This window comes from Sminthopsis crassicaudata, chromosome 3, assembly GCF_048593235.1.
Source record: "Sminthopsis crassicaudata isolate SCR6 chromosome 3, ASM4859323v1, whole genome shotgun sequence".
NCBI classification, from domain to species: Eukaryota; Metazoa; Chordata; class Mammalia; order Dasyuromorphia; family Dasyuridae; genus Sminthopsis; species Sminthopsis crassicaudata.
Window position 1 is genome coordinate 648,744,656 of NC_133619.1, and position 144,179 is coordinate 648,888,834.

At 38.3% G+C, this 144,179-nt stretch overlaps 2 protein-coding genes across 9 annotated transcripts; both read left to right on the forward strand.

The window, feature by feature from the left end:
• Positions 1 to 32,343: 32,343 nt before the first annotated feature.
• On the forward strand, positions 32,344 to 119,835 carry LOC141565030 (zinc finger protein 713-like). 8 transcript variants are annotated; one of them, XM_074308021.1, is made up of 6 exons: positions 32,349 to 32,503; positions 33,262 to 33,394; positions 36,864 to 36,990; positions 59,221 to 59,365; positions 61,441 to 61,567; positions 76,702 to 76,720. In XM_074308021.1, exons 2-5 carry the CDS (start codon positions 33,362 to 33,364, stop codon positions 61,448 to 61,450), a joined length of 315 nt encoding a protein of 104 aa, XP_074164122.1. In that variant the 5' UTR covers positions 32,349 to 32,503; positions 33,262 to 33,361; the 3' UTR covers positions 61,451 to 61,567; positions 76,702 to 76,720. The 8 variants fall into 8 exon arrangements, with proteins under 8 accessions (XP_074164119.1, XP_074164122.1, XP_074164114.1 ...); XM_074308018.1 differs by lacking the exons at positions 59,221 to 59,365; positions 61,441 to 61,567; positions 76,702 to 76,720 and adding an exon at positions 38,875 to 42,641 and having other exon boundaries at positions 32,344 to 32,470; XM_074308013.1 differs by lacking the exons at positions 59,221 to 59,365; positions 61,441 to 61,567; positions 76,702 to 76,720 and adding an exon at positions 117,338 to 119,835.
• Positions 76,715 to 82,246, forward strand: LOC141565046 (uncharacterized). Its single transcript, XM_074308058.1, is given in 3 exon segments — positions 76,715 to 76,829; positions 80,392 to 80,493; positions 80,496 to 82,246. Coding segments are annotated over 3 exon segments (1,524 nt in total). The 5' UTR covers positions 76,715 to 76,726; the 3' UTR covers positions 81,815 to 82,246.
• Positions 119,836 to 144,179: the final 24,344 nt, after the last annotated feature.

Here is a 144,179-nt window from a genome sequence, read left to right on the forward strand (position 1 = left end):
ACCAGAAGGGCAGTGTCCACTGCTCATGGTTTCTTCCTCAGAATACATAGTATTTACCAGGTTCTTACAAGCTCTTCATAGAATTTTTTTAAAATCTAATTACTTATGACCCTTCTTGGGAGGGATATCGCATCATCTTATCTCTTTCAACTCCACATATTCTATAGACTTCATATATTTTCCCTAATTCCATTAAGAGAGTCATTTTATAGTAAGACATTTTTCAAAACTTTATTATCCACCTAGAAAAAATAACAACAAAATTCATATGGAAGAATAAAAGGTCGAGAATTGCAAGGGAACTAATGAAAAAAAAGTCAGAGGAAGGTGGTCTAAGTGTACCTGATCTAAAGCTATATTATATAGCAGCAGTCACCGAAACCATTTGGTATTGGCTAAGAAATAGACAGGTAGATCAGTGAAACAGATTAGATACAAAGGTCAAAAAAGGGTACATCTATAGCAATCTAATCTTTGACAAACCCAAAGATACCAACATTCAGGATAAAAATTCATTATTTGGAAAAAACTGTTGGGAAAACTGGAAATTAGTATGGCAGAAATTAGATATGGATCCACACTTAACACCATATACCAAGATAAGATCAAAATGGGTCCATGATTTAGGCATAAAGAATGAGATAATAAATAGATTAGAGAAACAGAAAATAGTCTACCTCTCAGACCTGTGGAGGAGGAAGGAATTTATGACCAGAGGAGAACTAGAGATCGTTATTGATCACAAAATAGAAGATTTTGATTACATCAAACTAAAAAGTTTCTGTACAAACAATACTAATGCAAACAAGATTAGAAGGGAAGTAACAAATTGGGAAAATATTTTTAAAAGTAAAGGTTCTGACAAAGGTCTCATTTCCAAAATATATAGAGAACTGACCCTGATTTATAAGAAATCAAACCATTCTCCAATTGATAAATGGTCAAAGGATATGAACAGACAATTCTCAGAGGATGAAATTGAAACTATTTCCACTCATATGAAAGAGTGTTCCAAATCACTACTGATCAGAGAAATGAAAATTAAGACAACTCTGAGATACCACTACACCCCTGTCAGATTGGCTAAGATGACAGGAACAAATAATGATGAATGTTGGAGGGGATGTGGGAAAACTGGGACACTGATACATTGTCGGTGGAGTTGTGAAAGAATCCAACCATTCTGGAGAGCAATTTGGAACTATGCCCCAAAACTTATCAAACTGTGCATACCCTTTGACCCAGCATTGCTGCTATTGGGCTTATATCCCAAAGAAATACTAAAGAGCGGAAAGGGACCTGTATGTGCCAAAATGTTTGTGGCAGCTCTTTTTGTTGTAGCTAGAAACTGGAAGATGAATGGATGTCCCTCAATTGGAGAATGGTTGGGTAAATTATGGTATATGAAGGTTATGGAATATTATTGCTCTGTAAGAAATGACCAGCAGGAGGAATACAGAGAGGCTTGGAGAGACATCAACTGATGCTGAGTGAAATGAATAGAACCAGAAGATCGCTGTACACTTCAATGCTGTATGAAGATGTATTCTGATGGAAGTGGATATCTTCAACATAAAGAAGATCCAACTCACTTCCAGTTGATCAATGATGGACAGAAATAACTACACCCAGAGAAGGAACACTGGGAAGTGAATGTAAATTGTTAGCACTACTGTCTATCTACCCAGGTTACTTATACCTTCGGAATCTAATGCTTATTGTGCAACAAGAAAATGGTACCTAGACACATATATTGTATTTGGGTTATATTGTAACACATGTAAAATGTATGGGATTGCCTGTCATCGGGGGGAGGGTGTAAAGAGAGGGGGGGGATAATTTGGAAAAATGAATACAAGGGATAATATTATAAAAAAAATTCTAAAAAAAACAAAACAAAACAAAAAAACTTTATTATCCAACATATCTCCCATTTTAACTGGAAAATGATTTTCTCAATACTCTGGTAGACTCTTACTGCCTGGTTCCAAGTGTGGGTTTTGACACTCCTAAAGATTATATGAGTTTTAGGCAATTCCTATCTCTGTTTCAGTTTATTCCTCTAAGTTGATGAGGGTTGGACTAGATGAATTCTGGAGGATCTTTCAGCACTCTATCAAGTCACTTTTGATTGTTTAGGAGATGGTGACAATTAAGGATATTATGTTGGGCTTTACTGAGGAGGAGTGGAGGCTCCTGGACCCTTCTCAGAAGGAGCTGTACAAGGAGGTCACACTGGAGAATGTCCAGAACTTGCTGTCCCTGGGTAAGGACCATTTCCTCTCTTTTCTTGATATTCATCATCAGTTCAAAATGAGGACAAACGTCACAGAAGTGATCCAAATTGTGTTGCCTCTCAGAAGATGCATTGACTCTTCAGTCATCTGAGGGTACCAAGTCTCCATCCATTTTGGTCTTGGCTGCAGCCTTTTTGAGTTACATATTTTACCCTCAGTCAGGTAGCTGACTTTACTGCCACATTTGTTAGGTAAACTCCCTGAAAACCTGCTAAAAAGAATGTGGGAGAAGGTTCTGGTAAGACAGCACAATAAGGCAAGAAATACTTAGCTCCCTAAGAATCTCCCCTAAAGCAAAAAATAAATGCCTAACAATTCATTTTGAGCAACAAAAGTGACAAAACTCCAGAAGTTGTCAGGATCCTAGCAGGATCTTAGGAAGGATCTCAACTCCTTAGGTAAAGATTTGGCCCAAATGAAGGGCTATGCACTCTATGCAGACTCTGCTGAGTTAGCTAAGAGCAAGCCCTGGGGGCATCTGCTTTGTTCTGGGGTCTCAGCCTCCAAAGTTTTCACCTCTGGTACAGTGAGGGGCAGGGGCAGGAAATTGAAGGAGAAGAACAAAGGGCCCTGTCCTACAGAAAACTTTTCAAGTGAAAATCTCATGTCTCAAATACTCAAAAGAACAGGAACAGGTTTCTGATGAAGAAATTAAAAGTATTTACAGCCTTATGAAAAAATACTTTAAACTTATTATTGATTAAGAATTGCAAATCAAAAACACCATTTTGGTATCATGTTGGGAACACTAATTTATTGTTGCTGAAATTATGAACTGATCTACTCAATTTGGAGAAAAATCTTGAATTATGACGAGTTATAAAACTGTGTATACCCTTTGACTCCAAAATACATTATAATGCCTGTTTGCCAAATAATTAAGGGAAAAAAGAAGCAAATTTATATGTTTTAAAAGATTGATAGCAGCTCACTTTTTGGTGACAAAGAGCTGGAGACTGTAGAGATGCCATCAATTCATAAATGGCTAAAGAGGAATGGCATATGACCTAAGAGCAATGGTTAATAGCTTCAGCAGTGGTTGATGATGGTGTGGTGAGAAATTTATGAAACAGTTCAGCCCATGTCTTCCATTATCACATCCTTATCACTAATCAATGTAGCTCCATCTGCATTGGTCATCTTAGATAGGTCTTTCCTCCATAAATAGTCTTCAGGACATCATAAAAGAGTTTTGGATTGTTACACTCAATATAAACATGAACTTTATATATCTACCTTCTTTACTTGGCTCAAAATCCATCATGTCTGTAACTTTTTCTTATACTTTTGGGAGAGTTAAATACTGTTTTCCTAGAGATGGATGATCTAAATTACATGTAATCTTCTAAATCATTTTTTATTTAATACCTTCTGAATTTCCTCATTTTCATCAAAACAATTTGAATGTTTACTTTTTTCCCAGATAAGTATATGTGGTAGTATCCAACAAATCTCTGAAAGCTGTCTATTCCTTCTCTGCTCTACAATTTTCTTTTATGTGTTTGCTCAGTTTTCCCTTTAAATTAGCAAAAACCATTCCAGCACAAAGAAGACTCTAATCTACTGGCATTAAGTGTTTGGTACCCATCTTGGCCTTGGGCCCTGCCTTTGCGGAATATGTATATGTCATTGGGAGAGGCTAAGTCTCTGATTCATTCAGTACTTTGAGATGGACATATCATATATTATCTATCTCTATTATTTATTTATTTTTGTTGGAGCAATTGGGGTTAAATGATTTGATCAGGGTCACAAAGCTAGCAAGTGTTGAGTATCTGAGGCCAGATTTGAACTCAGGTGTTCCTAATTTCAGGGCAGGTGCTCTATCCACTGTACCACCTAGCTGCCTCCAATCTGTCCCTTCTTAAAAAAAAAAAAAAAAAAAAAAAAAAAAAGTACATCGTTTGCACTGAGTATACCTATGAAATTTTGTGTATTTAGTTTAGTGACAAGCGGCAATGACTCTTATGTGACATTGCTATTTGTACTTATATATTTGTATGTCTTTTTGTGTATATATGTTTGTTTGTCTTCAGATGTAGAAAATGGGTTCACGGTAAATGAGATAAGTAAAAAGATGGGAATTTTTGTGGAAGAACATGACCTGCTAAGATTCTTGGATGGTGGTTCCTGTGACTTCAGTTTGAAGGAAATGAATGACTTTATTTTCAAAATAGATAGATACCAAAAGAGTGATTGTGAATTTTATGCAATTGGAAAGAAATTCAGATGGTCTTCTATCCTAAATCACTGTAAGAAAATGACCTCAGCAAGTGATTATCTTCAAGATAGTGAGTGCAAGAAATACTTCACTGAAGAGGTAGAGCCATTGGTTCCAGGTAATCAATGGGATATATCTGTGAAGTGCAGTTCAGACCTCAGTGGCCATCAGAAAAGTGATAATGAAGAAATGCTTTCCATAAGTGATAAAAATGAAAAGGCTGTCGGTCAGAACTCTAGTCTCCTTACTCATCAACAAATGCATATTAGAAAAGAACCCAATGAACATAATGTATGTGAAGCAATCTCATCCTATTACTCATCTCTTCCTTACCACCTTGGAATGAAAAGATATGGATATGATCAGTGTGGGAAAGCCTTTGCTTGGCTGGAGAGGTGTCTCATGAATGTACTGAATGTGGGAGAGCTTTCTATTACAGATCATTCCTGCTTGACCATCAGAGAGTTCACCCTAGAGAGAAGCCTTATTCATGTCTTTAGTGTGGAACGCCTTACATATGCAATCAGTATCAAAGAACTTTTACAGATCTCTCTCCAGTCTAGCAAAACATAAGAAAACCCACACTGGAGAGAAGGCTTATCAATGTAATCAATGTGGAAAGACTTTTAAATTAAGCTCCCATCTTGCTACACATCAGAGAATCCACGTTGGAGAGAAACCTTATGAATGTAATCTGTGTGGAAAGGCTTTCAGATTCTCCTCTAATCTTAGTACACATCTGAGAATTTACACAGGAGAGAAACCTTTTAAATGTAATCAATGTGGGAAGGCTTTCAGATCCTCCTCTAATCTTAGTACACCTCAGAGAATCCACACTGGAGAGAAACCTTTTAAATGTAATCAATGTGGGAAGGCTTTCAGATCCTCCTCTAATCTTAGTACACATCAGAGAATTTACACAGGAGAGAAACCTTTTAAAGGTAATCAATGTGGAAAGGCTTTCACACAGATTGCCAATCTTGCTGGACAAAATATTTTAAAATATAATCAATGTGGAAAGAATTTCAGGTCCAGCTCCCATTTTCCCAGACATCAGAGAATTCACACTGGAATGAAACTTTTTTTTTTTTTGATCATTGTTGGGTTGTTTTTGTTTTTGTTTTTGTTTTTTGGAGGGATAGCAGTGGGATGTTTACTAGCCATAGGATTGTCTTGCCCCTTGATCCTCTAATCTAAAGAAAGGCATTATTACATTAATGATACATGCAATAGAATATAAGAATTGAGAAAGCTTTGAAAAGTGTTTTATTGAATTCATTACTACTCAAAAAATAAATTCAAGCTTTGAAGATTTGTTTCTTGATATATTTTGCTGTTTTGTGTAAATTTAAAATGTTCATTTGTATGAATTTCAAAATTAAAAAAGAAATCAGATATTGGCTTCCTATTGTCATTTTCACCATTGTTGAAGACTTCATTACAAGAAATGATAAAATTATTTTCATGACATTCTCAATCTTTTAAATCTGTATCTTAAATCAAAAATTCCACTACCTGCACTTGTAGATTACATCTAACACTTTACTTTTTTTTTTTTAAATAGCTTATTATTTAACAAGATATATGCATGGGTGATTTTATAGCATTGACAATTGCCAAACCTTTTGTCCAATTTTTCCCCTCCTTCCTTCCACCCCTCCCCCAGACGGCAGTTTGACCAATACATGTCAAATATATTAAAGTATAAATTAAATACAATATTACCATACATGTCCAAACAGTTATTTTGCTGTTCAAAAAGAAGCGGACTTTAAAATAGTAACACTTTACTTTTATTTTAAAAACAAATATTTTTATAGGAAAAAAATTCTTGTACCTCTCTCATGTAACTAAAATAGAAAATGACAAAAAAAGGCAAATCTTCCCAGTATAAATCAATGCAAAATTCCAGTACTGTCTTTTTTTTTTTTTTTTTTTTTTTTTTTTTAAGGCTGGGGTTAAGTGACTTGCCCAGGGTCACACAGCTAGGAAGTATTAAAGTGTCTGAGACCAGATTTGAATTCGGGTCCTCCTGAATTCAGGGCTGGTGCTCTATCCACTGCACCACCTACCTGCCCCAATTCCAGTACTGACTAATCCCAAAATAAATTTGTGTCAAATATATTCTTTAGTAATTCTTTTTTTTTTTTTAATTTAGAATTTTTTCCCACAGTATATATGCATGAGTAATTATTTTTTATAATTTTATCCCTTGTATTCATTTTTCCAAATTATCCCCCCACTCTCTCTACGCCCTCCCCCCGATGACAGGCAATCCCATACATTTTACATGTGTTACAATATAACCCAGATACAATATATGTGTCTAGGTACCATTTTCTTGTTGCACAATAAGCATTAGATTCCGAAGGTACAAGTAACCTGGGCAGACAGATACTAGTGCTAACAATTTACATTCACTTCCCAGTGTTCCTTCTCTGGGTGTAGTTATTTCTGTCCATCATTGATCAACTGGAAGTGAGTTGGATCTTCTTTATGTTGAAGATATCCACTTCCATCAGAATACATCTTCATACAGCATTGAAGTATACAGCAATTTTCTGGTTCTATTCATTTCACTCAGCATCAGTTGATGTCTCTCCAAGCCTCTCTGTATTCCTCCTGCTGGTCATTTCTTACAGAGCAATAATATTCCATAACCCTCATATACCATAATTTACCCAACCATTCTCCAATTGAGGGACATCCATTCATCTTCCAGTTTCTAGCTACAACAAAAAGAGCTGCCATAAACATTTTGGCACATACAGGTCCCTTTCCGCTCTTTAGTATTTCTTTGGGATATAAGCCCAATAGCAGCAATGCTGAGTCAAAGGGTATGCACAGTTTAATAACTTTTGGGGCATAGTTCCAAATTGCTCTCCAGAATGGTTGGATTCTTTCACAACTCCACCAACAATGTATCAGTGTCCCAGTTTTCCCACATCCCCTCCAACATTCATCATTATTTGTTCCTGTCATCTTAGCCAATCTGACAGGGGTGTAGTGGTATCTCAGAGTTGTCTTAATTTGCATTTCTCTGATCAGTAGTGATTTGGAACACTCTTTCATATGAGTGGATATAGTTTCAATTTCATCATCTGAGAATTGTCTGTTCATATCCTTTGACCATTTATCAATTGGAGAATGGTTTGATTTCTTATAAATTAGGGTCAGTTCTCTATATATTTTGGAAATGAGACCTTTGTCAGAACCTTTACTTTTAAAAATATTTTCCCAATTTGTTACTTCCCTTCTAATCTTGTTTGCATTAGTATTGTTTGTACAGAAACTTTTTAGTTTGATGTAATCAAACTCTTCTATTTTGTGATCAATAATGATCTCTAATTCTCCTCTGGTCATAAATTCCTTCCTCCTCCACAGGTCTGAGAGGTAGACTATTTTCTGTTTCTCTAATCTATTTATTATCTCATTCTTTATGCCTAAATCATGGACCCATTTTGATCTTATATTGGTATATGGTGTTAAGTATGGATCCATATCTAATTTCTGCCATACTAATTTCCAGTTTTCCCAACAGTTTTTTCCAAATAATGAATTTTTATCCCTAATGTTGGTATCTTTGGGTTTGTCAAAGATTAGATTGCTATAGATGTACCCTTTTTTGTCCTTTGTATCTAATCTGTTCCACTGATCTACCGGTCTATTTCTTAGCCAATACCAAATGGTTTTGGTAACTGCTGCTATATAATATAGCTTTAGATCAGGTACACTCAGACCACCTTCCTCTGACTTTTTTTTCATTAGTTCCCTTGCAATTCTTGACCTTTTATTCTTCCATATGAATTTTGTTGTTATTTTTTCTAGGTCATTAAAATAGTTTCTTGGGAGTCTGATTGGTATAGCACTAAATAAATAGATTAGTTTTGGGAGTATTGTCATCTTTATTATATTCGCTCGGTCTATCCAAGAGCACTGAATGTCTTTCCAATTATTTAAATCTGACTTTATTTTTGTGGCAAGTGTTTTATAATTTTTCTCATATAATTCCTGACTATTCTTTGGTAGATGGATTCCCAAATACTTTATACTCTCAACATTTGTTTGGAATGGAATTTCTCTTTGTATCTCTTGCTGTTGCATTTTGTTGGTGATACATAAAAATGCTGAGGATTTATGTGGATTTATTTTGTATCCTGCCACTTTGCTAAAATTCTGAATTATTTCTAATAGCTTTTTAGCAGAGTCTTTGGGGTTCTCTAAGTATACCATCATGTCATCTGCAAAGAGTGATAGTTTGATTTCCTCATTTCCTACTCTAATTCCTTGAATCTCTTTCTCGGCTCTTATTGCCGAGGCTAGCGTTTCTAGTACTATATTGAATAGTAATGGTGATAGTGGGCAACCTTGTTTCACTCCTGATCTTACTGGGAAAGGTTGCAGTTTATTTCTATTGCATATTATGCTTACTGAAGGTCTTAAATATATGCTCCTGATTATTCTAAGGAATAATCCATTTATTCCTATACTCTCAAGAGTTTTTAGTAGGAATGGATGTTGGATTTTGTCAAATGCTTTTTCTGCATCTATTGAGATGATCATATGGTTTTTATTAATTTGATTATTAATATGGTCAATTATACTAATAGTTTTCCTAATATTAAACCAGCCCTGCATTCCTGGTATAAATCCTACTTGATCATAGTGTATTATCCTGGGGATGATTTTCTGAAGTCTTTTTGCTAATATCTTATTTAAGATTTTAGCATCAATATTCATTAAGGAAATTGGTCTATAATTTTCTTTCTCAGTTTTCGATTGACCTGGTTTAGGTATCAGTACCATATCTGTGTCACAAAAGGAGTTTGGTAGGACTCCTTCATCCCCTATTTTTTCAAATAGTTTATATAGCTAATTGGGGCTAATTGTTCTTTAAATGTTTGGTAGAATTCACATGTAAATCCATCTGGTCCTGAGGATTTTTTCCTGGGGAGTTGATTAATAGCTTGTTCTATTTCTTTTTCTGAAATGGGACTATTTAAGCAATTTATCTCCTCCTCTGTTAATCTAGGAAGCCTATATTTTTGGAGGAAGTCATCCATTTCACTTAAGTTATCAAATTTATTGGCATAAAGTTGGCAAAGTAATTCCTTATTATTTCTCTAATTTCCTCTTCATTGGTGGAAAGATCCCCCTTTTCATTTGTAAGACTAACAATTAGATTTTCCTCTTTCTTTTTTCTGATCAGATTTACCAAAGGTTTATCTATTTTATTGGCTTTTTCATAAAACCAACTCTTGGTTTTATTTATTAATTCAATAGTTTTTTTACTTTCAATATTATTGATTTCTCCTTTTAATTTTTGTATTTCAAGTTTAATTTTTGGTTGGGGGTTTTTAATTTGGTCTTTTTCTAGCCTTTTAAGTTGCAAGCCCAATTTGTTTATCTTCTCTTTCTCTATTTTCTTCAAATAAGCCTCTAAAGATATAACATTTCCCCTTATTACCGCTTTAGCTGCATCCCACAGATTTTGGTATGATGTCTCATCATTGTCATTATCTTGGGTGAAATTATTAATTGTTTCTATAATTTGCTGTTTCACCCAATCATTCTTTAAGATGAGATTATTCAGTTTCCAATTACTTTTTGATCTATTTACCCCTAACTTTTTACTGAATGTAGCTTTTATTGCATTGTGATCTGAGAAGAAGGCATTTATTATTTCTGCCTTCCTACATTTAATTTTGAGATCTTTATGTCCTAATATATGGTCAATTTTTGTATAGGATCCATGAACTGCTGAGAAGAAAGTCTATTCCTTTCTATTGCCATTCAGTTTTCTCCAAAGGTCTATCATACCTAGTTTTTCTAATGTTCTATTTACTTTTTAAATTTCTTTCTCATTTGTTTTTTGGTTTGATTTGTCTAAATCTGAGAGTGCAAGGTTGAGATCTTTCACTATTATAGTTTTACTGTCTATTTCTTCTTGCAATTCTATTAACTTTTCCTTTAGAAAGTTAGATGCTATACCACTTGGTGCATATATGTTTAGTATCGATATGGCTTCATTATTTATGCTACCTTTCAGCAGGATATAGTTTCCTTCCTTATCTCTTTTAATTAGATCAACTTCTGCTTTTGCTTGATCTGAGATAAGGATAGCTATCCCTGCTTTTTTGGCTTTACCTGAAGCATAATAGATTCTGCTCCAACCTTTTACCTTTACTCTGTATGTGTCTCCCTGCTTTAAGTGTGTTTCCTGTAAACAACATATTGTAGGGTTCTGATTTTTGATCCAGTCTGCTATCCGTCTCCTTTTGATGGGAGCGTTCATCCCATTCACACTTACAGTTAAAATTACTAATTCTGTATTTCCTGCCATCATATTATCCCCAGATTATGCTTTTTCCTTGACCCCCCTGAACCCCTTCCCCGATATTTAATTTATAGACCCCACTTGTGAAGCGCACCCCTCCCTTTTTTTTAGTATCCCTCCCCCCTCCCTCCAAGTCCCTTTCCTTATTCTCCTTTTCCTTTTCCCTTTTCCTCTCCCCCCTTTTAATGAGGTGAGAGAGAATTCTCTGAAAAACAAATGTCAATTATTTACTCTTTGAGCCTCTTCTGATGAGAGTAAGATTCACACAATGTATCTCCCCCTCTCTAAATTCCCTCAAATATGGCGTATTTTCTATGCCTCTTCCTGGGATGTAGTTTCCCTCTTTTTATCACTCCTTCCCCTTTTTCTGATACTACCCCCTTCCCTTTACTACACCCCCCTTTTTTATATCAGTAAAATCAAATTGCGTACTTTCTATGTATCCACAACAGAGATACAGTTCTCAAGGGTTCTGTGTACCTTTTTCTGTTTCTCTTCAGTCTTGTGGATGTAGATGAAATTTTTTGTTTAAGTCTGGTTTTTTTCTTAGAAACATATGGAATTCCTCTATTTCATTGAATGACCATCTTCTTCCTTGGAAAAAGATGCTAAACTTAGCTGGGTAGTTTATTCTTGGTTGCAATCCTTGATCTTTTGCCTTTCGGAATATCAGGTTCCAGGCCCTTCTATCTTTTAATGTGGAGGCAGCCAGATCTTGTGTAACCCTTATTGTGGCCCCTTGGTATTTAAATTGTTTTTTTTTCTAGCTGCTTGCAAGATTTTCTCCTTTGTGTGGTAATTTTGCAGCTTAGCCACAATATTCCGTGGTGTTCTTTTTTTAGGGTCTATTTCAGAAGGAGTTCAGATGAATTCAGATGAATTCTTTCGATGTCTATTTTCCCTTCTGTTTCTATTATCTCTGGACAGTTCTCTTTGATGATTTCCTGTAAAATAGAATCTACGCTCTTTTTTTGGTCATAGTTTTCGGGAAGTCCAATGATCCTCAGATTATCTCTCCTAGATCTATTTTTCAGGTCTATAGATTTTCCCAGTAAGTATTTGACGTTATTCTCCAGCTTTTCATTTTTTTTTTTGTTTTGTATGACTGATTCTTTGGTTCTCAATGAATCATTCATTTCTATTTGTTCCATTCTGAATTTTAAGGAGTTATTTTCTTCATTCATAGTTTTTAGTTCTTTTTGTATATGCCCAATTTTAGTTTTTAAATGAATTATTTTGCTCTATTGAATTTTTTTCCATTTCCCTAATTTTTTTTAGAGAATTATTTTCTTTTTCCAATTCAGAAACCTATTTTTTGAGACTTTTTATCTTTTCCAATTCAGAAATCCTACTTTCCTGTGATTTTTTAACCTTTTCTAATTCACAAATTTTGTTTCCCTGAATCTCCTGTGAATACTTTATTTTATCCAACACCAATTTCAGAACGTTGTTATTCTCTATCATAGCTTCTCTTTCCCCATTTTTCTTCAAACTCTCTTAATTTTTTAATAGTCTCTTCTAGGAGAGAGTCATGTAATAGGGGGCAGGAATTGTTCCGTTTTAGGCTGTTATCTGCTGACTCTCTGCTGTTAACTTCCTTGGGGCTGGATACCCGCTCTTTCTCTGTGTAGAAAGAATTGATCATTTTTCTTGGCTTTTTACTCATATTTAAAAATCTTTTGGGGTCTGTCCCTGGGGTAGGAAATTATTTATTTATTTCTTTACCACTTCTTCCCAGACTGGATGTATGCAGTGCCTCCTGCGCCTGAGCTAAGAGAGAGCTCTGGGAGAGAGTTCCCCACCCCTTCCCTGGAAGTGCCTCAGAGGTGATTAGCTCGGTGCTGTGTGACCTAGCGACTTCCCTGAGGTTGAGACTGATTTAACTAATTGGTAATGAGGAGAAGAAGGGAGCTCACAAAATCGTTGTGTATCTTCTCTGCCATCTTGGCTCCGCCCCCTTCTCTAGTAATTCTTATTAGAAGATGCCATAAATCTTTTACATTCTAATCTCTGGCATTTTGCTCGTGTCTTTTTTTTTTTTTCAGTGATATTCATTCAAAATTGAGATAGAATCCCCTTTCCTATTCTTTTTTTTTTTTTTTTTTCCTGAAGCAATTGGGATTAAGTGACTCACCCAGGGTCACACAACTAGGAAGTGTTAAGTGTCTGAGGACAGATTTGAACTTAGGTCTTCCTGACTTTAGGACTGGTGCTCTATCCCCTGAGCCACCTAGCTGCCCCCCTTCTTATTCTTTAAATGATTGATTTCATTTTCTTTGCCTTTCTCATTCAAACCTTTTTTGGGGGGCTTCATGTAACTTATACCGAGTTAGACCTTTTTCATTCTCTGTGTTCTTTAAGTCATTAGGACCTTTGAAGTATTTTGCCTTCCCTTTTCTTTTAAAAAAAATATATTTTTTTTTCTCCAGTTACATCCAGACCTATATTTTTACATTTGTTTTTAAGATATTTGAGTTCTAAGTTCTCTCCCTTATTCTCACCCAAAATTAAGAATTTACAAATGAAATTAGGCAAAACATTTCCCTAAAAGTCAAGTTGTGACAGACACAGCTAGTTGGTGTAGTGAATAGACCACCAGGTCAAATGTGATGGGGTTCTGTTACCACCTATTCGGGAGTTTAGGACCCCACAGATATATTGGGGTTATGGTGAGGTGTTTCAAAAGAAATTGTAAGGTTAAATGACTTCCAGCTGCAGAGGAAAAACTTTTATTATATGTAATGTTCTGGTTAGCTTTCTGAAGGTCTTGGGACCAGCCTTTGCTTCAGTAGAGTAATCACCACAGGAATTGCCAGGGATAAAGTCCAAAAGTTTTTATTGTCTCCTTCACTGTCAGTCTGTTTGCCTAGGCCTTGGCTAGCTTTCTGGAAGCCCTACAGACGGGCCTTGGTCTCAGTAGGAGAAGCAGGAGGACAGGCCAGTCACCATGAGGCTGATGAAGATGGAATGTCTTTCTGAAGCAGAGGGCTGGAGCTCCAGCCTCCAGTCCTCTTCTCTGAGTCTACCTCTGAGTCTTTCTCTGGGTCTGACTCTGACCTCTTAAATATTCTATTACACTTAAATCTATTCATCAAACTGAGTAGAAGCCAATCATTATATCATTAGGGAACCATTAATTCTTGTAAGATTAATTCAATCATACTGAACTAGAGAACATTAATCACCATGTTAAACTTGATAACTATTGTCTCATCAATTCTACTGAGTTAACACTTTGTAAAAATGCTTATTTCAACTTCACTTCTCCAGAGTTCTGCCCCATTACAATTATGCTGCTGGTGGCAGGCTAAATCCATATGAGCTTTAATAAAGAAAAAGGGATTGAGCAATCGCCAAGTGGGAAGACAACCATAAGGCACAAGAGGCCATTAAGGCATGATCATGAACCCTGCGGGTCCTGACACAGGTAAGAGGGATATCTGTGAAAAGTGGGTTGGGTCTGGGGAGAGAGGATAATAACTGGAGAATCAGGAAGGGCTTCTTTGCAGAAGTAGCCTCTGAGCAGAGCCCAGAAAGAAGATAGAGGTGGAAGGCAGGCAGCAACTGGGGCACAGGCACAGCCCTGGTTCTGGTACCAAGTAGGAAGATCGATTATTACTAAAGGGCAAGAATGAGTGTGGGAGACCAGTGTGGCTGGAGCAGAAGCCTGGAAAGAAAAGCTGATGCCGGCCCAACAAGGGGGATTACATTTTTTTCTGAGGACATCCAGGAGCTGAATTCAGATGGGGATGAGTTGGTGTGGGAGAAGAAGAGATAGATTGGAGAAGCATCAGGAGGGAAGAGCTCAACTCATCTTTGAAGCAATTCTCCCAAAGTGGCGCTAGGCTCTTTCTGAGATCTTTCTGGGTCCTTGGAGGAAAATTCTGGTGCCTCTGATTAGGAAAACAGGGAGACATGGATCAGAAAAAACAATGTCTTCCATCTTTGAGACCACTAGCCAGCCTGATCTCTTTTTCCAATCTCTTAGTTTCCTTGGTTTTCTGACTTAATTTACTCTTGATAGGCTTCCTGTCTGGTCCTATTTGCTTGGATCGTCATCCCTCTCCAACTTCTAACTGAGGAGTTTCCCACACAATTTGGGGCCTTCCACTCTTTTCTTTTTAAACACTCTCAATAGTCTCATCAAATCTCATGGATTCAATGATCTATTTTATAAAACAATATGGAACTTGTTTCCCCAAGACTTTCTCCTTCCTGAACTTCCCTATTTCTATCAAAGACACCTCCACTGTTCTAGTTTCTTAGGTTCCTGTCTTGTAACAGATTGACAATTATAGATCAGTCCCCCTTATTTTTTAGCTCTGGGTCGGGGCTGGTAAGGTGAGAGGTGGGGGGAAGATATATTTTCATGAAAACAAAGAAGGTTGTATGAGATTCTTTGCAGGCTAACAGGTTGTTTGCTCCAATCAATCTACTGGTAGCAAACCACTTTGTACACAGCCTAATTGTAAGCTAAATTCCTCATTTTTACTCAAAACAAAGCTGCATCTTATAGGTGATAGGTGGTAACAATGCTGATGGACTTGGCTCTCTTCAACAATAAGACGATTCAAATTGTTCCAATTGTTCATTGATGAAGAATACAACCATATACACCCAAAGAGAGGTTGTGGAAACTGAGTGTGGATCACAACATAGCATTTTCACTCTTTTGTGATATTTGCTTACATTTTGTTTTCTTTCACAGGTTTTTTTTTCTCCTTTTTTACCCAATTTTTCTTGTGAAGCAATATAACTGTACATAGATATGCATATATATATATATATATATATATATATATACACACATACACACACACATATATATATATATATACATATATATATATATTGAATTTAACATGTATTTTAACATATTTAACATATATTGTTCTACCTGCCATCTAGGGGAGAGGATGGGGGCAAGGAGGGAAAAATTTGGAATAGAAAGTTTTGCAAGGGTAAGTGTTGAAAAAGTACCCATGCATGTTTTATAAATAAAAAGTTTTAATAAAATTTAATAGAAAAAGAAAAAATAATATTAGCTGTGTTGATTATGATTGTTCAAAAACTTCTCTCTTCTCCAAATATTTATTAAGTAAAGTATCCCTTGTTCTCCTGATTTCCTTATACTATCCCCCTTACGCCTAAATCATGTACCCATTTTGACCTTATTTTATTCTTGTTTTGATATAGATCTAAACCAAATATGTGATCTATTGTTTTCCAGTTTTTTGCCAATTTTTTTGGGAAATACTGAGTTCTCATCCCAAAAGCTAGAGTTTGGGGCTTTATCAAACAATAAATTAAGATAGTCGTTGATTATTATGTCATTTATATCTAACATATTCCATGGATCCACTACATCAAAACCATATAGTTCCGCAAAAGGTTTTGCAATTGTCAATACTGAAAAATTGCCCATGCACATGTTTTGTAAATAAAAAGCTATAACAAAAAAACAAAACAAAACAAAACCCATATAGTTCTGATGCCTGCTGCTTTATAGTAGAATTTTAGATCTGGTACTGATAGGTTCTTGTCTTTTGTTGTTCTTCCATTAATTTCCTTCATCTTTTTGACCTTTTATTGACTAGATGTGTTTTGTTATTTTTTCTAGCTCTATAAATTAATTTTGGTGGGAGTTTGATTGGTATGGTACTGAACAAGTAAATTGACTAATTTAGATAGAATTGTCATTTTCATTACATTAGCTCAATCTACCCTTAAGTAACTGATATTTTCCCATTTGTTTAGATTTGACTTTATCTTGTGAAAAGTGTTTTGTGATTTTGTCTTGGCAGGTAGACATCCAAATATTTTATTTTGTCTACAGTTATTTTAAATGGAATTTCTCTTTCTACTTCTTACTGCTGGACTTTGTTAGTAACATGTAGAAATTCTGATGATTTGTGTGGGTTTACTTCATATCCTGCATTAAGCCATTAATTGTTTCAAGCAGGTTTTTTGATCACTGTCTAGAATTTGCTAAGGATGCCATCATATCATCTGCAAAATATGATAGTTTTATCTCCTCATGATCTACTCTAATATCTTTAATTTCTGCTTTTTTTCTTATTGCTAGAACTAAAATTTCTAATACAATATTGAATAATAGTGGTGATAATGGACATTTTTGTTTCACCCCTGCCCTTAGTGAAAATGTGTCTAGCTTATTTCTAATACAAATAATGCTTGATGATGATTTTAAACACATGCTGCCTATCATTTTAAGGAAAACTCCATTTATTCCTCTGATCTCTAGTGTCTTTAATAGGAGTGGATGATGTACTTTGTCAGAACTATGATATTTATTAGTTTTGTTATTGATATGGTCAGTTGTGGCAATACTTTATTGAGCCAGCCCTGCATTCCTGGCATAAATCCCACTTGGTCATGATATATTATCTTGCTGATAACTTGTTCTAATTTCTGTGCTAGTGTTATAGTTAAAATCTTTAATATTCACGAGGGAGATTAGTCTGTAATTTTCTTTCTCTGTTCTGGCTCTTCCTTTCTATTCATACTTCTTTATAGGCTAAGATACATTTCTACACCAGACTGTGTAGATGTTATTTGCTCTCTGAAGCAAAACTGAGGAGATTAAGATTCAGACAATGTATTCTCTTCCTTCTTTCCCTCTACTGTAGTAAGTTTCTTGTTCCTTTTCATGTGATCTACTTTATCCCATTTTACCTCCCTCTTCCTCTCTTTCCTCTAATCATTTTTCCACTCTTTAATGTCTTTTTCTTTCATTTCATCACATCAGAGTCAATTTATATCCATAGCCTCTAGTCATATATGCTCCATCCAACTGTTCTATTAAAAGACACAGTTCTCGAGCTCAACTAGCTGTATCATTTTCCAGTCTAGGGATGTAAACAGTTTAACTTTTAAATAATATTTTCTTTCCTCCTTGTTTTTCATACTTTTCTTATGCTCTGTGTTTGAAGATCAGAATTTCTATTTAGTTCTGTTCTGTTTTGTTTTGTTTTGTAGTAAATATCATTAAAACCCTTTTACTTCATTGAAGATACATAACCTCCCCCTGAAAGATGATGCTCAGTCTCACTGGGTGATTGATTCTTGGATGTAGTCTCAGGACTTTTACCTTCTAGAATATGGTATTCCAGGCCTTTCAATCCTTTATTGTGGAGGCTGCCAGATTTGGGGTAATTCTGATTGTAGCTTCTTGAAACTTAAATTGTTTTGTTGTTTTGTTTGTTTGTTTTCTGGCAGCTAAAAAGTATTTTTTCTTTGAGATTGTAGTTCTGGAATTTTAAATCAATGTTTCTTGGGGTTGTCTTTGTGGGATCTCTTTCCGAAGAAGATCAATGGATTCTTTCCATAATGATTTTGCCCTTTTGTTCTAACATATGAAGGCAGTCTTCCCTGATGATCTTGTGAAGATTGCTAGCCAGGCCAATGTTAGATTCTCACTAGGTGCCAAGTCCGTACTTAACAATTCTCTAGCTCAGGGTTCACACCTTTAGTTCACATCTTTAAAAGGAGTTTACACCTTTAGACTTCTGAAAAGGAGTTTACACCTTTAAAAGGAACAAATTAATTGGTTGTAAGTAGTTCCCACAAGCCCTTGGAGTACCCACAAGCCCATTCTCTGGGAGGATAAAAGAAGGAGGCAGTCTGGAAGAAGAGAGTCTGGAAGAGTCAGTCTGGTGAAGGTCAAGGAGAAGACTTCCCACACTCTTGGAAGCAGAGTCTGATTCTCACACTCTAGGAGATTCAGAGTCAAGATTGCATTCTCACGTCTATCTTCACTCTGGCTGGAGGCTCCAGAAACCTCCCAAGAAAACTGCTCACATAGAAAAGGATTTACAGAAAAGAAACCTCCTCCCAGAGAACGATCACAAATTGAGAGACAACAGAACATTTACATTTTGGCACCCATCATGGGGCCAGGACTTTTGCTTATCCTGACTCTGGCTGATTCTGAACCCTTCAGAGGGAGCTAGCCCATACATAACATTTTGGCACCCGAACAGGGAACAAATTAATGTATGCTGTGAGACTATCCCGGAATGGCAAATTTTATTGGTCACATCTCCAAATTTTGTACATGTTAAAGATAACCCGGCTACTACATAATACGTGATGGCTTTTTGAAGAAAAAGTTTCTAAGATTCCTCTTAAAGGACCAACAATCTTTACAGATGCCTTCAAATAAAATATTTGTGTTATATACTCTCATGATTTAACCATAAATTTAAAGTAGTCAGAACTCTTTTTTCAGTCCACTCAGCAGAATGAATTATTTGCAATCATGCTAGCTCTTACTTATTACCCAGGAGACATAAATATAATTACTGATTCAGCCTATTCGGTAGATGTGGTACAAAGAATTTCCGCAGCCCAAATAAAATTTGCAGCCTCTAATATTTATCAGCTCTTTAAGGAACTTCAAGAGTAAGTGGGAAAGCATCCAGGCAAGATTTATATCTTGCATGTCCACTCACATAGTGGACTTCCAGGTCCTATTTTTGATGGAAATTCAAAGGCAGATAGCCTTTTAACTATGTTAGCCAGTACTCCTTTATTTCAGGAAGCCCAAGAATCTCATTCTAAATATCATCAGGCTGCTCGAGCTTTACATTTACAATTTGGAATACAAGAGAGGAAGCTAGGAGCATAGTAAAAAGCTGTACAGCTTGCCTTCCTTTCCATGCTCCTACACTCCCTCCAGGGAAGAATCCTTTTTGTTTGAGACCCAATGAAATCTGGCAAATGGATGTGACCCACTACAAATCTTTTGGTCATTTGTCTTTTATCCATACGGTGGTAGATACCTTTTCAGGATTCACTTTTGCATTGCAAACAGCAAAAGAGACAGCCTAAGTGATCACTGAATTCCTTATCCAAACATTTGCAATTATGGGTGTGCCACAAGAAAGAAAAACAGATAATGGACCTGCATATAGATCTAAACATTTTGTGCACTTCTGTGTGCAGTATAAGATATTACACATTACTGGAATACCTTTTAATCTGCAAGGTCAGGCAATAGTAGAGAGAAGAAACAGAGACATTAAGACACTCCTCCAAAAACAAAAGAAAGGGGGAGCCACAGATAAGCCTAGAGAACTTCTAAATTTAGTTCTCTATACCATTAATTTTTTTATTTTTGACAAAGATGCACTGGCTCTGGCAGATAGGTTTTATAATCCACCAGAAGGGCAGTGTCCAGTGCAAGCATCTCCACTGTCTTTAGATAATTGCCAGATGATGTGGAGAGACCCAGAAAGTGGTGAATAGAAGGGACCAGATAGATTAATTGCCTGGGAGAGAGGGCTCGCTTGTATTTTACGGAAAGATAAGGATTATAATTGAGAGACAACAGGACACTACAATTTGGCGACCAATGTGGGGCCAGGACTTTTGCTTATCCTGACTCTGGCTGATTCTGAACCCTTCAGAGGGAGCTAGCCTGGACATAACAGGCCAATAATTTTTAAATTGACTCTTCTGGATCTATTTTCTTGGTTAGCACTTTTTCTAATGAGGTATTTTACATTCTATTTCATTTTTTCATGGTTTTTAAGTTTATTTATTTTTTTACTGATTCTTGATGTCTCATATTATTAGCTTCTGATCACCTCATTTTATCTTTTTTAATATATACTTTTCTTCAGTTAGCTTTTTTATCTCTTTTTAAATTTTTAAATTTGATTTAATATAATTCTTTTCAAGGTGTTATGTTGTTAAGTGGATTTTTTTTAATTTTTATTTTTTTTTTGCATTTGGCCAATTTGGCCAAGGAATTGGTGTCTTTAGTGAATTTTTTTTTTTCCTTTGGAAAATTGTTATTTTTTTGAGGAATTCTTTAATTAATTTACTTATTCAGTGTCATATGTATCAAACTTTCAAGAAATCACTTTACAATTCTAGAAAAAATAATAACAAAATCCATATGGAATAACAAATGGTCAAGAATTTCTTTTTTTTAATTTTTATTTATTTTATTAATTTTATAATTATAATTTTTTTTACAACATTATCCCTTGTATTCACTTTTCCAAATTTTCCCCTCCTTCCCTCTACTCCCTCCTCTAGATAATAGGCAATCCCATATATAATAAATATGTTACAGTATTCCTAGATACAATATATGTATGTGCATGGTAAGAATTGGATTCCAAAGGTATAAGTAACCTGAGTAGAAAGACAATAGTGCAAACATTTTACACTCCTTTCCCAGTGTTCCTTCTTTGGGTGTAGCTGTTTCTGTCCATCATTGATCAACTGGAACTGAATTGGATCTTCTCTATGTTGAAGATATAAATGGTCAAGAATTTCAAGGGAATTGAAAGAATAATTGTAAATGGTATCCTAGCTGTACTAGACTTAAAACTCTATTTAAAAAGCAGTAGTTATCAAATCCATTTAGTACTTGCTAAGAAAGAGTAGTCAATCAGTGAAATTTGTTAGGTTCACAGGACAAAGTAGTCAAGATTATACTAACCTAGTATTCGATAAAACCAAAGACCCCAAATTTTGGGATAAGGATTCATTACTTAACAAAAACTTCTGGGAAATTTGGAAAATAGTATGGCAGAAAGTAGGCAGTGACTTACACCAATGGTATACATCTGGTACTGCATACCAAAATAAGATTGAAATGATATTTTAAGCAAATTAGAAGAAAAAAGGATAGTTTACTGTTACAGGAGTAACAGGGGTTGCTAGGGATCTAATTCTCACCATGAGAATAGATCCTTTCATGTGAGAGGATGATACAAGGAGACTGAGAGGCAGTTGTGTTCTCTGACCTCTCTTCTCTTCCCTCTGGCCTCTTTTATTCTCAGTTCACAAGCAACATCTGTGTCAATAAAGGCTGATTTTCAATTCCTTCAATTGTGTTATTATTCACAGCTGGAGGGGTTTCAGAAAACCGACCTGCCCCATAATGGCACAGTAACCTTTAATCCTTTACAGGCTTTTTCTGGGCTTCATACTTTGGCATGATCCTCAATAGTTTACATCTCAGATCTGTGGAAAATCAAGGAATTTGTGGCTAAAGAAGAACTGGAGTACATTTCTGAATACAAAATGGATAATTTTGGTTATACTAAGTTAAAAAAAATTTGTACAGACAAAACCAATGTAGAGATTAGAAGGGAAGCAATAACCTGGGAAAAAGTTTTTACATTCAAGGGTTGAATAATAAAGCCCTCATTTCTAAAATATATAGACAATGGACTAAAATTTATAAGAGTTTGAATCATTTTCCAATCCAGTCTGTGAGTTCAGTGTGTAGTTTTTGTGCAGGTCTACACCAGCGCAGCTCAGGCCCCAGCCCATAGCCTTTGAATCAATAGCAATCCTGGCAGTTTTTAGAACTCTCAACCCAGAAACACCAAAGACTGTTAGGATTCTTACAAGGTGCTAAGTTACTGTAATGAATAGAGACAATAATTATCCAATTCAGTATGATTGATCTGACCCTACAAGGAGATGTTATGGTCCAGAACTTGAAACGAGGTACTGAGCGAAATTGAGGAGACAATGATTAAATCTAATTTAGCATTGATTTAATCCTATAATAAATAATGGTTTCCTAGTGATGAAATGATTGGTGTATACTCAGTGGACAACATATCAGCAGAAAGCTCTCAGAGCTCTTGGGACTTTGGGAGATTCAGAACTAGTATTGACTTCTGGGAGATTCACAAGGCAGAAACCCACAATCCCACACTCTTGGAGGCAGATTCATTCCCATGTCTACTTTCGTGTTGGCTGGAGATATTGGGAGAATGAGAGACTGAAGCTGGCTGGAGACATTCTGACAAGAGCTCTTGGGGAACCAGAGAGAGAGATAGGCCTCTAAGAAAGCTAACTGAGCCCAGGAAAAGATTCAGGACTTTGAAAGACAAAGTAAAGGATCCGGACTTTAATTCCTGACTGCATTTGGTGACTATTGGAACTGAACTGAAACTAAGGCTGCCTCCAGAAGCTTCCCATGAAACCTGCCCCCAAGGGAATGATTATAATTTAGAGAAACAAAACATCACAAAAGATCACTTGGAAGATCAGCAAGAAAGATTTATCAGTAAGGTTAGAGTGCCTTGGGAAATCAGCAAATCAGAAGTGGGAATGGGCATGGTGGTGGTGGCAGCTTCTAGACATGGCTCACAGGACATCTCTTTCCTAGCACCAAGGAAGGCCTTTTTTTGCTTTTGCATATTAGAACTTACAGCCACAATAGAGGGGGGACACTCCTTACAAGTCCAGGGTAGAAAATAGTGCTTGTGGTCAGATTCCTGGAAGGATTTCTGAAAACAGCTGCAAAAAACCCCTGAAGCTTGGGACACTGCACTCTGTACCCTGGAAAGAGAGCAATACTTAAATAAAGAGTTAAAAGGCCAGTAATAATAGGCTGGGATAATGAACGAACAACAGAAAAAGATTCTGACTATAGAAAGTTACTGTGGTGATAAGGAAGATATCAAAACACATTCTCAGAAGGTAACAAAGTCAAAACTGCTTCATCCAAAGCCTCCAAGAAATACAAGGGTTAGGATTACCAGATGAGTTCTCACCTTGTCACTGTCCAGACAACCTGAGTTCTCAGGTTCAGCTAGCCCGGCTAGCTCAGTCAGTAGAGCATGAAACTCTTAATCTCAGGGCCGTGGGTTCGTGCCCCACGTTGGGCACCAATTTGTAAAGTTCTTGAATTGTTAGGGTCTGGTCGTCTGCTCAATTATAATTCTTCTCTGGGAGGAGATTTGTAAAATCTTTTCCTCTGTGCACAGGTTTCTTGGGAGCTCTGAATCTCCTCCAACTCTTGTCCTTTCTCAAATCAGACTGGTCTCCTATGGGCCTGCCTGGCGTCAAGACTTTATCTCAGAGTCAATTCTCTCAGACCCAATGCTGCCCTTCTTTTATCCTCCCAGAGAATGGGCGTGGGATAACGCAAGGGCTTCTGGGAAACATTACTTCAACCAATGAGCTTGCTCCTCCTAGAATTCCTAAGGTGTAAACTCCCTTTAAAGGCCTGAACCAAAGGTCTGAGCCAGAGAACTGTCAAGTCAACCTGAATTCTCACCTTGTCACTGTCCAGACAACCTGAGTTCTCACCTGGTAATCCTAACATACAAGGATTGGTCAGAGGCCATTTGAGAGATCAAAAGGAATTTTGAAAATTAAGCAAGAGAGATAGAGGAAAAATAGGAAGAGAATTGAGAGTGGTGCAAAAGGAAATTCAAAAAGCTAATGAGGAGAAGAAATTCTTAAAAAGCAAAATTGGTGAAATTGGGGAAAAGATGCAAAAGTTCACTGAGGAATAGAATTTCTTGAAAATCAGAATTGAGCAATTAGAAGCTAATGACTTTATAGGAAATCAAGAAACAATAAAACAAGACCAAAAGAAGGAAAAAATAGAAAACAATGGAAAATATCTCATCAGAAAAACTACTGATTTGGAAATACATGCAGGAGAGATAATTTATTTCCTGTTTTTTCTTATAATTTATAGAGATGGGATAATTTAATTATTTACATTTTCCTTGGAATGTATACATATTTTATATTCTTGTTGTTCTTAAGGAGAGATAATTTAAAAGTTATTGGTCTACCAGAAAACCATGAATCAAAAAAAAAAAAAAAATGGACCTGGACATCTTCAAGAAATTATCAAGGAAAGCTGTTCTGGTTTCTATTTAATTTCTACTGAATTGAAAGAAATCTACTGACCATCTATTGAAAGAGAAACCAAGATGAAAACTCCTAGGAATATTATAGCCAAATTTTAGATCTCCAATGTCAAGAACATATTGCAAGCATCCAGAAAGAAATTATTCAAGTACAGTGGAGCCACAGTCAGGATGACAAAAGATATATCTGCTTCTGCATTAAAGGGCTAAAGGGGTTGTAGAGGGCCAGAACTCTGAAAAGACTCAATTGAGTCTTAAGACTCAATATGATTGATGAGATAATGATTCTCTAGCTAATGATGTAATTACTCTAGTTAAGAACATATATTTAATGTCCTTCAATGATGTAATGCTACTATAGTTAGCACTTGAGCAGTAATGGCTACAATTGCTCAGTGTGATATAGTGACATAATTGTACTGGGGTATTTAAAGGAAGTCTCAGACATAGAAGACTCTCTCAGCTCCAGCTCTCAGAGAAGACTTCAAGCTCCAAACTCCGACCCCAGATTTGACCAGCCACATGGTGACTCTCCTGCTTCCTTCACTCCTCCACTAAAACCAAGGACTTGGGCTGATCCCGAGGTCCTCCAAAGAGGGCTTGGGAATATAATGTACTGGAGAATAATGGAGCTAGATTTATAATAAAAATCACCTACCTAGCAAAACTGAGCCTAATCTTTCAGGGAAAAGATGGACATTCTTTTTTTAAAAATTAACTAATTTTTGATACACTTTGCTTTATAAATCATGTTGGGAGAGAAAAATCAGAACAAAAGGGAAAAACAATGGAAGAAAAAACAACAACAGAAAAAAGAAGTGAATATAGCATGTGTTGATTTACATTAAATTTCCATAGTTCTTTTTCTTGATGCAGATGGCATTTTTTATTCAAAGTCTGTTGGGATTGCCTTGGATCATTGCACTTATGAGAAGAACCAAGTCTTTTTTTCATCAGGTGATCATTGCACATTCTTGCTAGTACTGTAAACAGTGTTTTCCTGGTTTTGCCTGTTTCGCTCAGGAACAGTTTGTGTAAATCTTTACAGGCCTTTCTAAAATCAGTTTATTCACCATTTTTTATGCAACGATAACATTCCATTATCTTGATATACAACAACTTGTTCAGCCATTCCTCAACTGCTTAGCATGTACTCATTTTCCAATTCCTTGCTACCACACAAAGAGTTGTTACAAACATTATTGCACATTTGAGATTTTTGAGATACAGGCCCAGGAGTGACACTGCTGCTTCAAAGGGAATGCACAGTTTTATAGCTCTTTGGGTATAGTTCCAAATTGCTCCACAATGGTGGGATGAATTCACAACTCCACCAAAAAAAGCATTAGTGTTCCAGTTTTCACACTAACCCTTCAAAATTTATTATCTTTTGCTTTAATCTTAGCCAGTCTGAGATGTTTGAATTGTTACCCCAGGATTGTTTTAATTTGCATTTCCCTGATCAATAGTGATTTACAGCATTTTTTCATATGACTACAGATGTCTTTAATTTAGATAAAAATTGTTTGTTTATATCCTTTGACCATTTATCAATTGGGGAATGACTTGAATTAATTTTTTAGCTTTTATTATTATATTATTATAGCTTTTTATTTACAAAACATATGCATAGGTAATGTTTCAACACTGACCCTTACAAAGCCTTTTGTTCCAACTTTTTTACTCCTTTCTCTATATGGCAGGTAGTCCAATACATGTTAAATATATTAAAATATCGGTTAAATCCAATGTATGTATACATATTTATACAGTTATCTTGCTACACAAGAAAAATTGAATCTAGAAAGAAAGAAAAAAAATCTGAGAAGAAAAACAAAACTGCAAGCACACAATAACAGAAAGAATGGAAATACTATGTTGTAGTCCACATTCATTTCCCATAGTTCTCTCTCTGGGTGTAGCTGATTCTCTTCATTATTGAACACTTGGAACTGGTTTGAATCATCTCATTGTTGAAGAGAGCCACGTCCATCAGAATTGATCATCGTATAATCTTGTTGCTGTGTATAATGATCTTGTGGTTCTGCTTATTTCATTTAGCATCAGTTCATGTAAGTCTCTCCAAGCCTCTCTGAAATCATCCTGCTGGCCATTTCTTACAAGAACAATAGTATTCCATACAAATCATATATCATAATTTATTCAACCATTCTCCATCCATTCAATTTTCAGTTTCTAGCCACTACAAAAAAGGGCTGCCACAAACATTTTGCAATATGGGGTCTCTTTCCCTTTTTTAAGATAGATTCCTGGGCACTCATGGGAGAAGGGTTTCAACCAGAGATCATCTCTTATTTTCTCTCTGAGGATTCATTTTGAAAAGCCTTAGAAATAGGTTCATGTGACTGTGCTTTTCCCTAGAGGAGAGTGATCAGCAGACAACATTATTGCTAGTGTAAGGAAGATGGATAAAGGCTTGCTTGGAGGAAGAGCTTCTCCTAGAGCTGAGACTTGACTGTCCTCAGTAGAAATTCTGCTGAAGATGAAACAGGGATCTCATTCACAAGGGAAGGTCTCTTTCTGCAGCACAACCTTTATTAGACTTCTAACAGAATGAAATATTCATGAAATAGCTCAAATTTCCATCATGTTGTGAGGGGAGAGAAATCACACAACAGCCCACAGGAGATACTGAGGCAGAGTTCTGAGCCCAAATCCTTTATTAGAGGAGTCTGGTTACTCTCTAACTAAGTAGACCCCAGATCTGGCTCTCCCATCTGAGGTGCTCCTTCTTTCAAGGCTCTATTACAGAAATAAAAGTATCCTATCAATAGAATAGCATTTCATTGGTTACTGTAAAATATCTTGGCTAAAATATGGATACCATCAGGGCCATAGGGTTTCAGGATGGCCAGTGTAGGAAATCTATCCACTGACTAGATGGTCATGAGCTGGATGATTGTAATGTTCACTTTTGTTTGATTTTCTTGGGGTCTCTGGGAGCAGCCTTCGTTTCAGTTCAGTAATCAGCACAGGAGTTGTCAGGGGTTTAAGTCCAAATCCTTTATTATCTCTTTCAAAGTCTTGTCCCTTCCTTGAGCCCAGTTAGCTTTCTTAGAGGCCTATCTCTCTCCTGAGTTCTGAGAGCTCGAGCTCCCACCTGTCTTCTCTTCCCTCTGAGTCTCTTCAAATCTACCTGGCTGAGGCTTCTAGCTTTTATGCTCTACATTGAGTATAAACCAATCATTATGAAACCATTATTTCCTTTAAGATTAAATCTATCATACTGAACCATGCTAAACTAGATAACTATTGTCTTTATCAATTCCACTGACTTAGCACCTTGTAAGAGTCTTTTGTTTCAAGTTCAGCATTCTGGCCCATAACAGATTATGTCTCTTTTTGGCTTGGGCCAGGGAAGATGGGGTCTTTCAGTGATCAGGAATGGATGAGCCATTCCTGGAGTTGGGCAAGTGAAGATCACACATCCCCAAGAACATTTCAGGGAGAACTTATGGGCTTTCCAATGTCCCAGATTGGCTTGTGGGGAGACAGGATGGGAAGAGTTCTTGTCATCATTCTCACAATAGTGAAGTTATGGAAGTCGGTCTTATGCCTGTTATGGAAATAATTTCTATTATACAAGCATGAAGCCTGCCCAAAGACTCCAACAGAAGGACCATTCCTACATAATTCTTACAACATTGAATTGCTCATTCTTTTCCTATTAAATTTCTATTGAATATTACAAAATGAAAAATCAATAACAATGCTTGTCTACCATAAAGTAATAATTGACTGATTAATACTGATTCAGGGTTGAGTGGGGTCCCCAGTTAGTCAGCTTTCTCACTGTGCATAAAACTCAGTAGAGGAAATAGTTTTTGTCTCAAATCCTAATGTTTGTCATCTCTCCTCAATCGTTCTTGATAATCGCAGACTATGATTTCTTCAGCCATCCCCAATTGCTTGGTGTTCAAGTTGTGATTTCTGGCACAAAATAACCTTGTAGAAATGCTTTGCTAACCAGTCTTTAATTATGTAATCTTTCCTTATGCTGACTTTTAAAGGCCTCCTTTTCTGGCCCTTCCTGGCTGTATCATTTTTGTTTTTAATATTTTAATAGTTTTTATTTACCAGATATATGCACGGGTAATTTTACAACATTGATAATTGCCAAACCTTTTGTTCTAATTTTTTCCCTCCTTTCCCCCTCACCCCCCAGATGGCAGGTTGACCAATACATGTTAAATATGTTGAAGTGTACATTAAATACAATATATGTATACATGTCCAAACAGTTGTTTTGCTGTACAAAAAGAACTGGATTTTGAAATAGTGTACAATTAGCCTGTGAAGGAAATCCAAAATGCAGGCAGACAAAATTAAAGGAATTGGGAATTCTATGTAGTAATCATCTCCTAGAGTTCTTTTGCTGGATGTATTGTTGTTGAAGTACACAACGATTTCCTGGTCTTGCTCATTTTACTTGGCATCAGTTCATGTAAGTCTCTCCAGGCCTGTCTAAAATCATCGTGTTGGGGATTTCTTACAGAACAATAATATTCCATTACATTCATATACCACTATTTATTCAGCCAATCTCCAATTGATGGGCATCCATGTAGTTTCCAGTTTCTGGCCACCACATAGAGGGCTGCCACAAACATTCTTGCCTTCTTTAAGATGTCTTTGGGATACAAACCCAGTAGCAACACTTCTGGGTCAAAGGGTATGCACAGTTTGATAACTTTTGAGCATAGTTCCAAATTGCTCTCCAGAATGGCTGGGGGTATTCACAATTCCACCAACAATGTATCAGTGTCCCTGTTTTCCCACATCCCCTCCAACATTCTGCATTACCTTTCCCTGTCATTCTAGCCAATCTGACAGGTGTGTAGTGGTATCTCAGAGTTATCTTAATTTGCTCTGATTAATAATGACTTGGAGCATCTTTTCATATAACTAGAAATAGTTTCAATTTTTTCATCTAAGAATCTGTTCTTATCCTTTGACCATTTATCAATTGGAGATTGGCTTGATTTCTTATAGAGTCAGTTCTCTATATATTTTGGAAATGAGGCCTTTATCAGAACCTTTAACTGTTAAAATATTTTCCCAATTTATTACTTCCCTTCTAATCTTGTTTGCATTAGTTTATTTTGTACAAAAGCTTTTTAATTTGATGTATTAAAAATCTTCTATTTTGTGATCAATAATGATCTCTAGTTCTCCTTTGGTCACAAATTCTTTCCCTTTCCACAAGTCTGAGAGGTAAACTATCCTATGTTCCTATAATTTATTTATAATCTCATTCTTTATTCCTAGGTCATGAACCCATTTTGACCTGACTTTGGTGTACAGTGTTAAGTGTGGGTCAATGCCTGGTTTCTGCCATATTGATTTCCAATTTTCCCAGCAATTTTTGTCAGACATTGAGTTCTTATCGCAAAGGCTGGGGTCCTTGGGTTTGTCAAACACTAGATTATTAAAGTTATTGATTATTCTGTTCTTTGGACCTAACCTATTCCACTGATCAACTAGTCTATTTCTTAGCCAATACCAAATGGTTTTGGTAACTGCTGCTTTATAATATAATTTTAGATCTGGTACAGCTAGGCCACCTTCATCTGATTTTTTTTTTTTTTCATTAATTCCCTTGAAATTCTTGACCTTTTATTTTTCCATATGAACTTTGTTATTTTTTTCTAGGTCATTAAAATAGTTTTTTGGGAGTCTGATTGGTATAGTGCTAAATAAATAGATTAATTTAGGTAGTATTGTCATCTTTATTATATTTGCTCATCCTATCCAAGAACATTTAATATTTTTCCAATTGGTTAGATCAGACATAATTCGTGTGGAAAGTGTTTTGTAGTTTTGCTCATATAATTTCTGATTTTCCCTTGGCAAATAGTTATTTTATACTATCCGTAGTTACTTTAGATGGAATTTCTCTTTGTAACTCTGTTGGATTTTGTTAGTGACATATAAGAATGCTGATGATTTATGTGGGTTTATTTTGTATCCTGCAACTTTGCTAAAGGTGTGGATTATTTCTAATAGCTTTTTAGTTGAATCTTTGGGGTTCTCTAAGTATACCACCATATCATTACCAAAGAGTGATAGTTTGATTTCCTCATTATCTAATTCCTTTAATCTCTTTCTCCACTCTTATTGCCGAGGCTAGAGTTTCTAGTACAATATTGAATAGTAATGTCAATAGTGGGCAACCTTGTTTCACAACCCTGATCTTAATGGGAATGGTTGCAGTCTTTCCCCATTACATATGATGCTTATTGATGATTTTAAATAGATGCTACTGATTATTTTAAAGAAAAGTCAATTTATTCCTATACTCTCAAGTGTTTTTAATAGAAATAGATGTTGGATTTTATCAAATGCTTTTTCTGCATCTATTGAGATAATCATATGATTTTTGTTAATTTGGTTATTAATATGGCCAATTATACAGATAGTTTTCCTAATACTGAACCAGCCCTGCATTCCTGCTATAAATTCTACTTGATCATAGTGTATTATCCTGGGGATGATTTTCTGGAGTCTTTTTGCTAATATCTTATTTAAGATTTTAGCATCAATATTCATTAGGGAGATTTGGTCTATAGTTTTCTTTCTCTGCTTTCAACCTACCTGATTTAGGTATCAGTACCATGTCTGTGTCATAAAAGGAATTTGGTAGGACTCCTTAAATCCCTATTTTTTTCAAATAGTTAATATAACATTGGGGCTAATTGTTCTTTGAATGTTTGGTAGAATTCACCTGTAAATCCATCTTGTTTCATGTTCATAAGCCAGTCACGTAACCTGATCCTGCCTGAGTTTCCCCATCTGTAGAATGGGGATAACAAGGGCATCTGCTTCCCAGAGTGGAAATGAGGATTACATTGGACAATAATTATGAAACACTTTGCAAACATGAAATCACTGTGGAAATCCTGGCTGTTTTTATTGCTATCTTTCCTGGGTCTCTGGTCTCAGAGTAAAGTCAGTTGCTAAAACGTCCATTTTGAGTCAAGGCATTCCTTGATTGAACAGCGGACTGGATCAGGCCACACTTGCGGCCCGCCCTGGCTCCGGGGGTCCGTACTCTGTGACTCTGGGCCAGGAACAAGTCTGTCTCCCTCACCTCCTCTCTGGAAGGGGGAGGGGGGCTTCCCTGTGCCCTTCCCCCTCTAAGCGGGTGCTCCCCCCACAGCAGAGTCCCGTGGCCTTTACCCCCACACGCCTCCTGTATTCTGGGACAGATCCCAGGACCGGATCCCTGTCACGGCGCGGGAAGGAAGGTCTGGGGAAGCCGAAGAACTCGGTACGGGAAGGGCCGAGGGGGGGTAAGCTCGGGCCACTTCCTCCCTCCGGAGGCCGGGGCGTACTGAGAACGGCCCCTGGCGGAGACGGAAGCGGCCCCGGGGGAGGGAGCGCTCCGGGCCCAGCTTAACTCCCGGGGAACGGGGACTGAGACGGAGACGGCCCCGAAGGCGCGGGAGGGGCCCTCGTGAGAGCGGACTGAGAGTCCCTGAGGAGCAGCAGCGGAGCCTGCCCTCGGCCGGGCACAGACCCCCCGCCCTCCCCACGGGCTCGGAACCCGCGGGAAAGAAGGGGCGGGCGGAGCCAGGAATGAAAGGAGCCGAGGAAAGTCCTCTCGGGTCCTAGAAGGCCTCCAGGTGACGCCACGCCCCGCCTCGGGCCCTGGGCTGCCGAGCCCTGAGACTCCAGCGCAGCTTCCGGCTCCCAGGTTTATTTCTGTTCTTTGGTGCTGAGAGAGGGGAAGGGCAGGAGGGCGTCTGTGCGCAGGCGCGGCCTGGGACTTCCCTTTTCCTTAAGGCTCCTCCCCTTCCGCACCAGTTCGGGGGCCCGTCTTGAGTCGTGTGGAAATCTGGTGCGGAAGTACGGGCTCCGAGTGTGGGAGCGCGCGCCTGAGAGAGGCCGGTGGAGAACGAATGTGCAGGAGCTGTGCGTGGGGCGTGTAACGGAGCTGCGGGCTTGCGCGTGGGGGGAGGTGTGCCTGAGTGATTGCATCTGCTGAGATGGGGGTGGGGGAGGGGCGTGCTTGTGCATCCCTGTGGCTGGGGGGGGGGCACTGCTGAGTGTTTCCTGGTGGCCCCTCCCCCACTGAGCCTCAGCGGTCGCCAGTGGGGCTTTGCGCACTTTGGGAAAGATGAGGATTCCATAGCTTTACACCGTGCATCAGTTTCCTCCAGTGGGAAAAGGGGGTGAGAGCAGCCCTTCCCCTCCCCCCCACGAGATCCCTTCTGGGAAGCGCTGAGTACCAGGCCTGGTATACAGGAAGCGCTCACCACATGCAGCTCTGGAAGACAGTGTGGGTGGAGGAGGTTTACTGGTTGGAAGGGGTGGGGGTGGGGGGGTTCAGGCTCCCATCCAGCTGTGCTCCTCGACCTAATTCCCTCCTGGTGGTCGTGGTACGTCTGTCATTTCTGGAGCCTTGGGCAGATGAGGGTCCCTTGTTACAGAGGGAGAAACTGAGGCAGGGATCAAGGGCTTGGCCAGGGTCACACTGGCCTTCCAGGGATTCGGGTGAAGGCTCTGTGATCTTCACCCCAGGGGGCTCATGCTCCCAGGGCTGCCCCTCCCAGTGCAGGAGGCCTTAGTGTCCAGAGCGGGGGTCCTGGGAGGGTCTCTGCACCCACAGGTGGCCTCTCTCCGCCTCCTCCTGGGGAGCAGCCTCTCCCCCCCCCCCCCCCCCCCCCCCCCCCCCCCCGTCCCTGCCCTCAGAGCTCTCTCTCTCATTGTGGACAGGTCCGCATTCAGCCTGAGAAGAGAAGTGTCAGGCCCGTCCTCCCTCTCTGAGGTCCTTCTCCTTCTCCAGGCCAGCTGGACAGGACCCAAGCCCAGAGCCATGGCCCCTGGCAGCCGGAGCCCCTCGTCCCAGGTGAGTGCAGTCCCTGCCCAGGGGGAGTCCAAGGGAGCCCAGAAGCTTCCTCCTGTCAGAGGGAGGGGGGCAGGGCTGGCAGCAGGGATAGAATCGACCTCCTGGCACTATTCCCTGCCCCCTCAGACCTCACAGCGGCTCCCAGGGCTCTCCGAGTCTCTCCTTTGCCAGGTCTCAGATCAAGCCAATAAATGTTCAGAAATTAGCTCCTCTGGGCCAAGCTCCTGCTAACCACTGAGGATGCAGAGGGAGGTGAAGAAAAAAAGTCAGCTCTGCCCTCAAGGAGCTCCCAGGGGAGAAAACATCTCATGAGCTGTGTCCACACCTGCGCTGGACAGTGTAGACGGGAGCTACTCTCAGAGGGAAGGGTCAGCAGTTTGGAGACATGGAAAAGCTTGTTTCAGAAAGGGAGAATTTAGCTGAGATCAGAAGGAAGCAGGAGAGGAGGCCGGAGGCCTTTGCAAACAGGAGAAAGCCATTGAAAAAAGTCCAGGGCAGGGGACAGAGGTCCTGGTTAAGCCAGGAGGCCACTGTCCCTGGGGCAGAGAGGAAGACGAAGGTGTGAGGAGGCTGGGCTGGGTGTCGTGGTGTCTCCCATGTGCCAGGAGCCAAATAAAGATCATCCCATTGATCCTGTGGTGGGAATGGTCAGGGTCCAACAGAGAGTAAACTATGGTTTATTTATCCACTGGCGGGTGTGGCAGACTCCATCAATAAGGGGTTACATTTCCTCAGAAGTCATAGACAGTCTCTCCTCCTTACCTGACCTGTGCATTGGGTTGGATTTGTTGGGTCTCATAGATAGATAAAGAAGTTTGAGCTAAGGTCTGGTTAGGACCCAAATGCAAAAAGGTACATTTACTTGTTTGTTTTAAATTATTTTCAATTTCATGTCATGACAATTTGCAACATTAATCTTTATAAGATTTTGAGTTCTAGATTTTTCTCCATCCCTTTTTCTCTCCTCCTAAAATGGTAGGCAACTTGATTAAGTATATATGGGCTGTCATTTAAAACATACTTCCATATTAATCAGAGTTTTAAAAAATGAAAAAGATCAAAAGAGGAGAAAAAAGAAGAAAGGAACTAAAAGATATATTCTTCAGTCACTTTCAGAGTCCATCAATTCTTTAGTTAGGGTGTGGAAAGCCTTTTCCTTCTTGAGTCTTTTCTATTTCCCTTAGATCCTTGTGCTCCCCAGAAGAGCAGAATCCCTCACAGCTGATCACTCTGTTGCTGATTCTGTATTCTATCTTTTCCTGGCTCTGCTCATTTCAGTTTGCATCAGTTTGGTTTTTTAGTTCTTTCTGAAATCTGCCTATTCATCATTTCTTATTATATGATACTTTTTCATTATATTCATATACCAAAGCTTCTTCAACCATTCTCCAGTTGATGGGAATTCGTGCCTTCAATTTCCACAATGTTGCCTCCAGGAAAGGGCTGCTATGAATATTTTTGCCCATGTAATCCCTTTCCCTCTTTTTGTAATCTCTGTGGAATAATACAGACCTAGTGGTGCTATTCTATTGGTAGATCTACAGATTTGCAGTTTGGTTGCCCTTTGTTCATAGTTCCGAGTTGCTGTCCAGAAAGCTTGGATCACTTCACAATTCCTCTTCAGTGCACTAGTATCCCAGTATTCCCACATTCTTTTTAGCATTGATCATTTTTTGTCTTACTAGTTAATCTGATAGATATGAGGGGGTATTTCTGAACTGTGTTTAGTTGCATTTTGCTAATCAAAAATGATTCAGAGCACTTGATTTTCCTATATCATTTTTTATTTTGTCATCTAAAAACTATTCATTTCCTTTGATCATTTCTCAGTTGAGGAACAGTTTTTATTCTTATACATTTGATTCAGCTCTGTGTATTTGGGAAATGTGGCCTTTATCAGAGAAACTTGATAGAAAGATCATTTCCCATTATTCTGATTTCCTTGAAAAATACATCTTTACCAAAAGAAGAAAATGTTAATTGAGAATTCAAGTTTCAAAAGTCTTTATCATAGCTATTTATGGCAGAGCTAGAAAACACAGGAAGAAAAAAATAACTAGGTTACCTAGGTGGCCCAGTGGATAGAGCACCACCCCTGAAGTCAGGAGGACCTAAATTCAAATGTGGCCTCAGACACTTAAAACTTCCTAGTTGTGTGAAGCTGGGCAAGTCACTTCACTCCAATTTCCTCAACAACAAAAAAAAAAAAGAAAGAAAGAAAAGAAAAAAATAACTGCTCAGTTACTCAGGCAACATTTGCCAAGTCCTTTGTGCCTTCTTAGATAGTAACAGGACTGGAAATGAGTGCTCTGAGTTTTCTCACAGTGACTGGGGGACTAAAGATACTGAAGGTGAAGTATATTGATAAAAGGATAGCAACATCGCATTAAATGAAGTCAGTGATGTTTTCTCCAAAATTCACTTAGGAAAACTCCTAGTACTAGATGTGTAAAAGTCTGGGTCATAGGATTTGGAGGACATGATTGTACTTCCCAGAGTTAGAGAAGGAAGGAGATTGGCATTGGGTGGCAAAGAATAATGGGGGGAAGCAGTCACAGAATAAGGATTGGGCCGGTTCAAAGGGCTCCCCAGCCAGGGGAGCCTGATCCTCTGGTCTAGAGGGCTGAATCAGGGACAAGGAATGTGGTATCAAAGGCCCCTTCTTGTGCTTTGGATGCTGGGCACTTCAGTCCAGCTTGAACTTCTGATCTCTCTGACCTCCTGGCTGAATCCTACCTGGGGAGTGAAAGCACAGGTTTCTAGGAGACAGTGTCCCAATTAATCATTCACAGAACACATTCTATTAATAAACTCACCTTATCAGAAGAGATAACACTTCATCACTTGTCTGGGAAGAGTCTCATAGTAGCTAGTTGAAGCCAGATTCTCTTTAAAATTCTTTTCCTGCTTTCATCTAATTTAGATTTCATTTTAGAATCATAGGAAATTTACTAGATAATTTCTTTGCTCTCTCCTCAGTAATCACTGGTGACGGTTTCTTCCCCAGAATACATAATATTTACCAGGTTCTCACAAACTCTTCATAGAATTTTTTTTTCATATGTAATCACTTAAGACCCTTCTTCACATCAACTTTCTCTCTTTCATCTCTACAGATTCTATAGAATTCATATATTCTCCCTAATTCTTTTGAGAATTAAAAATTCTCAAATCAAAAAAAAAAAAAATTCTCAAATCAAAAAAAAAAAATTCTTTTTTTATATTAAGACATTTTCCCCAACTTTTATTATCCAACATGACTCTCATTTGAAATGGAAAATGCTTTTCTCAATATTACATTGGGTCCTTAATGCCTGATTGCAAGTGTGGGCTCTGATAGTCCTAAAGGTTATATGAATTTTAGACAATTCCCATGTCTACTTCAGCTTTCTCTGTCTTGATGAGGGTTGGACTACATGAATTCTGGAGTCCCTTTCAGCACTAAATCAAGTGAATTTTGATGGTTTAGGAGTTGGTGACCTTCAAGGATGTGATGGTGGACTTCACTGAAGAGGAGTGGGGACTCCTGTATCCTTCTCAGAAGGAGTTGTACAAGGAGGTCATGCTGGAGAATGTCCGGAATCTGGTGTCCCTGGGTAAGGACCATTTTCTCTCTTTTGTTGGTGTTCATCATCAGTTCAAAATGAGCACAGAAATGAAACAAATTGTGTTGCATCCCAGAAATTGAATTGATCATTCAGTCATCTGAGTGCACCAAGTCTCCATCCATTTTGGTCTTGTAACTTTTTGAGTTACATAATTTACCCTCAGTCAGGTAGCTGACCTTACTGTCACATTTGTTAGGTAAACTCCTTGAAAACATGCTTAGCTCCCTACGAACGGCCCCTAAAACAAAAAATAAATTCATTTTGTGCAGCAAAAGTGACCAAAATGCCAGAAGTTGTCAGGACCATAAACAGCATCATAGGAAGGACCTCCTCTCCTTAGGCAGAGATTCAACCCTAATGAAGTTCTATGCACTCTAGGCAGACTCTAGTGAGTTATCTAAGAGCAACCCCTGGGGGCATCTGCATTGGCCTGGGGTCTCAACTTCCAAAGCTTTCAGCTCTTGCATGGTGAAGGGCAGGGTGAGGTAATTGAAGGAGAAGAACAAAGGGTCTTGTTTTAGAGAAAACTTCTCAGATGAAGATCTCATGTCTCAAATACTCAAAGGGATAGGAACAGGTCATTTCTGATGAAGAAATTAAAACTGTTTACAGCCATTTGAGAAAATATTCAAACTTAATATTGATTAGGGAAATGCAAATCAAAAACCTCATCTTGATATCATGTTGGAAACTCTAATATACTGCTGAAATTATGAACTGAGCCACTCACTTTGGAGAACAATCTGGAATTAACTTATAAAACTGTGTATCCCCTTTGTCTCCAAAATACACTTTAAGGTCTGTTTGCCGAGATAATTAGGGGAAAAAGAAGCAAATTTGTGTTTTAAAAGATTGATAGCTCTCTTTTTAGGTGATAGAGAGCTAGAGACTGTGGGCAATTCATGAATGGTTAAAGAAGAATGGAGTATGACCTATAATCAATTGTTAATAGCTTCAGCAGTGGTTGATGATGGTGTGTTGAGAACTTTATGAAACAGTTCAGCCCATCTCTTCCATTATCATACCCTTATCACTAATCAGTGTAGCTCCATCAGCATTGGGCAGCTTAGGTCTTTGGTCCATAAATAAACTTCAGGGCATCATAAAAGAGTTTTGGCTTGTTAACTAAATGTAAAAATGATCTTTATCTGCTTTTATTTGCTGGGCTAAAAATCTAACATGTCTAACCTTTGCTTATATTTTTGGGAGAGTTGAATACTGCCTTCCTAGAGATGGATGATCTAAAGTACTTGTAATCTTGTAAATCTTGTAGAGTTCTCATTTTTCATTTAATACCTTCTGAGTTTCCCCTTTATTTTCATCAAACCAGTTTGGATGTTTACTTTTTTCCCAGATGAGTAAATGTGGTACTATCCAACAAATCTCTGAAAGCAGTCTACTCCTTATCTGCTTTACAAATTTCAATTGTTTGTTGGCTCAGTTTTTCCTCTAAATTAGCAAAAACTATTCCAGCACAAAGAGGACTTGTAATCTACTGGCATTAAGTATTTGGTAGCCATCTTGGCTTTACGCCCCTGCCTTTGCTGAATGTGTATATTTCATTGGGACAGGATAATTCTCTGATTGGTCCAGGCATAAACCTAGCAAGTGTTAAGTATCTGAGACCAGATTTGATCTCAGTTCTTTCTGATTTCAGAGCTGGTGCTTTATCCACTGCACCACCTAGCTACCTCCAATCTGTCTCTTCTTAAAAATGACTTGCATTGTTAAAAGCCATTATTTACACTGAGTACACATATGACGTTTTGTATTTTTAGTTTGGTGACAAGCTTCAGTGACTCTTATGTAACATTGCTATTTGTGTTTATACATGTGTGTATGTCATTTTCTGTATATGTTTGTCTTCTTCAGATGTAGAAACGGGGTTCACAGTAAATGAGATGAGTAAAAAGCTGGGAATTTTTGTGGAAGAATATGACCTGCAAAAGTTCATGGATGGTCCCTCTGATTTCAGTTTGAAGGAATTGCATGATTTGAATCTCCAAGTAGATAGATATCGAGAGAGTGATTGTGAATTGGATGAAATTGGAAAGAGATTCATTTGGTCTTCTATCCTATATCACTGTAAGAAAATGACTTCAGGAAGTGATTATCCTCAAGGTAGTGAATACAAGACATGCTTCACTGAAGAGGTAGAGCCTTTGGTTCCAGGTAATCAAGGGGATATATCTGTGAAGTGCAGTTCAGACCTCAGTGGCCAACAGAAAAGTGATAATGAAGAAATGCTTTCTTTAAGCAATAAAAGTAAGAAGGCTGTCAGTCAGAGCTCTATTCTCCTTACTCATCAGCAGATGAATATTAGAAAAGAACCTGATGAACATAATGTAAATGAAGCAGCCTCATCCTATCGCTCATGTCTTCCTTACCATCCTGGAATGAAAAGATTTGGATATGATCAGTGTGGGAAAGCCTTTGGTTGGAATCCAGCTTTTACTAGCCTGGAGAAGGATCATACTGTACAGATTTCCCACGAATGTACTAAATGTGGGAGAGCTTTTTATAACAGATCATTCCTGCTTGACTATCAGAGAATTCACTCTAGAGAGAAGCCTTATTTATGTCTTCAGTGTGGAAAGCCTTACGTATGCAATCAATGTGGAAAAACTTTTACAGATATCTCCAGGTTAGCAAAACATGAGAAAATGCACACTGGAGAGAAGGTTTATGAATGTAATCAGTGTGGAAAAACTTTTAAATGGAGCTCCCATCTTTCTAGACATCAGGGAATCCATAGTGGACAGAAACCTTTTAAATGTAATTACTGTGGAAAGGCTTTCACAGTGAAAGGCAATCTTGCTAGACATCAAGGAATCCATACTCGAGAGAAACCTTTTAAATGTAATCACTGTGGAAAGGCTTTCACACAGAGTTCCAGTCTTGCTTTACATCAGAGAATCCACACTGGAGAGAAACCTTTTAAATGTAATCAGTGTGGAAAGGCTTTCGTAAGTAATTACAGGCTTGCAGAACATCAGAAAGTCCACACTAGAGAGAAACTTTTAAAGTGTAATCACTGTGGAAAGGCTTTCACACAAAGTTCCTGTCTTGCTAACCATAAGAGAATCCATTGGAGAGAAACCTTTTAAATGTAATCAATGTGGAAAGAATCTTAGAAGCAGCTCCTGTCTTGCCAGATATCAGAGAATCTACACTGGAGTGAAACCTTTTTTGGGGGGAGATTTTTTTGTTGTTGTTTTTTTCTATTTTGGGAGAGGATAGCAGTGGGAAGTGTATTAGCCATAGGATTGTCCTTCCTCTAATCTTCTAATCTAAAATAATAAGGCATTATTACAGTAATGATACATGCAATGGAATAGAAGAACAGGAAAATTTGAAAAATGTTTTATTGAATTCTTTATTACTCAGAAAAGGAATTCAGTCTTTGCAGATTTGTTTCTTGATATATTTTTCTGTTTTGTGTAAATTTAAAATGTTCATTTGATTTCATTTGTATGAATTTCAAAGTTAAAAAAGAAATCAGATATTGATGGTTTCCTGTTTCCTGGTTTTCACCAGTGTTGAAGATATTATTACAAGAAAACATAAAATTATTTTGATGACATTCTCTGTCTTTTAAATCAATATCTTGAATCAAGAATTCTCCTAGCTACACTTATAGATTATACCTAACAATTTACTTTTATTTTAAAACAAAAATTTTTATAGGAAAAAAATCCTTGTACCTCTCTCACCTAGCTGAAATAAAGAATGACAAAAAAAAAAAGCAAATCTTCCCATTATAAATTTTAATAATCAGTGCAAAATTCCAGTACTCTCTATTCCCCAAGTATATTTATGTCAAATATATTTTTGAGCAATTCTTATTTAGAAGATGCCTTGAATCTTTTCCATTGTAATCTCTGGCATTTTGCTCTTGTCTTTTTTTTTTTTTTTTTTCAGTGACATTCATTCAAAATTGAGGTAGAGTCCCCTTTCCTACACGCACATGCACACACACGCATACACACCCACACACACACACATATATATATATGTATGTTTTTTAGCTGAAACAATCAGGGTTAAGTGATTTGCCCAGCTAGGAAGTTTTAAATGTCTAAGAATATATTTGAGCTCAGGTCTTCCTGATTTTAGGACTTGGTGCTTTATCCACTGAGCCACCTCCATCCCCCCATTTCCTATCCTTTAAATGATTAATTTCATTTTTCTGTATCTTTTCCTTAAAAAAATTTTTCCCTATTTCTCTTTATTTTTCTCATTATTCAAACCTTTTATTTTTGAATTCATGGAACTTTTACTGAGTTAGATCTTTTCCATTTTCTGTGTTCCTTAAGGCATTTGGACTTGGGAGGTATTTTGGCTTCCCTTTTCTTTTTTTAAAAAATAGTTTATTTAATATTTTTCCCCAGTTACATTTAGACCTATTTTATTTTTACATTTGTTTTTAAGATTTTAGATTTTTAGGTTCTTTCTCTTATTCTTACCCACAATGAAGAAATTACAAGTGAAATTATGCAAAATATTTCCATAAAAGTCAAGTTGTGATGGGGGCAGCTAATTGGTGCAGTGGATAGAGTACCAGCTCAAATGTGATGGAGTTCTGTCACCACATGTTGGGGAGACAGAGTTTAGGACCCCAGAAGTATATTGGAGTCATGGCGAGGTGTCGTAAAAATAACTGTAAGTTTAGAAGACCTGCAGCTGCAGAAAAAAAAATATTATTATTATGCTGCTTGTGGCAGGCTAAATCCATATGAACTTTAATAAAGAAAAAGGGATTGAGCAATTGCCAAGGGGGAAAACACAGTGTAAGCCAGAAGAGGCCATTAATGCTTGACCATGAACCCTGGGGGACCTGACACAGGTAAGAGGAACATCTGTGTAAAGTGGGTTGGGTTTTGGAAGAGTGCTTAATAACTGGGGAATCTGGAAGGGTCTCTTTACGGAAGTAGCCTCTAAGCACATGCCATCATCAACCACTGCTGAATCTATTAACCATTAATCTTAGGTCTTATTCCATCCCTCTTTAGTCATTCATCAATTGATGGCAATTTCTAGCTCTTTGTCCCAGTGGACCACAACATAGCATTCTCACTCTGTCTGTTGTTTACTTGCATTTTGTTTTCTTTCCCAGTTTCTTTTTCCCCTTCTTGATCTGATTTTTCTTGTGCATCAGGAGAACTGTAAAAATATGTATGCATATATTGGATATAACATGTATTTTAACATATTTAACATGTATTGGACTACCTATCATCTGGGGAGAGGGGTTGGGAGGAAGGAGGGGATAATTTGGAACAGAAGGCTTTGCAAGGGTCAATGTTGAAAAATTACCCATGCATATGTTTTGTAAATAAAATAAAAGAACTGTTAAAAAAAAAAAAAAACTATTTTAAAAAATATCTTGGGAAGCAGACTTTATAGTGGTATTTTTGGGTCAAAGGTTATATACAATTTTAGAAATCTTTGTTCATAATTCCAGATTGTTCTCCAAATTGAGTGGATCAGTTTATAATTTTAGCAACAATATATCAGTGTCCCCAAAATGATATCATAATGGTGTTTTTACTTTGCATTTTCCTAATCAATGAATTGGATCATTTTCTCATATGGCTGTAAATAGTTTTGATTTCTTCATTAAAAGCTACCTTTGAGTATTTTTCAACTAGAGAGTGATTCATATTCTTATACATTTGACAAATTTCTTTATATGTTTGTGACATGGAATCTTTATCTTAAAAATTATGTATAAAAATGTATAATATTTTGCTTTTTTTGTGGTCTTGGCTAAATTGATTTTTTGGTACAAAAGTTTTTAACTAAATGCATTTGAAATTATCCATTTCTTATCCTATAATGCTCTCTGTCTCTTCATTCATTTTTTTTTTTTTTTTTTTTTTTTTTTGGCTGAGGCAATTGGGGTTAAGTGACTTGCCCAGAGTTATACAACTAGGAAGTGTTGAGCTTCTGAGGCCAGATTTGAACTCAGGTCTTCCTGACTTCAGGCCTGGTGTTCTATCTACTTCATTATCTAGCTGCCTCCTCATTCATAAATTTTAAAATTATCCATGAGTGTGATAGACAATGTGTTGTGAGTTTTAAAAAATTTATGTCCCCTTTTACATCTAAATTGACCTTCTTAGTAAATATAAAATATTATTGTACGTTCAATTTCTGCCAGTCTGCTTTTTAGTTTTCCCCATAATTTTTACCAAGTAATGAATTCTCATCACAAAAACTTAATGCTTTACCTTTTTTTAGCACAAGATTCCTATAATAATTTGCCACAATGTATTATATTTCTATTCCATTCTGCTAACCTAATTTTCTATTAGGCTACAAAAGATAAGATTTTTTGTTATTATTATCAGTAGGTTATTGTTTTAATTTTTATTTATGAAATGAAACAAGTGTTTCCATAACATAGTGTGTATCTGTGTGTAAATTATATATATATATATATATATATATATATATATATATATATATACACATATATATATATATATATATATAGTGAGGGCACATGAAACACTTGATATTCCTTTTCAATACACAAGAAAGTTATGTAAATTTCTTTGTATTTTCCTTTTTTCCTTCCCTACTCCCCCTGCCCAAAATAGGAATGCTATTACACAGATATGCTGTTCTTAAAATACTCTTACTACTTTATACAGCATTCTCTTGGCTCTACTTATTTCATTATTATTTCGTGCAAGCCTTTCCATGATTTTTTTCTAGCATAGTAGAACTCCATCACAATCATATACCACAATTTGTTCCATCATTCCCCAGTTAAGAGACATTTCTTCAATTTCCAATTCTGTGCAACCAGAAAAAGAGTTGTTATAAACATTTTAGAATATAGAGGTTCTTTTCCTTTTCCCCTAATGATCTTGGGAAACAGATCTAATAGTGTCATTGTTGGGTCAAAGGGCATAGACGGTTTCATAAGTCTTTGGGCATAATTACAGTTTACTCTTCCAAATTGCTTGATCACATCAAAATTGTACCAACAATTACAAGTTTGGATCCCAATTTTTCCACATCCCCTCCAATATTTGTCACATTTCCCTACAATTATTTTAGCCAATCTAATTGTGTAAAATGATCTCAAGGTTGCTTTTAACTAGTGTTTCTCTAATCAATAATGATTTAGAACATTTTTCCATATGACTGTAACTGATTTCTCCATTGGGAAACTGCCCATTTATATCTTTTGGCCATTTATAAATTAGGAAAAGACATCTGATATTCTTATAGATTTTACATAGGTCTTAGTATATTTAGTATATTTGAGACATGAGATCTTTATCTGAGAAGTCTTCTACAGCATTTTCATCTACAGATGAATTTTGCTATTCTTTTGAGTTCAGTAAAATAGTTTTCTAGTAATTTAATTGGAATTTTAGGGAATCTATAAATTAGCTTAGGTAAGATTTGTCACTTTTATTACATCCATGGACAATTAATATTTCTTGAGTTAAATTTAAAATAATGATTTTATTTCTATAAAGTTTTTTCTTTTCCATTCATGTACCTCCTGGATTATCTCTTAAGGTGTTTTTAGGAAATTTATACTATCTATTATCTTATTATTTCTTCTGGCAGGGCTGTGTTGATAATATAGAGAAATGCTGATGTTTTATGTGGGTTTACTTTGTATCCTAATTTTTGCTAAAATTATTAAATATTTAAACTAACTTTGAGTCTTTTCAATTGCTTACCTATCAATACATAGTGTTCAAAAAGGAATAGTTTCTTTTCAATGTCTTATTATTCTTGCTAGGATTTCCAATACAATATTGAATACTTTTAGTTACAGTGGAATCGCTACTTCTCATGTGATTTTACTAAAAAGAATTCTGGCTTTTGCCCATTACCAGTAATGCATGCTGATGGCTTTAGGTAACTTTGTTTTTTCAGCTTAAGTTAAAAAATCCATTTGTACTTATCTTTCCAACAGATTTTTAATAGAATTGAGTATTATATTTTACTAAAAGTTTTTGCTTCAGCTGTTGCTGTAATCTCAAGGTTTGTTTTTTTTTAATTATAGGTATAATCAATTATGTGAATAAGTTTCCTTCTATAATTCCAGTCCTGCATTCCTGATATAAATTCCAGTTGATCACATTGTATTAATTTTTGCAATATATTGTAATCTCCTAATTTTGCACATATCTTTACTAAAATGTTTATAATTTTCTTACTCATTTTTTATTCTTTCTGGTTTAAGTATCAATACCTAGGAGTTTAGTGGTATCCCTTCTTTGCCTATTATTTGAAAAATTTATTTAATATTGGAAGTAGGTGACATTTTAAGTGTTTGGCAGAATGTTCATGTGAATCTATCTCGTCCTGATGCTTTTTCCTTAAGAAACTCATTTAGGGCCTGTTTAATTTCTTTTTGTACAATAAAAATATGTAGATATTCCATTTCCTTTTCTGTTAATACCTTGAGAATTTTTTTTAATTTTATTTATTTATTTTTTTTTGGACTAGTGGAAAATTGGATTTAAGTGAGGCAGAATTGCAGGAAGACATCAACCTAACACTCTCTTCTATAGCCACCACTGTGTAGTGGTAGGACAGAGTTCAGACAACTGGTAATGATTCAAGATGTAGCTGATGACCTCAGTGTCTCTGATGTGCAAATAGCTAACCTAGCTCTAAGCGCTACACAACCTCTGCTTCCCCTGCCTTCTTCCTATGGAGAATTCTCAATGGCCATTTTCTTTGACAAAAGGCAGGTTTCTTTAGGAGAAGTGGATACTGAAAAAAATGAAGATAAGCAAGAGACTTGTGCTGTTTTCTCTTAATCTTGCAGCATTGAAATTTCTGTAAGTTTTCATCTTGAGGTCTCTTTTAGAGGATGAATAGTAGATCTCTCCCTTGCGGGGGGGTGGGGGTGGGTTCCCCCTCCCCCAATCTACCAATCTAGTTTACTTTCTTGTTCCAGAACTTCAGGCCAACTTTTCTTAGTAATTTTTTGAAATTGCATCTATATGCTTTTCTTGTTGCTATTCATAATGCTCCGGTAATCCAAGAATTCTTATATTATTACTACTTGATTTATTCTCAATTATCCTTTCTTTTTCTAATGAGATATTTCTCTTCTCTTTTATTTTTTCATTCTATTGTTATTATTTTAGTATTTCTTGATAATGTCATTAGCTTCCTCTTGCCCAATTCTATTGGTTAAGAAGTTATTTTTACACAAGTTTTGGAATCTTCTTTCCTAATTGGTTATTTTCTTTTCACAATTTACTTGATTCTATTGGATTGCTGTTATTTATTTGCTTACATACTTAGTTACAAAATTTTTATCAATCTTTTTTATTTGATTTTTAAAATTCTTTTTAAGTTCCTCCAAGAAATCTTTTTGGGCTTTTGACCATTTGACATTTTTCTTGAATGTTGGAGTCCCTTTTTTTAACTTTACTTTCTTTCTCTGAGCGTGAACACGGATTAGTTATATCCCCATAGTAGCTATCTATGGTTAGATTATTTTTCCTTTGCAAACTCACTTTACTTTTATTTTATTTTAAGCCACTCTTTGTCCTGAGGTATGGGGGACGATACCCCAGGATTGAGGTCCTTCTTACTTCACTTGCACAGCTCTTTCTAGTTCCCAACCTTAGGCACTCCTTCCTATCCTTGAATCGAGGCCAGGGTACTCAGCCACACTATCCAAGTAGGGTATCTGCTTCTTCACTATAGCACTTATCAGCTGTGGGCTTCTTCCTTGGTCACAGCTCTACCCTGTAACCATGTCTGGTCAGCACAGCAGCATCTGGTGTCTAGTCAGAGAACAGGGCCCTTTGTTCTTCAGTTGCCTGACCCTACCCCACAGTGTGTCAGAAGTAAAAGCTTTGGAACCTGAGAACATAGGCCAACCCAGGTGCCCCCAGTGCTTCTGTTGGCTGACTTACCAGAGTCTGCCTAGAGTGCCTAACACTTCAAATCTCTACTAGACAGATGAGATCCTTCCTAAGACTCTGTTAAGGTTCTGATAACTTCTCAAGTTTTCTTCACTTTTGCTGCTCAAAATGAATTCTGAAGTATTTTTTTTTTTCGTGTTTTGGGGGAGATTCCTAGGGAGCTAAGTATTTCCTGTCCTATTATGCCATCTTATCAAATCCTCTCCCATTTTTTAAAGCATGTTTTTCAGGAGCTTGCCTAACAAATGAACACCAAGAAAAAACAGGAAATGATCCTTACCCAGGGACAGCAGATTTTGGGCATTCTTCAGAATGATCTCCTTGTTCAGCTCCTTTTGAGAAGGGTCCAAGAGGTCCCAATCCTCCTCAGTGAAGTCCACAATAATATCCTTGATTGTTACCAACTCCTAAACCATCAAAAGTCACTGGATTTAGAGATGAAAGGGACTTCAGAATTCTTCTAGTCCAACCCTTATCAACTTAGAGGAGGAAGCTGAAGGAGAGGTGGGATTTGCCTAAAACTCGCATACCCTTTGGGAGTGTCAGAGCCTACACTTGGAACCAGGCATTTAGAGCGCAGTGAAATATTGAGAAAAACATTTTACATTTGAAATGAGAGTCATGTTGGACAGTAAAAGTTAGACAAATGTCTTACTATAAAATGCTTCTACTAGTGGAATTAGGGAGAATATGATGAAGCTTTATCTCTTCTCATACAGAGAGCTTGAGGTGACCCTGGGTATGTTCTGTGAGAGATGATTAATTGGGACATTAACTTTCTCCTAGAAATCCAGTCTTGTGCTTGCAATCCCCAGATAGATCTCAGCCAGGAGGTCAGAGAGTTTAGGCAGCCAACCTGGACTCTTAAGTGCTCAGTCTCCAAGGAAAAAGAAGAGGCCTTGATGCCACATTCTTGCCCTGGTTCCTACTTCACTCAATCCTCTAGAGCCCATCCAGAGGTCAGGCTATTCTGGTTGAGTAGACCTTTGAACCTATCCAATCCTTTTTCTGTGACTGCTGCCCTCTTGTTATTTTTTTGCCACCCAGTCCCAATCTCTTTCCTTCTTTAACTCTGAGATGGACAATCATATGACCCAGACTTTTACACATCTACTACTAAGAGTTTTCCTAAGTGAATTTTGGAGACAACATCACTGACTTCATTTGATGCTATGCTGCTATTATTTTATCAATATACTAGATTTCCCCCAATCACTTTGAGAAAACTCATAGCAATAATTTCTAGTCTTGTTACTCTAAGAAGCACAAAGAACTAAACAAATGTTGCCAAACTATCTGAGTAATCAAGCAGTTATTTTTTTCGTACTATGTTTTCTTCCTCTGCCATCAATAGCTATGCCAAACACTTCAAATTTGCACGCTAAATTCAGATTTTCTTCTTTTGTTAAAAATGTGCTTTTCAAGAAAAGCAGAAATATGGGGAATGATCTTTATAACAAGTGTCGCTGATAAAGGCCACATTTCCCAAATATGGAGAAGTGAGTCAAATGTATAACAAAAAACTTTTCCTCAATTGATAAATGGTGAAAGGAAATGAACAATTTTCAGATGAAGAAATAAAAAATAATAAAGGAATATGAAGAAGTGGGCTAAAATCACTTTTGATTAGAGAAATGCAAATAAAAACAACATGGAAGTACCATCTCACATCTTTGATGATTTTTATTTTTTGTCATATTAGTTAATGTGAAAAAGTGGGAAAATTGGGATACTAATATAGTGATGAGGAAATGTAAACTGATGCAAGCTTTCCAGAGAACTTGGAATTATGAACAAAGGGCAACCAAACTGTGCAAATCTTTACAGCTATCATATACCAACCACTAGGTCTGTCTTAGTCCAGAGATCACAAAAAGAGGGAAAGGACCCACATGTGCAAAAATACTTATAGGAGCCCTTTTCCTGGAAACAAAATTGTGGAAATCTAGGGAATTCTCATCAATTGGAGAATGGCTGAACAAGCTGTGGTATAAGAATATAATGAAATAGTATTGTACAATAAGAAATGATGAACAGACAGAAAAAATTTTCAGAAAAGAGTAAAAAACCAAACTGATGCAAAGTGAAATGAGCACAACCAGGAAAAAATTGTGTACAGAAAAAGCAAAAAGTATTAATGGCAGCTCTTCTCAGGAGCACAATGATCTATGGCAATTATAAAAGACTGAGGAAGGAAAAGGCTATCCAGAACTGTTGGACTCTGAAAATGATTGAAGCATACACATCACGATTAATAGGGAAATAGATTTTAAATGATAGCACATATATATACCTATATCAAATTACTTACTATTTTAGGAAGAAAGGAGAGGAAATGGAGAAAAATTTAAAACTTGAAATCTTATAAAAATGAGTACTACAAATTGTCATGACATGTAATTGAAAATAAACAAACAAATGTGCCTTTTTGTATCTGGGTCCTAATCTGATCTTAGTTAAAACTTTATGACAGTCTATGATCAGAGAAATACAAATTAAGACAGCTCTGAGATACCACCACATATCTCTTGGAATGTCTAAGATGACGGGAAAAGAAAATGACAAATGTTGGAGGGGATGTGGTGTTACACCCCTATGGACTACTCTAACCTGGTAGCTCCCCTTAGAACTACTTTTAATGCCCATTCGTCGATAGCATGGCTAGGCCACATTACCCGTCTTTGGGCACCAACCCGGGTCCTACAGAGACAGACCACCAGGAGGTAGGGGTGAAGGGAGAGAGAACTTTATTCTTAGATAGCACATCTTTTTACCCCCCTGAGGATCTGGGAGAAGGGGGAGGTCCTCTAGTAACCTGGTATAATGGGACTGGCCTGAGAAGAAGGAGGGAGGCATGCTAGGCTTTGAGAACACTAAGGAGGGAGGCGTGGTACCTGGAGTCAGACACCCCCTCTTGGGGCTATGTCCTACCTCCATGTAGGACTTTCCTGCACCTCAGAACCTCTCATCCCACATGCCTTGAACTGCATTCCTTGCTTCTAGAGGCTTTTTAACCCTTACATCTCCCCCTCTTTTATTAATAAGACCTAATGTTCTCATGTTGACAAATGAGAAGCTCTTCTATAAGGACCTGTAAAGAATTTTTTAAAGAATACATATAAAGCATCCTAGCAAAGTAGGCAAAAGCAAAAGAAGCAACAATACAAAAATGGCTACATAGAGCCTATGGGATACAATAGAAGGGGTTGGGAAGGAAAGTATGTTACATCCAATCACTAAGCCAGTCTAGCAAGGGTAGTCATCTCTCTGCTATGGCGCTGTTTTGGGCGTCTCCTGGGTCATCTCCTTCTCTTCTTCAGCCCCTGTTTTAATAGGGGCAACTCTCCTTGTCCTTCTTTTTGAAATCCAGCGGCCTTCCCCATAAGGATCTGCAAGACATATATATCCCGGTCCTCTCCAAAGTACTAAGGATGGACCTTGCCAACGTCCTTCCTCGTCCTTCCAAAGGATCTTTTGAATGTTCTCTGGCTCTTGAAGTACTGTTTCTATGGAGCTTAGTTTTCTGTCCTGTCTGTAAGATTGTGTCAAATGTATCATTCCTGGAGAGAGGCTGGTATCCCTATCCATGCACAAAAAATTGTAAGTATATAAGGTCGTATCCATGTCTGTGTGGGCCATTGGGGAATCTGCCTACTTCCTCCCCCTTTCTGTTTAATAAGAGTGGCCTTCAGAGTATGATGGGCCTGTTCCACCAGGGCCTGACCCTGTGGATTATAGGGAATCCCTGTAACATGTTTAATGACGAATGTGGTGAGGAAGGTGGCCATCTGCTTAGAGGTATAAGCTGGCTCATTGTTGGTCTTTATGGTATTAGGAACTCCGTGAGAGGAGAAGCAACTATACAAACATTTAATGACCAAAGGAATGTTCTCATGGGAGGCCACTGTGACCCAAAGAAATCTATAAAAGATGTCAATACAGACGTGGATGGCCACATGGTCCACATGTGTCACATCCATTTGCCACAAATCATTGGGGAATAAACTCCTGGGATTAACTCCTTTACTAGGTGGAGGAGGGAGAAATTGAGTACACTTCTTCCCTATCTGTCGGGCTTGTTCCCAGGTGAGGCCATAAAGGCTATGTAGAAAAGTAGTGGGTAAGTGAATTTCATGGGCACATTCAGAGGGTGTGGTGACTGTGAGAAGGGAGCATTGTAAAGTACGGTTCATTACCTCATTGCCAACAAATATGTCTCCTGCACAGCATTGGTGAGAATATACATGCAGGATGTAAATGGGATGTTTCCTAGTCTGTAAAATCAGCTGCAAGTCAGCAAGGAGGTTAGCAATTGAAGAATTCTAAGGTTGTGGGACAGAATCCTCAATGTCTCTGAGCACTTGGACAGCATATAAGCTATCTGATAGGATGTTAATGGGCTCTGGATATCTCTTACATCCTTTCAAGATGTCATATCAAAGAAATAAGAATAAGGACATGAGTCCTTAACCATTGAATTTGTCCAACTAGTTTCTGAAAGAGGTTCAGAGTATTCACCTTGTCTAATTGTAAGTTAGGTATCTGATTAGTAACTGTAGAAGTCCCCCTGCTGAATCCCAGGTAAATGATGGGAATACTTATGTTGGATCTTTTCTGGGGCTACCACCAGTCCATGTGGAGCGAGAATGCTTATGGTCTCCTTCAGCAGGGCAGAAAGATCTTTCCTTCTGCTCATTGATAACAGTATATAATCCATATAATGCTGTATCATGGCATGAAGCCACTCATCTGCCTCCGCCTTCCCCTCCAGCCCTCTGGAGGGTGGAGCTACTGGGCAGACTGCCTAGTGCCTGCAGACTGAGGTGGGGGTGGCCATTCCTTTTGTCTTTCTCTCCCTAACTGTTGTTCCTCCTCAATGTCCCCTGCCTCACTTCCTGACTCCTCTTCTAAATTTATGTCCCTCATCTTGGCATTTTCCTTCTCATGATCACCCCTTTTCTTGATTATGGAGCTCTCCAAGGTAGGAGCCTGTTCGCTCACTTTTCCTTCTTACTACACTTACTATTCCCCTTTTCTGTTTGCACTTCAACATGCATCTTGAGAGGGTTCAATTAGTAGTACCCTCAGTGGTACTGCATATTACTTGATATATCAGGTGATGTTGTTTAGGAATTTCCCCTGGATTATCCCTTTCATAAGAGGCCATCTGATGTCCTATGGTGCCCCATTTGTTTAAATCAAGACCGTTACATTGCACCCAACGGACAGCATAATTGAATAGTATCTATAAATTCCCGCAAGGTCCTCATGTCTATTTCTATCCCTGCTTTCTTAACTGTCTGATATACTTCTTTCCCCAATACTTTTTGGTCTCAGACTCTCACAAAAGTTTGTCCCATTTTCTTAACTTTCTACTCAGTAGAGCAGAGTTCTCTCTTCCCACCTGTAGGCCTGCTACAAGGTGAGGTCCTAGCCAAAAATGTCCCTGTTTGGGCACCACTTGTTACACGCCTATGGACTATTCTAACCCTTAGGGCTACTCTTAATGCCCGTTCATCGACAGCACGGCTAGGCCACACTTACCCGTCTTTGGGGACCAACTCGGATTCCACAGAGACAGACCACCAGGAGGTAGGGGTAAAGCGAGAGAGAACTTTATTCTTAGCACATATTTATACCCCCCTGAGGATCTGGGGGAAGGGGGAGGTCCTCTAGGAACCTGGCATAATGGGATTGGCCCAAGGAGGAGGGAGGCTGTGCTAGGCTTTGAGAGCACTAAGGAGGGAGGTGTGGTACCTGGAGTCAGACACCCCCTTTTGGGGCTATGTTCCCACCTCACCTGCGCCTCAGAACCTCTCATCCCTCAGGTCCTCCCACATGCCTTGAACTACATTCCTTGCTTCTAGACTCTTTTTAACCCTTACATGTGGGAAAACTGGGACACTGATTCAGTTGTGAACGGATCCAACCATTCTAGAGAGCAATTTGGAACTATGCCCAAAAAGTTATCAAACTGTGCATACCCTTTGGTCCAGTAGTATTATTACTGGGCTTATGTCCCAAAGAGATTTTAAAGGGAAAAGGGACCTGTATGTACAAAAATGTTTGTGGCAGCCCTTTTTGTAATGGCCAGAAACTGGAAACTGAGTGGATACCCATAAATTGGAGAATGGCTGAATAAATTGTGGTAATTGAATATTATGGAATATTATTGTTCTGTAAGAAGTGACCAGCAGGATGAATAAAGTGAAGCTTGGAGAGACATACATGAACTAATGCTAAGTGAAATGAGCAGAATCAGGAGATCATTATGGACTTCAACAAACAATACTACATAATGATCAATTCTGATGGACGTGACTCTCTTCAACAATGAGAGGATCCAAATAAAGTTCCAGTTGATCTGTAATGAACAGAACCATCTATACCCAGAGAAAGAACACTGGGAAATGAATATGGACCACAAAACATTTTCACTCTGTTATTGTTTGCTTGCATTTTTGTTTTTTTTTTCTTCTCAGGTTATTTTTATCTTTAAAAATCTGATCTTGTGCAATAAGATAGCTGTATAAATATACATATATTGTATTTAACATATACTTTAACATATCTAACATGTATGGGACTATCTGCCATCTAGGGGTAAAGGTGGAGGTAAGGGGGGAAAAGTTGAAATGCATATGTTTTGTATATAAAAAGCTGTAGTTTAAAAAAATAAATAAAAAATAAAAACATTATTCTGAAAACAAAAACAAAACAGTCTATGAGACCCAACAGATCCTACCCAAAGCATAGCTCATGTAAGGAGGACTGTCTCTATGACATCTGAGGAAATGTAATTTCCCCCATTCATGGAGTCTGTCACACCCTCATAGTTTACTCTCTGGCTGGTCCCTGAGCTCCCTGACTCTGGCTTTCCCTACCAAGGACCCTCACAATTCCCACCACAGGATCAATGAGATGATCTTTATGTGGCTTCTGGCACATGGCAGACACCACAACCCCCACCCCAGCCTTCTCACACCTTCATCTTCCTCTCTGCCCCAGGGACAGTGGCCTCCTGGTTTATGCTTAACCAGGATCCTCTGTCCCCTGACCCTGGGTCTTTTCAACAGCTTCTCTCCTGTTTGCAATGACCTCCTCCCTCCCCTCCTGCTTCCTTCACATCTTAGCTTAATTCTCCCTTTCTGAAAACAAGCTTTTCCAGGTCCCTAAACTGATGACCCTTCCCTCTGAAAGTAGCTCCCATCTACACTGTCCAGTGTAGGTGTGGACACAGCTCATGAAATGTTTTCTCCCCTGTGAGCTCCTTGAGGGCAGAGCTGATTTTTTTTATTCCTCTGCATCCTCAGTAGTTAGCACAGAGGAGCTATTATCTAAAAATTATTAATCTGAGGCCTTGGGGCAGCCATGTGGTCTGAGGGTGCCATGGATTAAATGTTATGTTTGGAACCACAAGGCCTGAGTTCCAGTTCCTTCTCTGGCCCTTCCTGGCCTGTCATGTAACCTGATCCTGCCTGAGTTTCCCCGTCTGTGGAATGGGAGAACAAGGGCATCTGCTTCCCAGGGTGGAGATGAGGATTACATTGGACAATAATTATGAAACACTTTGTAAACATGAAAATCACTATGGAAATCCTGGCTCTTTTTATGATTGTCTTTCCTTGGTCCCTGCTCTCATAGTAGTCAGCTGCTAAAACATAAGGACATTTGAATCAAAGTGATTTAAGAGAGGCATTACTTGAATGAACAGCGGACTAGATCGGGCAATACTTGCGGCTCCATCCTGGCTCCAGTGCTTCATAGCTCTGTAACTCTTGGCAAGGAACAAGACTGCTTTCCTCACCTCCTCTCTGAAATGGGGAAGGGAGCCTCAGGGGCTCCCATGTGTTCTTCCCCATCTAAGTATGTGATTGCATCCAGAGCAGAGTCCTGTGTCCTTTACCCCCACACTCTTCTTACATTCTGAGCAGAGATCCCAGGACCAGATCTACACTGGTTCTGAACAGTGAGGCAGAAACTGAGGAAGAAAGGTCTTGGGAAGTTGAAGAAATTGGGTATGTGAAGCACCAAGGAAGATGGGTAGAGTAAGCTTGAGGTCATTTAATCCAAAGCCCTCCCGTAGGAGGCCAGTACATACTAAGAACTACTCGGTGTCAGAAACAGCAAAAAGCAGCCTGGCAGAGAACAGAAATGGCCTTTGTGGGGATGGAGCGCTCTGGGGGCCCAGCTTTACTCCTGAGGAACAGGTGACTTGAGAAAGAAACGGTCCCCCAAAAGCATAACAGGGACCCTCATGAGAAAGGACTGAGAGTCACTCAGGAGGCAGCAGCAGAGCTTTCCTGTAACCTTTCCCACATGCCAGGCTTTCTCCAAAGTACCCTTCCAGAGCCTCAGAGAGTCCAGAGAACTTTCTCCAGGCTTGCCCTTGCTTCCTCCCTCCCTGGAGGTGCCTTCCACTTGTCCCTCTAGGTTTTCAACTTGGCACTTCCTTGCTCTCTATGGATGAGGACGTTGCTCTCCAACTGCTGACCTTGGCTCCAGAGTGGGCAGAGTCAGCACATGCAGGAATCAGTGCTTCTTGGCATGCCTTTGCTTCCATTGTGGGCACCCCAGACGTCAGGGTGTGATGGTGGGTGAGAGCTGGGAAGAAGCTTCGGTAGATTGAGAGCCAGGAGGAGTTCTGACCCTGAAATACTCCACTGAACATGGAGTAGTCACCACTTGAGGGCACGGAGTTCTGGAGCCATGCTTTGTATAATGTATTCCATGAGATTACCAAAGAGCCCCCTCACAGAAGCCCCCTGACCCTAAAGGAAAGAAAGGATGACACAGATTATGTTTGAGACCTTCAGCCCCCTGCCACGTTCCCTGCCATCAGGCTGGCTGCCTCCCTGTCTCTGGCCGTGCCCCTGGGATTGTGATCAACTGTGGGGATGATGGGACCTACCCAGGACATCCTTGCAGGAGTCAACCTTGTCCTTGTCCTGGCTCTGACTGGCTGTAATCTGACAGACTTTGGCATGAAGATTTAGACCGAGGACTTATCTTCATGTCAAAATCTGTTTATTAATTACGGTTTTATATATCTGTATATAGACACATATAGATGTAGATATATTAAACTGTAATTAATAAAATCATTCCAAATATTGCATAATGCAGTGTGGCAGTTTCTTGCCTCTAGGAAGCCTGTCCTGCTTGATAAAAAGCAGCTAGTTAACATCAGTCCAGATGTGGGAGAGGAGGGTGGGGTGGAGGAGGTGCAAATATTGTTGTACATGGAAATGTGATCCTTTCTTTAAAAAAAAAATTCCTTTGTATCTTCTACCCTTCTTTGTGTAATTGTCCAAGCCTAAGTTGTCTCCTGCCCCCAACATGAATGAACAGGAAAACTTCCCTGAAATACTTCTCTGGAATATTATGGGATTGATGCTAGTACCTGGGGTACTGCAGGAGAGTTTCCTGTTCCCTGATTTAAGACCACTTCCAATAACAGAGAGCACATTAAAGAGGCTTCAAGAAAACGAGTTTCAAACACCTGCTTTCTGCAGCGGTTAGTCTGTTTAGATTGTTATTTCTCAGGGGGGTTTTCGAACCACTTGGTGACTCCCAATTAATTGTCACCCTTTTCCTTTAGGAGGCTGGTTTAGGGAAAAATAGAACCCATGGAGCTTTCTTTAATCGTGATTGTCAAATAATCTTGCCACCCTTAATGGTCCACGTCATAAAGTAGTAAATTTCCTTTATAACCCCGGTCCTGTCCATTTCAATGTGAGTTTTCCCAAGCCCAGTGACAGCCTTTAGATCACAGTCGTTCTGGAGGGATCCTGAATTCTTTTCCTAACCCACTAGCATTTGAGGCTCCTCCTCTCATGGGATCTCTCCAGGAAAGTACCTGAAAGACCTGAGGAACTGCATGGGCTTTGAAAAGAAATAAACAGAACAAAAAATCTCAGTACAGGGAATCCCCACAGGCCTTGAGTCCTCCCCATGGCGCCCCCACTCAGGAAACCCCCGGGGCGCCCATCACACTCTGGGGTTCCTGTAGAAAAGCTTCAGGCCCCAGCTGCCCCCCACGATGGTGACACTGGGCGGCCCCTCCCCCAGCACTGGCCTTTGGGTTGACTGTTCCCAGGGTTAGAAAAACATCCCTGCCTTAGAATCCCTGAGTGTCCTGGAAAAGCCCTAAAGAAGGTGACTCCTCATCTGAGCACTGAGCTTTAGCAGGAAGCCCAGCAGATACAGAAGTGCATGAAGGGGTGCGTGTGTGTGTGTGTGTGTGTGTGTGTGTGTGTGTGTGTAGGCAGATGTGCTCATTTGTGTATTTGTGTACTCTCCTTTGGGGTCATATTCACCGAAATGTTCCCTTTTTTATGGGGGGAACCCTGACACTCCTACCTTGGCGGGGAGGGGGAGAGAAATCCTCCTCTGAGATAAGCCCGTCTCAGGGAATCAGGATTTTCATTGTGCTATCTTGGTGGATGCAAATGCACTCTCTACTGAGTTGAGTCCAGGACCGCTCCCAGTAAGTGGTCTCATTCCACCAGAAATCTAGGCCTGGGAGCAGTGATCTCACTGAAATGAAACTTCAGTCTCAATCTGCGGCTCATTTCTTTGCAGAAGCCCAAAAGCAGGACCATGGCTGCCTGCGAGGGCCCCTGCCCACTGTGAAGACATTGTCTTCTCAGCATGAACCCCTCTTTATCGCTCTGCCAGGACTTCTCTACACCCCTTGTTTATCTCCCTGCCAGGACTCTGTCACTTGGAAATCGGTCTTCCTGGCAAAAGCAGACTCCTGCAGTGCCAACCAGGGGTTCCCACAACTCTGACTGCCACTAGGACCCCATCCCTGTGCCCTCCAGCTCCGGTAATAAGAACCAGGTGATGCCCCCTGTGCTCCAGCACTGGATGACGGGTGTCAGTCTGAGCCCTAAGGCCCCACTCTGCAGCCTCTCCCTGCCCACCCCTCCCCCCAGCTGGACAGGGTCCAGGAGGGTGGGGGCCCCTTACTGATGTTTTTAATTAAGGTTTAAACGGAAAGGTCCCGCGGCCAGCGGCCCCTCCCGGGAGAAGGGGGACCGCGCCCCCATTAGTAATTCTGCAAACGATCTAACCCCAAACCTCCACAGCCACATTTCCCCCCGGAATTTCCGATCGCATCCGGGTCTCTTTCTCTTACGGAACCCCACACTCCATCCCCGGCTCCTCCCGGCTCAGGAGCCTGCGGGAAAGAAGGGGCGGACGGAGCCAGGAATGAAAGGAACCGGGAGAAAGCCTTCACCGGGTCCAAGAAGGCCTCCTAGTGACGTCACTCCCCGCCTCCGCCCGCCGGCTGCCGAGCCCCAGGGCATGCCGGGAGTCCCTTGGGGCGCAGGCGCTGCTTCTTGGGCCCTGAGCTTATCTCAGTTCTTTCTGTGCAGGGAGAGGGCAGGCGGCCGTCTGTGCGCGAGCGTGACCTGGGACTTCCGCCTTCCTTCTTAAGGCTCCTCCCCTTCCGCTCCAGTTCCGGGCCGGTGTTGTGGCAGAGACTGGAAATCTGTGGCGGTTGTGCGGCCTCAGAGTGCGGGGTGCGCGTGCGAGAGACAGCTGGAAAAGTACAGCGCGTGGGGCCGTGTAACTGGGGGCGTGCCTGCGCGCGGGGGGCGTGTGCCCGAGTGCGCGTGGCTGCGGCTGCCCCTGGGCCTCAGCCCTGAGCGATTCCACCTGCGTGGGCTGAGATGCGGGAGGGGCGGGTTTGTGCATCCCTGAGGCTGGGGGGCGGGGCCACTGCTGAGGGTTTCTCTGTTTCCTTCCGTGCAAAAATGGGGTGAGAGCAACCCCTGCTTCTCTCCTCCACGTGAGCTCCCTTCTGTAAAGCACTAAATGTAGGCCTGGTATACAGGAAGTGCTCTCTACATGCAGCTCTTAGTGTCCTGGGCTTCCGTCTGCCTGGAGGGGTGGAGGTTCCCTGGCAGGAGGGGGAGGGGGGCTCCCATCAGCCTCCTCTCCTTGACCTCTTTCCCTCCTGAGGTCTTGGGACATCCTCATCATTTCTGGGCCCTTGGGCAGGTGGGGGACCCATGTTACAGATGGAGAAACTGAGGCAGGGATCAAGGGCTTGGCCAGGGTCACACTGGCCTTCCGGGTGAAGGCTTTGTGATCTTGACCCCATGGGGCTCGGGCTCCCAGGGCTGCCCCTCCCGGCAGTGCAGGAGATCTTAGTGTCCAGGGGGGCGGGGTCCTGGGAGGGTCTCCCTGCCCCCACGGTGACCTCTCTCTGCCTCCTTCTCTCTGAGATCTCTTCGCCACCGTCCCTGCCCTCAGAGCTCTCTCTCTCTCTCATTGCGGGCAGGTCCGCCTCCAGCCTGGGCAGAGGAGCCTCAGGCCCCGTCCTCCCTCTCCTCCCGGGGTCCTTCTCCCTCCCCAGCGCAGCTGGAACAGAACCCAAGCCCGGACCCAGAGCCATGGCCCCCGGCAGCCGAAGCCCCTGGTCTCAGGTGAGTGCGGTCCCTCCCCGGAGCCGAGCAGCATCAGCGCAGGGGGCGTCCAAGGGAGCCCAGAAGCTTCCAGGATCCTGTCAGGGGGAGGGGGCCCTGGCAGGGCTGGCAGCAGCCCTGTTGCTGCCTAGTGCCTGCCCCCTCTGGCCATCCGGCTGCTCCCAGGGCTCTGTGAATCCCTCTCCTTTGCCAGATCTCAGATCAAGTCAGTAAATGTTAGAAAATAGTTCCAAGTGCCAAGCTCTGTGCTAACCACTGAGGATGCAGAGGAAGATAAAGAAAAAAAGCCAGATTGCAAACAGGAGAGAAGCCATTGGAAAAGCCCAGGGCCAGGGGACAGAGGGTCCTGGTGAAGCATAAGCCAGGAGGCCACTGTCCCTGGGGCAGAGAGGAGACTGGGGTGGGGGTTGTGGTGTCTGCCATGTGCCAGGAGCCACATAAAGGTGAATCTCATGGCTAGCTTTCTGGAGGATAGTCACCGTGAAGATAGTCGGGAATAGAGCCTAAAGTCTTTATTGTCTCCTTCCCAGCCTGCCTGCCCGCCCGACTCTGTCCCCCGTTCTCAATACCCTCATACAGTCACATCATTACAGCATACTGAGAATAAGCCAATCTAGAGTGATCATATCATTATATCATACTAGATACATATGGGAACTAGAGAACCATTACCTCATCAGTTCCACTAAGTTAACACCTTCTTGTAAGTATCATTGTTTCATGCATTTTTCTCCAGAGTTCTCACCCTCTACATCATTTGATCCCGTTATGGGAATTGTCAGGGTCCTTGGTAGGGATGTGAGGTGGTATTTGTTCATTGTTTTTATTTACATTTCCCTAATAAAAGTGATTTAGACCATTCCATTTTCCTAAATTTTTTTGATTTCATCATCTAAAAACTGTTCATTTGCTTTGATCGTTTCTCAATTGAGGAATGGTTTTTATTCTTATACATTTGACTCAGCTCTCTATATATTTGGGAAATGTGGCCTTCATCAGAAGTACTTGCAGTAAAGCTCATTGCCCATCACTTTGCTTTCCTTGAAAAGTACAGCTGTACCAAAAGAAGAAAATGTGAATTGAAAATTCAGGTTTAAAAAGTCTTTTTCATAGCTATTTATGTCAGAGCAAGAAAACACAGGAAGCAAAAATAACTGCGTTAGCTAGGTGGCCCAGTGGGTAGAGCACCACCCCTGAAGTCAGGAGGACCTGAATTCAAACGTGGCCTCAGACACTTAAAACTTCCTAGTTGTGTGAACCTGGGCAAGTCACTTCACTCCTCAACCCAAAAAAAAAAAAAAAAAGAAAGAAAGAAAGAAAGAAAATAAAAAAATAACTGCTCAGTTACTCAGATACCTTGGCAACATTTGCCAAGTCCTTTGTGCCAGTAACAGGACTGGAAATGAGCGCTCTGAGTTTTCTCACAGTGATTGGGGGACTAAAGATACTGAAGGTGAAGTATATTGATAAAAGGATAGCAACATCGCATTAAATGAAGTCAGTGATGTTTTTTCCTAAATTCATTTAGGAAAACTCTTAGTACTAGATGTGTAAAAGTCTGGGTCATAAGATTTGGGAGACATGACTGTACTTCCCAGAGTTAGAGAAGGAAAGAGATTGGCTTTGGGTGGCAAAGAATAATGAGGGTTTTTTCCCCAGAATACATAGGACTTACCCGCTTCCCACAAACTCACCACAGAATTTTTTTCATATATAATCATTTAATACCCTCCTTTTGGGGAGGGATGTCTCATCATCTTCTCTCTTTCACCTATACAGGTTCTATAGAATTCATTTATTCTCCTTAATTCTAATAAGCATTTTATAGTAAGACATTTTTCCAACTTTTATTATCCAATATGAATCTCATTTCAAATGGAAAATGCTTTTCTCGATATTCCACTGGACTCTTAATGCCTGGTTCCAGGTGAGGGCTCTGACATGCCTAAAGATTATAAGAGTTTTAGGCAATTCTCATCTCCGATTCACCTTCCTCCTTTATCTTGATGAGGGTTGAATTAGATGAATTTAGGAGACCCTTTCAGCTCTAAATCAAGTGACTTTTGATGGTTTAGGAATTGGTGACAATCAAGGATATTGTGGTGGATTTCACGGAAGAGGAGTGGGGACTCCTGGACCCTTCTCAGAAGGAGCTGTACAAGGAGGTCACACTGGAGAATGTCCAGAATCTGGTGTCTCTGGGTAAGGACCATTTCCTCTCTTTTCTTGGTGTTCATCATCAGTTTAAAATGAGTACAAACAGTACAAAAGTGATGTAAACTGTGTTGCATCCCAGAAATTGGATTCAGTGCTTAATCACCTGAGGGCACCAAGTTTCCATCCATTTTGGTCTTGGCTACACCTTTTTGAGTTACATAATTTATCCTCAGTCAGATAATGGACCTTATTGCCACATTTGTGAAGTAAACTCCCTGAAAACCTGCTAAAAAGAATGGGAGAGGGTTCTGTTAAGATGGTACAATAGCAAAGGAAATACTTAGCTCCCTAAGAATCTCCCCTAAAACAAAAAATAAATAACTCACAATACATTTTGAGCAGCAGAAGTGACTAAAACTTCAGATGTTTACTGGACCTTAATGGGAACTTAGGAAGGACCTTATCTCCCTAGATAGAGATTTGGCCCAAGTGAAGGGCTGTGCACTCTAGGCAGACTCTGCTAAGTTAGCCAAGAACAAGCTCTGGAGGCATCTGCATTGGCCTGGGGTCGCATCCTCCAAAGCTGTCATATCTGGCACAGTGAGGGGCAAGGGCTGGCAATTGAAGAAGAACAAAGGGCCTTGTTCTAGAGAAAACTTCTCAGATGAAGATCTCATGTCTCAAATACTCAAAGGACAGGAATAGGTAGTTTCTGATGAAGAAATTTAAACTGTTTATAACCAAATGAGAAAATATTCTAACTTATTATTGATGCAAATCAAAAAGACCATTTTGATATTATTTTGGGAACACTAATATATTGTTGCTGAAATTATGAATTGATCCACTCAATTTGGAGAACCATCTGGAATTATGATGAAAGTCTTATAAAACTATATGCCCTTTGTCTCCAAAGTTCACTATAAGGTCTGTTTTCCAAGATAATTAGGGAAAAAAGAAGCAAATTTATATGTTTTAAAAGATTGATGGCAACTTTGTTTTTGGGTGACAAAGATGTAGAGACTGTGGGGATGCTATGGATTCATGAATAGCTAAAGAGGAATGGAATACGACCTAAGATCAATGGTTAATAGCTTCAGCAGTGGTTGATAATGGTGTGTTGAGAACTTTATGAAACAGTTCAGCCCATCTCTTCCATTATCACATACTTCTCACTAATCAATATGGCTCCATCAGTATTAGGGAGCTTAGATAGGTCTTTGGTCCATAGTCTTCAGGGCATCATAAGAGAGTTTTGGCTTGTTACACTCAATGTAAAAATGAACTTTATCTGCCTATTTTTGCTGGGCCAAAAATCCAACATGTCTGTAACCTTTGCTTATATTTTTTGGGAGAGTTAAACAGTGCCTTCCTAGAGAAGGATAATCTAAAGTACTTGTAATCTTGTAAATCTTGTAGAGTTCTCATTTTTCATTTAATACCTTCTGAATTTCTTCATTATTTTCATCAAAACAATTTGGATGTTTACTTTTTTCCTAGATGAGTAAATGTGGTACTATCCAACAAATCTCTGAAAGTCTACTCCTTATCTCCTGTACGAGTTTCAATCATGTGTTGACTCAGTTTTCCCTCTAAATTAGCAAAAACTATTCCAGCACAAAGAAAACTCTATAATCTATTGGCATTAAGTATTTGGTAACCATCTGGGCTAAGGCCAAGGGCTAAGGGCCCTTGCCTTTGCTGAATGTGCATATTTGTATATTTGATTGATCCAGTACTTTGCAATGCATATCTCACGTATTATCTGTCTTTATTATTATTATTATTATTTTTGCTGATTCATTTATATTAAGTGATGTGTTCAGGGTCACAAAGCTAGGAACTGTTAGGTGTCTGAGGCCAGATTAGAAGTCAAGTCTTCCTGATTTGAGGGCTGGTGCTCTATCCACTGCACCACCTAGCTGCCTCCAATCTGTCTCTTAAAAATGACTTAGGGTGTTAAAATCCACTGTTTGCACTGAATAGACCTATAAAATTTTGTATAGTTAGTTTGGTGACAAGCTGCAATGACTCTTATATAACATTGCTATTTGTGTTTATACATGTGTGTATGTCATTTTCTGTATATGTTTGTCTTCTTCAGATGTAGAAACCAAGTTCACAGTAAATGAAATGAGTAAAAAGCTGGGAATTTTTGTGGAAAAATATGACCTGCAAAGATTCATGGATGATGGTCCCTGTGATTTCAGTTTGAAGGAATTGCATGATTTTATTCTCAAAGTAGATAGATATCCAAAGAGTGATTCTAAATTGGATGAAATTGGAAAGAGATTCAGTTGGTCTTCTAACCTAAATCATTGTAAGAAAATGACCTCAGAAAGTGATTATCTTCAAGGTAGTGAATACAAGAAATGCTTCACTGAAGAGGTAGAGCCTTTGGTTCCAGGTAATCAATGGGATGTAGCTGTGAAGTGCAGTTCAGACCTCAATGGCTGTCAGAAAAGTAATACTGAAGAATTGCTTTCCATAAGTAATAAAGATGAGAAGGCCTTCAGTCAGAACTTTAATCTCATTACTCATCAGCAAATGCATATTAGAAAAGAACCTGATGAACATAATGTATGTGAAGCAACCTCATCCTATCTCTCATCTCTTCCTTACCATTCTGGAATGAAAATATATGGATATGATCAGTGTGGGAAAGCCTTTGCTTGGAATCCAGCTCTTGCTAGTCCTCAGAAGGCTCATACTGGAGAGATGTTTTATGAATGGACTGAATGTGGGAGAGCTTTCTATTACACATCATTCCTACTTGACCATGAGAGAACCCACACTAGAAAAAAACTTTTTAAGTGTAATCACTGTGGAAAAGCTTTCACACAGAGTTCCTGTCTTGCTAACCATCAGAGAATCCACACTGGAGAGAAATCTTTTAAATGTAATCAATGTGGAAAGGCTTTCAAGTTCTCTTCCAGTCTTGTTACACATCAGAGAATCCACACTGGAGAGAAACCTTTTAAGTGTAATCAGTGTGGAAAGGCTTTCACACAGAGTTCCAGTCTTGCTAATCATCAGAGAATCCACACTGGAGAAAAACCTTTTAAATGTAATCATTGTGGAAAAGCTTTCAGAGTTTCCTCCAGTCTTGTTACACATCAGAGAATCCACACTGGAGAGAAACCTTTTAAATGTAATCAATGTGGAAAGGCTTTTATATCCAGCTCTCATCTTGCTAGACATCAGATAATCCACACTGGAGAGAAACCTTTTATAATGTAATCAATGTGGAAAGAGTTTTAGATACAGCCCCCATCTTTCCAGGAGAGAATCCACACTGGAGTGAACCCTTTTTTTGGGAGATTGGTTTTTTTTTGTTGTTGTTGTTTTTCTATTTTGGTTAGGAGAGGATAGCAGTGGGAAGTGTACTAGCCATAGGATTGTCCTTCCCCTAATTCTCTAATCTGAAATAATAAGGCATTATTGAGAAAGCTTTGAAAAAAGTTTTATTGAATTTATTACTACTCAAAAAAGAAATTTAGGCTTTGCAGATTTGTTTCTTAAAATATTTTTCTGTTTTGTGTAAATTTAAAATGTTCATTTGATTTCATTTGTATGAATTAACCAGAGTTGATGGGTTCTTGTCATTTTCACCAATGTTGAAGATTTCATTAGAAGAAATCGTGAATTATTTTCATCACATTCTGCATCTTTTAAATCCATATCTTGAATCAATAGTTCTCCTAGTTATACTTATAGATTTTACCTAATAATTTACTTTTAATTTAAAAACAAGTATTTTTTATAGAAAAAAAATCCCTTGTACTTCTCACCTCCCTGAAATAGAGAATGGCAAAAAAAGAACAAATCTTTCCATTATAAATGTTAATAATCAGTGCAAACTTCCAGTAGTTTCTAATCCCAAAATATATTTGTGTCAAGTACATTCTTGAGCAATTCTTATTTAGAAGATGCCATAAATCTTTACCATTCTAATCTCTGGCATCTTGCTCTTGTCTTTTTTTTTTTTTTTTTTTTTTTTTTTTTTTTTTTTCAGTGACATTTGTTCAAAATTGAGATAGAATCCCCTTTATTTTTTTTTAAGCAATTGGGATTGTAACTTGGCCAGCTAGGAAGTGTTAAGTGTCTGAGAACAGATTTGAACTTGTCTTCCTAACTTTAGGGCTGGTGCTCTATCCACTGAGCTACCTAGCTGTCCCCCCTCTGTATATTGAGGTAAAAATAATAAAAATAAAAGCCTCATGTCTTAAATATACAGAGAATTAATTCAAATTTATAAGAATTCAATACATTCCCCAATTGTTAATTGGCCAAAGGATATGAACAGTTTTCAGATGAAAAAAATCAAAACTATTTATGGTTGTATGAAATGATACCCCAAATCACTATTGATCAGAGAAATCCAAATTAAGACAACTCTGAGATAGGACTACATACCTCTCAGTTTGGCTAAGATAACAGGAAAAATAATAACAAATATTGGAGGGTATGTGGGAAAATTGGGACACTGATACATTTTTGGTGGAACTGTGAGTAGATCCAACCATTCTGGAGAGCAGTTTGGAATTGTATGGAATAGAGAGAGAGAAGGTGAAGAACTTATAGGAATGTATAAATTCTTTTTTCTGTATTTTATTTTCATTATTTCTGTGTTTCCCCTATGACCTGTGTAATATGTGAAGGCTCATATTTACTTGAGCTTTGGCCAGCTATAAATATATTTACTTAACTTGAATTGATGACATTTATCAATATGTAGTATTAGCTGGACCACTATCTGCTTGATTAAGCCTGAAGGCCTGATTTTCTGTTTCCTAGAAATCAGGAGATTTCAGGGAAACAGAAATCTTCCATTTCAATCTCTCCAAATAGCAACAACCAATTAGATGCCTCCCCCTCCCCTTCTCAATACTCTGTTATTTGTGATGAAATCTCTTGTATAAAAGCTATGTATCTTTACTACTTCTTTAGCCCTCCTATCCCGAGCTTTCTCTGTCTTACCTTGTGATGGGATGGCTCATGCTTCAAAGGTTTTCAATAAACAACTTTTTTGCTTCTTGCTGAATGATCTCTGAGTAGTCATTTTGGGTAAGGGTCTTCTACATCCCTCACAGAACTATACTGAAAAAGTTATAAAACTGTGCATGTCTTTGACCCAGCAGTGTTTCTACTGGGCTTATATCCCAAAGAGATCTTTTTTTTTTTTTTTTTTTTTTTTAGATTTTTTTATTATAGCTTTTTATTTACAAGATATATTCATGGGTAATTTTTCATCATTGACAATTACAAAATCTTTTGTTCCAATTTCTCCCCTCCTTCCCCCTCCCCCCTTCCCAGATGGCTGCTAGACCAATACATGTTAAATATGTTAAATACACTATATGTATACATGTCCACATGGTTATTTTGCTGCACAGAAAGAATCGGACTCTGAAATAGTGTACAATTAACCTGTGAAGGAAATAAAAAATGCAGGCAGACATAAATAGAAGGATTGGGAATTCTATGTAGTGCACTGTTCATACTTATTTCCCCGAGCTCTTTCCCTGAGTGTATCTGGTTCAGTTCATTATTGCTCTATTGGAACTGATTTGATTCATCTCATTATTTAAGAGAGCCACGTCCATCAGAACTGATCATATAGTATTGTTGAAGTATATAATGATCTCCTGGTCCTGCTCATTTCATTCAGCATCAGTTCGTGTAAGTCTCTCTAGGCCTCTCTGAAATCATCCTGCTGGTCATTTCTTACAGAACAATAATATTCCATAACATTCATATACCACAATTTATTCAGCCATTCTCCAATTGATAGTTTCCAGTTTCTGGCCACTACAAAGAGCTTGGCTGCCACAAACACTTTGGCACATACAGGTCCCTTTCTGCTCTTTAGTATTTCTTTGGGATATAAGCCCAGTAGAAACATTGCTGGGTCAAAGGGTATGCACAGTTTGATAACTTTTTGGGCATAGTTCCAAATCGCTCTCCAGAATGGCTGGAACAATGTATCAGTGTCCCTGTTTTCCCATATCCCCGCCAACATTCTGCATTATCTTTCCCTGTCATTCTAGCCAATCTGACAGGTGTGTAGTGGTATCTCAGAGTTGTCTTAATTTGCATTTCTCTGATTAATAATGACTTGGAGCATCTTTTCATATGACTAGAAATAGTTTCAATTTCTTCATCTGAGAATTGTCTGTCCATATCCTTTGACTATTTATCAACTGGAGATTGGCTTGATTTCTTATAAATTAGTCAGTTCTCTATATATTTTGGAAATGAGGCTTTTATCAGAACCTTTAACTGTAAAAATGTTTTCCCAGTGTATTGTTTCCCTTGTAATCTTATCTGCATTAGTTTTGTTTGTACAAAGTTTTCTACTTTGTGATCAATAATGATCTCTAGTTTTTCTTTGGACATAAATTTATTCCTCTTCCACAGGTCTGAGAGGTAAACTATCCTATGTTCCTCTTATTTATTTATGATCTCGTTCTTTATGCCTAGGTCATGAACCCATTTTGACCTGATTTTGGTGTATGATGTTAAGTGTGGGTCAATGCCTAGTTTCTGCCATATTGATTTCCAATTTCCCTAGCAATTTTTGTCAAACATTGAATTCTTATCCCAAAGGCTGGGGTCCTTGGGTTTGTCAAACACTAGGTTATTAGAGTTATTGATTATTTTGTTCTTTGGACCTAACCTATTCCATTGACCAACTAGTCTATTTCTTAGCCAATACCAGATGGTTTTGATAACTGCTGCTTTATAATATAATTTTAAATCTAGTACAGCTAGGCCACCTTCATTTGTTTTTTTTTTTTTCCATTAATTCCCTTGAAATTCTTGACCTTTTGTTTTTCCATAGGAACTTTGTTGTTATTTTTTTCTAGGTCATTAAAATAGTTTTTTGGGAGTCTGATTGATATAGTGCTAAATAAATAGATTACTTTAGGTAGTATTGTTATCTTTATTATGTTTGTGTGGAAAGTGTTTTGTAATTTTGCTCACATAGTTTCTGATTTTCCCTTGGCAGATGATTCCTAAATATTTTGTACTATCAGTAGTTACTTTAAATGGAATTTCTCTTTGTAATTCTAACTGTTGGATTTTGTTAGTGACATATAAGAATGCTGATGATTTAAGTGGGTTTATTTTGTATTCTGCAACTTTGCTAAAGGTGTGGATTATTTCTAATAGCTTTTTAGTTGAATCTTTGGGGTTCTCTAAGTATACCATCATATCATTAGCAAAGAGTGATAATTTGGTTTCTTCATTATCTACTCTAATTCCTTTAATCTCTTTCTCCACTCATTGCCAAAGCTAGCATTTCTAATACAATATTGAATAGTAATGGTAATAATGGTAATCTTTGTTTTATCCCTGATCTTAATGGGAATGGTTGCAGTCTTTCCCCATTACATATGATGCTTACTGATGGTTTTAAATAGATGCTACTGATTATTTTAAGGAAAAGTCCATTTGTTCCTATACTCTCAAGTTTTTAATAGAAATAGATGTTGGATTTTATCAAATGCTTTTTCTGCATCTATTGAGATGATCATATGATTTTTGCTAATTTGGTTATTAATATGGCCAATGATACTAATAGTTTTCCTAATATTAAATCAGCCCTGCATTCCTAGTATAAATCCTATTTAATCATGATGTATTATCTTGGAGATGATTTTCTGTAGTCTTTTTGCTAATATCTTATTTAAGATTTTAGCATCAATATTTCATTAGGGAAATTGGTCTATAGTTTTCTTTCTCCATTTTCAACCTACCTGGTTTGGGTATCAGTATCATGTCTGTGTCATAAAAGGAGTTTGGTAGGACTCCTTCATTCCCTATTTTTTCAAATAGTTTATATAACATTGGAGCTAATTGTTCTTTGAATGTTTGGTAGAATTCACATGTAAATCCATCTGGTCCTGGAGATTTTTTCTTAGGGAGTTGATTAATAGCTGGTTCTATTTCTTTTTCTGAAATGGGATTATTTAAGCAATTTACATCCTCCTCTGTTAATCTGGGAAGCCTATATTTTTGGAGGTAGTCATTCATTTCACATAAGTTATCAAATTTATTGGCATAAAGTTGGGCAAAGTAACTCATTATTTCTCTAATTTCCTCTTCATTTGGTGGAAAGTTCCCCCTTTTCATTTTTAAGACTAACAATTTGATTTTCCTGTCTCCTTTTTCTAATAAGATTTACCAAGGTTTATCTATTTTATTGGTTTACCAACTCTTAGTTTTATGTATTAGTTCAATAGTTTTTTTACTTTCAATATTATTTAACATAGTAGAACTTACAGCCACAATAGAGTGGGGACACTCCTTACAGATCCAGGGTAGAAAATAGTGCTTGTGGTCAGATTCCCAGAAGGATTTCTGAAAACAGCTGCAAAAGACCCCTGAAGCTGTAATGCTGGAGAAACTGAGGCAAAATGGATATTAGAGAGTTTTAAATATTTTAATAGTTGGAGATTTTAATTGACTGGACAGGACTCTCATCTCAAAGTATCCAGTGACGAATGGGAGAATGCCAAACCCTTTTATATCTTTCAAACAAAGAAAAGAAGAGTGGGGAAAGTTCCTACAGAATATTTTGGTTCTGTCAGGATGGGGAGAGCAATAAAGTCTTACTGAAAACCAGAGTTAGGATGTTTGAATAAACAGAAGTAAGGATGTCAATTGAAGTATCTAGGATGGTCTTATCTCTTGGAATATTTTAGAGGGGTAGTATCATAAATTCTTTGAAGGCAGAGGGAGCTAGGAGCCAGGATGTCTGAACTGCTCCTCATCTCCCATTGACAATTTATAACCTTATAGCAAATGGTCCTCAGTCTTAATGAACCAGAGGGGTTTTACAACTTAAGGGGATTGAGGCAGAACAGTTAAGGAAACTGAGAACAACTCAGGGAAACTCGGGACAATAAGGGAAAACTAGTGCAGGGAAACTTAAGAAGACTGTGGCATAACACTCGTTCCAGGGTACAGAGAGCAATATTTAAACAAAGAGTTAAAAGGCCAATAATAATATGCTGGGATAATGAACAAACAACAGAAAAAGATTCTGACCATAGAAAGTTACTATGATGACAAAGAAGACAACAAAGTCAAAGCTCCTTCATCCAAAGCTTCCAAGAAAAACAAGAATTGGTCAGAGGCCATGGAAGAAATCAAAAGGGATTTTGAAAATCAAACAAGAGAGATAGAGGAAAAATGGGAAGAGAAGTGAGAGTGGTGCAAAAGGAAATACAAAAAACTAATGAGAATTCCTTAAAAAGCAAAATTGGCCAAATTGGGGAGGGGGGGGAAGATGCAAAAGTTCATTGAGGAATAGAATTCCTTGAAAATTAGAATTGAGCAATTGGAAGCTAATTACTTTATAGGAAATCAAGAGACAATAAAACAAAACCAAAGGAAGGAAAATATAGAAAATAATGAAAAATATCTCATCAGAAAAGTAACTGATTTGGAAATAGTTATAGGAGACAGAATTTCTTTCCTATTTTTTCTTATAATTTCTAGAGATGGGTTAATTTAGGTAATTACATTTGACTTGGAAGTTCTATTCTTGTTGCTCTTCAGGAGAGATAATTTAAAAGTTTTGGGTCTACTGGAAATCCATGATCAAAAAAAAAAAAAAAAAAGAACCTGGATATCTTCATTCAAGAAATTGTCTAGGAAAGCTGTCCTGATATTCTATTTAATTTCTATTGAATTGAAACAAATCTCCCAACCACCTTCTGAAAGAGAACTCAAGATGAAAACTCCTAGGAATACTATAGCCAAATTTTAGAACTCCCTAGTCAAGAAGAACATATTGTAAGCATCCAGAAAGAAACAATTCAAGTACAATGGAGTCACAGTTAGGATGACACAAGATTTATCTTCTTCTGCATTAAAGGGCTAGAGGGCTTGGAATATAATATACTAGAGAACAATGGAGCTAGGATTACAGTCAAGCATCACCTAACCCAGCAAAACTGAGCCTAATCCTTCAGGGAAAAGGTGGACATCCTTTTTAAAAATAAACAAACAAATTAATAAATAATTTTTGATACACTTTGCTTTATAAATCTTGTTGGGAAGGAAAAATCATAACAAAAGGGAAAAACCTTTGGAGAGGAAAAAAACAACAGAAAAAAGAAGTGAATATAGCATGTGTTGATTTACATTAAATCTTCATAGTTCTTTTTCTGGATGCAGATGGCATTTTCTATTGGGATTACTTGCACCACTGACAAGAACTAAGTCTTTCATAAGGTGATCATCATACATTCTTGCCAGTACTATACGCAGTGTTTTCCTGGTTCTGCTTGTTTCTTTCAGGATTACTTTGTATAAATCTTTCCAAGCCATTCTAAAATCAGCTTCATCACCATTTTTTATAGAACAATCATATCCCATTATCTTCATATATATACCACGACTTGTTCAGCCATTCCTCAACTGCTTGGCATGTACTCATTTTCCAATTCCTTGCCACCACACAGAGTTGCTACAAACATTATTGCACATTTGAGACCTTTGGGGTACAGACCTAGGAGTGGCACTGCTGCATTAAAGGGAATGCACAGTTTTATAGCTCTTTGGCATAGTTCCAAATTGCTCTAGAATGGTGGGATGAGTTCACTACTCCACCAAAGATGCATTAGTGTTCCATTTTTCCCATTAATCTTTCAACACTTATTATTTCCTTTTGCTGTAATCTTAGCCAATCTGAGATGTGTGAAGTGTTACCCCAGGATTGTTTTAAGTTTCATTTCTCTGATCAATAGTGATTTATAGCATTTTTTAATATGACTATAGATGGCTTTAATTTAGCTAAAAATTGTCTGTTTATATCCTTTGACAGTTTATCAATTGGGGAATGACTTGAATTCTCATAAATTTGATTCAGTTCATTATATAATTAGAAATAAGGTCACTATCAGATACAATGGTCTGAAATTTTTACCTAGCATTCTGTTTTCCTTCTAATATTCACTGTGTGGTTTTGTTTATGTAAAAACTTTTCTTTTCCAAAAATCCGATAGGCAAATTATCCCTTGTTCTCCTAATTTCCTTATAATATTGTGCCACAGTTCCCTTTTATTGTTCTGCCTCAGTTTCATTAATTGCCCTGCCTTAGTTTCCCCAAATTGTTCTGCCTCAGTTCCTTGAATTGTTTGGCTTCAATCCCCCTTGTTGCAACACCCCTTTTCTTCTCATCAGAATTGAGATAATTAGATTGTGGAGATCTGACATTCCAGAATATAAACCTCCAGATGTTCTATTTCAGATACTTAATTGGCATTGTCTATATATCTAAGTCCCACACTTCCTGGCTCTGATTGGACACCTCCTAAGTCCTCTCAATTAGTAGGAATTTATGATCCTATCTTCAACCAGTGAGAACTGGATTGATGGTCCCTTCTTGAGATTCCTGATTAGCAGAGTTTGGACTTCAACTCCCCCTCCCCCCCAGCCTTTGTTTATTTACTAAGCTTACAAATATAAATATTTCTTGGGAAACTCACATTCTCTGCTGGATGTTTTGAGACATCAGCCCTGGAGGCAGGATGCCCCCAGCAAAATCTCTCCCTCTCAAATAAAATATTAAATATTCTCTAATCTCTATCTTGCCTTAGTTTCTCCAGCATTACAATATCACCCTTATGCCTAAATCATGTACCTATTTTGACCTTGTTTTGCTCTGGGATGTAGATGTATGCCAAATTTCTGATGTATTGTGTAAAGGACAGGAATTTTGGAGAAATATATTTAAGACTCAGTATGATTGATTTAAACCAGTGGTCCTCAAACTTTTTAAATAGGGGGCAAGTTAACTGTCCCTCAGACTGTTGGAGGGCTGGACTATAGTAAAAACAAAAACTCACACTCTGTCTCTGCCCCTCAGCCCACTTGCCATAACCCATCGGGCCACATTTGGCCCTTGGGCTGTATGTAATTTTATAACCCCTGATTTAAACAATGTGTCAGTGGAATTGATAAGAAAATGGTTATCTAGTTTAGCAGGTGAGTTCTCTAGTTCAGTATGATTGAATTACAACAAATAATGGTTCCCTAGTAATATAATGATTGGTTTATACTCAGTATACTGTAATAATGTAATTGTAAAGATCATATAAACTGGGACAAACTCAGCCAGAGAGAAGGTCATAGAAGACAGAGGACTGGAGGCTGGAGCTCAAGCTCTCCAACCCAGAGAAACTTCAAAATAGAGCCATTCCATCTTCATCAGCTTTGTGGTGGCTGGCCTGTCCTCCTGCTCCCCCACTGAGACTGAGGCCCATCTGAAGGGTCTCCAGAAATCTAGATGGGCCCCAGGCAAGGAGACTTTTGGACTTTATCTGTGGCTATTCTCGTGGTGATTACTCTACTGAAATGAAGGTTGGTCCTAAGACCTCCAGAAAGCTAAATCAGATTACTGTATTGTTTTCCAGTTTTCTCAGAAATTTTTGTGAAACACTGAGTTGTAGGCCCAGAATCTGGGATAATGGTTCTCTAGTTAAACATATATTTAATGTGATGTAATGATGTAATCACTCTGGTTGACATATACTTAGTATGATACGATATTATAATGGCTACAGTTGGCGCATGCTCAGTTGTTGTAGTGATGTAATCCTATTGAGGTATTTAAGGGCTGAGAGGACTGGGAACTGGGAGTCTCAGCCACAGAGACAGAGAAGATTGGAGACTCCATCTATTAATCAAAGTTGGGAAAAATGAAACATCAAAAAGAGAAGGAAAAAAAAAAGAATAAAGTAACTAAAAGATATATTCTTCAGTCATTTTCAGAACCCATCAGTTCTTTATTTAGTGTATGGAAAACCTTTTCCTTCTTGAGTCTTTTGTAATTTCCTTAGATCATTGTGCTCCTCAGAAGAGCTGAGCTTTATAGTGATCACCACACTCTGTTGCTGATTCTGTATACTATATTTTCCTGGTTCTTCTCATTTCAGTTTTCATTATATTCATATACTTGTTCAGCCATTCCCCACTTGATGGGAATTCCCTCAGTTTCCACAATGTTGCCTCCAGGAAAAGGGCTTTATAAATAATTGTGCTCATGTAGGCCCTTTACCTCTTTTTCTAATCTCTGTGGAATAATAGAGACCTAGTGGTACTATTGTTAGATCTAAAGATTTGCACAGTTTCGTTGCCCTTTGTTCATAGTTCCAAGTTGCTGTCCAGAAAGCTTGGATCACTTCACATTTCCTCTTCAGTGCACTAGTATCCCAGTATTCCCACATTCTTGCCAGCATTGATTATTTTTTGTTTTATTAGTTAAGCTGATGCATGTGAGGGGCTACTTCTGACTTGTTTTTATTTACATTTTCCTAATCAAAGGTGATTTAGAGTACTTCATTTTCCTACATCATTTTTTATTTCCTCATCTAAAAACTGTTCATTTCCTTTGATTATTTCTCAATTGATAAATGGTTTTTATTCTTGCACATTTGACTCAGTTCTCTGTGTATTTGGGAAAGGTGGCTTTCATCAGAAATACTTGCAGTAAAGCTCATTTCTCATCTCTCTGCTTTCCTTGAAAAGAAGAAACTTTGAATTGAGAGTTCAAGTGTGAAGTCTTTATCATAGGTATTTATGTTAGAGCAAGCATAGGGGGAAAAAAACTGCTTGTTAAATCAGATAGTTTGGCAGCATTTGCTACGTCTTTTGTGCCTTCTTAGATAGTAACAGAACTGGAAGTGAGTGCTCTGAGTTTTCTCAAAGTGATTGGGGGACTAAGGATACTGAAGGGGATGTCTAGTATATTGATAAAAGAATAGCAGCAGAGCATCAAAAGAAGTCAGTGATGTTTTCTCCAAAATTCATTTAGGAAAACTCTTACTACTAGATGTGTAATAGTCTGGGTCATAAGATTTGGGGGACATGATTGTATTTCCCAGAGTTAAAGAAGGAAAGAGATTGGCATTGGGTGGCAAAGAATAATGAGGGGGAAACAGAATAAGGATCGGGCAGGTTCAAAGGTCTCCCCCGCCAGGAGAGCCTGATCTCTGGATGGGGTCTAAAGGACTGAATCAGGGGCAAGGAATGTGGTATCAAAGGCCCCTTCTTTTGCCTTGGAGGCTGGGCACTTGAGTCCAGCTTGAACTCCTGATCTCTCTGACCTCCTGGCTGAAACCTACCTGGGGAGTGCAAGCACAGATTTCTAGGAGACATTGTCCCAATTAATCATTCACAGAACTCATTCCATTAATAAACTCACCTTACGAGAAGAGATCACTTGTCTGGGAAGTCTTATACCAGCTAGTTGAGACCAGATTCTCTTTAAATTTCTTTTCCTATTTCCATCAGGTTTATATTTAATTTTCGACTAATGGAAACTTGCTAGATAATTTCTTTGTTCTCTCCTCAGTGATCATTGCTAATGGTTTCTTCCCCAGAATAAATAATATTTACCACGGTCTCACAAACTCTTCTGTGAAGACTGAGTTAGCACCCTGGATGCCTTAGAATCAGCTGGAGTCATGATAAGCAAAAGTCCTTGGTCTTTATTCTTTGTTTTTAGGGGTAGAAGTGAAGGGAATGGACACAGGATCTCCACAACCTTCATTCTCTTCCTCTGCCGCCAAAAGTTACTCTGGCTCTTCTTACTCCATCCCCTAATCCCTCTTCCTATTCTTTGTATACACCAAAAGATCAAGCCAGCACAGAGTAGTGGGAAGGGTCATTTTCCAAGCATAAGGCTAATAGAGTATTGTCCAATCAGTAATTAGCCTTAAGTGCTCAGTTGTCTAACCCAAGTGCGTCAACTCAGAGGTTCAGCGCTTTACACTCTTCATATAATTTTTTTAAAAATATAATCACTTATGACCTTTCCTGTGGTGAGGGATATAACATCTTCTCTCTTTCAACTCTACAGGTTCTATGGAATTCATATATTCTCCCTAATTCCACTGGGAGAAGAATTTTATGTTAAGAGATTATTACAACTTTTATTATCCAACATGATTCTCATTTCAAATGGAAAATATTTTTGTCAGTATTCCAATGGGCTCTTAATGCTTGGTTCCTAGTGTGGGCTCTGACACTCCTAAAGGTTATATGACTTTTGGGCAGATCTCATCTCTGCTTTAGTTTCCTCCTCTAAGTTGCTTAAGGTTGGACTAGATAAATTCTTGAGTCCCTTTCAGCTCTAAATCAGGTGACTTTTGATGGCTTAGGAGTTGGTGACAATCGAAGGATATTATGGTGGACTTTACTGAGGAAGAGTGGCGACTCCTGGACCCTTCTCAGAAGGAGCTGTACAAGGAGGTCATGCTGGAGAATGTTCAGAATCTGCTGTCTCTGGGTAAGGACGATTTCCTGTCTTTCTTGGTGTTCCTCATCAGTTCAAAATGAACACAAACAACAGAGAATTGATCCATATTGTTGTTTGGGACAAGAAGACTTACCCAAATTGACTACTCAGAGATCACTCATAGAAAGAAGAATTATTTATTAGAATCTCGAGAAGCAGACCGAATCCTGGTCTGTGAGCCAAATTCACAGCAGGATAAGGCCAGAGCTTTAAAAATGCTTACAGCTTTTATACATTTCAGACAAAGAACCTCCAAAATCCCGCCCTTTTACATGTTGTGATTGGTCACCTAAGTCTACTGTATTAGACAAGGTGAGATATACAGCTTCTTCGGCCATGCTGGACAATGGAATATTGTTTAGGCCTTATCTAAAATCAGATGATTCTGGAGAAGCCAAAACTGAGGCCTAATAGGCTTGATCTACTTTAGTAAACAGTCTCTGATCAATATGTGCTGTAAGTTCTTCACCCTTTTCCCACACATTGTGTTACATCTAAGAAACTGCACTAATTGCACAGTCGTGCACCAAGTATTCATCCATTTTGGTTTTGGCTATAATCTTTTTCAGTTACATAATTTATCCTCAGTCAAGTAGCTGATCATTTTGTCAGATTTGTTATGCAAACTACCTGAAAAGATGCTAAAAAGAATGGGAGAGCATTGTGGTAAGATGACATAATAGGATAGGAAATACTTAGCTCCCTAAGAATCTCCCCTAAAACAAAAAATAAATGCTTCACAATTCATTTTGAGCATCAAAAGTGACTAAAAATCCCGAAGTTGTTGGGACCCTAACAGAATCTTACCAAGGACCTCATATCTTTAGGTAGAGATTTGACCCAATCAAGTGCTATGCACTCTAGACAGCCTCTGCTAAGTTAGCTAAGAGCAAGCCCTGGGGGCAGCTGCATTGGCCTGGTGAAGAAATGAAAGCAAACCCTCTCCCCCAAGCAGTTAACCTATCTGGTCCCTTCCATACACCACTTTCTGGGTCTCTCCACATCCCCTGGTGATTAAGGACAGTGGAGCTGCTCGCACTGGACACTGCCCTTCTGGTGGGGGTTATAAAACCTGTCTGCTGGAGCCAGTGCATCTTTGTCAAAAATTATAAAATTAATGGTATAGAGAACTAAATTTAGAAGTTCTCTAGGGCTACCTGTGGCTCCCCCTTTCTTTTGTTTTTGGAGGAGTGTCTTAATGTCTCTGTTTCTTCTCTCTACTATTGTCTGACCTTGTGGATTAAAAGGTATTCCAGTAGTGTGTAAAATCTTATACTGTGCACAAAAGTGTGCAAAATGTTTAGAACTATATGCAGGTCCATTATCTGTTTTTATTTCTTGTGGCACACCCATAATTGCAAATGCTTGGATAAGGAATTCAGTGACCACTTGGACTGTCTCTTTTGCTGTTGGCACTGTAAAAGTGAATCCTGAAAAGGTGTCTACTACCATGTGGATGAAAGACAGACGACCGAAAGATTTATAATGGGTCACATCCATTTGCCAGATTTCATTGGGTCTCAAACCACGAGGGTTCTTCCCTGGAGGGAGTGTAGGAGCGTGGAAAGGAAGACAAGCTGCGATGGTCCGGTCTAGCTCCTCTGAAGGGCTCAGAATAAGTCCTTGTCAGGATAAGCAAAAGTCCTTGCCCCACGTTGTGGACGCCCCCATGTATTGTGCTGTCGTCTCCAGAAACTGCCCATTGCTCTGGTCTAGAGGAGAGACTTCTTCCTCCAGAGAGCAGCCTCAAGTCTGGTCCAGACCAGACTCTCTATCTCTTGAGTACCGCTCTCTTTTATCCTCCCAGAGAATGGGCATGAGATAATGCAAGGGCTTCTGGGAAAATTACTTTAACCAATGAACTTGCTTCTCCTAGGTATGCAAGCTCCTCCTTAGGAGTTCACAGATGTAAAACTCCCAGTAAAGGCCGGAACTAGAGAATTGTTAAGTACCGATGGACGTAGTATTTAGTAAGAACCTAATATCTCATTATCTCATTAGAAGTTAGTAAGAATCTAACAGCCTGGGGTCCTAGCCTTCAAAGATTTCAACTCTGGCACAGTGAACTTCTGGTCAGGCAATTGAAGGAGAAGAATAAAGGTCCCTGTTCTAGAAAAAATTTCTCATTTAACAATCTCATGTCTCAGAATACTCAAAGGGATAGGAACAGGTAGTTTCTGGTGAAGAAATTAAACCTATTTACACTCTTATGAGAAATTATTCTAACTTATTATTGATTAGGGAAATACAAATCAAAAGCACCATGTTGATATGTTGGGGACTCTAAAATATTGTTGCTGAAATTATGAACTGATCCACTCACTTTGGAGAATAATCTTGAATTATGATGAGTTATAAAACTATGTATACCCTTTGACTCCAAAATACATTATAAAGTCTACTTGCCAAGATAAATTAAGGGAAAGAAGAAGCAAATTTATATGTTTTAAATGATTGACAGCAGCTCTCTTTTTGGGTGACAAAGAACTAGATTGTGGGGATGCCATCAATTCATGAATGACTAAAGAGAAATGGAATATGATCTAAGATCAAAATTAATAACTTCAGTAGTGGTTGATGATGGTGTGTTGAGAACTTTATGAAACAGTTCATCCCATCTCTTCTATCATCACATCCTTATCACTTATAATTGTAGCTCCATCAGCATTGGTCAGCTTAGATAGGTCTTTGGTCCATAAATAGTCTTCAGGGCATCATAAAAAAGCTCAATAGAAACATGAACTTTATATATCTACCTTCTTTACTGGGCCAAACATCCAACATTTCTGTAACATTTGCTTATAATTTTGGGAGAATTAAACACTGCCTTCCTAGAAATTATCTAAATTACTTGTAATCTTGTAAATCATTTTTTCATTTAATACCTTCTTAATTTCCCCATTATTTTCATCAAACCAATTTGGATGTTTCCTTTTTTCCCAGATCAGTATATGTAATACTATCCAACAAATCTCTGAAAGCTGTCTACTACTTATCTGCTCTATAGTTTTCAAATGTGTGTTGGCTCAGTTTTACCTCTAAATTAACAAAAACTATTTCATCACAAAGAAGACTCTAATTTACAGGCATTAAGTATTTGGTAGCCATCTTGACCTTGGGTCCCTGCTTTTGCTGAAAAAAATATTTCATTGTGAGATGATAAGTCTCTGATTTGTCCAATACTTTGGAATGCATGTGTCACATATTATCTATCTCTTTATTATTATTATTATTATTATCATCATTTTTGCTGAGGCAATTGGGGTTAAGTGAGTTGCCCAGGGTCACAAAGCTAGGAAGTGTTAAGTGTCTGAGGCTAGATTTGAACTCAGGTCTTCTTAATTTCAGGACTGGTGCTCTATCCACTGCGCCACCTAGCTTCCTCCAATCTGTCTCTTCTTTAATATGCTATTAAAAGCCGTTCTTTGCACTGAGTACACCTATAAAGTATATTGAGTTTGGTGACAAGCTGCAATAACTCTAAAGTAACATCATTATTAGTGTTTATTTATGTGTGTATGTCTTTTTGCATATATATGTTTTTCTTTTCAAGATGCAGAAATTGGGTTCAAAGTAAATGAGATGAGTAAAAAGCTGAGAATTTTTGTAGAAGAACATGATATGCAAAGGTTTATGGATGATGGTTCCTCTGACTTTTGAAGAAAATGCATGATTTTATTCTTGAAGTACATAGATATCCAGAGAGTTATTGAGAAGTTTGTGAAATTGGAAAGAGATTCAGATGGTCTTCTATCCTAAATCACTGTAAGAAAGTGACTTCAGGAAGTGATTATCTTCAAAGTAGTGAATATAAGAAATGCTTCATTGAAGAGGTAGAGCTGTTGGTTCAATGGGATATAGCTGTGAAGTGCAGTTCAGACCTCAATGGCCATCAGAAAAGTGATACTGAAGAATTGCTTTCTATAAGTAATAAAAGTGAGAAGGCTTTCAGTCAGAACTCTAATCTCATTACTCATCAGCAAATGCATGTTAGAAAAGAATCTGATGAATATAATGTATGTGAAACAACCTCATCCTATCACTCATCTCTTCTTTACCACCCTGAAATGAAAAGCTATGGATATGATCAGTATGGGAAAGCCTTTAGTTGGAATCTAACCCTTGCTAGCCCTCAGAAGGCTCATACTGGAGAGATGTCTCACAAATGTAATGAATGTGGGAGAAGTTTTTATTACGGATCATTCCTGCTAGATCATCAGAGAATTCACCTTAGAGAGAAGCCTTCTTTATGTGTTCAGTGTGGAAAGCCTTACACATGCAATCAGTATGGAAGAACTTTTACAGATATCTCCAGGCTAGCAAAACATAAAAAAACTGGAGAGAAAGCTTATACATGTAATTATTGTGGAAAGACTTTCACAGTGAAGAGCAATCTTGCTAGACATCAGGGAATCCACATTGGAGAGAAACCTTTTAAATGTAGTCAGTGTGGAAAAGCTTTCATATGTAATTACAGGCTTGCAGAACATCAGAGAATCCACACAGGAGAAAAGCCTTATAAATGTAATCAATGTGGAAAAGCTTTCATACAGAGGTCCCATCTTGTTATACATCAGAGAATCCACACTGGAGAGAAACCTTACAAATGTAATCAATGTGGAAAGGCTTTCAAATTCTCCTCCAGTGTAGTTACACATCAGAGAATCCACACTAGAGAGAAACCTTTTAAATGTAATCATTGTGGAAAGTCTTTCCCACAAAGTTTCATTCTTGCTGCACATCAGAGAATCCACACTGGTGAGAACCCTTTTGAATGTAATCAATGTGGAAAGGCTGGCAGATATGATTACCAGCTTTCGGCTCATCAAAGAATCCAAGCTGGAGTGAAACTTTTTAAAGGTAATCAATGTGAAAATGCTTTCACCAAGAGAAATGTTCTTGCTGAACGTCAGAGTATCCACTCTGGTGAGAAACCTTTTAAATGTAATCAATGTTGGAAAGGCTTTCATACGTAATTACAGGCTTACAGAACATCAGAGAATCCACACAGGAGAAAAGCCTTAATAATGTAATCCACGTGAAAAGGCTTTCACACAGAGTTCCATTCTTGCTTTACATCATGGAATCCACACTGAAGAGAAACCTTATAAAATGCAATCAATGTAGAAAGAGTTTTAGATGCAGCTCTTGTCTTGCCAGATATCAAAGAATCTACACTGGAGTAAATTTTTTTTTTTTTTTTTTGGTCATTGTTGGCTTTATTTAATTAGGAGAAAATAGCAGTGGTGAGAAGTGTAATAGCCATAGGATTATCCCAGCCCAATCCTCTAATCTAAAATAAGAAAAACATTATTACAATAATGATACCTGCAATAGAACAGAAGGACTGAGAAAGCTTTGAAAAATGTTTTATTTAATTCATTACTATTCAAAAAAGAAATTCAAATTTTGCAGAATTATTTCTTGACATATTTTTCTGTTTTGTGTAAATTTAAAATATTCATTTGATTTCATTTGTATGAATTTCAAAATTAAAAAAGAAATCAAATATTGACGCTTTTTTGTTGTCATTTTCTTCATTGATTTAAATTTCATTACAAGAAATCATAAAATTATTTTCATGACATTTGTAATTTTCTTTTTTTCTAAATTATAATCATTCTCTGTGAGCAGGTTTCTTGGGGAGCTTCTGGAAGCAGGCTTAGTTTCAGTTCAGTTCAGTGATCCCAAAATGCAGCCAGGAGTTAAAGTCCAGATCCTTTATTATGTCCTTCCAAATCCTGAATCTTTTTCCTGGGGCCCAGTTAGCTTTAGTAGAGGCCTATCTTTCTTCTTGGTTCCCGAGAGCTCTCTCCAAATCTCTCTGAATCTAAAGGTTTTTCCTTCATCCTCCAGCCAGCTCAAAGGTGAAAAAATGGAATGAATCCTAGAAGTCCATGAGCAGACTTTTCCTTTAGACTTGCTAATCTCCCCACTGAATCCTAGCTCTGAATCTTCAGAGAGTGGGCTTGTCCTTTTATATGGTCTCTAAAGGTATGAAATCTAATGTGTGAACCAATAAGCAAACTCCTTTAAAGGTGTGAACTAAGTACATAAGTACCTAAGTACCTTGTCTCAAGTTCTGGCCCATAACATTTCCTTGTAGGATCAAATCAACTATGCTCAGTTAGATAATTATTGTCTCTTATCCATTCCAGTGACTTAGCACCTTGTAAGAATCCTAACAGACATTCTCTATCTTTTAAATCTGTATCTTGAATAAAAATTATCCAATAATTTGTAGATTATACCTATCACTTTACTTTCATCTTATAGGAAAAAATTCTTGTACCTCTCTTGCCTACCTGAAATAGAGAATCACAAAAGAAAAAAAAGCAAATCTTCCCATTATAAATGTTAATAATCAATGCAAAATTCCAGTACTAATCCCAAAATATATTTGTGTCAAATATATCCTTGAGCAATTCTTATTTAGAAGATTCCATAAATATTTTCCATTCTAATCCTTGGCATCTTGCTCATGTCCTTTTTTTTTTTTTTTTTTTTTTTTTAAGCAACTTATTAAAAATTGAGGTAAAGTCCCCCCCCCCCTTTTTTTTTTCTTGGCTAAAGCAATCAGGGTTAACTTGCGCATCTAGGAAGTGTGAAGTGTCTGAATCCAGATTTAAACTCAGGTCTTCTCATTTTAGGGCTGGTGCTTTATCCACTGAGTCACCAAGCTGCCCTCATCTTTGCTATTCTTTAAATGATTAATTTCATTTTCTGTGCCTTTTCTTTGAAAAGATTTTCCCCTGTTTCTCATTGTTCAAATCTCTTATTTTTGGATTCATGGAACTTCACTGAGTAGAGCTTTTTCTTTCTCTATGTTCCTTAAGCCATTAGGACATTGGAGGTATTTTGGTTTCAATATTTTTACCCAGTTACATTCAGATCTAATTTTTTACATTTGTATTTAAGATTTTTGACTCTAAGTTCTCTCCCTTATTGTCACCCACAATGAAGAAATTATAAGTGAAATTATGCAAAACATTTCCCCAAAAGTCAAATTGTGATGGGGGCAGCTAGTTGGTGTATTGGATAGAGCACCAGGTCCAGTGTGATGGGGTTCTGTCACCACATATTGGGGAGATAGAATATAGGACCCCCAAAGCATATTGGAGTTGTGGTGAGGTGTCTCAAAAGAAATTGTGAGTTTATGGCAGGCGGGAAGGAGAGGAAAAATTAGAACAAAAGGTTTGGCAATGTCAATGTTGTAAAATTACCATGCATATATCTGGTAAATAAAAACTATTAAAATAAAAAAAAGAAAGAAAGAAAAGAAATTGTGAGTTTAGATGACCTGTAGCTGCAGCAACAAAGCTTTTATTGTGCTGATTGTAGCAGGCTAAATCCATATGAGCTTTTATAAAGAAAAAGAGATTGAACAACTACCAAGGGGGTAAACACAAAATAAGGCAAAAGCGGCCACTAAGGCATGACCATGAACACTGGGGGACCTGACACAGTAAGAGGGACATCTGTGTAAAATGTGTGGAGTCTGGAGAGGGGGTTAATAATTGAGAAATCATGAAGGGCCCTTTTGCAGAAGTAGCCTCTGAGCAGAATCCGGAAGGGAGGCAGAGGAGAAGACAGGCAGCACCTGGGGCACAGGGACAACTCTGGTTGTGGTACCAAGCAGGAAGATGGGCTATGACTGAAGGGCATAAGTGATGGAGGCCAGTGTGGCTGGAACAGAAGTCTAAAAAGAAATTGATGGTGTCTGATGAGGGCCCAACAATGGAAAGATTCACACCTTTAAGAGAGCATATATAAGCTAGGAGTCTCAACCAGGATTGACTCTGGGAGATTCACAAGTCAGGATTCAGTCTGGGATATTCACAAGCCACAGAAGAATCAAGACTACAGAAGGCCTCTAAGAAAAACTAGCCAACCCCCAAATGAAGGAGATAAGACTTTGAGGACAATAAAGGATTTGGACTTTTAAGTCCTGGCTGCATTTGGGATGATTACTCTGAACTGAAACGAAGGCTATCTCCAGAAGCCCCCCCCAAGAAACCTGCTCCCAGAGAAAATTACAATTTAGAGAAGAACATTACAGTATATGAATGTTATGAAATATTATTGTTGTTTAAGAAACGACCAATAGTGTGATTTAAGAGAGGCCTGGAGAGATTTAAAGGAACTGATGCTAAGTGAAATGAGCAGAACCAGATCTTTATATACGGCAAACACAGGACTATATGATAATAAATTCTGATGGATATGTGTAGCGTGCTGTCGTCTCCAGGATCTGCCGATCGCTCTCTGGGAGGAGATCTGCTGTGTCAACTCAAATCTCTCGGACAGATTCTTCTTCCTGTAGAGAACTGTTGTCTCCAGACAGTTGCTGTTAACTCTTGTCCAGAGAAGTGACTTCCCTTCCTGCAGAGAGCCGGGTCAAGCCTGATTTAGCATAGAGACTTCTCCTATCTCTGGAGTGATATCCTCTTTATGCAAGGGCTTCTGGGAAGAACCACTCCAACCAATGAGCTTGCTCCTCCCAAGCACGCAAGCTCTTCCTTAGGAATTCACAAGTCAAACTACCAGGATGGGTCACATCCATTTGCCAGATTTCATTGGTCTCAAACCATGAGGGTTCTTTCCTGGAGGGAGTGTAGGAGCGTGGAAAGGAAGACAAACTGTACAGCTTTTTACTATGCTCCTAGCTTCCTCTCTTGTGATTCCAAATTGTAAACGTAAAGCTCGAGCAGCCTGATGATATTTAGAATGAGATTCTTGTGCTTCCTGAAATAAAGGACTACTGGCTAACATGGTTAAAAGGCTATCTGCCTTTGAATTTCCATCAAAATAGGACCTGGGAGTCCACTATGTGAGTGAACATGCAAGATATAAATCTTGCCTGGATGTTTTCTCACTTGCTCTTGAAGTTCCTTAAAGAGCTGATAAATATTAGAGGCTGCAAATTTTATTTGGGCTGTGGCAATTCTTTGTACTACACCTACTGAATAGGCTGAATCAGTAATTATATTTACGTCTCCTGGGTAATAAGTAAGAGCTAGCATGATAGCAAATAATTCATTCTGTTGAGTGAACTGAAAAGGAGTCCTGATTACTCTCTTTATGGTTAAATCATGAGAGTATACAGCACAAATATTTTCTTTGGAGGCGTCTGTAAAGATTGTTGGTCCTTTAAAAGGAACCTTAGAAACCTTTTCTTCAAAAATCCATCGCCAATTATGTAGTAATCGGGTTATCTTTAATGGAGATCCATGTGCAAAATTTGGAGCAGTGGCCAATAAAATTTGCCATTCTGGGATGGTCTCACAGCATACATTAATTTGTGCGTTAGTATAGAATGTGTATATTTTTTCAGGACTTATTCCAAATAATTGTGTTACTCTCTTAATAACCTAACAGATATAGCTCTCTTCAATAAGATGATTCAGAGCAGTTCCAATTGTTCATTGATGAAGAAAGCCATATACCCCAAAGAAAGGACTGTGGGAACTGAATATGGACCAAAACGTAGCATTTTCACTCTTTTGTTGATGTTTGCTTGCATTTTTTATTCTTTCTCAGATTTTTTTCTTCTTTAACTGATTTTTCTGGTGCAAGATAACTATATAAATGTGTGTGTGTGTGTGTGTGTGTGTGTGTGTGTGTGTGTGTGTAGGATTTAACATATTTAATATATTGGACTACCTGCCATCTAGGGGAGGGCATGGGGGCAAAGAAGGAAAAATTTGAAACTGAAAATTTTGCAAAGGTCAATGTTGAAAAATTACCTATGCATATGTTTTTTAAATAAAAAGCTTTAATAAAATTTTAAAAAAGAAAAAGAACAAATAATATTAGCTGTGTTGCTTTTGTTTGTGCAAAATCTTCTCTCTTTTCCAAATATCTGATAGGCAAACTATCCCTTGTTCTCCTAGTTTCCTTAAAGTATCCCTCTTATGCCTAAATCATGCACCCATTTTGACCTTGTTTTACTCTTCTTTTGATGTAGGTCTATGCCAAATATCTGATGTAAGGTTTTTCAGTTTTCTCAGAATTTTTGTGAAACACTAAGTTCTGATCCCAGAAGCTAGAGTTTGGGGTGGGGGGGAGGTTATCAAACAGTAAATTACTATAGTCATTGATTTTGTATCATATATATATATATATATATATATAACTTATTCCATGGATCCACTACATCAAAACCATATACTTTCGATGACTGCTGCTTTATAGTAGAGTTTTAGATCTGGTACTCCTAGGTTTTTGTCCTTTTTTTTTTTTCCCCCTTAATTTTCTTAATTTGTTTGACCTTTTATTGACTAGATGTATTTTGTTATTTTTCTAGCTCTATAAATTAATTTGGGGGTAGTTTGAGGAGTTTGATTGGTATGGCACTGAACAAGTAAATTAATTGACAAATTTAGATAGAATTGGCATTTTTATTTCATTAGCTCAAACTACCCTTGAGTAGTTTATATTTTCCTGTCTGTTTAGATCTGATTTTATCTGGGTGAAAAGTGTTTTGTTATTTTGTTGAAGTTCCTGACTTTGTCGTGGCAGGTAAACATCCAAATGTTTTATTTTGTCTACCATTATTTTAAATGGAATTTCTCTTTCTGTTTCTTACTGCTGGGCTTTGTCAGTAAGATATAGAAATTCTGATAATTTCTGCGGGTTTATCCTGCATTCAGCCATTAATTGTTTCAAGCAAGTTTTTTCATCTGCAAAATATGATAGTTTTATCTCTTCATTGCCTACTCTAATATCATTAATTTCTTTTTCTTATTGCTAGAAGTAAAATTTCTTTTTTTTTTTTTAATTTTATTTTATTCATTTTTCCAAATTATCCCCTCCCCCCCGATGGCAGGTAATCCCATACATTTTACATGTGTTACAATATAACCTAGATACAATATATGTGTGTAAATACCATTTTCTTGTTGCACATTAATTATTAGCTTCCGAAGGTATAAGTAACCTGGGTAGATAGACAGTAGTGCTAACAATTTACATTCGCTTCCCAGTGTTCCTTCTCTGGGTGTAGTTATTTCTGTCCATCATTGATCAACTGGAAGTGAGTTGGATCTTCTTTATGTTGAAGATTTCCACTTCCATCAGAATACATCCTCATACAGTATTGTTGTTGAAGTGCACAGTGATCTTCTGGTTCTATTCATTTCAATCAGCATCAGTTCATGTAAGTCTCTCCAAGCCTCTCTGTATTCCTCCTGCTGGTCATTTCTTACAGAGCAATAATATTCCATAACCTTCATATACCACAATTTACCCAACCATTCTCCAATTGATGGACATCCATTCAACTTCCAGTTTCTAGCTACAACAAAAAGAGCTGCCACAAACATTTTGGCACATACAGGTCCCTTTCCACTCTTTAGTATTTCTTTGGGATATAATCCCAATAACAGCAATGCTGGGTCAAAGGGTATGCACAGTTTGACAACTTTTTGGGCATAGTTCCAGATTGCTCTCCAGAATGGCTGGATTCTTTCACAACTCCACCAACAATGTATCAGTGTCCCAGTTTTCCCACATCCCCTCCAACATTCATCATTATTTGTTCCTGTCATTTTAGCCAATCTGACAGGTGTATAGTAGTATCTCAGAGTTGTCTTAATTTGCATTTCTCTGATCAGTAGTGATTTGGAACAAGAAGTAAAATTTCTAATAAATATTGAATAATAGTGGTGATAGTGGACTTCCTTGTTTCACCCCTGCCTTTATTAGGAATGTGTCTAGCTTCTTTCCATTACATTATAAATAATGCTTGATCATGGTTTTAGATAGATACTGCTTATCATTTTAAGGAAAACTTTATTCCTATGCTCTCTAATGTCTTTAATAGGAGTAGATGATGTACTTGTCAAAAGCTTTTTCTGCCTCTATTTAGATTATGTGATTTCTACTAGTTTTGTTATTGATATGGTCAATTGTGGCAATAATTTACCTTATATTGAGCTAGCCCTGCATTCCTGGCATAAATCCCACTTGGTCATAGTGTATTATCTTGCTGATAAATTGTTTCAGTTTCTGTGCTATTATTATAGTTAAATTTTTCAATATTTATTTCAAGATTGATCTGTAATTTTCTTTCTTTGTTCTGGTTCTTCCTGGTTTAGATATGAGCACCACATTTGTATCATAGAAGGAATTTGGCAGGATTCTTTTGTCTATTATTTCCATTTCTATTTATTTCACTTAGTATTGGAACTATGTTTTCTTTAAACATTTGGTGGAATTCACTTTTAAATCCATATGGTCCTGGAAATTTTTTCTTAGAAATTTAGTATCACAGGACAAGATAGTCAAGAACTATAGCAATCTAGTGTTTGACAAACACAAAGACTTTTGCTTTTGGGATAATAACTCACTTTTTGACAGAAACTGCTGGGAAAATTGGAAATTAGCATGATAGAATCTAGGCATTGGCCCACACCTAATACCTCATACCAGAATTCTGTTTCTTTAATTCACTCAGGCATTTGCTTCCATTTTATGGGAAAGTTCATCCCATTCACATTTACAGTTATGATTCCCAGTTAGAATTCCCATTCATCCTATTTTCTCCTCTCTTTGCAACCCATTTCTCTTTACCCATGTTTTGTTTCTGACCCACCCCTCTCTTCTATCACCTCTTCGTTCTTCTCTTACCCTTTCTCCTAATGTTTCTGCCCTCTCTTCTACCCAGCCTCTTTTTTTTATTTCCTCTTTCTCCTCATACTTTATAGAGTAAGATACATTTCTATATCAAACTGTGTTGGTATATTATTTGCTTTGTGAGCCAAAACTGATGAGATTAAGATTCAGACAAGGCTCACCCCCTTTCTTCTTTCCCTCTACTGTAAGAGACTGTCTTTTTTTCCTTTTCATGTGATCTACTTTATCCTGTTTTAATTCCCCTTTCTTCTTCTCTTTGTATAATCATTTTTCCATTCTTTAATGTCTTTTTCTTTGATTTCATCACATCAGAGTCAAGCTATTATCCACAGCCTCTGATTATATATGCTCCCTCCAAGTGCTCTATTAAAGGACACAGTTCTCAAATGTGACAAGCAGTATAATTTTCCAGCCTAGGGATGTAAACAGTTTAACTTTTAAATAAGGTTCTCATTCCTGTGAAAAGGCTTTTGTATGCAGTGCCAGACTTGCTGAACATCAGAGAATCCACACTGGAGAGAAACTTTTAAATGTAATCAATGTGTAAGATGCAGTTCACATCTTGCCAGACATGAAAGAATCCACAATAGAGAGAAAGCTTTTTTTGGTGATTGTTGGGTTTTTTGTTTTGTTTTGTTTTGTTTTTGTTTAGGAGAGGATAGCAATGGGAAGTAGTAGCAATGGGATTGTCCTGCCCCCAGGTCCTCCAATCAAAAATAATACATGCAATAGAACAGAAGGATTGAGAAAGCTTTGAAAAAATATTTTTAATTCATTACTACTCAAAGAAATTCAAGATTTGCAGATGTTTCTTGACACTTTTTTTTTGGTTTTGTGTATATTTAAAATGTTCATTTGATTTCATTCGTTTGAATTTCAAAATTAATAAAGGAATGAGATATTGATAGTTTCTTGTTGTCATTTTCCCTAATGTTGAAAACTTCATAATAAGAAATCATAAAATTATTTTCATGATATTCTCTAGCTTTTAAATCTATATCTTGAATCAAGATTTTTTTATCAGGAAAAAATCCTTGTATCATGGTCACCTACCTCAAATACAGAATGGCCAAAAAAAAAAAAAAAAAAAAAAAAGCAATTCTTCCCATTATAAATATTGATAATCAATGCCAAATTCCTGCATCTTCTTATCCCAGCGTATATGTGTCAAATATATTTTTGAGCAATTCCCATTTAGAAGATGCCATAAAGGGGCAGCTAGATGGTGCAGAGCATAGAGCACCAGCCCTGGAGTTAGGAGAACCTGAGTTCAAATCTGGCCTCAGACACTTAATACTTCCTGGCTGTGTGACTCTGGGCAAGTCACTTAATACTATTTGTCTCAGCAAAAAAAAAAAAAAGAAAGAAAGAAAGAAGATGCCATAAGCCTTTTCCGTTCTAATATTTGTGGCATCTTGCTCATGTCTTTTTTTTTTTTTTTTTTCAGTGACATTCATTCAAAATTGAGGTAGTATCCTCTTCCCCCCCCCCCCCCCCCCCCCGGGGCTGGGGTTGAGTGACTTGCCCAGGGTCACACAGCTAGGAAGTGTTAAGTGTCTGAGACCAGGTTTAAACTCGGGTCCTCCTGACTTTAGGGCTGGTGCTCTATCTACTGCGCCAACTAGCTGCCCTTTTTCTATTCTTTAAAGGATTAATTTCATTTTCTACTGCTTTTTCCTTGAAAATTTTTTTCACTATTTCTCTTCCTTATATTTCTCATTATTCAAAAGTTTTATTTTTGAATTCATGGACCTTACATGGAATTAGATCTTTTTCATTCTCTGTGTTCCATAAGGCATTAGGACTTTTGAGGTATTTTGGTGCCTTTTCTTTTTAATATATTTTTTAATCTAGTATTTTCCCCCAGTTGCATTCAAGCTTATTTTTTACATTTTTTAAAAGAATTTTGAATTCTAAGTTCTCTACCATATTCTCACTCATAATAAAAAAAATTACAAGTGAAATTATCTACTGACATTCAAACTTCACTTTGTACACAGCTCTGGGGGAACCTCATTAGAAAGCTAAGTTCCTCATTTCTATTCAACCCTGAATATTGCTCACCCATCCATCATCAACATTCCCAATTCCTTCAGAAGTTACCTAATTTTTGTTAAGTTGATTTATGAGAAGTTGCCTATTTTTGATGCGGGATAGCTTTCCATGAGGACTATAGAAGGTCTCAAAATGCTCGAACCAATCAACTTCATTCCTGGTGTTTCTCATTTTTGTCTATAAGACTGCTCTGGAAACTATTCTGGGTCACAAAGATGGAAGGATTAGTTGACCTGATTTAAGGATAATTAATAGAACTAGAAATCATTATTGATCACAAAAAATAGATAATTTTTGTTGGAATACATGGGAGAGCTTTTGAATACATGGGAGCCACCTAAGAGTAGCTGCTGGAGATCCAACCCAGAATGGATCGCCCCTTGTGAGAGGATGATAAGAGAAGACTGAGAAGCCATTGTGTTGTCTGACTACTCTCCTCTTCCCTCTGCCTCCCATTTATCTCATTCCTAGTCTGAAACACCTGTGTCAGCAAAGGCTGCCCTGCAACTCCTTCAAATGCTATGATCCACAGCTGTAGAGGCTCTCGGAGAATTGACCTGTCCCTTAACAATTTTGATGTTAAGTTTAAAAGTTTTTGTACAAACAACTAATGCAGACAAGATTAGAAGGGAAGCAATAAGCTAGGAAAACATTACATTCAAAGGATCTGATAAAAGCCTCATGTCTAAAATATATAGAGAATTGACTCAAATGTATAAGAATTCAATCCATTCCCCAATTGATAAATGGTCAAAGGATATGAACAATTTTCAGATGAAAAAAATTGAAAGTATTTGTAGTCATATGAAAAGGTGCTCCAAATCATTATTGATCAGAAAATTCCAAATTAAGACAACTCTGAGATAGAATTACACACCTCTCAGATTGGCTAAGATGACAGGAAAAGATAATGAAGAATGTTGGAGGGAATATGGGAGAAGTGTTTCTACTGGGCTTACATCCCAAAGAGATCTTAATGAAGGGAAGGGAACCCAAATAGCAAAAATGTTGGTGGCAGCCCTTTTTGTAATCGGCAAGAAACTGGAAGCTGAATGGATGCCCATCAATTGGCGAATGCCTGAGTAAATTATGGCATATGAATGTTATGGAATATTGTTCTGTAAGAAACGATGAACAGGATGATTTCAGAAAGGCCTGGAGAGACTTACATGAACTGGTGCTAAGTGAAATGAGCAGAATCAGGAGATCATTATACACGGCAACAAGACTATATGATGTTCAATTTTTTTGTTTTTGTTTTTGTTTTTTTTTTTCATTTAACAAATTATCTTTTTCTTATTATAGCTTTTTATATACAAAACATATGCATTCAACACTGAACCTTGCAAAAACTTCTGTTTCAACTTTTCCCCTCTCCTCCACCCTCTTCTTAGATGGCAGGTAGTCCCATACATGTTAAATATGTTAATACAATATATGTGTGTATATATATATTTTGGTGCAAAAGAAAGATCCAATTTAGAAAGAAGATAAAAATTACATGGGAAGAAAAAACAAAAATGCAAGCAAACAATATCAGAAAGAGTATAAATATCATGTTGTGGTCCATACTCATTTCCCAGTATTTTTTTCCTAGGTGTAGCTGGTTCTGTTAATTACAATTGGAACTCATTTGGATCCTCTCATTGTTGAAGAGAGACACATCTATCAGAACTGATTATGATGTTCAATTCTGATGGACATGGATCTCTTCAACAATGAGCTGATTCAATCCAGTTCTGATTATTCAGTGATGATGAGAGCCATCTACACCCAAAGAGGGGATTGTGGGAACTAAGTGTGGACACAACATACTATTTTCATTCTTACATCTCCCGCTTTCTTTTGTTTTAAAACACAGGTGGTCATATCTTCCCTGACTTTTCAAGGAGGTGAGAACCTCAAAAAGGAGGTAATAACACCATTCCTGACTTCTCAGAAAAAGGAAGTGAGAATACTAAAAAAAGGAGGTGATTACACCCCCCTCGATGTCTCAGGAAGGAAGATGAAAATACCAAAGGAAATGGGAATGGAATCAAACCAGATTAGCGGGTTTCTGAGGGGTCTCACTTTGAAACAGGTGTACATAAATCCATCAATATGGAAGGTGTTACATAACAAACCACATGAATCAACCTGAGGAATTATACATGTCCATAAATCCTAGAAATAGTCCCAAACCAATCTATTGTCCATTACTTCATGTGTCAGGGAATCAATGATTCCTGCAGATTTCGAAGTCCTATACCAGCTTATCATATCTCAGGGAATCCAATGATTCCTGATGGTTTTGAAGTTCTGCAACATTCTTTTTTTTTTTTAAATTAATTTTATAATTATAATTTTTTGACAGTATATATGCATGGGTAGTTTTTTTTTACAACATCCCTTTTATTCACTATTCGAAATTTCCCCCTCCCTCCCTCTACTCCCTCCCCTAGATGACAGGAAATCCCATACATATTAAATGTGTTACAGTATATCCTAGATACAATATATGTGTGTAAAACCAAATTTCTTGTTGCATGGTAAGAATTGGATTCCGAAGGTATAAGTAACCTGGGTAGAAAGACAATAGTGCAAACATTTTACACTCAATTCCCAGTGTTCCTTCTCTGGGTATAGTTGTTTCTGTCCATCATTGATCACCTGGAAGTGAATTAGATCTTCTTTATGTTGAAGATATCCACTTCAATCAGAATATATCTTCATACAGCATTGTTGTTGAAGTGTACAGCGATCTCCTGATTCTGCTCATTTCACTCAGCATCAGTTCATGTAAATCTCTCCAAGCCTCTCTGCTGGTCATTTCTTACAGAGCAATAATATTCCATAACATTCATATACCATAATTTACCCAACCATTCTCCAATTGATGGGCATCCATTCATTTTCCAGTTTCTAGCCACTACAAAAAGAGCTACCACCAACATTTCGGCACATAAAGATCCCTTTCCCTTCTTTAATATCTCTTTCAGATATAAGCCCAGTAGTAGCACTGCTGTATCAAAGAATATGCACAGTTTGATAACTTTTTCAACACAGTTCCAAATTGCTCTCCAGAATGGCTGGATTCTTTCACAACTCCACCAACAATGCATTAGTGTCCCAGTTTGCCCACATTCTCTCCAACATTCATCATTATTTGTTCCTGTCATCTTAGCCAATCTGATAGGTATGTAGTGGTATCTCAGAGTTGTCTTAATTTGCATTTCTCTGATCAGTAGTGATTTGGAACACTCTTTCATATGAGTGGAAATAGTTTCAATTTCATCATCATCATTATCCTTTGACCATTTATCAATGGGAGAATGGTTTGATTTCTTATAAATTAGAGTCAGTTCTCTATATATTTTGGAAATGAAGCCTTTATCAGAACCTTTAACTGTTAAAATATTTTCCCAATTTATTACTTCCCTTCTAATCTTGTTTGCATTAGTTTATTTTGTACAAAAGCTTTTTAATTTGATGTATTCAAAATCTTCTATTTTGTGATCAATAATGATCTCTAGTTCTCCTTTGGTCACAAATTCTTTCCTTTTCCACAAGTCTGAGAGGTAAACTATCCTATGTTCCTCTAATCTACTTATGATCTCATTCTTTATGCCTAAATCATGGACCCATCTTGATCTTATCTTGGTATAGGGTGTTAAGTGTGGATCCATATCTAATTTCTGTCATACTAATTTCCAGTTTTCCCAACAGTTTTTTTTTTAAATAATGAATTCTTATCCCAAAAGTTGGTATCTTTGGGTTTGTCAAAGATTAGATTGCTATAGTTGTACGCTATTTTGTCTTGTGTACCTAACCTGTTCCACTGATCAACTAGTCTATTTCTTAGCCAATACCAAATGGTTTTGGTGACTGCAGCTTTATAATATAGCTTTAGATCAGATACAGTGAGGCCACCTTCATCTGATTTTTTTTTTCATTAATTTCCTTGAAATTCTCGACCTTTTGTTCTTCCATATGAATTTTGTTGTTATTTTTTCTAGGTCATTAAACTAGTTTCTTGGGAGTCTGATTAGTATAGCACTAAATAAATAGATTAGTTTAGGGAGTATTGTCATCTTTATTATATTCGCTCAGCCTATCCAAGAGCACTTAATGTCTTTCCAATTATTTAAAGCTGACTTTATTTTTTGTGGCAAGTGTTTTATAATTTTGCTCATATAATTCCTGACTTTTCTTTGGTAGATGGATCTGCAACAGTCTTATCATCAGTTTTTATCTTAGGGAATCCAATGATTCCCGCAGATTTTGAAGTCCTGTAACAGTCTTATTATCAGCCATGCTCTTTCAATGTCAGATGTTTCTTGAGTTTCCTCCTTTGTTTCAAGGTTTTTCTCTTTTTCTGTCTCTCTCCAGGTGCTCGTTGGCACCCATCTGATTCCTTCTCCATCTATAAAGATACAAGCAAACCCTCTCCCCCAAGCAGTTAACCTATCTAGTCTCTTCCATTCACCACTTTCTGGATATTTCCTCAACACCTGGCAATTATATTGGAGCTGCTCGCACTGGACACTGTCCTTCTGTTGGGTTAAAAAGCTTACATAGATCATTTCCTGTCTTTTCTTGGTTTTAGTTGTCAGGCTAAAAATAGCAAAAGCAGGAGAGAATGGATGAATATATTATTGCGTAATTTATGAACTGATCCACTCAATCTGGAAAACTATCTGGAATTATGATGAAAGACATATAAAACTGTGTATCCCCTTTGTCTCCAAAATACACTATAAGGTCTGTTTGCCAAGATAATTAGGGAAAAAAGAAGCAAATCTTTATATTTTTAAAAGATTGATAGGAGCTCTTTTTGATAACAAAGAGATATGGATTGGGGATGCCATCAATTCTTGAATGGCTAAAGAGCAATGGAATATGACTTAAGATCAATGGCTAATAGCTTTAACAGTGGGGGGTGATGGTGTGTTGAGAACTTTATGAAACTGATCAGCCTATCTCTTCCAGTATTCATCTTCTTATCCCTAATCTATGTAGCTCCATTTGCACTGGGAAATTTAGACACATCTTTAGTCATTTAATAGTCTTCAGGACATCGTAAAAGAACTTTGGATTGTTACACACAATATAATAATAATGAACTTTATGGGCCAAAAATCTAATGTCTGTAACTTTTGCTTATATTTTTGGGAAACTTAAACACTGCCTTCCTAGAGATGGATGATCTAAAGTACTTGTAATCTTGTAAATCATTTTTCATTTAATATCTTCTGAATTTCCCCATTATTTTCATGAAACCAATTTGGATGTTTACTGTTTTTTGCCCAGATGAGTAAATGTGGTACTGTCCAACAAATCTCTGAAAGCTGTCTACTCCTTATCTGCTCTACAATTTTCAATTTCGTATTGGCTCAGTTTTCCCTCTAAATTAGCAAAAATTATTCCAGCACAAAGAAGACTCTAGTCTACTAGCATTAAGTGTTTGGTAGTCATCTTGGCCTTGGACCCCAGCCTTTGCTGAAAAAAAAAATTTTTCATTGGAAAAAGATAAGCCTCTGATTGGTACAGTACATTGAGATGCACATCTCACATTTATCTATCTCTTTTTAAAAATTATTATTATTATTACTTTTGCTGAGGCAATTGGTGTTAAGTGACTTGTCCAGGATCACACAGCTAGGAAGTGTTAAGTGTCTGAGGCCAGATTTGAACTCAGGTCTTCCTGATTTCTGCTATGGTGCTCTATCTTCTGCACCAACTAGCTGTCTCTTCTTAAAAGTGACTTGGGCTATTAAAAGCCACTGTTTGCACTGAGTACTCCTATCAAGTTTTGTATATTTAGTTTGCTGGCAAACTGCAATGACTTATATATCATGACCTGCAAAGGTTCATGGATAATGGTCCCTGTGACTTCAATTTGAAGAAAATGCACGATTTTATTCTTGAAGTAGATAGAGATTCAAAACATGATTATAAATTGGAAGAAATTGGAAAGAGATACAGATAGTCTTCTATCCTAAATCACTGTAAGAAAATGACCTCAGGAAGTGATTATCTTCAAAGTAGTGAATATAAGAAATGCTTCACTGGAGAGGTAGAGCTGTTGGTTTCAGGCAATCAATGGAATATATCTGTGAAATGCAGTTCAGACCACAATGGTGATCTGAAAAGTGATACTGAAGAAATGCTTTCCATAAGTAATAAAAGTGAGAATATCAGTCAGAACTTTAATCTCATTACTCATCAGCAAATGCATGCTAGAAAAGAACCCAATGAACATAATGTATGTGAAGCAACCTCATCCTATCTCTCACCTCTTCCTTACCATCCTGAAATGAAAAAATCTGGATATGATCAGTGTGGGAAAGTCTTTGGTTGGAACTCGGCTCTTGCTAGCCCACAGAAGGCTCATACTGGAGAGGTGAATGTACTGAATGTGGAAGAGCTTTCTATTACAGATCATTCCTGCTTGACAATCAGAGAATCCAACCTAGAAAGAAGTCTTATTTAAGTCTTCAGTGTGGAAAAAGTTGTATAGATATCTCCTGTCTAGAAAAACACACTGGAGAGAAGGCTTATGAATATAATCAGTGTAGAAAGAGTTTTAGATTGAGCTCCCATCTTGCTACACATCAGAGAATCCACACTGAAGAGAAACCTTTTAAATGTCATCAGTGTGGAAAAGTTTTCAGGTTCTCTAGTAGTCTTATTATACATCAGAGAATCCACACAGGAGAGAAACCTTTTAAGTGTAATCATTGTGGAAAGGCCTTTACTTCCAGTTCCCATCTTGCTAGATATCACAGAATCCACACTGCAGTGAAACTTTTTTTTTTTTTTTCCTATTTTGGATAGTAGAGGTTAGCAGTGGGAAGTGTACTAGCCATGAGATTCTTTCTCCCTTGATGGTCTAATCTAAAACAATAAGGAAGGCATTATTACAGCTATTGATACATGAAATAGAATAGAAGAACTGAGAAAGCTTTTAAAAAATGTTTTATTGAATTCATTACTACTCAAGAAATCCAGACTTGCCATATTTCCTTGCCATATTTTTCTGTTTTGTGTAAATTTAAAATGTTCATTTGATTCCATTGGTATGAATTTCAAAATTAAAAAAGAAATCCATTTTTGATGGTTTCCCATTGTCATTTTCACCAGTGTTGAAGATATTATTACAAGAAATTATAAAATCATTTTCTATCTCTATCTTTTCTCTATATTCTCTCTTTGAAATCTTGATCTTGAATCAAGAATTCTCTTAGCTACACTTGTAGATTATACCTAACACTTTACTTTTATGTTAAAAACAAATATTTTTTATATGAAAAAAAAAATCCTTGTACCTCTCTCACCTACTGAAATAGAGAATGACCAAGCAGATTTTCCCATTATAAATGTTAATAATCAAAGCAAAATTCTGGTACTAAAATATATTTATGTCACATATAGTCTTTTTTTAAAAATGAATTTTATAATTATAACATTTTTTTGACAGTACATATGCATGGGTAATGTTTTACAACATTATCCCTTGCACTCACTTCTGTTCCGAATTTCCCCCTGCTTCCCTCCACCCCCTCCCCTAGGTGGCAGACATTCCCATACATGTTAAATATGTTATAATATATCCTAGGTACAATATATGTGTGCAGAACCAATTTTTTTTGTTGCACAGGAAGAATTGGATTCAGAAGGTAAAAATAACCTGGGAAGACAGATAAAAATGCAAACAATTTACACTCATTTCCCAGTGTTCCTTCTCTGGGTGTAGCTGATTCTGTCCATCATTGATCAATTTGATCTCTTTGTTTAAGATATCCACTTCTATCAGAATACATCCTCATACAATATTGTTGTTGAAGTGTATAATGATCTCCTGGTTCTGCTCAGTGTCAAATATATTCTTGAGCAATTTTTATTTAGATGATATCAAATCTTTTCCATTCTAATCTCTGAATTTTGGGGCCTTCTACTCTTCTGTTTCCAAACACTCTCAATAGTCTCATCAAATCTCATAGATTCAATGATCTTTTTTATAAAACAATGTGGAACCCAATTCCCCCACTCTTTCTCCTTCCTGACTGTTCCAAGTTCTTCAGTTCCTGTCTTATAACAGAATTACAGATCAATTCCTTAATTTTTAGCTCTGAGTGGGAGCTGAAAAGTGGGAAGTGGGGGGAAATTTATTTTCATGAAAACAAACAAGTTTGTATGAGATTCTGTGCAGGCTGACAGGTTGTTTGCTCCAATCTGCTGGTAGCAAACTTTACTTTGTATAGAGGCTAGTTATCAAGCTAAGTTTCTTATTTCTACTCAAAACAAAGCTGCACCTTATAGGTGATAGGTGGGGTTGGAAACCACAAACCTTGACAGTTACTTACCTATAAATGTTCCCCATTCCTGCAGAAGTTGTCTAACTTGTTGCAAGTTAATTTGTTATTTTTAATATACATTGCTTTCTGAAAAGTTGCCTATTTTTAATGCACATAAATAGCTTAGTATTGATCAGAGACACAGATATATATATACCTCAAATGCTCCTAGGAGAAGGTTTCTTGGGGGGCTTCTGGAAGCAGCCTTAGTTTTAGTAAACTTCAATAATTACCCCAAATGGCCAGGATTTAAAGTTCAGATGCTTTATTTTCTCCTTCAAAGTCTTGTCTCTTTTCCTGGGCCCAGTATTAGCTTTCTTAGAGGCTTGGTTACGAGAGCTCTCTCCAAATATCTCCAGCCAGCACCACGGTGGAAGTTGGAATAAATCTTCTCAGCGTCTGACAGGGGGATTGTGGGTTTCTGACTTGTGAATCTCCTGGAAGTGATGAGTGGGGTTGTCCCTTAGTGGGCTTGTGAACTCCTCCTTATATGTGCTCTCTAAAGGTGCAGATGTGTGAACTAATGTGTTAACTCCTTTAAAGGTGTTTACTAAGCATCAGTACATTGTTTCAAGTTCTGGCCCATGACCTCCCTGACTTCTCAAGGAGGTGAGAACCCCAAAGAAGAAAGTGATCTCTCCTTCACTGACTGTTCAAAAAAGTAGTGAAAACACCATAAAAAGGAGGTGGTCCCACCCTCCCTGACTTCTCAGGAAGGGAGACGAAAACACCAAAGGGGAAATCAAATCAGATTAGCGGGTTTCTGAAGGGGCTCACTCTTAAAACAGGTATACATCAATCCATCAATATGGGAGGTATTACACATAATTACATAAATTACATAAGCACATAGCAATATGACACAGGCTAGAAGTGATGTGACAAATAACATGAATCAATGTGAGGAATTAGACATGTGTATAAGTCCTAGAAATAGTCCAAAAGTAAATCCATTGTTCATTACTTCATGTGCCAGGAATCCAATAATCCCTGCAAGCTTTGAATTCTTGCAGGAGTCTCATCTTGTGCTAGGGAATCCATGATTCCTACAGGTTTTCAAGTCCTGCAATACTCTTTATCAATAATTTTTCATCTCAAGGAATCCAATGATTCCTGCTCATTTTCAAGTCCTGCAACAGTCTTATCTTGTGTTAGGGAATCCAATGATTCTTGCAGATTTTGTTCTTAGGTCTTCCCCTTTGTTTCCAGATTTTTCTCTTTTTCTGTTTCTCTCTGATGGACGAGGCAAATGCGGCTCATTGGCACTCATGTGATTCCTTCTCCATCTGAAGAAATACAAGCAAGCCCTTTCCCCTGCAGTTAACCTATCTTGTCCCTTCTATTTACCACTTTCTAAATCTCTTCTCATCATCTGGCAATTACATTGGAGCTGTTTGCACTGGACACTGCCCTTCTGTTGGGTTAAAAAGCCTGTATTTTCCCCAAGCATAATCCCTTTCTGCTATGTGATTGCTTTTCTGTTGGTTGATCATGTAATCCCTTTCTGCTGTCTGATTGCTTTTTGGCTGATAGATCACATCAGAGTCCTGACCTTCTAAAGACTCTCTAGGTGTAAACTCAGCAGCCATCATATCTCACCTGTCTTTTGTATGCTATCTTGGAGCTGGGCCCTGCCTCTCATTTCCCTGGATCAATCTACATTCTGAGGCCCAATAGAGGCCCTTGTGGCAGTTTAAACATAGGATTTCTCTCAGCTTGTCTTCTCATTCTATCTCCATATCTACATTGAGCTTTTAAATGCCCTAGTTTTCCACACTGAAAACATCAACAAGTTTCTCTAGAAGTTCCTTGCCAAGAGTGACTCTGCCTTCCCATGTTCAGCATGGTCTGAGTCTAAGCATTTGTGCCCACTGTAGCACAAAGTCTTATGATCTCCTCTAAAGGAGCATCTTTGTGTAGTCCCCATATAATTCTTTTGCAAATCTCATTGGCAATTTCCTGAGCCAAATGTCTGGTCATCATTTCTTTAGCTGCATTTTCTCCAATGGTTCTTATTATAGCTGTTTGCAAATGTCCCACAAAATTCCCAAAGGGTTCATTGGGACCTTGCTCCATTTTTGTGAAGGCTTCCCCTCCATCTTTTTGCCCGGGGATAGAATCTCAAGCTTTTATTTCAGTCTTAGAAAATGAATGGATGCCATTTAGTTGAATAGTTGCATAAATTATGATGCATGAATGTTATGGAATATTATTATTATATAAGAAACAGCCATCAGGATGACTTCGGAGAGTCCTGGAGAGACTGACATGAACTGATGCTGAGTAAAATGAGGAGAACCAGGAGATCATTATACACAGCAACAACAAAAGTATATGATGATCAATCCTGATGGACGTGGTTCTCTTCAACAATATCATGATTCAAACCAGTTCCAATTGTTCAGTGATGAGGAGGGCCATATACACCAAGAGAGAGCATGTGGAAACTGAGTATGGACCACAACATAGCATTCTTATTCTTTTCTTTATATTCGCTTGCATCTTGTTTTCTTTCTCAGAGGTTTTTTTTTTTTTCCCTCCGTTACTCAATTTTTTCATACACTGTTATTGGATAATTAATCTCTGCTGAATTCTCTCCATACTGACCTTCACCTGCTAATTGGTCAAAAGTGACTAGTACATTAACTCCTGTTGTGTCTGGCTTGAATCCCACATAATTCATGATACTCCAAAAGCCACAAGTTTTTATCAGGTGATAAACATGTCTTTGCTATGGACTTCCAATCACTTGGGGTTTGGATTTCATAAGCCAAATTATCTAGTAACATCTTAACATAGGATGATGTAGCCCCATAAAGAGTGCAACCTTTTTTCAAATCCTTATTTTTTTCCAGATCAAAAGGAGTGTATTTTCTCCTTTTTTGACCTGAAGAGCCAAGCTCTTCAATCACAGGGTATGCATTTATAAAATCAGATACAACCTGAACTTTGTTTTTTCCCTTGACCAGTGCTTTTTGTAATCTTGTCATAGGCTGCTTAGTAGGTGATTCTGTTTGAGTCTCTCCTCCACCTCTTTCTCCCTCCACCCATAAAGGGTTAATTGAGGGAGGAGGAGATGAGTAATGCTCCTTTTGTTAAGTGCCATACTCAGAATTATACTTAACTCCATTCTTATCTAATTCTTCATGCTTTTCACCTAGTTTAGTTGGCACCTCCTGGTCCTGCTCTTTCTTCTTTTTCCTTATTCTATTACTTATATAATTTCCTAAAGCCAGTTGTATTAAATGATATGTATTAAGTGTATCTTTGGAAATTGATTCAGGTCCATTTTTATTGTAGAATTGACATAATTGCTCTCCAAATAATTTCCACTCCTTTAGTTCCAATTCTTTTCCCCTAGAGAACCAAGGAGATATGCACTGTACAGTTTGTAAAAGTTCAGTGATCTGCTCCCAAATTATAATCAAACTTTGGCTGTTCATAACCCTGACAATGCTCTGTACACATTTTCCTTGAAGAGAAATAGAAGGCTGTTTTCTAAATATCTGTCCCATTTCAGCTGAAATTCTACTTTAGTTCTTTAACAAAGTTTCCTTGTGCTCACCCCTGATTTCTGGGTTAGAGAGGCTTTTCCACTAAAATCATTATCGTGGCTGTCCCACATTCAGGCGCCAAAATGTAATGTTCTCTTCTCTAAAATATAATAGTTCTCTGGGAGCAGGTTTCTTGGGAGGCTTCTGGGAGCAGCCTTAGTTTCAGTTCAGTTCAATAATCACCCCAAATGTAGCCAGGAGTTAAAGTCCAGATCCTTTATTTTCTGCTTCAAAGTCTTGTCTCTTTTCCTGGGCCCAGTTAGCTTTCTTAGAGGCTCTCTCCAAATGTCTCCAGCCAACACTTGTGAACTCCTCTTTACATATGCTCTCTAAAAGTGTGAATGTGTGACCTAATGTGCGGACTAGTATAAAAGTATGAACTAAATTCATAAGCATTAGCACATTATTTCAAGTTCTGCCCATTAGCAATCCACAAATTATGATGAAAAATTCTATCCATACCCAGAGAAAGAAATGACGCAATCTGAATACAGATTAAAGCAATCTCTGTTACTCTGTCTTCATCTCACTCTTATTTTTAACTTAATTTTTCTTGATGATTTTTATTTTCATTAGCAGGGGGATCTGTTTTCTTTTATAGCTTGACCGTTTATAGAAATGTTTTGAATAACTTAACATGTAGTTTCTTCATTGTGTGTAAAAGGGCTAGAACTGAGCAATGCACTTGGATAATGAAGCACATGAGACTAATTGCCAATTGGACAGTTCCCTATTAACTTGTTTGAAGGTTGACCCTCCCCAGCTGTTCTGTGCTGACTTGATTGGTGGGACAAAGAGGGGGAAGTGACATGTGTGGGAGGAGTAGGAGGAGGAAGAGGAATTGAGACGCTGACGCTGAGTCAGTCTCTCCTGGCATTTGAGGAAGGAAGATATGTGTGCGATTGTTAGACCTAACCCCCTGACCTTGACCGTAAAAGATCAAGAATAAAGACGTTTAGTGATCCTGACTCCAGCTGATTTCTGGGAAGACAGAGTTCCAGCAATTGTGTATGAGAATAAAGGAGAGATCTCAAAAATCTTAAAAACAAATGTTAAAAAAAAACTTTGAATGTTACTGGAGAAAATATTAAATAAATAAAAGAAATTTTATTTTAAAAATTATTTTTAAAAATTACTAAAAAATTCCCAGTGGATTAAGGAATTCAGAGAATGAAAAAGATCTACCCCACTATTTGTGCCATGAGTGCAAAAATAAAAAGCTTGAATTGTAAAAGGCTGAAACTATGAAAAGGTGTACTTGAATTAAACACCCCAGCACTTAAGGTTAATTACCTATTCCATGGGAGACAATGACTGTATTAGCATATGTTTTGGATAAATGGCTCTTTTCACTATTTGGTGCTTAGTCAGTGTTTGGTATTAAGATAATCTTAAGCAAGGATTATTGGGTGGGGTGAGAGAGGCCAGACTTCACTTGGTGGCTGCAGGAGGAGGAGAAAGGTGGAGATTCTGGACTTCAGAATCTAGAAGAACTCTTTGGCAAAACCCAGTGTCCTAATCTCTCTGTTCTGAATATCAATTTGAATGAAAAGAAAAGGGACTCAAATGTCCATCTGGTTTAGCCACCTGACTTTACTTTGAGATTAGTGATACAAGAACCAACAATCATATAAATAGATAGCATAACTATAGTAATTTAAGGTTTATAAAATCTTTCCCAAATATTGTTCGACTTAACATTTTTTCTATCCTTGAAGATAGATTCCATTATTATCCCAATATCCTGGTGGAGAAACTCGGGCAGGATTGGGTTCCATGATTTGTCCAAGGATATACAGCTAGGAAGTGCCAAAAACTCAACTGGAATTCAAGTCTTATGATTCCAAGAAGAGCACTTCATTCAATGTGTCCTCGTTAGAGAAGGTGTTGTGCCATATGAGCAAAGCAGAATTGAATTAGTGCAGAAGAAATGCAAGACGTGCAAAGATAGAGAAGCCCCCCTGATGTTCATGGAGACTATTTGTGTGATTTGTGGCAGAGCATTCAGAGCTTGTATTGGTCTGATCAGCCATCATGGGACATACAGCAACTTCACTGTTAACACAATGAGATCATTTTGGTCCTTGTCAAAGACCAAGGATAGCAACCAAGCACAAATCACCTAGTTGCTTAAAGAAAGTATTACATAAACTAATGTCCAACAGTTACCAGAACATTTAAACAAGGATTTTTTGTGCCAATGTGTTAGGTTCTTACTAAGTGCTAATGAGATAATGAGATATTAGGTTCTTACTAAAAGTGCTAAGTCGGTACTTAACAATTCTCTAGTTCCGGCCTTTACTGGGAGTTTTACTTGTGAACTCCTGGGGAGGAGCTTGCATGCTTAGGAGGAGCAAGTTCATGGTTGAAGTAATTTTTCCCAGAAGCCCTGGCATTATCCCACACCCATTCTCTGGGAAAATAAAAGAGGGTGGCACTCCAAAGATGGAGAGTCTTGTCTGGGCCAGACTTAAGGTGGTTCTCTAGAGGAAGAAGTCTCTCCTCTAGACCAGAGATTGATTGGCAGTCTTTGGAAACGACAAAACTTTGCTAAGGCCTGGAAGGAGAGAAAGAGTCGCAACTCTAGGTCAGAGTTGGAGCCGCTCTCGGCAGTTTCTGGAGACAACAGCACATTATATATTGGCATCCACAACGTGGGGCAAGGACTTTTGCTTATCTTGACAAGGACTTATTCTGAGTCCTTCAGAGGAGCTAGACGGGACCATCGCACCAATGAACAACAGGAAACAAAGCTCAGACCAACTGATTGGGGAACGGCTGAAGAAATGAGAGTCTCTGAATACCAAGCACCATCAAGGAGTGATGAGAAAAATAAGGGTTTCAATTGGTCCTCACTTCAACACATTTATAGAGTTGTATGCACAGGATGGAATTTGGCATGTTTCAAAAGATCTCTTTTGTTTGAAGGTCTACTGAGATCTGTGCTGCAGAGGGAGGTGTTCCCTTGATAATTAGATCTCTAAGATTTATCTCCAGCATGATTTCTCCAGAGGACAGTCAAGTATGAGATCTAGGAGAAGCCCTTTCCACAAGCATTGCCTTTACTTATCTTCATTCAGGTAGGAATAAGGTTGTCTACTAATCCTGCTCTTGCAGAGAAAACAGAAACCCATGAGCAGCACATTGCTAAGACTTCTCTGCACAATGAATCCTCTGAGAGAAGGTAAGTGATGATCTTGAACTGAAAGCCTTCCCACTCTGGGGCCAAAGGAAACAGCTCCTCAAGTGGATTACTCTAATGGTGCAGAAGCTCTGAATTCCATTTCAAGTGTCTTTTCTTGTTCATGACCATGATCAAGTTTCTATCTAATATGAATTCTGAGGTGAGAAATAAGATAATTATTGCTTGAGGACATCACCAGCATGATATATTCATAAGGTTTTTCTCCAGTGTGGATTTTCTGAAGTCCAGCAAGATGGAAGCTAGATAGAAAAACCTTTTCACAGTGATTATATATAAAAGTTATCTCTCCAGTGTAGATTCTCTGATGTTCTTCAAGATTGTAATTATCTCTGAAAGCCTTTTCACATTGATTACATTCACATGCTTTCTTCTCAGCAAGTTTGGAGCTCTGTGAAATCTTTTCTGCGTTGATTACTTTCACACATTAATTTCTCTGCATTGTGGATTTTTTGATGTACAGAAAGACTAAGCTGGTATTTAAAAGCTTTTTCACACTGGTTTCATTGATATTTGATGTCTTATAAGATAAGAGGTCTCTGAAAGTCTTTCCCATATGGTTACATTCAAAATCTGTCTCACCTTTGTGGATTCTTTGATGTGCAGCAAGAATGGAGGGGAATATGAAAGCCTTTCCAAATTGAAGACACAAATATGGCTTCTCTGTAGGGTGATTTCTCTGATGGTCAAGCAGGAATGACCTATAATAGAAAGCTCTCTCACAGTCAGTAAATTTATGAGACATCTCTCTAGTATGATCCTTCTGAGGACTAGCAAAATCTGTATTCCAAGCAAAGGCTTTCCAACACTGGTAATATCAATATCTTTTATTTCTGGGATGGTAAGGAAGAGATGAGTGACAGGATGAGGTTGTTTCACAAAAATTATGTTCGTCAAGTTCTTTTCCAATATGCATGTGCTGATGAGTAATGAAATTAGAGTTCTGACTGAAGGCCTTCTCATCTTTATTTCTTACTGAAAGCATTTCTTCATTATCATTTTTCTGCTGGCCATTAAGTTCTGAACTCCACTTCACAACTATATCCCATTGATTACCTGGAATCATTGTCTCTACCTCTTCAGTGAAGCATTTTTTGTATTAACTATCCTGAAGAGAATCAGTTCCTGAGGTCATTTTCTTAGAATAACTTAGGATAAAAGACCATATGAATCTCGTTTTAATTTCATCCAATTCACAATCACTCTTTGGATTAAAATTACGCATTGTTTTTTTTGTTTTGTCTTGTTTTTTTTCTGAGGCTGGGGTTAAGTGATTTGCCCAGGGTCACACAGCTAGGAAGTGTTAAGTGTCTGAGACCAGATTTGAACTCGGGTCCTCCTGAATTCAGGGCTGGTGCTCTATCCACTGCGCCACCTAGCTGCCCCTGAAATGTAATATTCTTCTCTAAAATATAATGTTCTCTGGGAGCAGGTTTCTTGGGGGGTTTAGTTTCAGTTCTAAGTAATCACCCCAAATGCACCCAGGTATTAAAGTCCAATTTCTTTATTGTGTCTTTCCAAGTCTTGTCTCCTTCCTTGGGCCCAGTTAGCTTTCTGGAGGCCTATCTCTCTCCTTGTTTCTGAGAGGGCTTGCCTTCTCTGGTTTATGAATCTCTGACTGAATCCTGGCTGAGACTCAAAGATTCTAGTGGACTTTTGTGTCTGGCCCTGAAAGCTTCTTGCTTATATGCTGTACACTGAGTATACACCCATCATTATATCACTAGGAAACCATTATTTGTTGTAGGATTAAATCAATGCTAAACTAGATTTAATCCGTATCTCCTCAGGAGATTCTTGTAAGAATCCTAACAATGCATTCCTCTCAAACTGAAGTCACTGGGACCATCATTCATAAATCTTTCCAGGTCATGTTCTTCCACAAAAATTTGCAGCTTTTTACTGATCTCATTTTCTTTGAACCCAGTTTCTGCAACTGAAGACGACAAATAAACATATGCAGAAAAAGAAATAAACATAATAAATACAAATAGCAATGTTACTTCAGATTCATGCAGCTTACTCCTGGGCTTATATCCCAAGGAAATACTAAAGAAGGGAAAGGGACCTGTGTGTGCCAAAATGTTTGTGGCAGCCCTTTTTGTAGTGGCTAGAAACTGGAAAATGAATGAATGCCCATCCATTGGAGAATGGTTGGGTAAATTATGGTATATGAATGTTATGGAATATTATTGCTCTGTAAGAAATGACCAGGATGAATACAGAGAGGCTTGGAGAGACTTACATCAACTGATGCTGAGTGAAATGAGCAGAACCAGAAGATCATTATACACGTCAACAATGATACTGTATCTGATGGAAGTGGATATCTTCAACATAGAGAAGAGCTAATCCAATTCCAATTGATCAATGATGGACAGAATCAGCTACATCCAGAAAAGGAACACTGGGAAATGAGTATAAACTGTGAGCATTGTTTTGTTTTGTTTTTCTTCCCAGATTATTTTTAGCTTCCGAATACAATTCTTCCTTTGCAACAACAACAACAAAATTCGGTTCTGCACATATATATTGTACGTAGGATACACTATAAAATATTTAATATGTATGGGAATGCCTGCCATCTAGAAGAGGGGGTGGAGGGAAGGAGGGGAAAATTTTGGAACAGAAGGGAGTACAACGGATAATGTTGTAAAAAAAAAAATTACCTATGAAAGAAAATGTTATAATTATAAAAATTAATAAAAAAAAAAAGAAGGGGAGAGAGAGAAAAAAAGATTCATGCAGCTTATCACCATTCTAAATATACAAAACTTTGTAAGTGTACTCTTAGAGCAAAAAATTGTTATTTAATACACCAAGTCATTTTTAAGAAGAGAAAGAATATATGAGAGTGACAAAGGAGACCTGCATCTCAAAGTGCTGAATCAATCACAGACTTATCCTCTCCCAACTAAATATACATATTCAGCAAAAGCAGGGGCCAAAGGCCAAGATGAGTACCAAATATTTAATGCCAGTAGATTAGAATTTCTTTGTGCTGCAATAATCTTTGCTAATTTAGGGGGAAAATTGTAAAGCAGATAAGGATGAGACAGCTTCCAGAGATTTGTTGGGTAGTACCACATTTAGTCTTCTGGGCAAAAACGGTAAACATCCAAATTGTTTGGTTGAAAATAATGGGGAAATTCAGTAGGTACTAAATGAAAAATGGGAACTCTACAAGATTTATAAAATTACAAGTAATTTAGATCACCCTTCTGTAAGAAGGCAGTGTTTAACTAACCAAAAGTATAATCAAAGGTTACAGACAGGTCAGATTTGTGGCCCAGTAAAAGAAAGCAGTTGCATAAGGTTCATTTTTCTATTGAGTATAACAATCTAAAGCTCTTTTATGATGCATTGAAGACTATTTATGGACCAAAAATCTACCTCACTCCCCAGTGTTGATTGAATTACATAGATTAGTGATAAGGACAAGACCCTGGAAGAAAAAGGCTAAACAGTTTCATTGTGTTCTCCACAGCCCATCATCAACAACTGCTGAAGCTATTAATTACTGATCTTACATTGTACTCCATCCATTTTTAGTCTTTCATGAATTGAAGTCATCTCCACAATTTCCAGCTCTGTCATCAAAAAGAGTTGTAATTAATCTTTGAAAACATATAAATTTCTTTCTTTTTCCCCTAATTATTTTGCAAAGCAAAAGTTCTAGTGATATTTTTGGGACTAAGAGTACACATTTTGGTCGTAATTCCACATTGTTCTCCAATTTGAGTGGATCTGTTCATAATTTCAGCAAAAAAAAAAAAAAATTAATATCCCCAAAATGCTATCAAAGTGGTGTTTTTAAGTAGCATTTCCCTAATCAATAATGAATTAGTATATTTTTTCATATGGCTGTAAATAGTTTTGACTTTTCATACTCTACCTGTTCCTATCTTTTGAGTTTTTATCAATTAGAGATTGATTCATATTCTTATACATTTGACAAATTTCTTTATGTGTTGGCAGTATGGAATCTTTATCTTAGAAATTGTGTATAAAAATGTGTTCCCAAATGCTTGCTTTTGTGTGTTTGTGTGTGTGTGTGTTATTGTGGCTAAAGTGGATTTTGTTGTACAAAACTTTTTTAACTAAATGTATTGGAAATTATCCATTTCAAACCTTCTAAAGCGCTCTCTTATTCCCCAGACAAGGAGATAAGACTTTGAAGGAGATAAAAAAGATTTTGGATTTTCACACCTGGCTATACTGGTGGTGATTACTCAACTGAAATAAAGGCTGGTCCAGAGACCTCCAGAAAAGCAACCAGAACACTATACCCTGCTGCCAGGGACCCCCTAACTCTGACAGGAAGAAGCTTCCTGGGCTCTCTTAAAAGCCCCCTGGGCTGATGCTGCGCAGCGCTTTGGAGGAATTGCGCTCAGTTGAGACGAGGGGCTCCGGTTATTAGGGGCCATGTCTCTGCTTCTGGATCTTGGGTCCTCTGCCAGCTGGGCTGGGGAGGGATAGGGACACCAGAGAGGGAGGATGGGGTCTGAGGCTTCTCTGCCCAGGCTGGAAGCTGACCTGCCCAGAAAGAGAGAGAGAGAGCTCTCTGGGCTAGGACAATCAATGGCCCTTCCCAACCCTCAGGGAGAGACTCTACCTCCTGAGGGAGCAGGGAGGGTCAGGCCTGGAAATGAGCTAGGTCTGAGCAGGAAGAGGACCTGTCTCCCTCCCTAAGTCCTTCCTGTGATCTCATGCCCTCCCCCCAAGGATAAGAGCAGGAGCCACCTCAGTGACCCTTGACCCACAGCTCTCCCTTCATCTGATACTAAGGGGAGGTGGGTGATCAGGGAGCTGTGACCCTTGGTGAAAAGACGTCCCAGGACCTTTGGGAGGAGACTGAGCCTGAACTTGGAGGGAGGCCAGCTCCTGCCAATATGAAGGACACTGGACAAGGGGTCAGAGAGGGAAGATGAGCCCAATGGGAAGGGCAGCTAGCAAGAGTGGGGGAGGGGAGGAGGGGCCCTGGGTTAGACCTACGTGGGATCTGCAGGTGCAGAGACAGCTCCCCGAAGGCAGAGAAATCTCAATTATGAGAGGAGACAGAGATCTCAGCTCAGAGACAGGAGGCAGAGAGATCTCAGAGAGATGGAAATAGAGAGATGTCAAAGAGAGGGGGGCAGAGAGATCTCAGGTCAGAGAAAGGGAGATGGAAGCAGAGAGATCTCAGCTCAGAGAGATAGAGGTAGAGAGCTTAGAAGGAGATGGAGGTACAGAGATGTCAGCTGAGAAAAGGAGGCAGAGATCTCAGCCCAAAGAGAAGGAGGCAAAGAGATCTCCCCTCAGAGAGACAAAGGCAGAGAGATCTCAGAGAGGAGATGGAGAGATCTCTGTTCCCTGTGATTCTGCTTATGGCCAAGGGGATATGGGTGAGTCCTACTAATCCCAGGGGCCCTGCCTGCTCCGTCTCTTGGGAATGACCCCTCCCCATCCCAGTCTTCCCAAAAGGACTCAGATTATAACTGCCCCTTATCCCATCACTCAGGACTCCATTTCCCCATCTCTACTCCCCTCTCCCTCATTTTCCCTCCTCAGCAGGATCTCTTGGGCTCCCAGCTTTCCCCCCACCCCACAACTACATTCTTAGTCACACACCCTCCCTCCTACATCCCTCCCATTCCCCTCCCCCCTGAGGCCCCTAGAAGGCAGACTTCCTTCCCCCCCCCAACTCAGAGATGCACCAGTGGGGGAGGGGAGCTCTGTGTGATGGGGTGAGGGGCAGGTATACTCTGAGTCCTTTTGGGAAGACTGGAATCCTGGGATGGGGAGGGCGGGGTTGCAGTGGGCGGGGCTCCTGGGATTGGGAGGACCCACCCATAGCCCCTTGGCCATAAGCAGAATCACCGGAAACAGAAATCTCTCCAACTCCTTCTCTGAGATCTCTCTGAGCTGAGATTTCTCTGCCTCCTTCTCTCCTCCTTCTCTCTGAGATCTCTTTGTCTCTCTGAGCTGAGATCTCTGAGATCTCTGCCTCCTCTCATAGTGGAGATATTTCCACCTTCTGGGAGCCGTCTCTGCACCTGCACGTCCCAGGTAGGTCTCACCCAGGGCCCCTCCTCACCTCACCCCTCTCCTGCTACCTGCCCTTCCCTTTGAGCTCATCTTTCCCCTCTGACCTCTTGTTCAGTGTCCTTCATATTGATAGGAGCTGGTCTCCCTCCAGGCTCAGGCTCAGGATCTCCTCCCAAAAGTCCTGGGATATCTTCTCCACTGAGGGGCACAGCTGCCTGACCTCCCACCTCCCCCACAGTATGGATGCCACATGGGGGTCCCTGACCCTGGGGGGCAGTAAGTTATCAGCTCCAGTCTTCCACCTTGGGATTCTGCCCCATCTCTCTATACCTTAGCCCTCCTTAGAAAAGTCCTTTATCCAGCCTGGTTCTGAGGAGACCCTCCCTACTCCCTCCTGGGATGGAGTCTCTCCCCTGAGGGTGGGGCAGGCCCACTGATTGTCCCAATCCTGAAAGCTCTCTGTCTCCTTCTGGGGGATCAGAATCCAGGTCCAGAAAGGAAGGCTCACACCCAGTCCCCCCTCTCTGAGTTCCTTTTCTCTCCACCGCCCAGCAGCCACAGGACCCAAGCCTGAAAACAGAGAGATGGCCTCAGGCAGCCAGAACCAGAGTGAAGTCCCTCCCCAGAGCTGAGCAGCATCAGCCTAGGGGGAGTCAAGGACAGCCCATGAAGCTTCCTCCTGTCAGAGGGAGGAGGTCCCTGGCAGAGATAGCAGCAGAGCAGGAATTGCCCTCCTGGCACTGCCCATTTCCTGTCTCTCAGGGCACCCCGTGGCTCCCAGGGCTCTCCGAGTCCCTTTCTTTTTACCAGGTCTTACATCATGTCAATAAATGTTCAGAAAGTAGCTCCTTTGGGCCAAGCTCTGTGCTAACCACTGAGGATGCAGAGAGAGGTAAAGAAAAATCAGATTTGCCCTCAAAGAGCTCCCAGAGGAGAAAACATCTCATGAGCCTGTCCACACTTGTGCTGGACAGTGTAGATGGGAGCTACTCTCAGAAGGAAGGTTCAGAAATTTGGGGGACCAGGAAAACCTTGTTTTCAGAAAGGGAGATTTTAGCTGAGATGTGAAGGAAACCAGGAGGTGAGGGAGAAGGTCATTGCAAACAGGAGAAAGCCATTGAAAAAAGTCCAGGGCAGGGGACAGAGGGTCCTGGTTAAGCCAGGAGGCCACTGTCCCTGGGGCAGAGAGGAAGACGAAGGTGTGAGGACGCTGGGCTGGGTGTCGTGGTGTCTGCCATGTGCCAGGAGCCACATAAAGATCATCTCATTGATCCTGTGGTGGGAGTGGTCAGGGTCCTTGGTAGGGAAAGCCAGAGTCAGGGAGCTCAGGGACCAGCCAGAGAGTAAACTGTGCTTTATTTATCCCCTGGGGTGGGGCAGACTCCATCAATAGGGGGTTACATTTCCTCAGATGTCACCAGACACCGTCTCTCCTCCTTGTCCTGACCTGTGCTTTCGGTTGGATCTCTTGGGTCTCATAGGAGTTTTAAAAGAAGTGACGACCCAGATACAAAAAGGTACATTTGCTTGTTTGTTTTAAATTCTTTTCAATTTCATGTCATGATCAATTGGAGCGTTCATGTTTATAAGATTTGGAGTTGTACATTTTTCACCATCCTTTCGCTCCTTTCCTAACAAAATGGTGGGCAACTTGATATAGGTATCTATCCATGCTATCATTTAAAACTGACATCCCCATTGATCTAAGTTGTGAAAAATGATACATCAAAAGAGAAAAAAAAAAAGAATAAAGTAACTAAAAGCTATATTCTTCAATCACTTTCAGAGCCATCGCTTCTTCAGTTAGGGTGTGCAAAGCCTTTACCTTCTTGAGTCATTTGAATTTGCCTTAGATCCTTGTGCTCCTGAGAAGGGACAGTCCTTCATAATTCATCATCACCCTCTGATGCTGATTCTGTATACAATCTTTTCCTGGCTCTGGTCATTTCATTTTCCATTAGTTTGGTTTTTCTGTTCTTTCTGAAATCTGCCTGTTCATCATTTCTCATTTTACAATACTATTTCGTTATATTCATATGCCATAGCTTGTTCAGCCATTCCCCCAATTGATGGGAATTTCCTCAGTTGCCACAGCCCCCAGGAAAGGTTTGCTGTGCCTATTTTTGCACATGTAGGCCCTTTCCCTCTGTTTAGGATCACTTTGGAACATTACAGACCTAGTGGTGCTTTACGTGATCCAAAGATCTGCAGAGTTTGGTTGCCCATTGTGCATTGTTCCAAGTTGCTCTTCGAAGCCTTGGATCACTTCACATTTCCTCAGCAGTGCCCTAGTGGCCCAGTATTCCCACATTCTTTCCAACACTGATCATTTTTTATCTTATTAGTTAATCTAATAGATATGAGGCAAATCCCATTTCTGCTTTAACTTCCTGCTCTATCTTTTTAAAAAATTTTTTTTATTATTTTTATAATTATAACTTTTTTTTTTTTTGACAGTACATAAGCATAGGCAATTTTTTTTTTTTTTTTTTTTTTTACAACATTATCCATTGTACTCCCTTCTGTTCCAAATCTTCCCCCTCCTTCCCTCTACCCCCTCCCCTAGATGGCAGGCATTCCCATACATGTTAAATATCTTACAGTATATCCTAGGCACAATATATATGTGCAGAACCGAATTTTGTTGTTGTTGTTGCAAAGGAAGGATTGTATTCAGAAGGTTAAAAATAATCTGGGAAGAAAAACAAACAAACAAACAAAAAATGCTCACAGTTTACACTCATTTCCCAGTTCTGCTCTATCTTCATGAGGTTTGGGCTAGATGGATTCTGGAGTCCCTTTCAGCACTAAATCAAGTGACTTTTGATGGTTTAGGAGTTGGTGACCTTCAAGGATGTGATGGTGGACTTCACTGAGGAGGAGTGGGAGATCCTGAACCCTTCTCAGAAGGAGCTGTACTGGGAGGTCACACTGGAGAATGTCCAGAACCTGCTATCCCTGGGTAAGGACCATTTCCTCTCTTTTTTTGGTGTTTGTTCATTCTCAGTTCAAAATGCGCACAAACAGCGCAGAAGGGATCCCCACTGTGCTGCATCCCAGAAACCGGATTGAGTGTTCTGTCATCTGAGGACACCGAGTCTGTATCCATTATCGTGTTGGCTGCACTTTTTTGAGTTACATAATTAACCCTCAGTCTGGTAACTGATCTTATCACCACATTTTTTAGATAAACTCCATGAAAATGGGCTTAAAAGAATGGGAGAGGGTTCTAGTAAGATGTCACAATAGAACAGGACATACTTAGCTCCCTAACCATCTCGCCTAAAACAAAAAATAAATGCCTCACAATTCATTTTGAGCAGCAAAAGTGAATAAAATTCCAGAAGTTTTCCTTTATAGGATCTTGGGAGGGACCTCATCTACCTAGACAGATTTGACTCAGATAAAAGGCTATGCCCTCTAGGCAGACTCTGCTAAGTTAGCCAAGAGCAAGCTCCAGGGGCAACTGCATTGGCCTGGGCTCTCAGCCTCCTATTCTTTCACCTCTGGCTCAGAGAGGGGCAGGAGCAGGCAATGGAAAGAGAAACAGAAAGGGCCCCTTCTAGACAAAACTTCTCAGATGAAGAGCTCACCTCTCAATACTCAAAGGGATAGGAATAGGTCGCTTCTGATGAAGAAATTAAAACTTTTTACCACCTTATGAGAAAATATTCTAAATTATTATTGATTAGGGACATGCAAATCAAAAATATTATTTTAATATGTTAGGGACACTAATATATTGTTGCTGAAATTATGAACTGATCCACTCAATTTAGAGAACAATATGGATGTATGAAAAAAGAGTTACAAAAATATATATGGCCTTTGACTTCCATATACACTATTAAGGAAAAAGAAACAAATAAAAACGAACTTTATCCGTCTTTATTTACTGGGCCAAAAAAACCACATGTCTCTAAACTTTGCTTATACTTTTAGGAGAGTTAAACACTGCCTTCCTAGAGATGGGTAATCTAAAGTAATCTTGTAAATCTTGTAGAGTTTTCATTTTTCATTGAATGCCTTCTGAATTTCGCCATTATTTTCATCAGACTCATTTGGATGTTAACTTTTTTTGCAGATGAGTAAATGTGGTACTATCCAACAGATCTCAAAAAGCAGTCTACTCCTTAACTGCTCTATAATTTTCAATTGTGTGCTGGCTGAGTTTTCTCTCTATTTAGGAAAAATTATTCCAGCACAAAGAAGATTCTAATCTACTTTCATTAAGTATTTGGTAGTCATCTTGGTATTGAGTGTCTGCCTTTGCTGATAGTGTAAATTTCACTGAGAGAGGATAATTCTCTGATTGGTCCAGTACTTTGAGATTCATGTCTCACATATTATCTACCTCTTTTATTATTATCATTTTTGCTGAGGCAATTGGGGTTAAATGAGTTGCCTAGGGTCCCAAAACTAGGAAGTTTAAGTGTCTGAGGCCAGATTTGAACTCAGGTCCTCTTGATTTCAGAGCTGGTGCTTTATCCATTGCAATACCTAGCTGCCTCCAATCTGTCTTTTCTTAAAAATGACTTGGGTTATTAAAACCCATTGCTTGCAGTGAGTATACCTATGATGTTTTGTATATTTATTTTCATGACAAACTGCAGTGATTCTTATGTTACATTACTATTTGTGTTTATACTTGTGTGTATGTCTTTTTGTCTATATGTTTGTCTTCTTCAGATGTAGAAACTGGGTTCACAATAAATGAGATGAGTAAAAAGCTGGGAATTTTTGTGGAAGAACATGACCTGCAAAGATTCATGGATGATGGTCCCTTTGACTTCAATTTGAAGGAATTGCATGATTTTATTCTGAAAGAAGATAAATATCCAAAGAGTGATTGTGAACCGTATGAAATTGGAATGAGATTCAGATGGACTTCTATTCTAAATCACTGTAAGAAAATGAAGTCAGGAAGTGATTACCTTCAAGGTAGTGAATACAAGAAATGCTTCACTGAAGTGGTAGAGCAGTTGGTTCCAGGTAATCAATGGGATATCACTCTAAAGTGCAGTTCAGACCTCACTGGCCATCAGAAAAGTAATATTGAAGAAATGCTTTCCATTAATAATGAAAGTGAGAAGTCTCTTAGTCAGAACTCTAATGTCCTTACTCATCAGCAAATTCATATTGGAAAAGAACCTGAGGAACATAATGTATGTGAGGTATCCTCATCCTATTACCCATCTCTTCCTTACTATCCTGGAATTAAAAGTTCTGGATGTGATCAGTGTGGGAAAGCCTATGGTTGGAATCCAGCTCTTGCTAGCTCTCAGAAGGCTCATACTGCAAGGGAGACTCATAAATGTACTGAATGTGAGAGCGCTTTCTATTACAGATCATTCCTCCTTAACCATCAGAGAATCCACCTTAGAGAGAAGCCTTATATAAGTCTTCAGTGTGAAAAGCCTTACATATGCAATCAGTGTGGAAACACTTTTACAGATATTTCCAGTCTAGCAAAACATGAGAAAACCCATACTGGAGAGAAACCTTTTAAATGTAATCAATGTGGAAAGACTTTCACATGCAGTACCAGTCTTGCTAGACATCAGAGAATCCACAGTGGAGAGAAACCTTTTAAATGTAATCAGTGTGGAAAGACTTTCACATGCAGTACCAGTCTTGCTAGACATCAGAGAATCCACACTGGAGAGAAACCTTTTAAATGTAATCAATGTGGAAGGGCTTTCAGATTCTCCTCTAATCTTGCTACACATCAGAGAATACACACTGAAGAGAAACATTTTAAATGTAATCAGTGTGGAAGGGCTTTCAGATTCTCCTCTAATCTTGCTACACATCAGAAAATACACACTGAAGAGAAACATTTTAAATGTAATCAGTGTGGAAAGACTTTCACATGCAGTACCATTCTTGCTAGACATCAGAGAATCCACACTGGAGAGAAACCTTTTAAATGTAATTACTGTGGAAAGGCTTTCGTACAGAGTTCCAATCTTGCTAGACATCAGAGAATCCACACAGGAGAAAAACCTTTTAAATGTAATCAATGTGGAAAGGCTTTCACACAGAGTACCTCTCTTGCTGCACATCAGATAATCCACACTGGAGAGAAACCTTTTAAATGTAATCAATGTGTAAAGACTTTCAAATCTAGTTCTGCTCTTGTTAGACATCAGAGAATCCACACTGAAGAGAAACATTTTAAATGTAATCAATGTGGAAAGACTTTCACATGCAGTACCATTCTTACTAGACATCAGAGAATCCACACTGGAGAGAAACCTTTTAAATGTAATCAGTGTGGAAGGGCTTTCAGATTCTCCTTTAATCTTGCTAGACATCAGAGAATCCACACAGGAGAAAAACCTTTTAAATGTAATCAATGTGGAAAGGCTTTCACACTGAGTACCTCTCTTACTGAACATCAGAGAATCCACACAGGAGAGAAACCTTTTAAATGTAATCAATGTGTAAAGACTTTCAAATCTAGTTCTGCTCTTGTTAGACATCAGAGAATCCACACTGGAGAGAAACCTTTTAAATGTAATCAATGTGAAAAAGCGTTTACATTTAGCTTCAAACTTGCTGCACATCAGAGAATTCACACTGGAGAGAATCCTTTTAAATGTAATCAGTGTGGAAAGGGTTTTACATCCAGCTTCAATCTTGCTAATCATGAGAGAATCCACACTGGAGAGAAACCTTTTAAATGTAATCAATGTGGAAAGACTTTCATACAGAGTTCCCATCTTGCTGTACATCAGAGAATCCACACAGGAGAGAAACCCTTTAAATGTAATCAATGTGGTAAGGCCTTTATATCCAACTCCCATCTTGCTAGACATCACAGAGTCCACACTGCAGTGAAACTTTTTTTTTGCTGATTGTTGTTCTTTTTTTTTTTTTTTTTTTTCCCTCTCTTTTGGATAGGAGAGATTAGCAGTGGCTTAGGGTTAGTTCCATAGGATTGTTCCTCCCTTGATCCTCTAATCTAAAATAATAAAGATGGCATTATTACAGTAATGAAACATGGAATAGAACAGAAGGACTGAGAAAGCCTTGAAAAATATTTTATTAAATTTATTGCAACTCAAAAAAGAAATTCAGGCTTTGCAGATTTGTTTCTTGACATATTTTTCTGTTTTCTGTAAATTTAGAATGTAAATTTGATTTCATTTGTATGAATTTCAAAATTAAAAAAAAATCAGATATTGATGTTTTCCTTCTGTCAGTTTCACCAGTGTTGAAGATAATTTTACAAAAATTATTACAAGAAATCACAAAATTATTTTCATGACATTCTCTATCTTTCAAATCTAGATCTTGAATCAAGAGTTGTCTTATCTACACTTGTAGATTTTACCTAACACTTTTATTTTAAAAATAAATATTTTTATAGAAAAAAAAAATCCTTGTACATTTTTCACCTACCTGAAATAGAGAATGACAAAAAAAGCAAATCTTCCCATTATAAGTGTTAATAATTGATGCAAAATTCCAGGACTGTCTAATCCCAAAATATATTTATCTCAAATATTTTCTTGAGCAATTTTTATTTAGGAGATGGCATAAATCTTTTCTATTGTAATCTCTGGCATCTTTCTCATGTTTTTTTTTTTTTTCCACAGTGTCATTCATGCAAAATTGATATAGAATCCCCTTTACTATTATTTTTTTTTTTTACTAAAGAAATGGGGGTTAAGTGAATTGCCCAATTAGGAAGTATTAAGTGTCTGAGGCCAGATATGAACTCAAGTCTTATTGCTTATCTACTCTAAGGACTGCATCACCTAGCTGTCCCCTGTTTCCCATTTTTAAAATGCTTTATTTCATTTTCTATGCCATTTCCTTGAAAAGGTTTTTCATTTTCTCTTCTTTACCTTTCTCAGCATTCAAACCTTTAAATTTTGGATTCATGGAACTTACACTGAGTTTGATCTTTTTCATTCTGTCTTTCCTTAAAGCATTAAGAATTTTGAGGCATTTTGGCTTCTGGTTTTTTTTTTTTTTTTTTTTTTTAATAATTTATTTATTTTATACTTTGCCTCAGTTACATCCAGACCTAATTTTTTACATTTGTTTTTCAGATTTTTGAGTTCTAGGTTCTCTCCCTTATTCTCACCCACAATGAAGAAATTACAAGTGACATGCAAAACATTTCTATAAAAGTCAAGTTGTGATGAGGGCAGCTAGTTGGAGCAGTGGATAGGGCACCAGGCCAAATGTGATGGTGTTCTGTCACCATATATTGGGGAGATGGAGTTTAGGACCCCAAAAGTATATTTGGGTTATGGCGAGGTGTCTCAAAACAAAATGTGAGTTTAGATGACCTGCAGCTCTAGAGGCAAAGTTTTTATTATGCTGCTGGTGGCAGGCTAAATCCATATGAACTTTAATAAAGAAAAAGGGATTTAGCAACCTGTAAAGGGAGAAGACACAACATAAGGATCAAGATGCCATTAAAGGATGGATGTGAACCTAGGGGATCTGACACAGGTAAGAGGGACATCTGTGTAAAATGGGTTGAGTCTGCGGAGAGGAGGGTAATAGCTGGTGAATCAGGGAAGACCTTTTGCAAAAGTAGCCTCTGAGCAGAGCCCATAAGGGAGGCAGAGGGGGAAGGCAGGCAGCACATGGGGCACAGGGACAACCCTGGTTGTGGTACCAAGCAGGAAGATCCGCTATGACTGTGGGGCATAAGTGAGGAGGCCAGTGTGGCTGGAGCTGAAGCCTGAAAAAAAGCTGATGAGTGCTGATGAGGGGGAAAGAAGAGGGATTAAATTTTTTCTGAGGACATCTAGAGCTGAAGTCAGGAGGGGATGGCTTGGGTGTGGGAGGAGAAGAGACAGATTGGAGAAGCATCAGGAGAAAAGAGCTAAATTCATCTTTGGAGCAATTCTCTCCCAAAGTGACACTAGGATCTTTCTAAGCTCTTCCTGGTTCTTTGGAGGAAAATTCTGATGCTTCTGATTGGGCAAACAGGGAGAACATGGATCAGAAAACACAGTGTCTTCCATCTTTGAGACCACTAGCCAACCTTATCTTTTTCTGTTTGGAATCTTACTTTCCTTGGTTCTCTGACTTGACTTAACTCCTGACAGGCTTGCTATCTCTTTGGTCCCAATTGGTTGGATCATCATCCCTCTCCAACTTCCTAAGTGAGGAGTTTCCCAAAGAATTTTGGGGCCTTCTACTCTTCTCTTTCCAAACACTCTCAATTGTCTCATCAAATCTCATGGATTCAATGATCTATTTTATAAAACAATATGTCACCCAGTTCCCCAAGTCTTTCTCCTTCCTGAAGTTCCCTATTTCTATCAAGAACCCCTCTACTGTTGCAGGTTTTTAGGTTTCAGTCTTGTAAGAAATTGCCTAAATATAGATCAGTCCTTTATTTTTTAGCTCTGGGTGGAGCCTGGAAGTCCAGGGGTGGGAGTTGGGGAGATGGGGAGGGAGATTTATTTTCATGAAAAAAAAAGAAAATTGTATGAGATTATGTGTAGGCTGACAGGTTGTTTGCTCCAACCAATCTGTTAATAAAGTTCACTTTGTCCACATCCTAGTGAGCAAGCTAAGCCCCTTATTTCTACTCAAAACAAAGCTGTACCTTATAGGTGATAGTTGGCAACTGGGAGTGGAAACCAGAAACCCTGAGAGTTACTCACCTATCCATGTTACCCATTCTTGCAGAAGTTGCCTAAGTTTTTGTAAGTTAATTTATTATTTTTAATACACATTGCTTTCTGAGAAGTTGCCTATTTTTGATGGGGGATAGCTTTCCATGACCTTTATGGATCATCTCAAAATGCCCCAACCAATCCACTTCATTCCTCATGTTTCTTATTTTTGCCTACAAAAATGCCCTGGAAGTTCTGTTCTGAGTCACAAGGATGGAGGGATTAGTTGACCTGATTTAAGGATAATAGAACTAGGGATCATTATTGATCACAAAAAAATAGGTAATTTTGATGATATTAAGTTAAAAAGTTTTTGTACAAACAACTAATGCAGACAGGATTAGAAGGGAAGCAAAAAAATGGGAAAACATTTTTACATCCAATTCCTGATAAAAACCTCATGTCTAAAATATAGAGAACTGACTCAAATTTATAAAAATTCAATCCATTTCCCAATTGATAAATAGTCAAAGGATATGAGCAGATAATTTTCAGATGAAAAAATTGAAATTATATATATATAGAGAGAGAGAGAGAGTTATAAGAAATGTTGCTCCCAATCACTATTTATAAGAGAAATCCAGATTAAGACAATTCTGAGATAGGACTACACACCTCTCAGATTGGCTAAAATGACAGGAAAAGGTAATGATGAATGTTGGAGGGACGCGGGGAAAAAACTGGGACACTGATACATTGTTGTATTGTATGTAACTATGAACTGATCCAACCGTTATGGAGAACAATTTGGAATGTGCTCAAAAAGTTATCAAACTGTGCATACCCTTTGACCCAGCAGTGCTACTACTGGGATTATATCCCAAAGAGACCATAAAAGAGGGAAAGAGACCCACATGTGCAAAACTGATTTTTGGGTGGCAGTCCTTTTTGTAGTGGCAAGAAACTGGAATCTGAATGGACGCCCATCAATTGGAGAATGGCTGAATAAATTATGGTACATGAATGTTATGGAATATTATTGTTTGGTAAGAAATGATCAACAGGATGTGATTGCAGAAAGGCCTGGAGAGACTTACACGAACTGATGTTGAATGAAATGAGCAGAACCAGAAGGTGATTATACACGGCAACAACAAGAGTATATGATGATCAAATCTGATGGATGTGACTCTCTTCAACAATAAGATAATTCAAACCAGTTCCCAATGTTCAATGATGAAGAGAGCCATATGCACCCAAAGAGAGCCTGTGGGAACTGTGTGGACCACAACATAGCATTCTCACTCTTTTCTTGATGTTTGTTTGCATTTTGTTTTCTTAGGTTTTTTTTTTCTTCTTTACCCAATTTTTTCTTTCAATGTAACTATAAATATGTGTCTGTGTGTGTGTATATATATGTATATACATATATACATACACATATATACATATATACATACATACATATATATATATATATATATAGGCTCTAACATATATTTTAACATAGTTACATGTATTGGACTACCAGCCATCTAGGGGAGGGGATGGGGGTAAGATGGGAAAGATTTGGAACGCAAAGTTTTGCAAGGGTCAATGTTGAAAAATTACCCATGAATGTTTTGCAAATAAAAATTAAAATAATAATAATAATAATGATAATAGCTGTGTTGGTTTTCAACCTCTCTCAAAGCCTCTTGCGCTTCTTTTGTAACCTGTTGTGGTGAGTCTAAAGCAGTCTTTCCCCTTAAAATGTCATATAATGGTTGTGATTGATAGGTAGTTACACATCCATTGGATATCTCCTATCAAATCCAGAAAGTTATTTAAGGTGTTTAGCTTCCCTGTTCTTAAAGGAAGTTTTTGTATTCTAGCAACTTAGGATGTATTTCATATCCTAAATATTGAAAAGGAGTGCGTCTTTGAATTTTCTTGGGGGCTATATACAATTGGTAGTTCTTTAATGTTTCTATGGTCTTTTGTAGACATGCTTCTAACATTTACAACTCAGGTGCACACCCCAAGATATAATCCATGAAATGTGATAACATAAGGTTTGGAAATTCTTTTGTTATAAGAGAAAGAGCAGCAACCACATCTATTTGACACATAGTTGTAGAGGGCCAGAACTGTGGACGAGTATAACTACAACAAGGTTTTAACTCAGTGGAAGTGATGAGATGATTGTTCTCTAGTTCACATATATACTTAGTACTTAGTATGGTGATGGAATAGTTTTCTAGTTCCCATATATTCAGTATACTGTAACAATGTAATTGTAATAGGGTATTTCAGTTGGGGACAAAGTTAGACTCAGAGGGAAGACTGATCGATCACAATATAACATTTTCACTCTTTTTGTTGTTCTTGCATGTTGTTTTATTTCTCATTTTTCCTCGTTCTTGATCTGATTTTTCTTGTGCAGCAAGAAAATGATGCTACTTACCAGTGCTCTTTGAATTCAGTTTTTTCTTTTGTCCCCCACGTTTCCTCTGAAAAAGAGAATATGATCTCTTTTCCAAGAGATGGGGAGGGGAGAACATGGACAATATAAATTATTATGGAACATTATTATATATGTATACATATGTTTGCATATGAGGTCACTTTCTGCCTCCTTAAGGGAAAGCTTAGGGTTTGTAAGAGAAAAGAGGACATTTTAAAGATGGAAGGACATAGACTTGGGAGGTAGAGCATAGTCAATGAGGTTAAAACGGTTAGCAAAGCTTGTCCAGAATGTGTGATAAGCATCTAAACATAATAAAGCGTGTCTACTATCCTAGGCACCCATTCTTGCAACAAATAAATCTTTCCTGCACTTATCTGTGAGCCAGCAGAGTTCATGGTAAGATATTTTGTTTCTTACTCTTTCTCATGGTAGGGGAGCTCAAACAAATCAAGATGGAATCTAAAAATTAACTGCTACAGTTATACAATGTATACACGATCATATACAATTTGTCTCTGTGTTTATTTTTGTTTATGTATAACCTTAGAGCAGGGAGGGGAGTAAGGGGAAAAAAGAATAAAGTAGAAAGAAAGAAAGAAGAAAGAAAATCAAATAAGCAAATAAAAGATAGACAAATCTGAATACAATGAGTAGTATTTATTATATAGTATTTCCGGAAATGGAAATGTATTACTTTATATTTTGAATCCTCTCTTTTGTTCTGCTATTTACAAGATCATTTGTTTCCCAATTTATAAGTTTACAATAAATAAGTTAAAAAAAAGAAAGCCTGATGTGGACTTTTAACATTATTTTTATATTTGTAATTTATTATTATTAAATACTATATGGAAGCAATTCCTCCCAGACTATTCTATTTATATGGGATGATAGAGGCCAAAACTCCTGTATATCTAGGATCACAATGATATGATACCTTAATCAACTTCTATTTCCTCAGCATGTTAGGGGAAGCTTTTTCACCTCCTCTGCCCCAGTTCTCTCAGAAGCTTTCTATCTAACATCTTTAAAGAACCTGTTGAGAACCAGACTGTTTTAAGAATACACATCCTTCCTCTTCCTAACTCTTTCCAGTACTTCTCCTACAGTTTATATGATCTCTCCCTAAAGCAAGCAATAAAAATAATTTTAGATATTGCCAATGACCCCCTACTACAACCAGCTCCTTCCTCACAAGGATATGTCCATCCAACACCCCTCCAGACTCTTGCAGTTATTACCATCCTCTGATTTTGCCCCTGCCCCCCAACTCTCCTCCATTCTGAAACTGAGCTCTTGGATCAGAGCTGGGCCTTCAGAACCCCTGTCCTAACCCCAGGGCCTTCAGCTTCTAGCCCTGGTTTCCCAAGATTTCTCACCTGAATTCTGCCAGGTCCTAAGCAGGACCTGGGCCCAGGGCATCCTGGTCTGGGGAATATGATCCGAGTTTCCATCGCACACTTTCTCTACCCACTTATACAAAACTTTACATCTCCCTCCAAGTCTAGGGGTTGTGCTGGTACCTGATTAACCAACTGGGAGCCTCCCCCCAGTTTCCCACTTCACCCCTCAACATGCCATCTTCATAGGAAGGGGAGAGGTGCCAAGAGCAGAACATGCGGATCCAGAGTCAGAAGGATGGCAAGAAATTAAGAAGGAGGCCAGGGGAGGACTGAACAGGGGAGGGCTGTGGGGGTGGGGAGCTCAGTCCCTGAGCACTGAGTTCTCATGATGCTTCTGGCATTTTGGTTTAACCTCAGTCAGGATGGTCCCCACATTTTCAGCTGTGGGGATGGGTGAGCAGGAAAAGGTTCAAGGGTTCAAAAGGTTACTTGGCTGGAGAGTGGGGCCTTAGGACCTAGATTAACTCCCATCATCCAGATACTGAAGTACACTGGGCATCATCTTATTCTTGGCACCTGAACTGGAGAGGAAAGGGAAAGTTTAGGGATAGAAAATAAACCCTGAAAAGCAGTATATACAAATATACAAATAAGCACTCCTGCCTACGGAGATGTGTAAATACATTCATACTCATACAAATACATATATGGTACATAGTTATATATCTGCCTGACATCATGGCAAAGCTCAGTGCTGGGCTGAGAATGAAGCGTTTTAGGGCTTTTCAGTGATTTTAAGAGAGATGGCTTTCTAACCCTGGGATTAACCAACAAAAAAGGCCATCCAAGAGGATGGAGGATTACAGAGGAGGAGAAGCCAAGAAAGCAACTGTCCCTGCTCAGTGCTGGGGAAGAGGCACCCTGGGTGATCCCCTGGACAGGGAGTTGGGTCCTGGTGCTGAAGAGCTTGTCAACATCAAATGGAGACATCCATTATTACTCAAAGATGTTAGGGAGTCCCTGGAATTTCCTGAGTGGAAGTGAAATGCAGAGGTCTGAACTTGAGGCCTGTGGAGGTCCATCTCCTTCTGAGATTTTGTATTTTCTCTTTCAAAACCTAAGAAGTCAGTTAACTGAATCCAGTTCAGTTCCTGGAGAGGAAGTAGAAAACACAAAAAATAAAATTAAAATACTATCTTTGTGTCTACATTCAGACTCCATCAGTTCTTACTCAGAGTTCAGATACCATTTTCCATCTTGAGTGTCTGGAAATTGTCTTGGATAATAGTATTGCTGACAAAAGCTCCATCAGTCCTAATTCAAAGGCTCTTCCTACCCTCAGGGGGAGCTGGGAGGGTCAGGCCTGAAAGAGAGCTGGGTCTGAGTAGGAAGAGGATCTGCCTTCCTCCTTAAGTCCTTCCTTTGATCTCAGGCTTTGGGATCCCAGATGGGATAAGACCAGGAGCAACTTCAATGACCCTTGACTCATAGCTCTCCCTCCATCTGAAATCATAAGTAAAGTGGGTAGGTCAGGCAGCTGTGACCCATGGGGGGAGGTCAACTCCTGCCAATGTGGAGGACAGTGAACAATTGGTCAGAGGAAGAAGATGAACCCAAAGGGAAGGGCAGGGAGCAGGAGTGGGGTGAGGGGAGGAGGGGTCCTGGATCAAACCTCCCTGGACCTGCAGGTTCAGAGATGGTTCCCAGAAGGTAGAGAAATCTCAACTATGAGAAGGAAGCACAGAAATCTCAGCTCAGAGAAGGAGGCAGACAGATCTCAAGAGAGAAGGCGACTAAATAATCTCAGATCAGAGAGAAAAAGACAGAGATCTCAGGTCAGAAAAGGAAGCAGAGGGATCTCAGCTAAAACAGATGGAGGCAGACACAGCTTAGAGAAAAGGATAGGACCATCAGTGAAAATATTAGGTCCTTCAACTGGAGTACCAGAAGTAACCTGAGGGGGTGTCCAGGTTAATAAGGAAAGAAAAGGAAAGGAAATCAAAGTGTGTGAAGTAAGATATGTTGAAGAACTTATAGATTAAGCACATATTGATCAGAGACTGCTAGCTAAGGTAAAATCAGGCCTATAGGCCCCAGTCATGTGAAGGCCTAGGCTGCATTCCATTGTCCAAAGAAGGGATTGGGAACATCGACGTGGCCGAAGAGACTGTAAATCACCTTGTTTTCCACTGACCAAATAGGGGAGTGCAGACTTATATGACCAATCACAACATGTGGAGGGTGGGATTTTGGAGGTTCTTTGTTTGAAATGTATAAAAGCTGTGAACATTTTCTTTTTTTTTTTATTTAGAAATTTTTTTCCACATTATATATACATGAGTAATTTTTTAAAAAATAATATTATCCCTTGTATTCATTTTTCCAAATTATCCCCTCCCTCCCTCTACTCCCTCCCCTTGATGACAGGCAATCCCATACATTTTACATGTGTTACAATATAACCTAGATACAATATATGTGTGTAAATACCATTTTCTTGTGGCACATTAAGTATTAGATTCCGAAGGTATAAGTACCCTGGGTAGAGAGACAGTAGTGCTAACAATTTCCATTCACTTCCCAGTGTTCCTTCTCTGGGTGTAGTTATTTCTGTCCATCATTGATCAACTGGAAGTGAGTTGGATCTTCTTTATGTTGAAGATATCCACTTCCATCAGAATACCTCCTCATACAGCATTGAAGTGTACAGCGACCTTCTGGTTCTGCTCATTTCACTCAGCATCAGTTGATGTAAGTCTCTCTAAGCCTCTCTGTATTCCTCCTGCTGGTCATTTCTTACAGAGCAATAATATTCCATAATGCTGTGAACATTTTCAAGGGAGTGGCTGTCTCCTGCTGCGAATTTGGCTCACAGATCAGGATGGAGTCCGCTTCTCGAGATTCTAATAAATAATTCTGCTTTTCTATGAGTGGTCTCTGAGGAGTCATTTTTGGATATGATTTTCTATCCCTCACAAAAGAGCTAGTAGCAGAAAAGGTAGTAACCTGGGTAAGATGTGCCCAAATAAAACTATTGGTAGCAAGCTCATTGATCACAAGAAGTTGCAATCCCACATAGATCTTTAGAATTTTTCCTGAAGAAGTGTGGCTCTTTTTACAGTTGTCAAGCAAAATGAGCCTAAATATTAAGTCTTTTCTTTTAGCACTATATGAGAAGAGCTAGGATATATCCATTCTAAAACCTCATTCTCTTGATGCAATGCAGCAAAAAGAATTGTGGAGAAAAAAACAGTAACCTCCAAAGGAAGTGATGGAGAAAACCATCCCGTGGTAGCCAAAGTTACGAAGGCAAGCATTTTTGTTACTGCCTCTTTTGCAGCAGTATTCCAAAAATGTGGCAATTTAAGAGTAGAATCTCCCTTCAAAAGAGAGTATAAGGGTGCCATAAGGGGAAATGGAATAGATGCATGTGCTCACAGCCATTGTATGCTGCTGACAAGTTTCTGAAAATCATCTTATAGTCAGAAAAAAAATGAAAAGAAGGAGGAGATTGCATAATTTTGTTATCTGTAAGCGTATATCTGAGATCCAAAAATGGTGGAGCTTTTTTCGACCTTATCTGGAGCAACAAAAAAGCCATGCTGAGCAAATATTTCCATAACCTCCTTAGTTGCTTGATAAAGGTAGGAGGGATGTGCATGGGCTAAACGAATATCATCCATATAGTTTACGACAAAGGCAGAGGGAAAAGCTTTTTGTGTGGAACACACAAACCACTGACACAAGATTGGTTGCATCATTTCCTGAGGCAGCACTTTCCATTGGTATCTCTTTGTGGGAGATTGGAATTTAAGAGAAGGAACAGTAAAGGCAAAGCCATGGCAATCAGTAGGATTCAAAGGAATACAGTACAAGCAATCAGCAATATCTATGATCCCATATGAAAATGTCTAGGAATCATAATTGGAGAGAGCAAGCCAGGTTCCAAAGAACCCATAGGCTGTAAAGAAGCATTAACTGCCCTAAGGTCAGTAGACCAAAGATCTATCTAAGTGCTGATAGAGCTACATTGATTAGTAATAAGATTGTGATACTGAAAGATATGGGCTGATCAGTTTCATAAAGTTCTCAACACACCATCATCAACCACTGCTGAAGCTATTAACCATTGATCTTAGTCGTATTCCATTCCTCTTTAGTAATTTATGAATTGGTGGTATCCTTACAATCTCTATCTCTAAGAAGTGGGGGTTGGGCAGTTCCAGAACTCAACTCAGGTGGAGAGGGGAGTGGTATATCTTGGGACCCAGGGTCCTGTTTTTTGGTAAGGGGGAGGTTCTGGAATGCAAGTGTTCTGCTGAGAGCCGGAGAGCGGAGCAGACACTTCTTGTGCCCCTAAAGGAGTGGAAAAGAGGGGATAATCTAAAAGGTCAGTTTCTTCCTCTCCATCAAACTTGACAGACAATACTTTGCAATTTAGTCTTAATTCAGCATCTTGTGCCAGAGCCATGAAAGCTTGAATATAAGGGACTTCAATCCATTTCCCTTGTCTCCTGCAAAATAAGTCTACTTCCTTAATAGTTCTGTAATTTATGGAGCCATGAATTGGCCATTTTTTTTCTGGTTTCCCTAGACGTATTTAGGCCAAGAAGTATTGCAAAAATAAATGAGTTTTTGGTTTTGAGATCTCTTGGGCCGAATTTGTCGTTGTTTTTTGAGACAGCTTAAAGGTGAGTCTTTACCAATGGATGAAATAAACTGTCCCATTCTCGCCTTAAGCCTCAAAAAATACTCACAAGCCTAAAGAGCCTCAAGTAGATTTTCCCAGTAGCTTTTTCATTCTCCTAGGCGTCCCTTGAGAGAGAAAATGAAATTGCAGAAATCTTTTGTCATAAGCGTCCCTACACAAAATATTTTGCTTGAGCGAGAAGCTCCCAGTAGACAAAATTAATCCTAATATTTGGCTGCTCACAGCTATGGGGATTCAGAGAAAGAGGGGGCTTACCTACAGCCAGGCTCTGTTGATTTCCCGTACCAGGCCACCAAACTGTTGGGGATCCAAGCTTATGGTATGTACAGCAAGGCATGAGTCTGATGAATAAATTCACTCTGTTAACATTGTGGCAAAGAAATAGGAAAGTTTATTTCTTAATATCTCTAAGAAAGCAAGTCTCTTGGGGACAAAAGCTCCCAAATAGAATTAGGAGTTTTGCAAAGTTGTTTATCCAGAGTACTTAGTTTTATGATTAGAATTCAGGGCTGGGGCTATTGAAAGAACAGGGAATTTTGGATTTGAATAGGCTTCAGTTCAACTCTATTAAGTCTGTTTAGTGGTAGTTATCAACAATGGGGGTTGATTTCTAAAGTGAGAGAGGATTAAGGAATCTGGATGGGACAGAAAGACAGAAAGTTCAAGGTAATTGACTTCTATGAACAGGGCGCTCTCCGGTGTCACTCTAACTTCCTGTTCAGTGTCCTTCTTATTGATACACTCAGAATATCAAAAATGTTTTCTCTCAAGGAGGATTTGAGGGCAATGTTTCTGTGCACTCCTCCCAAGACCGAAGTCTGTTCCTTTCATGCTTTGGTCCTACATGCTTCTTGCCTTCAAGACTGAGATTGCACAATTCTGTGAAGCTGGAAAGCAGCCAGGACACACTAATTTGTGGTGGAAGGGAATGGCTTCACAAGTATGGAGGATAATCCCCTCTGGATAAATTGCCTCAGGAGGGCTTGGTCTTCCAACCAAAAGTCCTCTTTGGCTCTTGCCCTCTCCAGAAGTAGAGCACCCAGGAAAGTGGCAACACAGTAACAAAACCTTGGGGTGGGTGCAGGGGGGATAGTTGTAATGTATTTGCACCCCATGAGTCTGGAAGCCCACACAGGAAGGAAATACCCACCACATATCAGCACTCTCCACAAAGCTTTCCTTGTGCTCAACAAGTTGCAGTCCTGGGTTTCAATATATCCCCAATGGGACTCCAAACATTTCTATCACCTGTGGCAGAAATCTTCCCTTTTTCAAAAAACTAAACAGGGGCAGCTAGGTGGCGCAGTGGATAGAGCACCAGCCTTGAATTCAGGAGGACCCGAAGTCAAATCTGGTCTCAAACACTCAACACTTCCTAGCTGTGTGACCCTAGGCAAGTCACTTAACCCCAGCCTCAAAAAAAAAAAAAAAAAAAAAAAATCACTTTGGGGCAGCTAGGTGGCGCAGTGGATAGAGCACCAGCCTTGAATTCAGGAGGACCTGAGTTCAAATCTGGTCTCAGACACTTAACACTTCCTAGCTGTGTGACCCTGGGCAAGTCACTTAACCCCAGCCTAAAAAAAAAAAAACTAAACAAAGGAATTGAAGTTTCAGAGAAGACAAAAAGTTCCATTAAGGCTACTCATCTGTATTATGATTTTAAAGAAAATATAGCTCCTATAAATGACGCTCTCAAGCTCAGTTAAAAAGTGAAAGTAAAAAGTTTTAATCAAATAAGACAAGGTACAATTTAGATTTACATAAAAAACAAATAACAATAAGAATAACTAATAATATAACAATAATTAATATAACAGAGGAAGAGAATACATCACCAATTCAAGGGAACCTCAAGAACTCAAACAGCTGGGAGCCCCGTTTCAGCCTCAATCAAATTGAATTGTGTAAAGATTTTCCCGGGCGAAGCGTCCTTCCCACGGGTGAAGCTCAACTATGGTATAGGACGCGGGCCTTTTATATGTTTTTAGACAAAGAAGGCTCTCAGCCAAGAAGTTTGGCACGTATATTCGTACATGTGCAGAGTATGTTTCCTTATTAATTGCATATGCTCGGGGAGGAAGCCACCCATTCCTAAGAAGCTCAGGCCTGTTAGATTTGAGTGAGCTTATAATTCTAATATGAAATCTTAATTTTTTATTCATCACCTAATGAAACATACTTTCCCCCTAGAATTCATTAACAGATCACAGAGATTACATGTATGCATATATGTGCAATCCTGTTAATGACATCCCCTAGGAGAAAAATCTCCTGACAGATACCTCCCCTAGCACTAACGACTTGGAGCTTGCTCTTTACAAGGACCAAGCGTCACCAAACAAACATTAAGAGGAACTTGAACTGAAATGGCCACCTCGAAGATGAAGAAATTTCACATCTTGTCACTTCTGAATAAAGGAATAAAAAATCTTATCTTAAACACGCATATGTGCCATGTGTATAAAATACCCCACATTTCCAACATTCAACTCCACCTGAGAATAAAAAATTTAATTTTCACATTTGTGTTGGAATACGTAATACTGAGGAGGTTGCACTAAAGACCCAAAGGAATTTTGATTTTTACCAACTCTGGCTGTCGTCATTTCAATCTGCCCTGCATCTGTACCATGGCCAAAACCCAGGGTAAACTCCTCGGGGAATAGATTTGTACTTGGACTGTGTGGATTCCAAGTGGGAAACCGTGTTCATGGTTTTCTGGTTGAGAACTGAGAGAAGAAAGGCTAGAGGAAGTAATGCTTGGTTAATAAGATAAGCGTAATTTGAAGTTCAGCTGTGTTTGATGAGCTCGCTTCTTAGAACCCATACATAACTCTGGCACTTTGACAATGGGAACTGGCTTATTGCTCCAAAAAACGCAACTTTTATTTGTATCTTAACAAGTGGAGAAAGTATGGAGGCTAACAGGCCATAAATGGATAAACTGAGTTGCAGAGCCTTCACAAATCTGAGTAGTTTATAGAAACTATGGGGGCCAGACACATAGCCCCCATGCGTGACTTACAGAAACATAACTAGGATTGGGTAAGCAGACTTTTCCACAGGGTAGCAGATTTAGAAAGCACCAAACGGCACTGCTCCCATGCATTCTTCCTCCTTTTCCAGGCAGCACCCTTGCACCTGTAGCGTCTTGTTCCTATCCCTTCAGTACCTGAGAAGTGACGTTGTGGGGAGTGTTTCCTCCCTCCAGCACCCTGCACACCATTACTGCTTTCCCTGGGTTCAAAGATGGCTTTTGGGTAGTGTAGTTTTAGAGCTTAAAGGAAGAAATAAAGGAAAGGAATATTTAACTGAATTTGAAAATGAATTGTCCTGAAATAGCATTAGTTCAATTTTTTTAAGCAATACTATTCATTCAGTAATCATTCAAGGTCCTGTACTAAGTCCTGAAATACAAGGATGAAAAATAATCCAATAGTTGACTCTAAAGAGTCTCCACTGAGTGGGTAGGAGAAGTATATAGATAATTAAATACAAGGTCAAATGAGAAACCCATATAAAGGAAAGGCCACTTTTGGCTGGGGTGATTCGGGAGAGGTTCATGGATGAAGTGGCACCTGAGCTGAGCCTTAAAAGAAAAGGAAGCTTTCAACAGACAAAGATGAAGAGAGATGGCATTCCAAGCCGAGGATACAGCCCGTGCAAATTCCCAGTGGCAAGAGATGGCATATTACATTGGGCTGACAGATAAGAATTCCATTTCACTTTACTACATGACAAGAAGAAATGAGAAAATAAGCAGGAAAAGGAAGATTCCAGCAGATTGGGGGTGGGAGATGTAAAAGTACAAGACCAGAAATTTTGTCATTTGCTCCTGCTGTACCACAGAGATAGCAAAAACTTGTAAGGAAAGAAGTAATGTTATAAAAAATTTCATCCCTAGTATGCTCTCCCTTGACATTGTAACCCACCAACTTCTCCAGTTTCCTTCATATCCCAGTAAAATCTCCCCTTCTTTCCTGATTTCCTCTTAGTTATCCCCTATTTATCTTATTGGTACATTGCTGTTTTCACATTCTCTCAGGGTCACACAGCTAGGAAGTATGAAGTATCGGAGACCAGATTTGAACTCATATCCTCCTGACTTCAGGGCTGGTGCTCTATTCACTTCAGACTTTTAAAAAAATTATTTAAATAGCACCCTATGTTACTCAGCTTATCATTTAAAATTGTTAACGAAGATATTATCAAACTCCATTTGTGAATAAAATTTAGTCCTGATTCCTTAAGAAAAGATATAGTCCTACCACCAGATACAGAGCTAATTCCAGGGGAAAATACAGTAAAGAAAGATAATTATAGATAAATATTACTAATGAATAACAATGTAATAATTCAAATGAAATTCTAAGAAAAATACAATAATATATTAAAAAATTATTTAGTAGGATTAAGTTATATTTATGCTGGGGAAATAAGAATAGAATATAAGAATTAGAAAAAATATTAACATAGCCATATTAATAATAGAAATTCCACAAATCACATGACTGAATATAAAAAAAAAGAACTTTGACAACATTCATCTATTCTCAAATCCCCTAAAAGAATAGATGCGGGAAGGACATTTTTTCAACACAGTAAAAAGCATATCTGAAATCAAAAGCGAATATGATTTTAAATTGATAAATACCAGAAGTTTTCTTACAAAGTACAGGAAAAAAGCAGGAATTACTTATTTTCCCCTCTATTACTGGGTTTAGTGGAGGGAAATGTGGAAGAGATATAAGGCTGCCTACCAAATTGAAGGTCTACAGAGCTATTGTGCTGACTTCATTATTGTATGCCGGTAAACCAGGGATAGTATTCAAGAGAAGCACGAGATGCACAAATGAATGCACAAATCTTTGCTCCTCATACCTAATCTCCCTTAAAGCTACCATCACATGAACTACAAAAGCCAGATTAATAGTAATATTTTGGGCCCTGAGGTCCTTGTGCCTATACCAATGCCATCCATTACCATCCAGTTTAGGAAGAGGTTCTCAGATTCTGTCGAGATCCTCTCTGATTTGGCTGCAAATGAATTTGAGCTAGAACCAAGGCTAAGTAATTTGAGGCAAGGTTAGTATTCTCCACTTACCTCTCCCATATCCCTCTCTTTATTTTGCATATCTGTCCACAGCAAAGCATGACTGCCTTGGTGCTGAAAAATTTCAGTGGCCCCATACTCCCAGTCCTCAATTCTAATTTAGCTGGATGTCCTTTTATTGTTTCTCTCAGAATGTTCTCCTAAAACATTGTCCTTGGCTTTGTTCCTCTGGTTTGCCTTCCTCACTAGGAATGCCTTTCCCCTCTCCTCCACATCCAGTTCATTTTTAGTCAACATTCAAGATCTAGCTCTTGTCCCACCTTCCCTCTAGACTTCTCACATCCAGTCTCCTTCCTTATGGTTTCCCACATTTCTGGATCTGTGCCTCTGCACATATGGTCTGTATCAGTCATACCGCCATATAATCATATTCAATCTTGTAGTACAGGTCACTCCCCATAACAAAAGCCTTCGCTGAATCCCCCACTATTTCATACAATGTAGTAATAATCCATTACATTTACATGCCCCAACTTGTTTAGTCGTTCCTCAATCACTAGTTCTAGTTCATTCCCGATTCTTTGTTACTATGAAAAGTGCTGCTATAAATATTTTGGTGTATCTAGGACTTTTCTAGAAGCCAGTTTCTAAAAGCATAGGAGTTGTATTGGGACCTGATTCTAAGTCCTCATTGGGACAGTTACTGATTGGGTAAATAGGTGGCAATCACTTTGATTCTCTGAGATTTTATTCAATTTTATTTAACAAATAGTGACTAAGAAGCAACAGTGACGATAGCAATAATAATTATAAGTACCTAGTATTTATATACTATCTCAATATTTGTAAAGCACTTTATATGTATTATCAATAAGCATCTAGTTCATTCTCAATTCTTTGCTATATAAAAAGTGATGCTTTAAAATTTTTTTATGTATCTAGCATCTTTCTAGAGATCAGTTTCTAAAAACTTAAGATTTGTATTGGGACCAGGTTCTGAGTCCTCATTGGGACAGTTTGGGGTTGGGAAAATGTGGGGAAATTACTTTGCTGAGATTCCATTCAACTTTAACAAATAGTGATTAAGAATCAACAGTAACACTATCAATAATAATAATAATAATAATAATAATATCTAGCATTTCTATAACACCTTAATATTTATGTATTATCTCATTTGATCTATGACTATGTGCAAGTCACTGGGCTAGGTGTTGGCTCTTCAAAGACAAAAATGAAAAACACTCCTTGTTTTCAAGAAGCTTACATTCTACTAGAATATGAACTTTAAATAGATTAGTAAATGTAAAACAAATTGAGAAGGAAAAATATGTAGCCAGGAAAGACCAGCATGTGAGCTGAGCCTTGAAGGAAGGTAAAGATTGTATGAGCCAGAAAAAAGTATGTTGTATATTCCAGGCATTGGGACCAGCCTGGAGCAAAAACAGGAAAGGGGAAAATGGAATAGCTGGTTAATTTTACTGAAACATAATATTGGGAAGGAGAGTGATATGAAATGAGTCTAGAAGAATGGGATGAAATCAGATTTGGAAGAGTTTTAAATACCCAACAGAAGAGTTTGTATTCTCTCCTAAGGCAATGGGTATTCACTAAAGATTTTAGAGCAAAAATGTAATATGGTCAGACATGAATATTAACTTTGTTTTCCTCTTTTATAAAATGAGGACAATAATACTTGAAAATGAGAAGTGTTTTGTAAATGGTACAGCAGCATATAATTATTTAGCCAACTATTAATGTTGCCAAAAAATTAGTAATGCACAATACTAAACTCAGTGACAGTTATACTTTATAATGAACAAGAAAAATTAGTGTTCCTGTAGTCTATTTAGAAATTTTTGTATGCAAGCAATACCAAATGGGTGCAAAAGCTATAGTCCACATCTGAACCATGTCCACCTACCACCTCAATCCCACCAAAAAACAATTTCGTTTAATTTGACCATGTTTCTAAGGAAAGTTCCCATTTGTAACTTGACATCTGCAGAGTTATATTTGACTATCATTGCACTATTGAAACAAGAGGCATCTTGGTATAGTGGATAGAAAACTGACTTGAAACCAGGAGGACCTGGTCACTGGCTTTCCACACCAGGGTTTCAGATGCTCATGGTTTGTCCATTACACTGGGGTAATCCAGTCTAATTGCACCACTTATGCTGGGGTTCCAGTTTGGAACAGTGTTTCCTGTGCCCCAGAAGTAGAACTTTAAAGTCATGAAATAGACTCTTTAAAATGAGAAAGAAACAGAAAAGAGCCCTGACCGTAAGAAAGCTACTATGGCAATAAGAAAAATGAAAACACAAATTCAGAAGAGGACAACAGTGTCAAAATGCCTACAGTGAAATCTCAAATAGGAATATGAATTGGTCTCATGCCCAAAAAGTCCTGTTGGAAGACCTCAAAAATGAGTTAAAAACCAAGGAATGATCTATGTCATTCCAACAGACTCAAGATGGAAAATGCCATCCACATCTAGAGAAAGAACTGAACACAGATCAAAACATACTTTTTTCATTGTTTTTTCTTTCTTGTACTTTTTCCCTTTTGTTCTGATTCTTCTTTCCCAATATGACTAATGTGAGAAAATGTTTAATGTGATTGTTCATATATAACCTATATCAGATTATTTGCCCTCTTGGGGAGAGAAGAAGGGAAGGATAGGAGAGGGAGGGAGAAAAATGAAAATCAAAATCTTATTAAAGTAAATGTTGAAAACCATCTTTATATAAGATTGGAAAAATAATATTAAGTAGGGAAATTTTTTAAATATATAGGTTTAAGTCCTGAAATATATTGACTATTTAATCTGGACAAGTCATAACTCCCCCCCCCCCCCAAAAAAAAAATAAACCACAATCCATGAAGAGAGGTAAAAAAAAAAAAATAGGGAAAGAAATTAAAGTTATGGGGGGAAAAGTCTTGAAAAAAGAAGCATAAAAATTGACTGAAGGAATAACTCCTTAAAAATAAAATTGGAAAGTTGGGGGGGAGGTGGAATCCACTGAAGAAAACACCTTTTTTTTAAAGTAGAGTTGACCAAATGGAAAAGAATATACAAAAGCTTACTAAAAAAATAATTCCTTAAAAATTAGAATTGGAAAAATAGAAGCTAATGACCCTATGAAGAATAAGAATCCAATAAAATAAAAAGAATGAAAAAAAAAAGAAAATGTAAAATATTTCAGTGGAAAAACAAAGGACCTGGGATTTAGGAGAGATAATTTAATAATTATTGGACTACCTAAAAGTCATGATTTTAAAAAGAGACTAGACAATATCTTTCAAGAAAACTTTCCTGATAACCTAGAGCCAAAGGATAAAATAATTATTGAAAGAAACCACTAATCACTTCTTGGAACGGACCCCAAAATTAAGGAATATTGTAGCCAAATTCTAAAATTATTAGGTCAAGGAGAAGATACTGCAAGCAGCCAGAAAACAAAGCAATAGCTATTCCATCAATGTAGTCACCCAAGACTGTTCCAAGGGACCCATGATGGAAAATGCAGAACTATGGAATCTGAATGAAGATCAAAGCAGATTACTTTCATTTTTTTTTTGTTTTGATTTTTTTTCTCTTTCTTGTGTTTTTCCACATTGTTGTAAGTCTTATTTTACAATAACTAATGTGAAAATATGTTTAGCTTTATTATACATGTATTAAAAAAATCTAGGACTCCCTCTTGGCTGAATTGAATCTTGTTCCTATATTGTCTCTGATTTTGCCACTTGGATAAATGGATTTCTTTGCTATCAAAAAAAAAAAAAAAAAAAAAATGAAATGCGATACCTAGAAATGAACACAGTACTTCACACAAGGACTTGACAAAGTAGAACAAAACTTTCACTTCCTTGCTTCTAAGAATGAATTACTTTTTTTCTAGTAAATTTATTTATTTTAACCCATATTTTATGAATCATGTTGGGAGAGAAAAATCAGAGCAAAAGGGAAAACAGAAAAAAAGAAATGAACATAGCATGTACTGATTTACTTTGAGTCCCTTTAGTTATTTTTCTGGATCCAGATGGTATTTTCTGTCCAAAGTATGTTGGAATTGCTTTGGATTTATGAACTACTGAAAAGAACCAAGCCTTTCAGAGTGATCATGGCACATTCTTGCTGTTATTGTGAACAATGTATTCTTGGTTGTGTTTGTTTCACATAGGTATATGTAACGTGCTCTCCTGGCAGTTACAATTACTAGTCTGTCCTAGACCCACCAGAGTACCTTTGACCACTGTGCTTAGCAGTGTGAACTCTACCCGGCTCGCCTCCTCTGAGGCCTTCAAAGGTCTCTGGTCACAATCTCTTGAATCTATAGCTTAATAACCGGTAGTGCACTCAAGAACAGCCACGTGTAATCTTAAAAGCCTTTATTATACCTACTCACATAATGCCCTAACTGATGCCCTGACTTGTTGGTTCCCGAGTGAACACCTGGTCAGAAGACCCACGTGTTCACTACCAAAACCCTTACCTCTTTTGGCTATCCATCTTGGCTTGGCCACCCAGGCTGGGAAGCCAGGGTGAAGAACGCCAGGTTAAAGAGGGCGATTGCTGCCTGCAGTGGGCTTACATAGGGCCTGTGAGGTCACAGACACAGCCAATCAGCCAGAGAGTCACCCATTAAGAAGCTATCTCAATATGGCCAGGATCCCGCCCAAGGGCAGTCCTAATATCCACAGAAATTACTTCCGGACCACTCAATCTCCCGATTTGCTGTGGCACCCATTTAAAGGCCCCTTACAGGTATAGACCTACATCTCACACTCTATATGAAAATAAAGCCAAAATGGGTACTACATGATTTGGGCATAAACAAATTAGGAGAACAAAGGATAATTTACCTATCAGTTGTTTGGAGAAGGGAGAAATTATGACCAAAGAAGAACTAGAAAACATTAAAAAAAGGTAAAATGGGAAAATTTGATTATGTTAAATTAAAAAAAATTAAAAGGGGAGTACAAAACTGGGGGAAAATCTGTATTTCTGATAAAAGTCTCATTGCTAAAATAGATAAAGAATTCTGTCAACTTTTTAAGAATACAAGTCATTTCACAATTGATAAATGGTCAAAAGATATGAACAAATAATTGTCAAGTAATGAAATTAAAGCCATCTATAGTTATATGAAAAAATGTTCTAGGGGCAGCTAGGTGGCACAGTGGATAGAGCACCAGCCTTGAATTCAGAAGGACCCGAGTTCAAATCTGGTCTCAGACACTTAACACTTCCTAGCTGTGTGACCCTGGGCAAGTCATTTAACCCCAGCCTCAGGGGAAAAAAAAAAGAAAGAAAAAAAAAGAAAAAAATGTTCTAAATCACTATTGATTAGAGAAATGAAAATTACAACAACTTTGAGGTACCACTACACACCTCTCAGATTGGCTAATATACAGGAAAGTATGATGATAAATGTTGGAAAGGATGTGGGAAAACTGGGACACTAATGCGTTGTTGGTGGAGTTGTGAAATGATCTAACTGGAGAGTCATTTGGAATTATGCCCCAAGGGTTATCAAACTGTGCATATCCTTTAATCCAACAGTGTTTCTATTGGGTCTGAATCCCAAAAAAACTTAAGGAAGGACCCACATGTGCAAAAATATCTGTAGTAGCTCTTTTTGGGTAGCAAAGAATTGGAAAATGAGTGGATGTCCATCAATTGGGAATGGCTGAACAAACTGTGGTACATAGAAGTAATGGAATATTATTGCTCTATAAAAAATGATGGACAAGCTGATTATAGAAAACCCTGAAAAGTATGCCTCTCTTAATGTAGTGCAAGATGAAATTAGCTTTTAAAAATCTGGGAAATAGCTTTTTAGTTTAAATGTTGATTCAGTCATAAAATTCACAGTGAGAAGCTTTACTATAGTTTCAAAACTGAATATAACTGCAATAGTCTCTTTAATGAGTTATGGAATTGGCTGTTCCAATTGAATTATCTACTTTACAATCTAAAAAGCATTTTGTTTTCTTCTCACCAAACTTTGCAATTATTCAGCTGAACAAATGGTGTTTTATGTTCTGTATAAACAAGCCTTGGACTTACTTATATAGTTAGAACTTTTTTCTTAAGAGAGAATTAACTTGGTCCATTGAAAAAGAGAGAATGAGGAATAAACAATGGATAGACTGTTGATTCCACTAGTATCTCTGTAATGTCAAAGATTTAAGATAGATTCCTAGAATATTGGCTGGACCCCTGAAGGCAGATCTAAGCAAAAAATAGAAAAGTCTCATAGGATGAAAGGACATGAGTGTTTTGTGATCTATGTCATTAGAAGAAGTCCCCTATTTAAGAAAGTCAAAGATTCATTGGAATAATAATGTGCTAAAATTCTAAATGTTGCTATTACATGTTTTTATATCTTTTTAAAAAAGAGTCTTTGCAGAACCAGCTACATCCAGAAAAGGAACACTGGGAAATGAATGTAAACTGTTATTTTTACCTTCTGAATCCAATTCTTCCTGTGCAACAAAAAATTCGGTTCTACACACATATATTGTATCTAGAATATACTGTAATATATTTCACATATATAAGACTGCCTGCCATCTGGGGGAGGGGGTTGGGGGAGGAAGGGAAAAAATCTGAATAGAAGTAAGTGCAAGGGATAATGTTGTAAAAAATTACCCATGCATATGTACTGTCAAAAAAATGTTATAATTATAAAATAAAATAAAAATTTAAAAAAAAAAAGAGTCTTTGGTTAGAAAAAATAACAATATGTCTTAAAACAGATTCCAACACTTTATTCTCCTACTCAAATTCACCAACCATGATTATATATAATTCATAACTTTATATAAATTGTATTTTTAGTTCCATTAACAAATAGGGATATTGAAATATACTGACCCTTCTAGGGAGGAATTCACCAGATGGATAAAGAGGCTTCAAGATGGAGGCATTGCTGCCATAGAGTAGGGGGTTAATAAATAAATACTTATTGATTAAATGATTAATTAAAGCCACTTTAGCTCTCCAAGTCCCAGACTCAAGTGAATAAAATGGGAATAAAAATATTTGTACTACCTACCTCACAGGGTTGTTGTGAAGGAAAGCATTTTGTCAAATTCAAAATATCATATAGTTTTACATGATTGCACATGTATAAACTATATTGGATTGCTTACCATCTCATGGAGGATAAAATAAAGGGAGGAATAGAATTTGAACTAAATTTTTTTTTAAATTTTAAAAAAATTGCTTTAACATATAGAGAAAAATAAAATTGTTTTAAATTATATATATATAAAAAGAGATGGAGGCATTGGCAGTGAAAGGACCATTGGGGCAGAGATGGAAAAGTAGTCTGGGCAAGTGAGGACCTGAGGTGGGTTAAAAAAAAAAAAAAAAAAAAAAAAGGAAGTATACTGAGCAGACATGCTCACTTCTAAACCAGTTCAGCCCCTGATTCTCTGTACTGGGTTAACACCACACACACACACACACACACACACACACACACACACACACACACACATGCACACACCCCATCAGCTGCCTTTTAAAGCTACCAACTGTCTTTCCTATTGCCTAGATCTATATTCCCCAACTTTGCACTGTGTCTAGCATATAATAGGCATTCATCTAATCTAAAATAAGGGAAACAAACATGTAAACTGAAGAACATAGCCAGGATCTGTGGTTTCATCTGCATTAGTATGTGTGAATTATGTTGGCAAAAAAGTAAAACAACAAGCCATAGTCTCTGTGTGAAAACCCCAGAAAGCCCACATTCACAGGGTGCTCCCCGCATCGCCCTTGCTTTCCTTATTCTTTCTCACCTTCTCGCTTTCCTGTATCAGTTTAATTTTGTCACTAGAGTTACTGCCTTCATTTCACGGGTTGAATTGAACAGGAGGAGAGTGGGCTGAATTGCCTTTGGGAACTGGCAAGGTTCTTTTAATGATTCTCAGCTTCTCCCTGAAATAAGGGCCCATCTTTTTTAATGCCAGGATTCTTCTGGTGTTGTCATGTGCCTTTGAGGCAAGGAACACAACAGACCACCAAGAATTAAATTTGAAGATCACCCGGAGGCACATGGCAGCCTGGGTGGGTTTGGTACACAAGAAATAGAGGATTAAAAAGGGAGCAGTGAAGACCTCTTCCTCAAAATGTAGCAGTGAAAAGAAGGCTGGCAAGAGCCTGTGTCAGAAACAAAGGACAGCTGACAAGAGCTCTATATGGGAAAGAAGGGGAGGAGGAAGACATAGAAAGAGACACAGACACAGACACAAACAGAAACAGAGACAGAGAGACAGAGACAGAGAGACACAGAGAGACAGAGACAGAGAGGAAGAGAATCAGACAGATAGAGACAGAGACAGAAACACAGAAACAGATAT

Bases quoted from the DNA above. Each gene is read 5' to 3' on its own strand.
- LOC141565030 (XM_074308013.1), top strand. From the start codon at position 33,362: ATGGCCCCTGGCAGCCGGAGCCCCTCGTCCCAG. The intron at 33,395-36,863 runs GTGAGTGCAGTC...TTGATGGTTTAG, and splicing joins GCCGGAGCCCCTCGTCCCAG to GAGTTGGTGACCTTCAAGGA. The intron at 36,991-117,337 runs GTAAGGACCATT...TGTCTTCTTCAG, and splicing joins CCGGAATCTGGTGTCCCTGG to ATGTAGAAACTGGGTTCACA.